This window comes from Podarcis muralis, chromosome 6, assembly GCF_964188315.1.
Source record: "Podarcis muralis chromosome 6, rPodMur119.hap1.1, whole genome shotgun sequence".
In the NCBI taxonomy this organism is placed as follows: domain Eukaryota; kingdom Metazoa; phylum Chordata; class Lepidosauria; order Squamata; family Lacertidae; genus Podarcis; species Podarcis muralis.
In genome coordinates, this window is record NC_135660.1 from 79,280,837 (window position 1) to 79,402,732 (window position 121,896).

The following is a 121,896-nucleotide window of genomic DNA, read 5'->3' on the forward strand; positions in this document are numbered from 1 at the left end:
GGCTGTAGAAATAGCTCAAGGAGGCTGACTCTTAAAAGAAACTCAAAAGCACAATTGCTTCATCTTTCTCCTTTGCATGAGCATTTTCCCTAAAAAAGAAAACAGACAAGAAAACTATCATGGGGGCTACACAAGCGCTGCCATGAACCTTGCTTGTTCTATTAAGGTGTCACTAAAATATCAAAGGGACAGCTTTGAAGTCATGGCTTCTGTGGCCCATGTCATGGCCCACGTTATCTCACCTGCTCTGTTAAAGGTAAAGTAAAGGTACCCCTGCCCGTACGGGCCAGTCTTGCCAGACTCTAGGGTTGTGCGCCCATCTCACTCAAGAGGCCGGGGGCCAGCGCTGTCCGGAGACACTTCCGGGTCACGTGGCCAACGTGACATCGCTGCTCTGGCGAGCCAGAGCCGCACACGGAAACGCCGTTTACCTTCCCGCTAGAAAGCGGTCCCTATTTATCTACTTGCACCCAGGGGTGCTTTTGAACTGCTAGGTTGGCAGGCGCTGGGACCGAGCAATGGGAGCGCACCCCGCCGGGGGGATTCGAACTGCCGACCTTTCGATCGGCAAGTCCTAGGCGCTGAGGCTTTTACCCACAGCGCCACCCGCGTCCCCCTACCTGCTCTGTTACAAGGGACTTATGAAGCTCCTAGACAAGATATGAGAAACCTGGGGCCCTTTGGATGTGATTGGACTCCAACTTGCATCAGCCCCAGCTAGTATACCCAATGGCCTGGGATGATGGGAGTTTTAGTCCAGCAGTGTCTGTAGAGCCACAGATTCTGCACCCTTGTCCTAGACAAACTAGGCCCACTCATTAAATAGAGTGCAATTTTCCTGAGAAATCCTTCCCTGGCTTAGAATGGAAACCAAATTCTAAACATGTGCAAAGAGCTCTGGAAGATGTTTTCCTGGGTACCTAAGTTTTTAAATAGGGATATTAGGCATCCTGGAAGTGCATTTTCCTGGAAACCTTGCATCCAGGACACTTATGAGCATGCTTAGCAGTATTCCATATACACAGAGTCCTCGGATGTATCGCTCCCTGGGTGTCTCAGATTCTTACTACTCAGATGTCCTGGGAAATTGCATGACCTGGGATCTCCAGTGTAGCACCCTGCCATTTCATTTAACCAGGTACCAAAGGGAAAGAGAAGCCTCACAGGGAGGCCTCCTGGTTGCCTTCACTGCTAGGTGTGTTCTGGGTGAAGGGAAGGTGGCACTGTGAGGACAGAGGCTCCAGTATATCTGAAGGAGCGTCTCCACCCCCATCGTTCTACCCGGACACTGAGGTCCAGCTCCGACGGCCTTCTGGCCGTTCCCTCACTGCGAGAAGCCAAGTTACAGGGAACCAGGCAGAGGGCCTTCTCGGTAGTGGCACCTTCTCTGTGGAACACCCTCCCACCAGATGTCAAAGAGAACAACAACTACCAGGCTTTTAGAAGACATCTGAAGGCAGCCCTGTTTCGGGAAGCTTTTAATGTTTGATGTATTATAGTATTTTAATATTCTTTTGGAAGCCGCCCAGAGTGGCTGGGGAAGCCCAGCCAGATGGGCGGGGTATAAATAATAAATTATTATTATTATTATTATTATTATTATTATTATTATTATTATTATTATTATTATCAATGGGGTTGAGAGACACATAAAGGACTGCAAGTGTTTTAAGACCATGTAAAATGACATTTGCCTAGCACCAGCTTCATACAATATAGGCAGGTGGTTAAAAAACTATTTTATTTTCTTGGGTTTTACTCAACACACTGTGGATGGTTTTTTGAACTGCTTTGGAACTGCTATCATTATACTATGTATAGCAATGTGTTGTATTCTTTGCTTTATTGAATGTGTACGTAGTCATTTTACAGCATTTATAATTAAGAATGAAAACAAAAGAGAGACACATAAAGGTCCCCTCATGCTACCAATAATTTTGTTGAGAACGCAATAGAGTTTCTGGATTTTGGAATTGTGCTTCAGGAGGAAACCAGAAACATTTTTCTGGAAGAAAAAACAACTTGCATTGCTAAACAATCCCTATACTTGTTCGCTTGGATAACTGTCCCATTGAACTCAATGCAGTTTGCTGCCTAGTAAGTGCACTCCAGATCAGAGCCTTAAACACCCTTCACACATGAGAGGAAGACCACATGATGAAGGGGAAACAGAGCCACACCACTGCTCCTGCCACTCAAATTATACAGCTTCCCTGGCCCTGCCTCCAATGTCCGTGTACTGTGAATGTCTGCAGGAGTGAAGATTACACTAGAGGGCCCCACCTCATGTGGAAAGTCTATGAGCATAGGCTTCACCACTGTTCAATGTGTGTCCAAAGCAGCTGCATGACATTGTGTACCCTTGGAGGCAGGGGCAGTGATGCAGCCCAGATGCCCAATAATCACTTGAAGCCACCTTTGCGTATTTAACATGTAAAAAGAGCTTTAACTGAGCCCAATTCCGAATCAAACTGAGAGTTTGGCCTTCTGTACCCATTTCAGCTGCAGCCTGATAGTGAAGAGTGAGTGACAACATAGTCTGGGCGATTTCTTTTCTTTCTTTGCGCAAACTGGTTTGCTTAGCTGTGGCAGAGGCTTAATGTGTGCAAAATGCCTGGAAGACACAGGCTGTGATTGTCACAGCCATCTTTGGAAATCTCATCTTGCAAGGATCACATCCCTGCTAAGTGCATGATTATTTTTCACCCGCTCCAGAAATCAAGAAATGCTTTAGGCAAAATGACCTTTCATGGGAAACAGAGCTTGCTGGCGTGTATGTGTAGACAGAGAGGTAAAAGCATAGCTATGGATATTTCCACCTATGTGGTTTTCACAGCGCAGTGATCAAAACGATTGTTGCAGTTTGTATAAGCATCATTATCTGCAGCTGGCTTAATGGCTCATCATCATGCTCCCCTTTCACAAGCACAGACGCTTCCCGCCTAAGAGCTAACACAAATGAGTGGAAGACCCGTGGATTGTATTTGTTGCTGGGCTGGGCTATTTCTTATACTCAGACCATATTAGTATGGAGGAGAAAAACCAGACAAATACCTTTTCCTCTCAAAGGGAAAAACAGAGATATCTGTCAATTGACTTTTCCGTAAGTAAGATGCTCCCTCCACACCCTAAACTAAGAAGGAAAAGCGTCTCAGGCTACAATCCTATACATTTGACTCAAAGTAGTATACCATGACAATCAGTGTTATTGTTCTTTATTCAAAAGTACACATCAATCCTTTGGGAGATCAAGCATTACTGGGAAGCATGATCCTGATGGTGTACATCAGGTGTGTATGGGGTGTTAGGGGAGAGGTGGTACCTCTGATGGGGGACATGTCCTCCTTCTGAGGAAGTTTGTCCGCCTTTGGTCTCTACCCTGCATTTAGCTCTCACCTGTGGCTTCCAGAAGCTGTCAGCGTGCGGCAGCGGCCACAGTCCAGGAATGGCTTTGGCTGGCTGGCTAAACCAGGTGAGGGTAGCCAATGGTCTCAAACCCTTGGTGAGTCAGGGACTTCCCCTGCATGTGAAGATAGGCTCTGATGGATTGAGTGGACAAGGCCTATAGTGGGTCCAATGGTGAAGAAGGCAGTTTCTGCACATGATACAGAGGGTAGTGGGAAGCAGATGGGGCTCGTCAACCTTGGAAGGTAGCCCACCTTGGAGAAGGAATACTCTGCTTCTAAGCTTCCGCTGTCTTGTGGGATATCTTCTGGAGAAGAAAATGCTAAGGAGTAAACCCTACACAAATCTGGAGTAGAGTGCCTAAGACAGTTGGATGATGACTTGTACACCTCCTTCCAGCAACTCCTGCAGCCAAGCTGGTGCTAAACTACACAAGCGAGATTGAGAACAGGGTCTTTTCATCTAGACAGCTCAGGACCTCCATAAACACTGCGTGGGCTTGTGCCCCAGAGAGCAGCTAAAAAAGCCAATGCAATTCTGGGCTGCATCAATAGGAGTATAGCATCTAGATCAAGGGAAGTAATAGTGCCACTGTATTCTGCTCTGGTCAGACCTCACCTGGAGTACTGTGTCCAGTTCTGGGCACCACAGTTCAAGAAGGACACTGACAAATTGGAACGTGTCCAGAGGAGGGCAACCAAAATGGTCAAAGGCCTGGAAACGATGCCTTATGAGGAACAGCTAAGGGAGCTGAGCATGTTTAGCCTGGAGAAGAGGAGGTTAAGGGGTGATATGATAGCCATGTTCAAATATATAAAAGGATGTCACATAGAGGAGGGAGAAAGGTTGTTTTCTGCTGCTCCAGAGAAGCGGACACGGAGCAATGGATCCAAACTACAAGAAAGAAGATTCCACCTAAACATTAGGAAAAACTTCCTGACAGTAAGAGCTGTTCGACAGTGGAATTTGCTGCCAAGGAGTGTGGTGGAGCCTCCATCTTTGGAGGTCTTTAAGCAGAGGCTTGACAACCATATGTCAGGAGTGCTCTGATGGTGTTTCCTGCTTGGCAGGGGGTTGGACTCGATGGCCCTTGTGGTCTCTTCCAACTCTATGATTCTATGATTCAGTGCTGCAAACACAGCAGTTTTGACTTCACTCCCGGGGTTGCACTCCATTGTTTCTCAAGACAGATGAATGGTCGCAACAACAACAACAATATCCAGCCACCACCACTGGTTATTTACAGCATCTCTGTACCTAGCAATAAGAATGCTCAGTGCTTCTGCTGACTACCTGTGGGGACATCTACAAACCTGGTGGGTGAGGACAGCAATAAGACAGTACGGTCCAAGTTCTGCAGCTCATCCTCAAAAGCAGAGGGCTAGCCCAATGCCCATGTGGCATGATTAGCTCTCTCCTTTCGATGGATAGAGGGGAATATATCCCCACTTGAAGAGAAAAATCTTTGACAGCAGAGATAGATTGCTGGCCAGGAAAGGAAACCAAGCAGGGACATTTGCCTCCAGCCTGTCAGCTCCCTTCTGCTGGATCTCATGCCCAGCAGATCTCCTTACCCAAAAGACATGGGGGAGCCCCAGCCCCTAGGACAGGGAAGCAACTGTAGGGCAAGGCTGATCTGGAGGGACAGTAGAAACCATGTACTAACTTTTTCATGATAAAAGTTACCTGCACCCATTTTTTCTAAGTCAACCTAATTTACTGAGCCTCTGTGCCATAGCCCCTTCCTCACCCCTAAAGGAAAAGGGGGGGGGAGCTGATCTAGGCATTTATTAGACACACCTCTGTATGTTGTAACAGGACATTACATCATAAGATCTGAAAAGCAGATGGAACTGGCATCATTTTACATAATCTGATCAAGATATATTGTGGGCACTCTGTTTTTCTATTTCTTCCTCTCTCTCACATACAGACACACCGGCAATGGTGAGGCCGACTACTTTTACGGGGACAAGATAATGCCACTATCGTGTAGGAGATTCTCTGGAGCAAGGAGTACCCAAGAGGGCAGGAGATAACAGAGTCATCCAGTGTAACTCTACAGATGCTATTTTGTGTGGAGCATAGATTTCAATCTCACAGAACATATTTGTTGTCCCACAGATACCTCCTGCACAATTCATGTTGGTCTCTGAGGTTTGCTATCAGTTTGTGCCACACCATCAATGGAATCCTGTTGCTTAATCAGATGGGAGCATCGCTCTACCATCCTCTAATGTTAAGATTTCTGGAGGCGTGTACTCTTTCCATCCATTCATATTAACTACCCATTTAGCATACATGCAGAGTAGGTAAGAAGAGTACTTTCCCCACTTTCAATCTATTAACAAAGAAATCCTCTAGTGTTGCATCAAGTGAAGAGATGGCTGCCTTTTGGATCACTTTCTTTCTCCCTAGGGAATACTGATAGTGTTTCTAGAGCTGGCTGAAGATGCTTTCTCAACAACACTTGATGGTTAGGAGATATTTATTTACAAAGCAAGCCACCTATGGCCAGGAAATTGTTGGTGGAAGCTGCCATAGGACGCTATCAGGTGACTGGTTCATCTAGGCTAGTGTCTCTGCACTAACCAGCAGCAACTCAGAGAGGGTCTCTCCAAGCTGTACCTGGAGATTGAACCTAGAAGTCTCTGCATGCAAAACAGATGCTCTACCATTGAGTTTCAACCCTACAACCAGGCTACCCCTACTGCAAGAAATGTGTGTACATAGCTCCTCAGCATCACCCCACAATTTAATGGGGTTTTTTTTCTTCTTTTGACTTGTTCAGGTCTGTAGAGGCATGAGGCTCACAGTGGATGCAGGCACTTTCCCTGTCAAGCATTTAGTACTTTGGACAGCTCCTGTGAAACTCCCTGGCAAGTTATCTCTGCAAGGAACTAGAGACAGCGGAAGCCTTATGCTGATCAGACCTGGACTGTGGTAGAGTGTGTCTCCTTTTCAAAGCTTAACAACAACCCCACATAACTTGATGGGCACTATTACTATGTAATACAGTTCATAAGTCTGTTTACATCAGTAGCTAATACCAGTTCTGCAGCATTTCAGCTGTCATAAGCCACATTTGCACCACACATATAAAGCTCTCATCAGAGGTGGATTTAGGGGAGCACAACTGGTTCAGTCACACTGGGCACAGAGAGTTGGGGGCACCGCAACTGTGATGCAGAAGCAAAGGCCGGGGAGGAGAGAGAGAGACCAAATTTTGGTGTTGCACAGGGTGCTGCTGAAATTTGTGACCCCAAGGTCTGCCACTGCTCTCATATACCACTTTAACAGTCGCTGCTCCCTTAAAGGAATCCTGGGAATTGTAGTTTGTGGGGGGGGGGGTTTAAAAAAATGAGAATATTTCAAGAGAACAAACTAAAATTGAAAGTGAATAAACAAAACAAAACCCTGTAATTTGTTGAGTGCCAAGTGTTGGTAGGAGACCCCTGTGCCCCTCACTGAGCTACAGATTCCAGAGTGGTTTAATAACCAGTCCCACTTCATGGAGAACTCTGCTAGGTGCATATGTGGTCCTAGAGTCCCACAAAGAAAGAAGCAAACGGAAATTCAAGCATGCTGAGAATCCTCTGTTGGATATCCTTAACCCACCCCTGAACTACAATTCCCAGAGTTCACAGGGGGGGGGGGGAGAGAGAATTATTATTAAACCAGCTTTTATTCAGATAAAGTTCCAGAATTTCAGTGGACCTATCCAAACACATCGATGAACCCCAAGCTCAAAATCCATACCTGCTTTGGGAATCAGAAAGAAGTGCTGGGGTGAGGGCTTGATTTAGATAGTAAAGCAAACATTGCACGTACTGTAGCCGAGTACAAAAACTGTGATCTCTATAAAAAAAAAACGTTAATCATGGAAAATCCAAGCATAATTCATGTTTGTAAAAGGAGGGGGCAAAACCCGAGAGCTAATGACAAGCAAATTGGCCAGAGCAAGTTTAGCAGTGGCATTCCCTTTTAATGTTCCAGCTGCCATCCTTTCTTAAAGCCATGCAGCTGTATCAAATAATGACCTGCAATTTGTAATATGGGTGTTTATTATTATTATTTTCTTTCTATGCCCCCCCCTTAAATTAATAAGGTATCTCTTGTAATAAAACTGGTCTGCTGGGAAGGTTAGCTCAATTGCACCACCCACTGGGACGAAAGCACACAGCGTTATAAACCTCAATGCAATCAGGAAGACATTCATTCTGTGTTAGAATGTCTCTCTTTACACTGCCTGTGCAGTTTGCTGCCGTCGTTCCTCTCTCCTTATCCCCACTTTGCATAAGACGCACCGCACAAAGGAAAATGTCTCAAGCCACCGTCATCTGTATTCTTCTATAGCTGCAAAAGGCAGGTTAAGACACAGCGTGAGAGGCTGCCTCCTGGATGCATTTGGATTGAGGAATGAAAAAGGAGAGCAGTTCTGCTTTGATGGGAGGGTATATACCCTCCCCCCTTTTCTTCCTCACATTACAATGAAGGGCTTAAGTGATCTAACTGCAGATCATTTTTTATTTATTGGCGAGAAGGCTTCCCTTTCTGGCTTCTGTCATCTCCGATTAGTAAACACCAACGGCTCCAGGAATATGTTGTCTGTTCCGTCACCGCAACCCACAGAATCGAGCCATTTGAGAGACAGAGCGAGTGAGCTGTAGCATGGAGGGAGCAGAAGAGGGGAAGGGAAGCAGACACGGAAGTTTACCCTGCCAAACTTGGGAAACTGAAAGGACCACAAGGCATGCCTAATGAAAAAATCCTGCTCACTCTACACAGGTGGGATGCTTTCATGTCAAAAAAGCTTGCCCCTCCCAATATGTCTTGCTTCCGGACCATCTTAACACAAGTATGTGTAGCAAGCATCTGTAATATTACCCTCTCTCCCCCCCCCCCCAGAAAAAAAACCCAATGAAAGGCAAGATTTCAAGGTCACAAAGCAGGGAAGAGCTTTGAAATTAAATCCTGCAGTAAGGGGAATGGTTAAAGGGCTCCTTTTTATCATCCATGCGTTAGGGATAGGGGATTCAGTTTGCATTTAAATGCAAATTGATCTAATATGTGGACCCAAACACAGCTGCCCTTTAAAATTCATGCTTCTCCATATTTGGCAATGCAGTTATCCCATGAAGTAATGTGTACAAAATGTGTTATAAAGGCAATTGCCCTTTTTCATAGAGTTTGTGTCAAAGCATGCATTGGCCAAGTGTGCATAAGCCCATCCTGCCCCATTTCTCCCTCTTCCAGGTCCAAAAGGAGCCACACATTGGCAGTTGGATGTCAATCGGACACAACTAAAATGGTTGCCACTCGTATTGCGTGACCAGGCTCGACAGCCCCAACTCCCAGGGAACATAGGAAAGGAAATAAAGACTCTGACAATGTTATGGAATTAAAATTAGGCCACAACTTTATTAAACTTCTGAATGTAGGAAGACCTTCGCTTAGGCCTTGGGCTTGTATCCCTCCCAGCCCCCCAGCCGGGGGGAATTAGGGCTCATAGGGTAAATGGGAGATTGGGGTGCTCTGTGAGACATACTGTATTTTTCGCCCCATAGGACGCACCAAGTTTTTTTGGGGGGAAATAAAGGGGGAAAAAATATTTTTTCCCCCAGGCGCTTGTGGGGCCGGCAGCAGGGAGAAGCGCTCTTCTCCCCGCCGCCCGCCTGCAGACCAGGTCCGGGGACAGCGGGAAGACGCACTGCGCCTCCCAGATGTTCCCGGAGCTTGTGGGGCCGGCAGCGGGGAGGTGTGCTCTTCTCCCCGCTGCCCGCCTGCAGACCAGGTCCGGGGACAGCGGGAAGACATGCTGCGCCTCCCAGCTGTCCCCGGAGCTTGCGGGGCTGGCGGCGGGGAGAAGCACACGTCTCCCCACCGTCAGCCTCCAAACCACATCGGGAAACAGCGGGATGGCGGCGTTCCGCCTCCCTCTGTCCCCCGACCTTGTGGGGCTGGCGCTGCAGCTCTCCTGAAGCCTGGAGAGCGAGAGGGGTCAGTGCACACCGACCCCTCTCGCTCTCCAGGCTTCAGCGAAAGCCTGCATTCGCCCCATAGGATGCACACACATTTCCCCTTCATTTTTTGAGGGGGGAAAGTGCGTCCTATAGGGTGAAAAATACGGTAATTGTAGGCAGACAGCCCAGCCCATATCCCTGCACACAAGGTAATTCACTGACAACCTTTCAGTGTATGGCCAGTGACACCTATTTATGTAACCCGTTTAAGAGGGGGACCCTGGAATCGCCGCCACAGGGGGGTGAGTCACCACTTCAACACCCCCCCCCATATAGGGAAGAAAAGACTAAAGGATTCTACCCAAGGCCATAACCACCAAAGTTGTGACGAATTGCTATGGGGAAGACAAAAACCTGCCAATGCAGGAAAATTTCTTCCCGCTCCTTCAACAGCAAGCAGTCAAAGACCGCAGCAGCGCCCGCTAAACAGGAAGAAAAAGTTAACCTGCAAACAAGAAACATTAAACAAAGGGAGGGTAGGGAGGGTGAAGCGCGTTAGGATAAAATGCAGATATTCATGAAAATAACAAACATGCATTGTTCTGGGGAAAATGTTTTGCAAAAAAAATTGTATATTAAATAAATTGCATACAAAAATCAGTGCATTACCAGAAACTTACACAAAAATGTGGTGGGGGGGGATTCATAACTTTTTTAAAAAATGCAAATTGTCGTGGAAATATGGAGAACTGTTCTTTAGGGTGGAAAAATGAGAAACCGAAATTGATTGATTTGCCCATCCCTTATCTCAGATACATCACAATAGAAGCCCACTCATCTTCTCAAGAGCTGCATGCACAAGCCGCAGCTAGTTTTTTGTACTTTTCTTTTTATATATCTTTTGCTTGGGAGGAACCATGGGCTGCACTGAGCTTTGAGAGGGAGACCCACTACATCTCGACCACTACAAAAAATATCTGTGGCCCCTGCCCTGCTAATGTCAGAGCTCTGATGTCAGTAAGGCAGAGAAGGGGACATGCTCAGGCCTGGCTAGTGAAAAGTATTGGATCCTGAACTAGGGCCCAAACTACGCCAGTTTGAGCTGGCATAGTTTATTTCCTTCCCATTGAGAACAATGGGAATTATAATATAGAGAGAGAGAATATGGAAAAAGAGAAAGGGACACACAAGTGCTTCTATGAAAGCCTGGTAGAGCATTGGATGAGGTGGCTCAACGGCTTTGGTTTCCTCCACCGTGCCCTTTAGGATTGCATCCATACTCACTTTTCTATTATGAAAAACAGGTTACAGTACAGGAAGGGAGCATAAAACTGACCAGGCAAACATCAACAGGTCAACATACCACCTACAGTGATACAATGAAGCTGGCTTTCAAATCAGGCTCTAAATAATAGTGTGAGTTTTCCAAAATGACTTGTCAATTGTTATTTTTAAAGAATTTCGCCTTCCGGGGGTGGGATTGTCTTTTATGACCGCTGGGTGATGACCCCAATGGGCATGATAACCCAGTCGGGGGGGGGGGGAGAGGCAGACTATGTTTAGGGAAGTTTTTCTATCACCTCCCCCTTTTGGGGGTGAGCAGCGTGGATCCTAAATAGGGCTGCTCAGTCGTGCATACCAAGACCCATCTTTCAAGAGAATGAATTACTTAGGATAAGCACCAAATCAACGCAATCATCAATCCTGATTTTAATTCGCAAAGATGGCGATCAGAGAAGCCATGTTTGGTGGCAGATTTCATGTGCCCTCCTCAATCCCATGTAGGGGCATGTTGAAGCTAATTTGTAATTAACAGAATCTATGGAAGGTATGAAATGAATAGAGTTAGGCCCAGGCACAATCATCACCCTGCTGTAAGCCAGCAAGATCACCAGTGTATGCCATGGGATGCAAGCCTCTGAAAAGTCTGTTGTTTTTTAATTATTTCGTGTTCGATTGAGTCTTGCCCATCAAGCTCATGAGCCCTGCAGAACAATCTGGGGTAGGGAGTGTGGCAAAAATGATATACCTGCTGCTTGGAAGCTCAGACTACCTGAAAGAACAGGGGAACAATGTTTCCCACAATGCCGAGAGAGTCACATGTGTGCAATGGAACTCATAGAATCTGAGTAGCCTGCACAATGCACATTGGGTGTTGGTTTGTCCAGCCAGCTAGCACTGAAATGCTATGTATGCCAACTCAGAAGTAAACCCATTGTGTCTGATGGGTAGGTGTGTACAGGTTTGCAACCTAAATGATCTGAGGGTAAGGGAAAGCCAGATATAGGACCTAACTGACCATCAATGCCTACAAGCAACCACAGACTGGTGTGCAAATTAATTACAAATCTCAAATGATTGCTGCTGTCCCAATTTATACATTGGATGTATTCTTATGGGTTTGAATATAATCCCTCCCTGATTCCCTGGGGAGTGTGGGGAGCAGGAAACTAGAGTAATCTCTAAGGAGAAGGATGCTCTTTCTTCAATTAATACAGCAAGCCATTTCTACAGAACTTTGGCAAACTCCTGCCGTGCTGTTGCTCTGATCATAAACACTGAGTGACCTAATGGGGACAGGAAGTATCAGGAAATGCTGTGCAAGTCACAGATTTTAGGAGCTTATGCTGATCTCCTGGATTCTAGTATCTGGGGGGGGGGGGGGAATTGCAGCAGAGTATTTCTTTTTCTTTTTTCGAGTGGTTCAGAACACTTTCAAATGAGCCAAAGAGCATTCTTCCCTGATCATATCCTGCCCCTTACATCCCATTTTTCTCCCACCCAAATAAACAATCCATAGTATTAAATAAATATAAAAAAAGGTTGCTAATCTTCTGGCAGCAGAAACACTGAAATACCAATGGAGTTGCAAAAGCGATTCTTTCTGTACAAATCCCAACTTGAGCGATTATTAAATTCTGCTTACCTATCATTCCTCCTTTAGCTTCAAGGGGAAAACATTATGTTTTTAAATTCTTGGCCTGAAATCTGTTGTGTGGCATTATGGATGCTGAAGCTTACATGTTCAGCATTCTAAGTAGGAAGACAAGTCACTCACAAGCTAGTTTTAAAAACAGAAGTTGCTAGCCTTTTCTTCCCCCTCCTGTTTTGTGGAACACTTTTATCCCAAAATACATTACAGAGCCTGTGTTCTTGGGGGGGGGGGAGTAAACACTCATAGGGTCCTGCTTTAAACATTGCATGTCTAGGCTGTTCAAGCACCTTGTCTCTTCTGCGTTCCAAGTGGTGTGTTGTAATGCTGGAGTTAAGCTACAACTACCATCCCCTTCATGGATCACTGCCTTGCCGTGGCGAAGGGGCTTGAATAACTCAGAGAAGCTATGAGCTTTGCCGTGCAGGGCCACCCAAGATGGACATGTCATCGTGGAGTGTTTTGACCAAATGTGATCCACCTGGAGCAGGAACCGGCAAGCCACTCCAGTATCCCTGCCAAGAAAACTCCATGGACAAAGACAACAGGCATATAAAAGTTATGACGCTGGAAGATGAGCCCCTCAGGTCAGAAGGCGCCCAACATGCTACTGAGGAAGAGCCGAGGACAAGTACAAGTAGATTCAGAGCTGATGAAGTGGCTGGGCCAAAGCCGAAAGGTCGCTCAGTTGTGGATATGCCTGGAAGCGAAAGGAAAGTCCAATGCTGTAAAGAAAAATATTGCATAGGAACCTGGAATGTAAGAACCATGAACCTTGGTAAGTTGGATGTGGTCAAAAATGAGATGGCAAGAATAAATATTGACAACAAACCATCATCTCTGCCCATTGGTCATGATGGCTGGGGCTGATGAGAGTTGGAATCCAAAAACATCCAGGGGACACAACTCCTGCTTCAACATTTAGAGGTCATTTTTAGCTGCCATAGAAAATTTGTGGCAGTGCCACTGTTCTTCTGGGCCTCCTTGCCTAGAATGTTTTGCTCTGAGGGAAGAGCCTCTCATAACATCATTATCAGTGGAGGCAAAACTCTTTAAAAGTAAGTAGGAGCAGCAATGGGGTGGTGGCAGTACCATGTATTGCGCCCATTCTGCTCTTTTCGGTGCCGGCCTTCCCAGAGAAAGCCCACCTTCCTGACATCAAAGACCATTTTCTTTTCCCCAAGCCTTTCAAACCTGACCTGTTTTCAGCCTTGTCTTCTCCGTGTGTTTTCAAGCTGCATTATTTTTTATTGCTACCTTTTATTTTATTGCTAATCATTCTTAATTTGCCTTATTATGGTGTTATAAGCTGCCCAGATAACTTTTTTTATTATATGACAGGAGTAAATAAATAGAGGAAAATCCCTAAACAACACCCACCTTTTCCATGGAAAGTCTGACTTAACGATTAGTCCTCACCCCCATGGTGCCATCCTCTGCATGTTTACTCGTACGTAAATCCAAGTAACTTTGGTTGGCTTGTTCCCAAGCATTGTGCAACTGCATTCATTGTATCCCACCTCCCCCTTGTCCTCCCTTTTCATGAAAACTCCTCAGGGCAGGGACTTCTTCCCCACCCGCCAAAACCACACTCTGCTTGTTGCAGAGGACTCTGGGGAACGTTCTAGTAGCATGGTTCATACAGCAAGCATTGCCCAAACCCATGCTACAGTGAACAACGGCAAGGGAAGATTGTCAGCGGTGGCCCACCTATCCTTGCCTACCATTCTGATCTTCTCATTGAGAAAGCCTATGGAAGACAGATTGAAAGCCGTTCCTCTGTGTATTACATGCTTTGATTCCAAGGTTTTACCAGCAACCAAGTCTAGGATAATTTACTGCTTAGCAATGTTTTCATGGTGTACCTCCACAATTTCCCAACTCACTAACCACAAAATTAACCAGAGGTCTGTTGAGCATTATTAGTCTATAGGTATCATTCTGAATGATTACTCATATTGAATGGGTGCTTAGCCAGGTGTAAGAAACAAAATCTAAGGGGCTGCAGCATGCTAAAGCAGAGAACTGCCACTTTTTATATTAATTCAACACCAGGGATTTTATACACACACCATTTCCCATCTGTATTAAACACTAACATTATCCGCTAGGTTATACATTTCTAACCACCACCACCACCCCCCAGTTAATTTTAAGAATATGAGATACCATTTTCAGCTCAGTTCTCTGGGAATACATTTTCCTGTTCACTACAGGAAAACAATTAATGAGATTCAAGGAATTTATCTATGCACTCACAGAGAAGCCAAATTAACTGTATCTCTAATAATTCATTCTGCTTTTTTTTTAATTGACTGAAGCTGTATCAACAGACTAGACCGCTTTTTTGCCAATACTCATATAAGCAGCACTAAAGCAGAGAATTACATCTGATTTACAGCCTCGTGCTAGGCATATCTCCAAGGTGGCAAGTTCTGGAGCGATTCACCACTGGTAAGCATGCAAAGAGCCGGTGTGATTCGCACTAGATGCTATAACGGGTTTCATGTCATGCTTCCAACACATGAGATCTTATACCTGTTTCAAAAGAAATATCTTTCTGGAGATGTAATACTGCCAATTGCTTAACATGGTTCAACAATGATCTTTCCAATACCTCTCGCAGAGCATAAATTCTCTGCAGTAGATCATTATGTCAGCACTTAGTTAGAACTAAACTGGGTTACTACTTAGTCAGGGTTTGAAACCATATTCAAATTTATGAGATTTCATATTCCAGGAGGGATGGCATAACCCCATGACCCATTTTCTGGTTTAGGAACATAGGAACCAAGTCAGAGCACTTGTCAATTTAGTGTGATCTTCTACACCAGTGATGGCCAAACTTGGCCCTCCAGCTGTTTTGGGACTACAACTCCCACCATCCCTTGCTAACAGGACTAGTGGTCAGGGATGATGGGAATTGTAGTCCCAAAACAGCTGGAGGGCCAAGTTTAGCAATCACTGTTCTACACCAACTGAAACTTCCCAGAATTTCAGCTAGAAGACTTTCCCATCCCTACCTGACAATGCCAGGAATCAAACCACATAATGCATATTCTCTACCACTGAGCTACAACCCCTCCTGTTAGCAGTGATTAAGCAATCAAGAGTTGAATTTTCACCATCTCCTGTGTCCTGAACCCCTGGCCTACCAGGCAACAAGTCAGTATGTTAAGTCCCCAGTCCAAGGTCAATCCAAGTGTCCAAAGTCCATACAGAAACAGAGTCTCACAAGCTGGGCAGTTCAACAGAAACAGAACCTTCGCTCTGCTGCCCTTCTGTACTTTGCATGCCTGTTACAGCATCTAGGCCTGATGAGACGTGTGACCCTCACCTGTTCTAAGCCTACTCCACCTGAGTTATCACACACCTCCTTCCAGAGCTAGCGAGCCCCACCTGGCCAGTTAGGGAGCTGGGCTGTGGGACCTTGCTTGCCTCAGATTCCTAGAGCACCCCATCCTCTGCTCCCTACACCGCAGAGCCCACAAGTAAAGTAGGAGATAGCAGTTGCTAGCATTCTATTTATTTATGTGAGGTTTCTTTTTTTTCATTCATGTTAATCAAGCCTGAGGATGCTGATCTTGAAAGCTTTCTGGGCAAGTACAACTTTCTCAATTCCATCGTCATTTTATTCTTTCTGGTTAGTTACCACTGCAATATTTTATCTATTTTTGATGGCAAATTACTGTTTGGGGTGAATATGCTTTCTTACAAACAGCCCAGAGAAGTTAAAAAATAGAACAATAATGGGATTGGTTAACAAGACCTCCAAGCAACATGAATCAATCTCTGCTTGGAACTGATGAGCCTTGTCAATTAAAAAAAAAAGGATTTTGCACCAAAATTACCATTTTTAATGTAATTGTCTAATTGCAATAAATCATGATTTTTAGTGGGAAATGGTTCAATGTTCTTTATCCTTCAGGCTTTTGAGTCTGAATTAATTAAGCAAAACCATAAATGCTGATTAATCCTTTCATGGTTGACAGGAATATCAGACCAGGCTTGGGAACCTCAGACCCACAGGTCAGATGTGGCCCTCCAGGCCTCTCTGTGTGTGGTTTTTGGGACTCTCTACAGGCCAAATTTCTTCCTCAGCCACTCCCCCTCTTCTCAGGCCACACCTAGCTCCTTAGCAGTGGTCATTGAGGAAACAGCCATCAAAAACCAAGCACCTTCAGCTAAGTCTGGAAAGCATCAGGTGACCATCCATGCTCATTAGTAAGCAATTGACGTGAACAGAAGACAGCTGTCTTTTCACTTGACGCCACAAGATAGCATTTATGTTACAATAGGTGAACAGAGTAGCATTAGACCAGATTGTGCATGAGCTCAAATGGCATGAAGGTTACATCTGATTTTGTCCACAGAGGTTGAGGTCAATAACTGCCTGTGTTCCACTGCGAGACACTTTTCACTTCATGGGAAACCTAATGTGGAAGCAGTTTATTCCTTCCTAATGAAGACTCATTTCCCAAAAAGGGGTTTTAATCTCTTTTGTGATGTTTAGACATAAGGAAAGCAAGGAACACCCCAGGCACATTTTCATAGAACTCAATTAAAATCAAGTTCATTTGTGCAAGAGGAGTCCCTGTAACTTAATCATTAATAAAACCCAAGATCCCACATGTATTAGACCTGTGTTTCGCTTGGGTCTGAGGGATTGCTACTGACTAAAATGTTTGATGCGATATGGATTTGCAAGTATCATATATGCCTTTGTGCTGTATATCAATGCCATGATATTGATAATAAGGGATTTGCTGGCTATTTACCACTGACATTTTCAGAAGCTGCTTTGTAATCCACAATGATCTCCCCCTGTATTACATTCCTTTTTGTAAACTAGGCTTCCAGGGTTTTACAAAGAAAGGCACTGTATTGTACAACCTGACATTTGGATGCTTTCTCAAGAGATATTAAGAACTTAACATCTTTATTCCACACTTCTGCCAGAGTAGATTAAAAACTATAGAAGGACATTTTTTATTAGAGTCTAGTTAATCTCCAAAAGTTCATGAGTTCATTTATTCACAAAACCATACAGATGCTTCTTGGAAACTTCTCCAAAAACTACAAGCCTCTTGAATCTAGCAAAATTGCTATAAAGACCTACAGAAGAAGCAGGTATTCAGCTGACATTTTCTGCGTTTGCCATTTCTTGTTCGGTCATAAATGCATCTTGAACAACACAACCAAAAGTGTTTGATTGAACTTGAGCAAATTCAATGGATGGCATCCCACAGCTGCAGAGTTTTCAAATTGAAAATAGAGATTTCACTGGGGTAGAAAACGACTAAATTACGTAAAAACTCACCTACTTTTCATCCAGATCATTGTCACTGTTTCCTATGGCTACTGCTATGACACCATTTCTCCCTGGCTGCTGTTGATGCTTTGTCCTTCCTGACTCTGTCACATGAAATTCCAATCAGGATTCACATAGTGAATGTGATGACCTCATGGTGAACTGTATCCAGTCAGATTTGGGCTACATTATGATGTCAGTGAGAGCAACGGGGTGGCAACTGAGAGACAATATTGTTGTTTTTATCAGTCACATAGGCAAGTCCAATTAGCTAAAAAAAAATGGGGTGAAAAATTAAAGCATTTCTTGATAATGGCAATAATTTTCACAAGCAACTTCATCCAAGCCCTGCTTGTATTGAATTAGTGCAGCCTAATTTAAATTTTCCATGCTTCCTCTCATGGTTTTCTTTTGCTCATGAAATGTTAAAATGGAATGGAGGGAGAGAATGGTGTGGGAATTAAAACTTAAAGAGAGAGTTTGATTTGAAGGATACATGAATATAATATTCTTGGCCCGATCTCATTTTTATTGCTAACACACTTCTACCTGTCTATTAGCCCATTAGCAATATTAAAAGCTTACAAAAAAACCTATTCAATGCAACATTTAAATGGCCTTGGAAGACATCGAGAATGTGTTGAATTTAGATGTTTGAAGAGAACTAGAGCATCTTAGGAGTTGGATTTAATTCATAAGAGCATCAGTGCTGGATCAAACCAAAGTTTCATACCAGAACTAGACTGGACTGGCTGTGATGGCCTTATAGTATGCACAATCACATACCACCACCATAAGTATATGGGGTGGGAAGTACAATTCAGATGAGAACATGGAACTATGTCCCTCCAACCTCAGATTACATACACTTAAGAGCCCACAAGGGAGAACTTTAATGACAGGAAACAAGGAGAAAGGGCACTTTGCACAAAGCAGTAGGTCTCCACAACAGCATTGGGAATCTGAACATATTGCTAGCACTTCTCTGCCCAGAACAGGAGTGGGGAACCTTTTTCAGTCTGAGGGCGACATTCCCTCCTGGCCAACCTTCTGAGGGCCACATACCATTGATGGCTGAGGCCAGAGGTAAAAGTGGATGGAGCAATGAATATGAATTTTGCCTTTGTGCAGTAGGTTAGTTTCTTGACACTCAGACATTTTTCCCCTCCTCCATTCAGGCAAGAAGCATCAGCTGTCAGGAACCAGGTCAGCAATAAACCATTTGGTGTCAGTGAAGTTAATTCTTTATTCAAAGAAGTCAAAAACAACACAGGCCTAGTACTCACAGCGACTTTCCCAGTAGGTCTTGCCCCAATGAGGCAGTTTCAAGGACTGAAGTCCCCTGCCTTCCCACCACTCTCTAAGGCTCCTCCACTGATTCCTTCCCCATCAGCCTAAGGCTTTGTCATCTTGTCTCTCCTTGCTTTGCCCTCTTCATTCCTCTCTGTGTTTTGTGAGACCAGGGTAGAGGGGAGCTGGTGAAAGCAGGACCAGGAGACTCTGTGGCTTCTTCAGCAGCCTACCTCCTCTCTGCCTCTTGCCCCCTCCCCCTCCTCTCTAGCCTCCGCTTCTGCTTCTGCATCTGGACTGCTCTCTACCACAGCCTCTTCCTGCTCACTCAACCCTGTTGCCTCTTCAGCATCTGACACCTCCTCCCAGTCTGCTCCCTCTTCTCCTTCTGATCATTCATTGTCATCCCACCACCAATTCCCTGGCTCTGAGCCTTCCTCCCCTGGGGGTTCCCTTGAGGCTTCCCCAGCTGGTGCCTTCCACCACTCCTCTGCATCCAGCCAGTCCATAATATCATCTGAGTTCAGGGACACATTCCAGCCAGTCAAAAGAACTCAAGGAAGTTGCAAAGCAGGACAGGTGAATGGTGTGGCCTGTGGAGAGTCGTGAGGATCAGAGAGTGGTCTCCAGGGATATTTGGTCTCCAGGCCTGAGGCTCCCCATCCCTGGCCTAGAACCTTAACAGGAAGTCCAACCACACTGCTACCATCTGAAGACAAGCATGCAAAGGTTCTTCTGCTCCCAGGCCTGGAAGTGTGGGCTTCATACTGAAACAGAGAAAAGGGCATTAATCCAGACTGAAGCTTCACTTGCATTAACGTTCCATCGATTCACTGTTGGTATAAAATGAAACATGCAGGAAATTGATTTCTTAAAAAAAATATAAAAGACAATGCAAGTGATCATCAGTTACAAAAGAGAGAGAGAAAAGAATGAAGTGAAAAGTTCCTCAGGCAGGCAGGCAGGCAAAGACAGTATTACATTTACAAACTGTATATTAGCCAGCAGGCAAGTTTCTCCTTTATTGTTGTGAACGTCTTTCATTATTAATAGATTGGGAGAGAGGGATAGAAAGTATGTCTCTTAATTCATCTGTAAATCGTAACCTACAGATCATGCAGCCAAGCCTTTCCAATCCACCTTGACTGTCTCCTTGATAGCTAGAATATTTTTAGGCTATTTGACTCTCAACAAGTTCTGCAAACTGCAGGCTTATGCCCTCAAGTACTGGACCAAATATATATTCCACATCTCCATCAGCTTGAAAAAGTTCCCCCCAAAAATCAAATCATAGTTAAATACATACTTTTTTAATATTTTTTAAAAATTGAATCACATCATTAAGCTGCATTACAACCATCGCTACAATATGAAATCCCGGTCTGCAGGCCAAAAGCCTTTCTTGACAAATGTGTTTTTCTGCCTTTCCTAAAAACAGCAGGAAAGGCTCTATTTTTTGCTGGTGGTGATATCCAGATTAGGGCCTTTGCCAAAGTGTGCTGTAGCAGAGGATAATTAATGGTGGGGGTCCAAGACATCTCGGTGCCTGTAACAGAGGACTCTCCTCATTAAAACATATTTTGATGCAATTCAGACATACATGCCAGCCTTCATCTTTTCCTTCACCTTTGTTGTGCCATCCAAAACAAATCACCTCAGCATGATATGGCTAACCCTGATGTCTATAAAGATGAAGGGCCACAGCCCAGTGATAGGGCACACACTTTGCATTTCCAGGAACCTTTGAGAGCTGCTACCTATTAGTGTCAACAATACTGAGCGAGATGGACCAATAGTTTGACATGGTATAAAGTAGTTTCCTGTGTTCCTAAGTAGCTCTTTCAATCCCAGCTGAAATATGGAGCTATATGACCGCACCCTATAACAGGAGTCACCAATGCAGTGCTTGCAGGCACCAGTGTGCCCCCCACCAGTACCTCGTATAGCACCCATGAAAGTAAATAGGCTAAATATCCAGAATGCATGAGAGACTGTTTCTTCCTTCCTGCTCATTTCATGTGAACACTTGCTCAGCTTCTCATATGCACTCCAGAGCATCCATTTTGTGTTACACCACAGCCCCACGGAAGCCATTTTGTGACTGTTGCCCAAGGCACCTTTTCAAAAATCCAGATGTGCCCAGTGGCCTCAAATTTTTGGAAACCCCTGTCCAACTCTACAAGATATATTAATCCAGTAAACTTGTGACCCACCAAGCCAAATGTGCAGCTCGCCACCTATGTATGAAGACCACCAGGAGAGTAATTAACTTCCTGTTCTTCTGCCTTCCTGGATCTGCAAGAAAAAGAAAGGAAAAAAGAAGCACTGACTATACAATGTGTGGCTGATGGTCTATGTTTGGCAATTACACACACACACACACACACACACACACACACACCAGGCATTTCAAAGCAGTCATGACCTCCAAACATAGTCTAATGTGTACGAGTACACAGATACTAATTTATTATTATGTTTCATCTGCAAACCAATAATGTAGTTTGTCTAGTCATATTCTGTCACCTGATATTATTACAGGGAACCCCAGGGAGAAATTAATTTTGCATACTGTAAATGTGTGTGAGTGATCACACACACCACCAATTAAAGTTTCTCAGCGAGTACAGTGACCAACAAGAAAAGAACATGCTCCAGGAATCGTGGCCTTTTATAAGGATCTGCCATATATTACAATGTGATGGAAACAGACTTCTGCTCCTGTCTTGTTCCTATTCTTCTGTGTGTGTTTGTGCAAATGGTACAACTAGACTACACCATAAGCAACCCCAAAAAGTGGGGTTACATGTACCGAACCTACACATGTACAGTTCTTATTACCAAATCTCAAACCATTGAGGAAGCATGTCTTGGAAGTTTTCACAGGGGTCAGGGAATATCACATGGCCTACTCTGGCTTAATGATGCAAGGAGGTCTCTTGAACTATAGCAGATGGTCCCTTTGCAGTTCTCTACAGGGCTTGGTAATGGCACCCATGCTGAAACCTCACTGGACATCTGTTAAATCGATGACTTGATTCCCCACTCTGGGCTGAAATTCTGACACTCTTGTTGGCATCACTGCAGCCTACACTGCAGTTAGTCATTGTGGTCTAAACCACAGCATCTTGGGCTTCCCGATCAGAAGGTTGGCAGTTCGAATTCATGCAACTGGGTGAGCTCCCATTGCTCTGCCCCAGCTTCTGCCAATCTAGCAGTTCGAAAGCATACCAGTGCAAGTAGATAAATAGGTACCGCTGCAGCAGGAAGGTAAACAGCGTCTCCATGCGCTCTGGCACTCATCACGGTGTCGTGTTGTGCAAGAAGTGGTTTAGTCATGCTGGCCACATGACCTGAAAAGTTCTCTGTGGACAAACACCAGCTCCCTCGGCCTGAAGTGAGATGAGTTCCGCACTCCATAGTTACCTTTGATTGGACTTACCTGTCCAAGGGTCCTTTACCTTTACCTTTTTTACCTATACCAATTTAAATACCATACAAGAAGCTCAAGGGCAACTTAAGTCTCATCACAAAAAGTCCTATGTAGGGTCTTCTTGATAGCAACACCACAGCTCTGGAATGTGGGAATGTGTTGTTCCCTGAGATTAGATAATCACAGACACCAGGTGGGTTCCAACAGTGGGTGATAACCATTCTTTTTATCCAGGCCTCTGCCTAACAACACTGGTTTATTTAATTTGAATTGGATATGTTGTTTGTATTTTGTCATTTTATTATATTAACTGAGTGTGTAACCCATTCTGAGATCATATGGGATATAAATTTTTCTAATACTTTTTCCCCTCAAAGAATTCTGGGCACTGTAGTTTGTTAAGGCTTGCTGGGAGTGCTAAATCTGTGAGGGATAAACTACAGTGCCCAGAAATCTTTGGAGGGCGGGATGTGGTTCAAAGGTATAGTGTGTACATGGGACAAAAGAATGTCAAGCTTTTGCAGTCCTGGGAACAACAGGTACCAGCCCATAAATGATATCAATGAATACATTCCTATAAAAAAAATAAGAGGAAAGAAGAGATCATTCTTTGAAAATTAAAGAGAGGCACTTTTCACCTTAACACAAAGCTGTGATGCAACAGAATATAAAATCTTAGGAGAGAAGGATTTATTAGGTGAGACTTAAAGCCACAATGATATATGGGGATTCTATTAGAATGTATTACTCTATAAAGGCCTGTGTTTGTATAACAGCAACCATTATCTATAGACACTCACTTGATTCAAGCTGAGGTAATTTCAGCTATAAGTTAAGGAAGTGTAAGCGAATTTACATCAATTGTGAATGCATCCTTTTATCTTTTTTCTTTGGCTCCATGGCTTTGCTGTTGTGGATCTATTGTCTCTGTTTCCCAGTTCTATTGTCTCCATTTCCCAGTTCTAATCTGGGACGTGGACTTTGTCCATGTGGTGTTTGTCCACACGGAGGCTGTTATTTTCCTGTCAACCAGGCTGCCATCACCCAAGCCCTAACACAGAGGTCGCCGCTGTGGAGTGCTTCATATGTTGGACTTCAACTCCCATCTGCCCCATTCAGCATAGCCGAAAGTGAGGGATTATGAGAATTGTAGTCCATAATATTTGGAGAGCACCACATTGGCTACCCCTGCTCTAGTGTGTTGTTTTCTTATTCATTCAATATATCAGTCAGTCAATCAATCAATCAATCAATCAATTTTTCATTAATTCATTTAAAATGGGGTGGATCAAAGGCTGATTATCTAAAACTTTTCCAATGACCCCCCCACATGAGTCTCTGTCAGTAGAAGCCATTCTGTGGAACTCAGTGAAAGACACTGAGAATTGAGCTGGCTCCTTTCCATACCCTCCAAAAATCTCTCTGATGAAAATAAGGATGTCCTAAGGAAAAACGGGACATTCCGGAATCAAATCAGAAACTGGGATGACTTCTGTAAATCCAGGACTGTCCTTGGAAGATAAGGACACTTGGAGGGTCTGCCTTTCTAAATAGCTCTGCACTCAGTTCTGATTCTGGGTTGTACTAGATCAGAGTAAGGAACCTCTGGCCTGTAGACCTCATTGCCAGGCCTCCCCATTTGGACCACTATGCCATTTTGTCCCAGCCATGCCTACCTGTCAATTTGTGGGCAGATAAAAAGGCAGTTGGGCCGGGCCAAAAGTAGCTTTTGGAGTGCTGCCAATCTTCAAGAGCCCCGTGTACGATGCTTCTGAAGTTCTGGTGATCAGCTGGTTGGCAGGACTCTAAAGTGTCATGCCAGCTTACATGTAATGTTAAGGATGAGCAGCCCCACCCATCTGTCAAATTTGGCCTGTGTGAGGTAGAGGAAATAAGATGCCAGAACTGACTTTTATATAGGCTGCTTAGTTGATGAAGCTGAATAGCTATTAATCATCCACACACCTCCAAAAAAAGATTTACATAAGTGCAGAGCTTCTCCTCACTCCCTTGCCCAAGTAGGTATTGCCCCACAGATACAAAAGATGCCATAAACATGGATGAGCTGCTAACCATCATCTGCTGTAACCCTAGTAAACAACAACAACAACTTTCTCCTCCTCCTCCTCTTTCTCTTCTTCTTCTTTTTATATGCTGCCCATCTGAATGGGTTGCCTCCATCCACTCTGGGTGGCTCCCAACAAAATATTGAAAACACATCACAATAGTGTTCATGTCAGTGGTGCAACCCTGATTTTTATATTTGCGAGCTTCCTATTACACACATAAAATTGGAAGTGGATGGTCCGTGCCTATAAGAATTAACAAATTTCCCTTTATGAGTGGGGTCTGTTTTCCTGTAAAAATAAAACTACATAAAGTGTCTAGTAATAAATTCCCAGAGATCTCAGTGACAAGCTCTTTTGGCAGGGAGGCGCCTAATGGAAATCCAAAGCCCCTTGAATGCAATGCTAACTATAGCTGGGGTAGTAAATTATGAACATGGATGCATTGGCCATTGCCGTAATATCTTAAACCCAGACAATGAAGGAAATGAAACAACAATGAACAGGTAGGCACATAATTCAATGCAAGGGCATGGAATTTATGCAAGGATCCCTCCTGAACGGCAGCTGAATCTTTCAGGGCCCTGGTGATGAACTCTAACTTCTGTGTTTGAAAAACCAAACTTCTGACATCTATGACCCATTGAGGTTCTATTGAAATTTGTGGCGAACAGCACAAAGCAAATCCATGGAGTGCAACCACACTAGGGCAACAGGGTAACTTTCCCATGTAATCTTCAAAAGCCTTCCACCCCAGACAGAAAGTAGAACTAGCAGTTATACTCACCAATATGATAAAGAGGGGTGGGGAAGTGGCTTTCTTTCTGGTTGGGAATAAAGGTTGCTAGTAGATTATACAACTGGGACTGGCGACAAAATGTTGCTTTGTATCTTTGCCCTCCTGTTCAGGACTGCTTTCAGCTATGTCCTCCTCCAGAAGCTGTAAACTGTAAGGTTCTCAAGCAGACTAATTATTGACAAAAGTGCTGTGGGCGCCAGTACAAAATGGCTGCCAATGGCAAAGAAAGAAAGAAAGAAAGAAAGAAAGAAAGAAAGAAAGAAAGAAAGAAAGAAAGAAAGAAAGAAAGAAAGAAAGGTATTCGGCACAGGTGAGTACCATCACAAAAAGCACTGTGTGCATTTCTCTCTCTCTCTCTCTCTCTCTCTCTCTCTCTCTCTCTCTGTGTGTGTGTGTGTGTGTGTGTGTGTGTGTGTGTGTGTATCACAGAGAGACATATCACAAAGTCTCTGGTAAACTCAGGTAAAACTTTACAAAATCATTTTCGTCCCTGTTTACCTCCTACACACTGTTTAGCTTTTAAGGGCTTGTTTGTTTTCTCAGATTCAACTATACACACATATAATCTTAGTAAAATGCACCCCCTTCTAATTTGCTCCCCAAGCCACCCCCAGAGTATTAGCAGTGCCTCTACATCTTTTCCAAGTAAGGTTTCTGCTGTTTTAAATTCTTCCCTGCTATGATCTCTCTTTGTTTCCTTTGAAATTTATCTTCGGTTAAGTTCCACTTTATTATATGGCTGCTGTTTCTGGTTATATATTGTCGAGGTTTTCCTTTCTGGTACTCTATGAGTTGGCTGACTGTTTTTCATTAATTCTTTGGGACTCTGGAAAAAAAAGCAATTCCTTTATTTGAGAATCCTGACATTTATTAGCATAATAAAACTCTCAAGATGAAATTGCAGTTTTCCAGCCGGTAATTTCATTTGCCAGAGAACTTACAAGGAATTTATTTTAAAGCCAGGTAAAACCTAAAATATGAGGCATGCATGAAATGCAGACTGGGGGAAAATGAAAATGGATTACCAAATGAAAAATCACACTGCTGTCCCATATATGTTCATTAGGAAATGGCAAGGAAGATGGGATGGAGACCAAACTTTCTGCAAGCTGTTCTCTCTTTGGGGGTTACTCTTGACCTCTGCTCTGATCATGGCACGTCAACAAGCATCTGTTGGTAGAGATGCCTTTCACTGCTTTCAGTTGAGTGATCATCAGTGCCCTCTCCTGAAGGAGAACGATCCGGTCAGTGTCATGCATCCTTTGGTTTCTTCCTGCTGGAAGTATGCTACATGAAGCCATCTCTGAAGAGCATCCAAAATGTGGAAGATGCCTAATTATTAACCAGGATTGGCTGCAGGAAGCCTGGAGCATCAAGTCTGAAGATCCTCTGCCATCCAGTTGGTTTCTTAGCCCAATGCCAACTGCTCTGGTGTTGACCGTCAAATTTCTAAATCAGGTGGGCAACCTTTGATTCTCCCGGTGTTGCTGGACTACAACTCCCATTATCTCTCATCATTGGCCATGATGGCTGGGGCTGAGAGGAATTCATATGCAACAACTTGGTTCCCATTCATGTTCGCCTTTCCCCCTTCAGTACTTCCCTTCCCATGTATTCACGCCATCTTATGAGGGAGTGCTCTGAACATCTCCGCCTTCAGAAAGGAGACTCGTGCTCAAGGAGGTTTCTTCAGCTGTGGCTTAAGGTGGTCAAAGTCTTTTTATTTGGGGGGGGGAATCTTGGGAGTAGCAGAAGTTTGATTTGTCCACTTTTCATTATGCTTTTACAGTTTTTGTCAACATCTTACTGTTATTTCTTCTTTTTGAATGCTTTGATATAAGAGGTGCTTGCTTGTTGTTCCTAATGTTATTTTTATCTTTAATGTTTAATGCAGGTCACCTAGATGGCCTTTATTTAAACCCTAAAGTGGGATATAAATAGTATCTCCCAATTCAAACAGAAAAAGGCCAAGGATGATGGGAATTATGGTCCAACATATGGAGGACCACGGGTTCCTTGGCCCTGATGTAGGCTAAATAAAAAGTATTTGTGTTGACATTTAAGATCTAATCAGTTGTAGTGAACCAGTAGCTCTCTTGATGCTAGACATGGCCACTGGTCAGGGATGGTGGAATTTGCAATCGAGCAGCATCTGAAGGGTCACATATTTCCTATTCCTGCCCTAAATGGCCTAAAACTGGAAAAATATAGAGATTGCTTTTTCCACCATGAGTTTACAGATTTTGAGATTCTCAAATGGGTTTTTGCTGTCGGTGCATTTCTTGTCCAGATTTAGGCTGTGTGGCAGAAGCAGGGTCTTCTTTGTGGTGACCCCTCCCTTGTCAAACGCCTTCCCTTGGAAGTCCAAAATGTTAGTTCCTGCTGATGACTTTTTATAAAACAAGCTAAAGCCCTTTTTTCTGCTATCTTTTAGGCTGCAGTGTCAGTCCTTTCTCTGTGTTTGTGCTGCCAGTGTTTTAGTTTTATTATTTTCTCAGTTTTTAATAGTCAGATTGTTCTAACAATTTTTATAGGGTAAATCTGAGGCGGGGAGAAGATGGAAATAAATCAGATCCTTTCATATTCCAATGAAAAACTCACCAAAGTATCACACAGTCATAATGTTATTTGTCATCATAACTGAGGCTTGGTACAAAGTATAAAAATGCATGAGTATAGTTGCCCATATAGGCTTGTAATTGAAAACAGAGGGACGAAAGGAAGAGATTTTCCTAGCTAAATAAAAACAAAAGCAAAAATATCCATAAGATGCCGATGTTTCACAAGTGTTTATTGCTCCTTATAAAAAGTTGGTAATGAGTGCAACTTAGACGTCGGTATGTTTTATCCTCCAATATTTGCCAGGTGGCAATATGTACACTTTTACACTTGACAATTCAACCCTGCATACAAGTCAAGGCCTGTTGAAAGGGAAATCCCTCTTTATAATGGGATGGTAGGCAAGCAGTGTGAGGAAGCCGTTCTAGGAAAGGGGAGGAGGCTCTAATGGCTGTAACACCCCTGCTAAAGGACTGTGAAATGTATTAATGTTGGTCTCCCTTTCCACTCTGTATAGGCTCAAGGCACATGTAACAGCTGCTGCCGCGTTGGTTTCAGCCAGGAGCTGCCCCAATGATTGGGGGTACTTAACCCCGTCCCCATAGCTTACCTTTGACTCCACCCCCAATACTTTTCTCTTCAACCAAGCTGTGATGCCAGAATTGAGCTTGGCTGGAAGAAAGGTTATGGAAAGAAAAGTGGTGGGTGCAAGGATGGTTTTGCTCTCCTTACTGAGGTAAAAATAAAAATCAGACCCCCACTTTATGCATACCTGGGGAAGACGAGGTTTAAGCAAATGGGGCTGCTAACATAGTTAGCATAGTTTGAAGACTAGAAAAGACCTATCTCTACATAGCCATACCATTAATCTGCATCTTTTTCAGTCACATACATTTAGCTCCTGAATGCTACCATTTTGAGAATTTCACAACTCACTATATGCTAAATAAGTTCCATTACCAACCATCTATTTTGCTACAGCTATCAGGGAAATTTTTTGTGGGGTGTGTGTGTGATTTTTTGATCATCACTGGTGGTTTAACCCTATTCTGAAGGACAATTGTAGAGGAATTGTTTTCTCGTGCTTCCAGTTTTAAATGGCTAATAAGATAAATAATGGCTGCGAATTAAAAATTGGATTGCCTACATAAGACTTTTTCTTGGTTAACATTTGCCATTCATTAGCTGGTGATAAACTGCTATCTTATATCTCAAGGTGGAGTCATTTCACTAATTATTTCTGTTCTCCAGAAATATTTACTATAGTCTCCACAGTCATTCAAATAAAGGGCTATAATCAGGTGGGTTCTTTGTTTGTCTGCAAGGCTCCAGCAGCAACTCTCCGCCAGAGGATGTGATTATTTCTTCCTAGAAAGAGAAAATAAATTGCATCATCAGTGTGAAAAATAATCATGTTGAAATGACTATATGGCTTACTATATACTGCACTTATGAAGTCCCATAAGCACATCTAGGTTCATGCTGTAAGATGTTTTAATTCTTTTGATGGTTCATATTAAACCAGTTGACAGGAGACATATTAGCATAGTGTTTAATATCTGGGGTGGGGGGAAGAGGGAGATCTTCATGATTAATCATCCTGTTCTGCCTTCTAACAGCTCAGCAAGGGATTTTTTTCTAAAGAGGAAAAAGGGAACGCACAGACTCACAGCCACATGATCAACAGACTGATATAATGTATCTATAACTGCAGCGCACTATTTCTGACATAGCAACTGGGTGTTCAAATGCATCCCGATATTAAAATAGATGATAAAAAAGCTCTCTCTACACACGCAGAGCTAGCATGTTGGGGAGAAAGCTTAACTGGCAAGTTTTATGTTGTTGTCATTTTTGAGATGAGGGACCATTCGAGCATTTAATCCCTCACCTGCAGTTTGAGGTGCTGCAGTTAAGCAAGGGCTGTGTCATTAACGGCCTGCTAATCATGTAGCACAGCTCCTAAGGTTCACGTGAAAACCTCATTACCTCCATGCTAAACAAATAAACATGGGATGCAGGTGGGACCACGGCTAGGATGATTAATCATTCCACCTCAGCTCAGCTCAATGAGAAGAGACTCGCTGGTGCTCATGTACATACTTACCATTGTTTGTTTTCAGTCTGGAAATAGCAGCTATTATCTTTCTCCATCTAGGATGTGGCACTGTCTAATCATGCAGAAGTCGAAGGATGCATTATTCACCCATTCCTATTCATCTTTGCCTTGGATATGAGTTTCTTCCTCCCCACCCTCTGCCAGCCCCACCTCCTTTTAAATGCATGTTCTCTTGCCTGCTGCCTGTTTGCAATTGAATCACTTGTATCTAGATCATCTGATGCTTATACATAAACAGCAATCATCTGAAACAATTCTAAAATGAATTTATTTTCGACAGCCCTAGCTTACAGGCCATTACTCATTGAAGATTCACTTTTTGCCATGTCTGGTACATTAAGATGCTTCAAGAGAACTGAAAAGATTTTGTCTCTGTGTGTCTGTGTGTGCACAGGAGGGGGGGTATAGTTTGTTTTGTTCAAATATATATTGTGCATGCATACACAACCAACGCCAGAGATCAGAAAAGCCCAGGGCCAGATTTACGTCTAAGCTAAACAAGCTATAGCTTAGGGCCCCACTCTCTTGGAGGCCCCCGAAAAATCTAAAGGGAAAAAACTGGATGTACTTTGATAAAACACATATTTTGTAATGTGCAAATGGCTTTAGATACCTATTAGGTCCACAAATTACCTTATAGCATACGTTCAACAACAAAAAATTGACAATTTGTTGTTGACAAAGGACAGCTGGACATAAAAAGGGCCCCATTACCTTCAATAGCTTAGGGCCTCATCAAACCTAAATCTGGCCCTGGAAAAACCAAAGACAAAAGGGTGCAGCCTATTGAAATCAGTAGCAAAACTGACTTTCATGGAGAAAGTGGCAATCCTATGTCAGGATGCCAAGGGTCTTGTAAAAGAGTTCCTTCTTCTCTAGTGCAGTTTCTGGATAACTGGAGTCAAGTTACATGAATACACTGCAAATGCAATTGTATGGCCTGGAAGAGCCACTCTTGACCCTGGCACAATGATCACAGCTGCCTGGTGTAATATGGATCCCTTGCTTAGCTCCATGGTGAAGATATGTCTCTGTGACACGCCTGGCTAGTCCACAGACCACCTCTGGCTAGACAAGCCACAGAAAGTGGCTTGCTAGTCCCCACAGATTAATCTCCTGTCCTTAATGCTGTGGCACTCAGCATTGAAATCAGGAAATAAAGTGCTCTTCCAGCTGCTGAGGGAGACTAAAGGGCAGCATTCCTTCCCCTACCCCAGTGTTGTCATGGTGGTGGGTTGCCAGAAACACAATCTTTTGCTCTTTACATATCTAAAACTGACATAAGGGACTGAGGGCATGCATTTGCACCACTGACAAACTGGTTTAAGAGCCATTCCCTCTCCCCACAGAACTCTGGATTGTAGATCTGAGGCAGGCAAAGGACTAGAATCTCTTGGTTCTGGAAATGGCTGCATACACACGATACATTTCAAGAACATCTTTCCTCCAAAGAACCCCGGGAAATGTAGTATACCTCTCATAGTGCTACAGTTCCCAGCACTGCTAACAAACCATAGTTCCCTGGATTCTAGGTGGTGGGCGATTGTCCTTTAAGTGTGTGTACGCAGCCAGTGATGACCCTAACCACAACCCTGCTTCTGCAAAGTGCTTTTAGAACACATCTGAAGGATATCCACATACAAAACCAATGTACAGTGGTACCTCGGGTTAAGAACTTAATTCGTTCTGGAGTTCCGTTCTTAACCTGAAACTGTTCTTAACCTGAGGTACCACTTTGGCTAATGGGGCCTCCTGCTGCCGCCGCGCCGCAGGAGCACAATTCCTGTTCTCATCCTGAAGCAAAGTTCTTAACCCGAGGTACTATTTCTTGGTTAGCGGAGTCTGTAACCTGAAGTGTCTGTAACCTGAGGTACCACTGTATCTACAAACCTGCACATCATTGGTTCAGGAGGGCTACCTGTAGCATTTTCTGCATTGTGTTTAAATGTACATGAACTTGACTTTGGGGTCTTTATAAACTCTCTCTCTCTCTCTCTCTCTCTATATATATATATATATATGAGATTTAATAATAGCAGGTAGACTGGCTGGTGCCTGTATACCATTGCATTTTTCTGCCATTACCACAGCTGGCTCTGACTTTTTTTCCTGTATTTATTGTTAAGAGTGCACTCAGATGAAAAAGGCACCGGAGTTAGTGGCTGGGGAGATAAGGACGGGGCAACATCCCAAGACGGCGCTGTTAAATCTCTTTCCCATTTGACCACAGACAATTAAGCGAGACTTGCCTGCTCACTTCAGGGGCCAAGCAAGTCCTCTAACAAGCTTGTCATAGCTGCAGCCATTGATTTTTCTCATCGGGGGACATCCCAATCTATTTTATTTTGAATGTCAGAGGCTAATGGACGTTTTGCTTTTGACAGGTGTCCCTGTGCTTCCTCCCTAGATGGATGGGCTTTTCTTGTGCTCTTATTGCCTATGATGAGCAAGCTGGGAGGAAGAGAAATACAAAAGTTTCCATGCAAGCTTGACTCTAGGGAAAGAAGGTGGATACTGAAGTTGCTGCAGTCCCTGTATCTGAAGTTTGTAGGACTTTTTGTCACTGGTTCTGTAACTATGCCCAGGGTTGTGTGCATGCTGTGATTCTGCAAGGAGCAGTGGGAGAGAAAGGCAATTCAGTTCCCATTTTAAGGTTAGCTCACCTAAATATGCACTTTTCGAAGCAATACTCAAACTGAACGACTGTTCTCTTTTGAAATCACACTTCTCTGAATTTTGCAATTCAGTTCGCCAGGAAAGATGGAGGAAAAAAAATGTATACTACGGTAAATTGTGCATAGAAATGCATATATTAGTGAAAATGGCGCCCCAAAATGCATTAATTTAAGGTAAACTGCTTTGCAAAAATATGAATTAGGCAAGATTGCATACAAAGATGTGTACATTTGGAGAAATCCACACTGGTCAATTTTCATGAGAACTTTAAAAAAATTGCAAACCAACAGAAATGTGGAGAACTTAAAATTCAGATTGGAAAAATGAGAAACTAAGATAAAGCAAAATGGGTAGATTTGTGCATCCCTATCTAGAAGCTTGCAGAAAGTGAGACTGAGTCCACAATTCAGCTTCCTGACTATCTCAGCTGCCTATTTTATTTTATTTTATTTTATTTTATGGTCTTTTTAGTGCAAGATTCTAGACCCATGACCCTTCAGATGTTATTGGACTACAACTCCCATCATCCCCAAGCAATGCCCAGGCTGAATGGAACTGACAATAGCAGAAGGGTCCCAGCCTTCCCATCTTTGTTCTAGCTTTTGTGGCTGCAAACATAAGCTTGAAAGTATGTGGGCAACACCAGCTGAAATTTTAGGGCCAAGCTGACAGTGATGTCATTACATATGCATTGCAAGTTTTTTAAAAAAACAAAATCAAACAAATAACAAAACCAATTGCTAGTGCAGGTGACCAATCCCTTCCACTGCAAAAACAGGTACAGTGGTACCTCTGGTTAACAACTTAATTCGTTCTGGAGGTCCGTTCTTAACCTGAAACTGTTCTTAACCTGAGGTACCACTTTAGCTAATGGAGCCTCCTGCTGCTGTGCTGTGGTGGCGCAATTTCTGTTCTCATCCTGAAGCAAAGTTCTTAATCTGAGGTACTATTTCTGGGTTAGCGGAGTCTGTAACCTGAAGCATCTGTAACCTGAAGCATCTGTAACCTGAGGTACCACTGTACGCAGTATTGCCCAGGTTACCATTGTGATGTCAGAACTCCCAAGCCTGCCAACAGGAGGACAGAGGAATATAAGGAAATCACAACTTTTCCTTTACAAGGGGGACATAGCATTTGAGTCTGTAACCTGAAGCGTCTGTAACCCGAGGTAACACTGTATAGGGGAAAGAGAGGTGGCAGAGGGATGTTTCTAGATTTGTTTGGCAGGGCAGGAAGCCTCGAGTAAAATTTAAGATATTGACGGATGCCAAAGAAGGAGGTGGACTTGCCCTGCCAGACCCCTAAACTTTGTTGTGAACCATCTGCTTTTTGCTGGCTGAGAGAATGGCTGCTTCTTGAAAGCACTGAAGTGTTGGATAATGGCAGACGAAGTTGATGGACTATATGGAATTGGCGGAAATGACTGGCAAGATCCAAGACCAGGGAGAAGAGTCGGTGGAAGAAGACTGGAAAAAGTTTAAAGACTATTTATAGAAATATTGTAAAATTAATAAATGTTAGAAGAATGTTGGAATGAAGTTATATGGCTTTAGTAGAAATGTTATAAGGAATTAAGTATAAATAGATTAATAGAAAATTAAAGGAAAAAAATAAGGTAAGAATGTGTTAAGATAATTATAGGATAGAAAACAGAGGAAGATGGAAAGGAATTGCTGAAACAATTAATAGAAGTGGAATACAAAAAGAGAGGTGTGAGGAGGTCGTTGGAAATAAGTGAATGAAAGATAAGATATTGAAAATGTTTGAGGTGTTTTTAAATTGTTTTTGTTTGTTTTTGTTTTGTTAGTTTAATGTGTTGGTGGGATGTAGGGTTTTTGTATTGTATTTGTATTGTTCTTTTTCTTTTCTTTTTTTGTTTGTAGTGTTGTGTTGAAAATGTTGGTAAAGCAATAAATATCATTTTTTTAAAAAGAGAGAGAGAGAGAGAGAGAGAGAGCGCTTTAACCGTTTACATCTGCCGTGGTACAGACTGGAATCACAAACCAGAAGCCTGCTATTTGCAATGGAAGCAAAGTTTCCTGTGTCAGCTTTCCTCCCATTTCAAATAGCTGGCACATAGGGAAGACTGGTTCTGAATGGGGGGGGCATGCCCCCCCCAACTCTTGACTGGTTGTTTAGTCTTTTTAAAAGCAAACAAACAAACACCTATCTCGTTGGGTTCTCAGAAATCAAAGGAGGGTGTCTAATTGAGACTACCAACCTTTGGGTGCAGAGTAAGGGCACTCATAATCCTTGCCCCTGCTTGCTGATGAAGAGGGAAAGAATACCATATAATAAATTATGGGGAAATAAATAAATCACACAAAATCAATAAACTTGCATCATCTATTTTGATGAACTGAGCTTTTCCTGATGTGGGACTCGGATTGCCTTGGCACAGAACTTTAATAAGGATGGGCTCTTCCCCTCCCCATTTTTGCACAAAATACACAGGTCCCTTGCTATATCATGTATACTACCAGTTCCCCATCTTCTTTCTCCCAGAAGCATTACATCAGAATGAAAAATAGCTCTATCTACACTGCCTGACGATGTGCTTTGCATTCACAAAGCCTCTGACTCAGGCCCCGACAGCTCCAGTTAAAAAGGCGCGCAGGTAGCAGGGCTGTGCAAAACCTTGATGAGAGGAATTGGGGAGCAGCTGAGAATGAGCCAATAGTCTGATTTAGTGTGTATATGGAGACATTGCGATACATTGACGATATTTTTATCATCTGGACACATGGTCAACAGACCCTGGGCACCTTCCACCAGAAATTCAATGATTTTCACCCCACAATCAACCTAACAATGAATCAATCTATGCAAGAAATACATTTTTTGGACACTACTATAAAAATACAGGATGGGCACATAGACACCACCTTATACCGTAAACCAACTGACCGACAAACATATCTACATGCCTCTAGCTACCATCCCAAACATACCAAACAGTCCATTGCATATAGCCAGGCACTACGTCACAGCCGTATCTGTTCCAATTCTACAGACAGAGACTCTCACCTAAGAGATCTACAGCAAACCTTTTTAGAACTAAAATACCCAGCAGATGAAGTTAGACAACAGATCAACAGAGCCAGACTGATACCCAGAGAGAACTTGCTGCAAGACAGACCCAAAAAAGAAAATAACAGAACACCTCTAGTCATCACATACAGCTCCCAAGTTAAAACAGTACAACGCATCATCAGAGATCTACAACCTCTCCTGGACAATGACAGTTCTCTTTCTCAAGCTCTGGGAGGAAGACCTTTCATTGCCTACAGACAGCCACCCAATCTTAAACAACTCCTAACCCACAATAATACTACAACCAGACTTAACACGGACACTGGCACCAGAGCCTGCAATAAACCCAGATGCCAACTTTGCTGCCACATACACCCGGACAACACCATTACTGGCCCCAACAACATCACACATACCACCTCAGCCTATTTAATTGCTCATCGTCTAACATTGTGTATGCCATCAAATGCCAACAGTGTCCTTCAGCTCTCTATATTGGACAAACAGGCCAAACCTTACGCCAAAGAATAAACGGACATAAATCTGACATCAAGAATCACAAGACAGAGAAACCAGTAGGAGAACACTTCAATCTCCCAGGACATGCTATACAAGATCTCAAAGTAGCTGTTTTACTACAAAGGAATTTCAGAAATAGACTGGAAAGAGAAGCTGCTGAATTGCAACTCATTACCAAACTTAAAACCATGGAGAGACCTGGTCTGAACAAAGACATTGGATTCTTATCTCATTATACATGACAAAGCCATTTTTCACCTTCTCACCCCTTGCTTTTTCCTGTAAGACCTATTGCAGTCGTTAAGAGTCGTCAACAGGCTCATCACAGCTATCTGCCAATCACCCATTCCCACCACCCTTCTGAGTAATACCCCTCCCCACCTTCTCACTATATAGAAGGATCTGGCAACTTCTGTTTCAGTGTATCTGAAGAAGTGTGCATGCACACGAAAGCTCATACCAAGAACTAACTTAGTTGGTCTTTAAGGTGCTACTGGAAGGAATTTTTTTTGTTTTGACTACGGCAGACCAACACGGCTACCTATCTGTAACTGGATATATGGAGACTGTGAGAGAATTAAGCTTGTTTCCCAATTTCACATGCTCCCAAGTGACAGGAGTTGCATGGGTTGGGCTGCACTGCATTTGTCAACAGTTTAGTGCACACTTACCCAAAATATACACATTTTTACAAACAATTTCCCCTAATAGAATGGTTGTTTTTGCATTTTATGTTCCCTTTCATAGGCATTTATATGCATTTCTCCCTAATATGTAGGACCTGCAGCCGTGTGTGTGTGTGTGTGTGTGTGTGTGTTCAGGGAGGGGGAGGTTCAGCACTTGGACCAGCTCAGGACAGTTGAATCCAACTGCTAAACTGATTTCCCACAATGCCCTTGCCACAGCACCATTGAGGCATTATGGGAAATGAAAATGGTAGCTAGACTCAGCCATCTGGTGCTTCGGATAATGCTCCACCACAGTCACCCTGCCTAGAGCTAGCCTTCACTCCCCAAACCTGGAGCCAGCCCTGTCTGTAAAGACTAATTTTGTATAAGACCCAGGCTCACACTGCTGCTTCCTTTTGAAATATTCATCAATCAAGTTCAGTTTTTCATATTCTGTGCACATAGCAAGTAATACCTTGTGGAAATCGATAAGGTCTGTGAGTGTGGCATGTCGGTTGGGATCCACCCCTAAGAAGCTGTAGAAGTCTCCGGAAGCATCCACCAGGAAATGTTTGAATCCACTCTGATGGCGATAGGACAGGGCATATCCCCAGATTTTCTCACTGACCCGCACTAGGAATGCTCCCTCAGACTTGTTCATCAGCAGCTCTTCTGCCTCCTGGCGACTAATAATTCCTGCCCAAAACAGAGCAAAAAAACTGTATCAAGCAACTAGTATTCGCTAGAGCAGGCTTCCTCAACCTCGGCCCTCCAGATGTTTTTGGCCTACAACTCCCATGTTCCCTAGCTAGCAGAACCAGTGGTCAGGGATGATGGTAATTGTAGTATCAAAACAGCTGGAGGGCTGAGTTTGAGGAAGCCTGTCCGAGAGGTCTGGAAACATCTGCATAGTCCATTAAATAAAGGCATTTAGACGTCAGGTTGAAGCAGGCTGTTTCACATAAAATCTTATAATGCATCAAATGGCATAGTTTTTAAGAGAGGGATGGGAAACCTGTAACCTCCAAATGTTGCTGAACTACAGCTTTCACCATCCCTTCCCACAGACCATGCTGTGGTGGGGCTATTGTTGGCATTCAACAACATCTGGAGGTATAATATAAAATGTGGAAGAGCATTGTGTGACTCCTCATGAGGCTGGAGGAACATCGCCTGGCTATTGTTTTATTGTTTTATTGATTTAATATGCTGTAAACCGCTTTGAGGTTTTTATTAAAAATATAAAGTGGTATAGAAATTTTAAAAATAAATAAATAACAATAAATAGATGAAGAGCCACCAACCAAAGCAGTCAATTGGTAAACAATCCAGAATTGCACAAGAAGTACCTAGATCTGTGTAATTCTGGTTACACATTTGCAAGGAAGGCAGGGGGACACAGGCTGATAGAACCCCCATGTGACACAGATTGTCTGAAGTGGCATCATTAGATACTAATACAATGTACCATGTGCCAAAGAGAATCATGGTGGAAATAAGAGCTCTGTTTGCATAGGTAAGGTTTCATGTCTCTGCCTTTCTGGCCTTCTCTGAATATGCAAATGGAAGGGCTGGCAGTGCTTATATAGTATCTCCTTTTGCTGATGGTTACCACCTCAGTTTAAACACCACACAGACAGATCAGGCATGTTTGTCCTCGGTAAAGAGGGTTGCACTGGCAAGAGTAATGCCATCAGTTCACAGAGAGCTGCTGGGGTTTTCGAAGTGGTTGGCTTTCTAGTTGACAACTTTGTGATTCTCTAATGGTGATGCTCTCATCAGGGAGCCTTTACTCGTCCACCAGGCAAATTGTGTTAAAGCAGCATGTACCGCTGCCCATACAGGGCAAATGTCAAACAGCTCTTGGAATCACAGATATTAGAGAGGGCTGAACTGGCCCCAGTGGCTATCTCGTTTGGCTCCTTTCTACTGTTGCCCGTATCACGCAATTTAACAGCTGGCTGGCTGTACCAAAATATAGCTACTGCATTCTAGCCTGCAGTTAGCTAGAATCCTGTGTATGTATGTGAGTGTATGTATAAATTAGTTTGTTGCACAAGGTAAATTTTACATCCGTTGTGCCACCCAGTTCTGCTTCTGCCTCCCACCCATCACCACTGGCATGTGACCCCCAGAAAGTTGTCCAGAAGGGAATGTGGTCCATGAATTGAAAAGGATTCCCTGTGCCTCGGGTAGACAGAGCTAAGCAATGCTCACTCAAGGATAACTGCAATCCGGAAAGCACAGCTGGACCTATAGGGAAGCAGCCAGCTCAGAGTGTGTATGAATACATACAGAGTGGCAAGCAGAAGAAGACTGTATTGTAAAGAGAAATATTAAAGCTGATCCTCAGGTTTTGAAGTAGACTTCCCTGCTGTGCACCTCCCTTTTAAATATGTATATTCCATCTAAAGCTGGAGAGGATGCAATGTGCAAATCTATGCACATGTATTCCACATATTTAATGTCAGAGCTGTGCCAAATATTCTCCAGTTTCAATAGTCAATTCAAAAGTAGCATGTGCGTTACAGGCAAGTTACAGAAAAATTCTCACATCACCAAACACATGTGCTGTTTCGACGCTGTTTGGTGTCCCCTAGTTCATCTGGCTATTGCATCTTTTCCCCTTTTCTCTGCTCCCGTTGCCTTTGGCTTCATTTGCTCAACCTGCTGTAGCATCCCAAAGGCTGCGTTGATCCACATGATTTTGTTTATGAATGTCCAAGGTGTGGTCATATGAGATGTACCATCATGATGTCATTGACAACTCCCCACCCCACCCCCCAAAAAACCCACATAGCTAAGGAGATGAAAGGGTGGCAAGGACAATGCAACTATGCCAGTGTTTTCTAACTTAAGGTGCATTTTACTTGTTATACCTCCGTCTTGCCCTTTCTCCAAGGAACCCAGGTGTTTCCCAACTTATTGCCACAACAATTCTAAGAGTGGGGTTAGGCGGATGGACAGTGGCCAGACCAAAATCATTTTGTGAGATTTATGGCTGAATAGAGTTTGAAGCTGGCCCTATTCCTGCTCAAATCCAAGACCATACACACACACCACACCAGCTCTCTGATTTTATAATCTTCGCAGCATCGCTCTTCTGAGGCTGCCCACTGAGATTGATGCGATCTGAGCAATCCATTCCAGCTGGACGGCAGATTGGACCCTGCATATACAACAGAAATACTGAGCTGACAGCCATCCAGGATTTCACTGGCCATCATTATCAGACACACACCACCAAATGCGGTCATTTTCAACAAGCTGTTCACCTCCTCCCCCAACCCACCACTGGAAGGAAAACATAGCAGGCTTCCACATTACCTTTTCTTCTGCCAGAGCATACCTTTGTTCTGAGGCATGGGTGTTATTTCATGGGTATAAAATTTTAGGTAGCTTAGGGCAACACTCATATTTGTTTTAGTTCTCCCCCCCCCCCCCCTCAAAAGCTGGAAAGACTTCTCAGGAAGCTTTCTTGTTATTTCTGTGTTTGGTTTTCAGATATCGTCAGGAGCTGTACCTTCTCTTTTCAGCTCTCCCACACCTCTTTCTTTTAGTTTGCATCTAACCAGTCATTTGCCAAGAGTGTGTTAATTAGAGAAATGGAAGCCCTCCTCCTTTCTGCTTTTAAAAAAATATACTGTACTGTTCTCATGACAACAAGAAAGCAAACAGAGAAGGGTGGGGGCTTACAGAAGCCACTCACTTCGGGACAGTTATTGGAAAATAAACAACATCTGTAGAAAACCAGTTGAAACAGTCTGAATTCAAGTCAAGTGGTCTGGCATCCCATCTCGTCCTCCTGAGGCGCCCTGTTTTGAATCACTGATGCCTTTATCAGTGCGATTTGAGATATTATGTTATCTGCAGAAATCCATAGCACTGACCTCTCCCCTTCCAATGTTCCCACCGTTTTCCTCTTTTCTTTGGTTTTGAAAAAGGTACACAGAAGACCAGGTACGCAACTGGTCGAAAAAAACCAGCCAGACTGCATTCATGGCAAAAGCTGAGCAGAAAGCATTTGTAGTTTTATTTGCACTCTTGTGGCCAAAATATATCTCCATCTTGGTGAGCTTTCTAATGCTGCCTCCCACCTCTGAAATTTTGTTTATTCTTTGCTGAAGTCCTGAACACTAAAAATACTATGTTCAATAGGCTGGTTTTTAAGGCTCTGGAGAGCTCTGTAGTCTTTGAGTTACTGGCTCACAGGATATGGTTAAGAGAAGCACCAGCACTTGGGGAGATATCCCTGAGCTTGTCAGAACAAAGTTGGCAATTTCAGATTGTTATGGGGGGGATTATATGGTTGAACGTGCAACGAAAACCTTCCTAAGCATACAGAACTAACATACCAGCAAAGAGAGTTTCCATTCATCCTTGTCCCTGCAGGGATTTGTTTTGTACATGCAGATGTGTAGCATCACAGTTTTTAATGTGCTGAAGATTTCAAACATGCCTCCCTTCGCTTGTCCGCTGGAATGGTACAACCCAGCAGAAACTGCCCTCCCCGCAATTGTGCAGCTCTGAGCACCATGGATGAGACAACTTGAACCCGGGTCTCCCTGATCCAGGTGTAGCGCACTCTGAATGGCTATGATTGCAAATATTACAGTTCTTCCATTGTTTAACTCGGAGCATTATTTAATATATATATTGAAATGCAGTGCAAAGTGAATCAAAAGACAGCTGGACCTAGAAACTAAACTGCTGGAGGGATTCACCATCTGCTGGTATCGCAGGCTGAATTCACAGACTCGCTCGCAAGAAATCGCACCAGACGTGCTTGTACTGCTGGTAGCAAAAGCACAATTTTGCAGCTGGGAACAAGCAATAAGGATTTAACTGACATGAATAAAAGGTAAAAGAAAACAAATCTTCCCAGGTGTGAGAATATATAAATTAGAGAGTGATTCCCAGGGGAAAAGCTGCTATATTTCAAGGATAACTTCAGTGGTGCTCAAAATGTGAATCACCCTAGGTGTGGGCAGTTCCTTGGAGATAATTTAATTCCTCCTGCACAATACAAGTTGAAAGGCTCAAGTACAGGACATACGAGACAATATATTAAATGCCATGGCTGCATTGAATGTTTCTTGATTCCCTTTTAGATTAACAGCTTTGAGGCTGGGGGTGAGGAATAGATCTGAGACCACACCACACAGGGTTAATTCCTCCCTCTTCACCCCTCCCACCTGCTGTTGTCCCACCAAAAACCACCCCTTCTGAAGATCCTATTTGCCCCAGAAGAGAAGACGTCATTGCTGCCAATAGAGCTTTATCAAAGAGAAGAGCAGCTTCAGGGGTGAGATCTTTGTCAGGACTGCACCAGGGGGGAAAGGGTTAACTCAACCTCCCCACAGCCCCAGTTATGACCACCCATGCATCCAGAGCAATTATTAATAATTAGGAATAAAATTAGATACTTTAAATGCAAAAGGTAAAAAAAGGTGAAGGACAATTAGATGGTTATTGCGGCGCTCATCTCGCTTTCAGGCAGACAGCTTTCCAGGTCATGTGGCCAGCATGACTAAACTGCTTCTGGTGCAGTGGAACACTGTGATGGAAACCAGGGTGCACAGAAACACTATTTACCACAGCAGTACCTATTTATCTACTTGCACTGGCATGCTTTCGAACTGCTTGGTTGGCAGGAGCTGGGGCAGAGCAAAGGGAACTCACCACCATCACACAGATTCGAACACCAACCTTCCAATCAGCAAGCCCAAGAGGCTCAGTGGTTTAGACCACAACGTCACCTGTGTCCCTACTTTATATACAATCACATATTTAGTGCATCATCTAGTTATATGGGTCTTGATTGGAGACCTTTCCCTCACTTCAAAGTTGCTTTCCATCCATTTAATGCAACTGGGGTGGTTGTGGGGCCACCACAGAGGGAGATCTTAGGAAAGGGAGCTGGAAAGAGGTTGAGCAAGATGGGGAGTGTCATAGTACATCTAAGGTAAGGAAAGCTGGCTTACTGAAAATTCAGAATGGAAATTGTATGGCTGCAGGGGGTGGAAGCTGTCAGGGAAATACTCTTTCCAAAGTAGGTCTGGATATGGTAACGCCTGTGCTGCCTACTTCCTGTGCTTTGTGCCGAACCACAATTCTCCACTATTTGCTGGGAAATCCTGTTGTAATAAAGAGCTTGGAAACAAGACCAAAAAGGAGCACCCAAAATCCCACATCGTAGGAAAAGGAAAGGCAACCTGTGGCCCTCCTGGTATTGGACATCCATCACCCCCAGCCAGCATGGCAAAGGTCAAGGGTGGTGGGAGTTGTGGTTTAGGGCACAGGTTTCCCATTTTCTGTCTTAGGATCTGATTTCAAAATATAAGCTTCTTCATTGGCTGCACACATTCTCCAGTGGACTCACAAGATATGACAATTCAATGGGGCTGCAACCCAACCTCATGTTGTTTCCATTGTGCTTCATAGGGGGGGGGGGCTGAAAAGACAGCAAAAAGCAGCAGAAATAGCACGGAAAAATCAGATTAAATGTTATTGGCTTGCGGGGGGAGGGGAGTTCCTTATATTAACTGTATTATTTTGGAAATTTCCTTCAAACTGGGTTGTCCCAGAAAGTCTACCCAGGCATGTAATTTCAGCATGTAAACTAGATGTGTGGGCTTTGGAAGTAAACGTGTTTTATATTTACTGGTTTTTAGATAAATAGGTACCACTGTAGAGGGAAGATAAAATAGGTTTCTGTGCACTCTGTTTTCCATCATGGTGTTCCGTTGCACAATAAGCGGTTTAGTCGTGCTGGCCACATGACCCAGAAAGCAGTCTGAGGACAAACGCCAGCTCCTTCAGCCTCAAAAGCAAGATGAGAACTGCAACCCCATAGTCGCCTTTGACTAGAAAACCATCCAGGAGTGTGCTGGATTTAACCTTTTACCTACCTGTTGAAAGAGCACTTGTAGCTCTGCCCATGCTTTGTTGCTCTAGATTTCTGAAACAGAAACCTCTACAGAATTATCTGCTCAAATAATATTGAAATGTCAGGACGAATTGAACACCAGAATCTCTCTGAAATGAATTCCACAGCTCAGGAATGAATTCCCTAACAGCTTTCCTTGCAAATTAGATGTGCTACACCCACTGCTGTGAGTCGTGGTTAAAACTCTCATTGTCTCCCCCTGCCTCTTCCTGAATTCAAGCTCTCAAGTACTGTAAACCTTTTTCAGATTGCTGTCAAAATATTTCCCCCACGTTCACTAACAAGCTCCGTGCCGCACAAGAAAGGTGGGCCACAGTATTACTCCTCACAGCACACTGCTTGTAACGCAGAGCCACAAATGAATGCTTCTTTGAACTGTGCTGTTGCTTCCTTTCATTTCTCCCCTCCTCTGTCTTTCATTTCAGTTTCCACAAAAAGATTTCATGATCTCAGAGCCGTAATTTATTTCACAATCCAGATAAGAAAAACAGGAAACACAGCTCTCTCTTTTTTTTACACTTCTGAATTTATCTACCATGAATATATTTACCTGCCCCTTGTTGCAGTTATTGTTGTTTGTACTACTAGTACTAGTGCTACTACATTTCTTATGGCTGAGTGGGTATTTGAACCTTAGTCTCCCAGCTCTGAGTCTAACAATCTAACAACAACAACAACTGCTACCCATCTGACTGGGTTGCCCCCAGCCACTCTGGACAGCTCCCAACAAAATATTAAACCACTACACTACACTCCCTCTGTTTCAGTTCTTCTATTGTTTCTGATGATGACTGCTGTCTTGCCTTGCCAATGGGTCTCCCCATTCTGCCCTCTCAAAACACTTCTGTCTCTGCTCAGTTCCACTGCCCACCTTTTGCCCTGATCTCTTAATTCTCCCTACCAGTGCTATTTTTCTAGAAAAAGAGGTGCCAGAACTCACCATGAATGCCTCCCTTGTTCTCTTATAATGGCAATGGCACCCAGCTGAGAGGTGCCAGAATTGAGTTCTGGTGAGTTCTGGCTGAAAAAAAGTCCTGCTACTGAAGCAGCCACCTCGCTGCATTTGAAATGTCCTATATATTTCAAGACCACCTCCAAATTGTAAACTAAAGACATGAACTCATTTGCATGCAGAGTTCCAAATGAAATGGGACTCTGATCAAAAGTGCAGCCACTAGACGTTACCGCAATATAAATATGATGAAATGGTGGCCTTGTTCCAGTAGTATCATAAAGCGCTGCTACCCTTTCATCATTCCAGGGAAAAAAATCTAATTACTAACACACCAAAAACCTAATCTCATTTATTCAGCTCTTTCTTAAGCACCTATGCATTTCATCAGCATTCATAGGAAGCTGCCTATCTATTTGGATCTGCACTGTTACCGGGAGAAAATGGTCTGGAAAAGGAAAAAGAAAAATGGAAGTCGTTGCAAAATTCAAAAAGAAAGAAGCAAGAAGATGACATTTGCCTACATCTTATACAATCATTTTAAAACTTTAACAAATGGTTGCCATGATAATTTTGGATGTTCCCTCATTGCAGAAAAATTGCTCATAATTTGTGTCAAAATTAAATTTCACTGGAATAATGGAGCGCAAGTATAGTGTAATCTTATGAGCTGGAATACAAATGCATTTTCCATGCTGGAGGTATATGTCTCCTAAAACACTGGGCACAATCCACTGGGGATTTGTGAAAACAGGAACTACAGTATACTTTAAATATACTCCACCCTTTTCATAGCTCTCCTGGTTCTGGGAGACAGAGGAGGGGAGTTCATCACAGAAAGAAGGGGGGACCCTAACTCTTCAACAGCCTGAGTCACCTCTGCCTCTTGGCCTCCCTCCTCCCACTTGCCAGCTGCACCTTCCGATTCTGGACTTCTCTCTACCACAGACTCTCCCAGCTCACTAAGCCATGGTACCCCTTCAGCTTCCAACACCTCCTCCTCCCAGTCTTCTCCCTCTGACCATTCATCATCATCCCACCACCAATCACTGGGGTCTGACCTTTCTTCTCTTGATGGCTCCCCAACTAGTTCCCCCCACCATTCTTCTGCATCCAACCAGTCCATGATAGCCTCTGGGGGGTGTCTATCAGCAAAAGAGGTTTGTGAATATAAATGTCATCTATGTAAAAAGAAAGGGGGGTGTGTGATCTCTGGCCGGTAGCCTGTGAACATAATCTAGCCATGAGGCAATGTTATTTGGCCCCTCATGGCCCTACCAAATTTCAATCAGGATTTGTTCAATATTGCCTCAGGGCTTGTCCACACCTCCACTTGCTCTGTGCCTAGAAGGCACAGGTCTGAGCTCTTTTGCCTTTGCCACGCTGCTTTCCCCTGGAAAACCCACACTTTAGGGCTAAATCAGAGCAAATGCCATTCAGGTTTTCTCCAGGTTGACATTTGCTCCAACTCAGCAGTAAACAGGAAGGAAAGTGCCATGGCAAGCCCTCAGTTTCACTCATATAAAAAGGTAAAGGAACCCCTGACCATTAGGTCCAGTCGTGACCGACTCTGGGGTTGCGGCGCTCATCTCGCTTTATTGGCCGAGGGAGCCGGCGTTTGTCTGCAGACAGCTTCTGGGTCATGTGGCCAGCATGGCCAAGCTGCTTCTGGCGAACCAGAGCAGCGCACAGAAACGCTGTTTACCTTCCTGCCAGAGTGGTACCTATTTATCTACTTGCACTTTGATGTGCTTTTGAACTGCTAGGTTGGCAGGAGCAGGGACCGAGCAATGGGAGCTCACCCCGTCACAGGGATTCGAACCGCCGACCTTCTGATCGGCAAGTCTTAGGCTCTGTGGTTTAACCCACAGCGCCACCTGCGTCCCTTCACTCATATAGAACAGACCAGTTTGAGAGAGAGAGAGAGAGAGAGATTCAAAGCCTTTGACAGCCAAGCAAGTTAAAGAGATCTCAGTTCTAAGCAAACATCATTTGGCCCATGTAATACAATATGCAGAAGCAAGCAAGCAAGATGGTGTTCACTTCACAACTCTTTCCTAAGTGTGAAACCAGTTATTAACCTAAAACATGTGGCCCATTGTGCATATTGTGTTGTGCATGCTTGCAAAGAAAGATAGGTAATTTGTGGTGCTGCCTTTATTATGCTTTGTGGGAAGCTGTGAAAGTCTTTGTTCCAGCTAATTAGTTTGTGAAGAGGAAAGGCAGTCTTTTTGCTTCCTCAGCTTTCCTTCAGATGCTCATACATTTGGAGCAAAAGCAGTAGACTTTGCAGTGCTAATCTGCACATAACCTAAAAGCAGCTGCTCCATACCTTGATTGTCATATAGGGTATATTCACACCAGCAGCGTTTCAAGCCACATTTACACACTGTTGTTCACATCAGAGAGGGGTCAGGGATGTCTTCACTTGACACATGAACTGTTTGGTTTCCTACCCACTGCAGCACACACACACACACACACACACACACACACACACACACACAAGTTGTCATATGCACATGTGTGGCAGCTGTCTCAAATGTTCACATTACCACTTACTCTGCATCCATTTTGAATTGAAGCTAGTTTGAGGGGAAATGTGTCAAAAAGCAGTATTTGTCAAGAAACTACAGGATTGATATGGGCTGTGGATAAATGAGGCTTCAAAAACTAGCAGTGGGTGTGCACTGGATGCAGAATAAGCGGTATTGTAAACATACCTAAACTCTAGCTCAGGGAGGGAGAACCTATGGACCTTCTTATGCTGTTGGACTACAGTTCCCATAATCCCTGGCCATCCTGCTGGAACCTGGAGTCCAACACATCTGGAAGGCCACAAGTTCCCCATCTCAGCTCTAGGAAAAGCAGAACTCTGTATCTCCTTGTTTCTGATGCTCTGCGCATTGCATCTGCTACCGCAATCCAGCCTTTACACAACTCTACTTGATTATAATTATATTAATGGTTTGCTGTTTCTGAGGGCTCACTCTACCTGTTGTAGATAAAATTGGGTGTCTCAACTGCAACACACTTTCTTACTTCTTGTGCAGGTAAAATTAATGAGCTTGGTCTGAAGAGAAGTCTTTCTAAATCTAGAACATTGCCAGTCTGTTATAACTACATCAGTTACATAGTCAATAGCTAGAAGAAAATGAAAATGCCTCCCGATTGGCCAATACGGTCATTATGACATCACTGGTCTGTTTGTTCAGCTACATTTACAGAGGTTCCTGTACTGAGCTGGACTTTGGCAGCCTTTATTGATAGATCAGCTGCCGTACTGCAAACTTGTCTCCTTTGTAGGTGGACAAATGTTCTTCATGTCTCCCTAATGTACCTGTGGACTCTAGGGATGCATAAGAAGAGGTAAGCTGGGGGGGAGCAGCAGCACGCGGGGTGAAAATCTGCGAGGGAAGGATGGCTGGATTTGTGTGAAAGACACAGTCGTGAGTGGTGTTGAAACTGACTATGTCTGGATGCAGATGGAATCTCCCTGGGGTGGAGGAGCCAAGAGATGGGAGTAGGTCAGAGCAGGGTTGTGGATGGATTGATGCTGGCTCAGTTCTGATAGTTTCAGCCTAACTGATGGGTGCTTCAATCAGAATCCGGAAGAGGCACCAGATTAATGTGAGGAAATGCTTGATTTCTTAGGCAGCATTTATTGTTTCTAAACTGGGCGTTGCCAGCTGCTTTAGTATCCCTGCTCTTTAACCCTGTGTGTGGACATGCTGCAGTTGTTTCCTCCAAGGCATGGGGTAGATCTAGTCCAGGCTTCCTCAACCTCAGCCCTCCAGATGTTTTTGGCCTACAACTCCCATGATCCCTAGCTAGCAGGACCAGTGGTCAGAGATGATGGGAATTGTAGTCTCAAAACATCTGGAGGGCCAAGGTTGAGGAATCCTGATCTAGTAGATCTTCTTGGATCTGGATTGTATTTCCCCTGATTCGCCATTTGCTAGCCCCACCCCACCCCATGCTCTCATGCAAGGGAGAGTCCCTAGTTTCATTGGTGGCATGTTGGAAGATACATTTTGCGGGTACAAAAGAGGAATGCAACATCAGCCCCCGGTATTAGCAAACACTTCCATCTCTACGGTTCTATGAATTGTGTGTTCTGGGTGTGGTACCTAAGACTGCATCACAAAGAGGTATATTGGAAAGCTCATCTTAGCAGACTATCAGACCTGCTCCCAGGAAACTGTGCAACTGACTGCACGGGGACTCCTTTCTGATGTTCATGTTTAGGATTGCTCTGTCACAAGTGGGCATATAAACACTAGAGCGCTGCAGTTCAAGATCTGCTAAGCTACTATCAGGGTTGCATGATGGTGGGAAATTCAGGACAGACATAATTAAATCATAACTGTTGCTTCTTCGACTACCCCCCCTATAGAGAGACACATGCACAGCGATGGGAGTTGTGTGGTACAGGACTGCAGTAGGAAAGAGAAATCCCCCCCAAATTGAGCAAAAGGATTTTGAACCAGAAAGGAGATCCCTCCACCCAGTTTTGGGCAATTCCCCTCTTACAATGCAGCTTTATATGATACACCTCCCTCTCTTAGATAGGGATTACTGTCTAGAGGCAGATTTTGGGGTATGGGTGTGAGTGTGAGCGTGAGTACAGGAGGCTGCAGGAGTAAAGGAAAAGAAAGGCTGTTTTCACAAGCCGCCTTCTCTTTGTGCCACTTTGGGGTACAATTCATAGCAAAGAAAATAATTAAACAAGTAACTATTAATAGATAAAACCTAAAGAGACATTGTAAGACAATTGGAAATCTGAAATAATGTGTCCATGTATCGCCACCCCCCACACCCCTTGGGGCTTGCTTTCAATAGTTCTCTTCATATGAATGCTGCAGGCCAGGATTATAAACATCACCCATCAGGTTAAACTATATACAAATGCAATTGGTCCTCTCGTTATCACCAAGCGCCTCAAAATATTACCGTGCACTATGATGAACGACAGTCTCCTCAGCTATAAACCAAACGTATACAAACCACAGCCTTAACTCTCAAAAACTCTGAGAAGTTTCATCTAGGAAACCCTGCTGAGCGCAGTACACTTCGGGGGTGGGGATCCTCTGGGACATATTAAAGTATTACAAATGTATGTCACAGCAGCTGTCTCCTAACACTGCAGGGTTGCATTATTGCTCAGCAGTGCTGCACCATGATGAATTAACTCAAAGAACTATGAATTTTGTGACATAGGCTGAGTCATTGCATATTGACTCATTGATCTTTCCATCTACAACGCCTTCAATGGAATATGAGAGAATCCCCAAGGGGTCTCACCAATTTTGCTCTCTGAGTTTTGACCCTTTTCCAGTAGTTACTAGTAGGTTGTGCAATTCTGAATTAATAAGACTCTGTTTAGATGTCTGCTCAGCATTCTGTTTTAATCTGCACCTTTGGGTTGAACTGATTCTCATGTTGAAATGTTTTGAAAGTTAGGATAAATGAGAAGTCCTAAAAAAGGGGGAAAGATCCCATCTCTTGGACCTAGATCTGCCATAAATAAATTCAGTGGGGGGTTTTTTCTAAAAAAATAAATTAGGGGTACTCTCATTTTCCTACTCATATTGAAATACTGCGCCTCAATGAGGCCAAACTTAGATTTACAAAATGTTTAGGGGTATGTATACCCCTGCCCCCCCAAAAAAGCATTGCATAAATTTAATCCCTTTTCAAAAGCCATTGAAGCAAGAGGCCATCAACAGTTCTTGAATGTAATGATTCCATATGTCAGAAATACTTTACGTGAAGCAGTCTTTCCTTTCGTTGGTCTTAAACCAATGACCACAATCAATAATCAACAAGTACAGTGGTGCCTCGCAAGACGAAAAGAATCCGTTCCGCGAGTCTCTTCGTCTTGCGGTTTTTTCGTCTTGCGAAGCAAGCCCATTAGCAGCTTAGCGGATTAGCGCTATTAGCGGCTTAGCAGGCTTAGCGGATCAGCTGATAAGCGGCTTAGCGGATCAGCTGATAAGCGGCTTAGCGATCAGCTGTTAAGCGGCTTAGCGGCTTAGCGGATCAGCTGATAAGCGGCTTAGCGGCTTGGGAAAAAGGGGGGGGAACCCTGCAGGAACTCGCAAGACATTTTCGTCTTGCGAAGCAAGCCCATAGGAAATTCGTTTTGCGAAGCACCTCCGAAATGGAAAACCCTTTCGTCTAGCGGGTTTTCTGTCTTGCGAGGCATTCGTCTTGCGGGGCACCACTGTATTGAAGGGCTATTATTGATTTGATTGGCTTCATTTCATCTCCGTCTCAAGTTCACCATCAACAGAGCGTAAATGTTTTGTCAACAACTTCAGTTCTTCATTGATACACCATCTTTGACATGACTTCAATTATTTAATGATGGACGAGTAAAATGATTGGTCCGGCTTTTACGTATTGAATAGTCAAAAAGGTTAATTGGGCAGCCTGAAAGAAGACCAAACATTGTATTACTGTCATTGAGAAGTTACTAATTTACTAGAGATGCTGATCTCTCTCTCTCTCTCTCACCCTTCACTGCTTTCCTTTTGGTGGCAACTCATATTGAACTGTGTCTCGCCTGCCCTAATTGCAATTTGTTGCTAATGTGAAAATAACTGTTTGCTGTAGAAGCCAGTTAAAGCTAGGCTCGGCCTGTGTGTCAGAGAGATGGCAAATGAGCCCAAATACTGAAGGCAGGACATACACAGCAGCACCTGGGAATCCTTTAAAATAAAAACAGGACATAAAGAGCCATCTCAGATATTCAGGAAAAATGTATAGCGCAGCTCCTTTGGAATGGTACCACTGCAGAATACATGTGAAGAGGCCTAAGCTAAAATCCTCCTTTTTCATACAACATGTAAAATGCCATAAGAAGCTTCGGCAGCACGATAAAACAGAACCATCTCAGTCCATCAAAGGCCTGGGGGAACAGGTAAGACTTTACCAGCATTGAAAAGATGTCACTGAAAACACCAGGTGATCCTCTCTGGGGAGAGCCAGATGGGGAGCCACAACTGAGAAGGACACCTCCCCTTGTCATCAGCCTCCAAGCCTCCTCGCAGAGGAGAGAGATGGAGAAAGGACCTCAGATAAAGGTTAGATAGCCTTGTGTCAAGCAATTACTATCTCATACTATCTGGTACATTTTCCCACTGTTTTTCTTATTGCATAAAGCGGGGGGGGGGGGAAGGTTTTTGCACAAGAGCACCAAATCAGCTTTAATTGTGCAACCTGAATTTGCCAGAATGTGATTGATTCTCAAATTGCAACAGTCTGGAAACCCTCTGAGGCTGCTGCAGTAACAAACAGATTAGTAACCAACTCCGTTCTCGGAGTTGCTCCCAGGCTGCCTGTCTCCACTTCCCTGTTTGCCTGCCCACCTGCATCTCACTTTGCCATCATCCCTTATGGCCAAGGAACCAGCCTTTTCCAACAATGCATCCAAATCGGAACTGGTTTCCTAATGTCTTCCAACAGATTTCTGATCGTAGCTCAGATTCAAAGCACCTCGTCTAGTGCCCGTGAACCACTTAATCTGAATTATTTAATTTCAGTGACACTGCTGCAAAAGAAAACTGTTGTTTAAAATAGGGTATTAATTTTGTATGCTGCCCAGCTGGGGGGGCAGGCGGATATCATTCTTTGCAGCTTATTGAGCAGCGTTGCTAAAATATATATTTGCTTGTTGAGTTCCGCAGTGCCACCCCCCAAAAATTCACACAGCACACGTTCATTTTTGTTTAAGGTTTTTGGCATAATTTTTGGCCACAACTTTATTAAAATACAGAAAATGTGAGTGGTTGCTTAGGCATTGGTTATGACTATCTGTCCTTGCCCCCGAGGACAGAGCTGAAACTTCCGGGCACCACCGGAAGCCAGCGTGGGAAACAAGTGTTGGGGAGAAATGAGGCTGGGAATTCAGTCCAACACCTCTCACCCTCATGTTCCGGTGGGGCTTGCACGGCCCAAGCCCGGCACCACGGACAAGGACGAAAGAATGGCAAGCCCCTGGATTCCTTTAACGGAATTCCCATTCGCATCATTTGGAGGGATAGGCACCTTACCCCTCCAAGCACCAATTTAACCAATGCCTAACTGCCAACCTTACAAGTTGTGACGATTTGCTAAGCAGTAGGCAAAACCCAAAGGCACACACTAATCAGCCAGATGGGAAAATTCCTACTGGGCCCCCGCACGAATGCGAACGACCCCATGACAGGCAGAGCAAGGTCAAATGAACCCAAGAACCACCCTATAAAAGGGAGGGGGGGCGGGTGATCCGATGCAAAACGGCCAAGAGGACGTCCCCTAGTCCTACTCCTCAATTTATAGACTCTGACTCCTCCTCCAAAATAGCAACACCGAAAAATCCCCAGCAACCCAATTTAACCCCCTACCAGCTTGGGTTCTCCAAATTTGCCTAATCATGATGGTGGCCTGCTCCCCAACCGCAACACGTGCTCTCTGCTAGTGAGAACACGCTTTACGACGCATTGCAAATTACCGTCTATACTTAACTACAAAGCCAAGGAATAAGAGGACTTTGAAACCAGAACAAATTAAAATCACGACTCTCTTTAAAGCCATCCTAAGAAGCAAAGAAGTCTCAGTGCTACAGTAGTCACAGTGTAGAAAGTACAATCAATAGGGAACTGCCGCCAAACCTAACCAAATATCAGTGCACTTCTACTAATTCTACTAATTCTTTGCGATATATGAATTCACATTTGCCACATACAAATACATGGTATCTCTTTCTGGATCAGTTGCTTTGTGTCAATGAAACAAGTCCAAAATCCACCACAAACTGAATGTTATACCCTTCAGAAAGGGGTCCCTCCTCTACCCAAACATGCACATTAAAAGCACACAAGTTGGAAATAATTTTTTTCCTTAGAAACCCACATTTCAATTAAAGATTAAATAGCTCCAGGGAATTTGAACGGTTCCCTCCCCTCTCTTCTAAATTGCTTGAGCTCAAGTGAGAACTTTCTAATTAACAAAGTGAACTTAATATTTGTCTAGTTGCTTCTGATGCATTTATATATTGATTTTATTTAATGGGTGCTAGAATAAAGGTTTGTCTTTTTAACACTAAGGAAGTGGTAACCAGGCACGGTAATGCTGGGAGAAGGAAAGCTGATAGCAAAGGAATATACTCTTTCAAGTCTCAGGACCCACTTCCCATGATTCACCTAGTTTCCCCAGGAAGGTAGGCCACAGGTCCCTTATATTCCCAGGTCGTGGACCCAAACGAAGCCCACAGGCCCAGTTGGGCCTGCCCCCCAGGAGCAGCCTGCCCCCTTGCCTGCTCGCAATTGGCTTATTATTATTATTATTATTATTATTATTAATACCCCGCCCATCTGGCTGGGTTTCCCCAGCCACTCTGGGCGACTTTCAACAGAATATTAAAATACAATAGTCTATTAGTCAATAGTCAATTGCCTGCTCACAATTGGCCAATTATGTGAGCGGGTAGAATCCCCTTCCACAGGAAGCAAACTGAACCCCACCATCCAAAGGGGACCTCCTGTTAGCAATTCCACTCCTCTGATGCTGCAGATGAGATTGTTGTAAATCACATGCCTGTCTGGGAAGAGTGTGGGAAACAGAAGACACTCATATTTCTTCCGCCGTAATGTCCTTTCACTTTTACTTGTTCTGTTTGTTCTCTTGGAGCTGGAGAGAACGGACACCACCATGCTTTTGTCTGTACATAGTATGTAAATAAATACAGTGGTACCTCTGGTTGCAAACAGGATCCATTCCAGAGGCCCGTTTGCAAAATGAAAAGAGCGCAACCGCAGCGGAGCGTCTGCGCACACGCGGGTTGTGATTTGCCGCTTCTGCGCATGCGCATGATGTCATTTTGCACTTCTGCGCATGCACGAGCGGTGAAACCCGGAAGTAACCCTTTCCGGTACTTCCGGGTTGCCGCAGGACGTAACCTGAAAGAACGTAACATGAAGCGGACGTAACATGAGGTATGACTGTAGTAGATTAGATCTACGATGTCTCACTCTTCTTGCTGCGTTATGCCAGAAGATTAGTGTGCATATACCAGCTGGTATATGTTGCTGAGTGCACTTCAGATGAGGGGAAATGCCTTTTCCAGAGCTGCGCGTACTGGAGGATGCTCAGAGTTTTGGGGGCTTGCAGGCACCCCAGGGCGTTTTTCCAACACCTACATCAACAGATCAACAGTGGGCAGGGAGGAGCGCCAGCCCACAAAAGTGCCAGCTGAAGAGTTTGGGCAGACTTTTGGCACTGAAACTCTCTCAGTTACCTTGGAAGACAACCTATGCTCGAAGACAAGGGATCTGTGGCCTTGTTGTTTCTCCTGTACCTCTCAGCAGCTTCTGATACCATGCGATTCTTCTGGACTACTTTTACAGGATAGGTGGGGAGGGGGGCACACCAGTGCTCTGGAATTTGTCTCTGCACATCCCATTGTTGTTGTTCTTCTGCCTGGTGGTGGTGGGTGGGGGTGGAGCCTGAAATTCCCTGCATCTGCATAATCTATATCCTTCAGAATTGTATGCACCTGGGAATGTATGTGGGTTTTAAATAATAATAATAATAATAATAATAATAATAATAATAATAATAAGAGATAGCTTGTGTCGTATAAGCTTTTACTGTAGGTAAACATGCAAGCCATATAACTGCTAAGGATGGAAATGGGGCTAAAGTCTTTCTCGAGCGTCTGAGAGAGGCTACAAAGAAAGTGCCTTAATTTATATTCACCACAGGCTTACGGTTTCTTACCTGACCCCTTTGGTCCACATAAATAAACTCACATTTTTTATATGTGTACAAAACAGCTAATGGAAACCTACCCCCCAAAGCCTGCTTTTTATTTTCTAATAATCCTTCTGCTATTTCTCCATTGTAATGTCAGTAGGTTAAGTATTGTCTCCCACTGCTTCCTGAGTGACAACGTTTTGCAGTCTGATCTCTCTACATATTTCTCTGTAATCACGTGCTTTCCCTTGGCATGATTGCAGACTGCAAGCAACCCCATTGAGAGCCCGTTCGTGAGCATAATTTTGCCTTGTCAAGCCTCAAAAATATTGTGGTTCCAAAAGAAACTTCAGATTGACAGCTTCAGCGACTTCCATCTAGAGGCTGAAATCGATAAGGATGTAGTCTTATGGAGGTAGGTCAGTAGGAAGGTCGTCTGCAAAAAAGTTACCTGTAGCGTCAGTATTTTTACCATTATATTTGCAGTATTTCTCTTCAATTTCTTTATTTCTTTTATGAATGGCTTCCCATGAAGCATCACAAAACAATTCGCAATATAATGACACATATAAAAGAGTTATATGCAAACTTCCAAAGCACCCCAAAGGACTTTAAAATTTCCTATTTCAATTTGTGGTGCTTTGGAGAGATCCCACTTCAGCTCAGACAAGACCCAAATCTATCCAAAGTGGATCCACCTGGTTCCTGATTTGGGATCAGTTCTTTTGCACGCCTCTATAAGGGACATTCCCCGAGGCAGGAGAGATGGAGAAAGCCAAGTCATTTTTCCAAGTTCTGATCACATGTTAGACTTAAAATGTGTGCTGTGGAATCTATTTTCAGCGAACATTGTGTCCAATTCCATTAGTTGTTTTATGCAAACATTGAGCTTGAGCCAAAATCTATGTAAGAAATATTCAATATGAGTGAGAGTCAAAACATTGGATTAATTATCAGATAGTCATCTACTAACCCATTTAAAGTTATTTTGAAATAGCTCTTAAATGGAATTTGCCTTTATCTACGTTGGCCAGAAAATGAATTTATAAATGCTTTATTGTTAATTCACTTCAGAATATTTCACAGGAAGTGATTCATAAAATAAATACCGTATTTTTTGCTCTATAAGACTAACTTTTCCCCTCCTAAAAAGTAAGGGGAAATGTGTGTGCATCTTATGGAGCGAATGCAGGCTGCTCAGCTATCCCAGAAGCCAGAACAACAAGAGGGATTGCTGCTTTCACTGCGCAGCGATCCCTCTTGCTGTTCTGGCTTCTGAGATTCAGAATATTTTTTTTCTTGTTTTCCTCCTCCAAAAACTAGGTGCGTCTTGTGGTCTGGTGCGTCTTATAGAGCGAAAAATATGGTAAATAGTATTGAACATGAAATTCATCTAAAGAAGGAAGTGTTCTTTAGGCTAAAACTGTAGCACTCAATGGGATTTTCTGAGTACACATGCATAGCAGGGATGAGGGACCTGCAGCCCTCCTGATGTTGGAGTCCAGCTGTCATCAGCCCCAGCCAGCATAGTAAGCATCATACAGCAATCTTGATGACATGAAAGCATTGGATAATCAAGCTGTTGTTGGCATCCGTCTGTCTCAAGAGACAAGGGAGTGTGCCTCCAGGGGTGAAGCCAAAGCACTGTGTTAGCAGCACTGAAGTGACTTCCCTGGGGCACAAGCCTGGGCAGTGTGTATGGAGGTCCTGGGCTGCCCAGACGACAAGACCCCCTTCTTGGCCTTTGGGTCCAAAGGAAAGCAGAGCAATACATTGGCACCAGTTTGGCTGCAGGTGTTGCCAAAAGGCACCATCCAACCATCTTAGGGATTTTTGTAGGGTTTACTCTTTAGTCTTTTCTTCTCCTAAGGATACCCTACAAGGCAGCAGACATTTAGGACCAGAGTTTTCCTTCTCCTAGATGGGCTACCTTCCCAGGTTGATGAGCCCCATCTGCCCCGCTGGGTATGTTTAGCCTGGAGAAGAGGAGGTTAAGGGGTGATATGATAGCCATGTTCAAATATATAAAAGGATGTCACATAGAGGAGGGAGAAAGGTTGTTTTCTGCTGCTCCAGAGAAGCGGACACGGAGCAATGGATCCAAACTACAGTACAAGAAAGAAGATTCCACCTAAACATTAGGAAGAACTTCCTGACAGTAAGAGCTGTTCGACAGTGGAATTTGCTGCCAAGGAGTGTGGTGGAGTCTCCGTCTTTGGAGGTCTTTAAGCAGAGGCTTGACAACCATATGTCAGGAGTGCTCTGATGGTGTTTCCTGCTTGGCAGGGGGTTGGACTCGATGGCCCTTGTGGTCTCTTCCAACTCTATGATTCTATGATTCTATGATTCTATGATTCTATGATTCCCTCTACAGCAGGTGCAGAAAGCACCTTCTTGACCTTTGGGCCCACTATTGGTTTGGCCACTCAATCCACTGAAAACTGTCTTCGCTTGCAGGAGAAATCATAATCAAGCGATGGAGCTTAAAATGAAAGGAAATAAGCTTTTCTGAACAGCCCTCATGGCCAAGCAGCAGTGGTGGTAAGCAGAGCTCCGGATTTGTGCCCCTGAACTTCCTTACATCATCTTTAATTATGCCAGTACCATTCCGTATGGATGCATGTCAGTGGCAGTGTTGAGGATAGTGCCAGTGAGTGTAGTTATCTGTGTCACCACTGGACTGGTGAGTGGAGCTTTTTGTTGTTAAAAACTCAGCCACCTCATCTTGAAAGATATACCCACATCCCACCCCTTGAAAGCCACCAATATTCTACACACACCCTTTTGGGGACCTGCAAAAGTATATGTGTGGGATTCTGACCTGGCCTGACTTTTGCTATCATGCTCCACTCATCAGACTCAGAAATGTCTGGAAACACCCCCCCCCCCAAAAAAAACAACAACCTTAACTAGCCTACAATAGAGCAGTCCATGACTGGCTATTGCTGCCATTTCCATTTCTGTACACAAAGAGAAGTTCTTGGACATGTTAATTAGCAGTTGCTAGGATTCACCAACAGTCAGACGAGAACAAAACAGGAATCAAAAGCAAAAACACCTGCAAATCCACATGCCCTGGCATTGGTGCACATCCTTAATTAGTGACATGGATGGTCTTTCATTGCTTAAGCCTCAAGATTAGATTAAAATTTTACATTAATACTGAGCTTTGTCATGCCCAGGGCAACTCGTTTCCAAGGTACAGGGGGCTGCTTCTATTTCTTAAGCCTTCATCATGCTTCAGCAAGCAAGTCTGTTTCCACATCTGTGCTAGCACCTGATGTAATCACATTTCCCCCCCTCTTTTGAATCAGTAGCAGCTCTCCAATAAAGCAATCTTTTTTCCATCCATCATCTACAGCCTTGGTGCATAAGCACTTGACTCCCAGTTAAACACAAAGGAAAGATGTTCGGTGCATTGTGGAGGGTTAGCAAGGCCTATTTCCACATTGACAATTAGACCGTCGGCATGAATTATTCAGCCCTCTGGCTCTCCGGTTACAGAGCAACAGCAGTGCTGGCCTTTTTCGCTTCCTTTCTCCTTGCCATATGCCCCAGATCACGTTACCTCCCTTAGATACTCTTCTTTCTTCCTCCAGGAGGCCACGGCTCTAAAACATTTATCGTGTTTGCTAATAACGTCTTGGTGCAGACACTTCTCAACTACAATGGCCCTAGAATGACAATCACAAGGCCTTCAAAAGGACGGGCAGCCTTCTCAACAATTATTAAAAACTAAAGTGAGGTGACATGTTGTACGAAGGATCAAATTATTTGTGAGAACAAAGGAGGGAAATAACCACCACGGTGGCTTCCCAGGGGAGGTGAATTGGAGTCAACAAGGCAATCAACTTTTCCCCCCTTGGTACTGCTGAAGACTGACTGACCTTGAAAAACAGCCATAATCACCTGGAGACAGTCTTGTACGCCACCAAACATTAATGCAAGTATTCTACAACCACAGAGGCACTGATTACAAATGAACATTGGAACCCTCGACCAAATGCTTCCTTATTTTTGTCTAATCGTTCACCTCAAGAGTACTGCAGCTACGGTGTAGCTGAACCTGTTTACTTCATTTCACTTACATTTTCCTAAGTGTCCAAAAGTGCCTCGCTTTTCCTTCATGGCACACACTGAAAATACATTTGCACAGTTTCAGTTATGCGGCTGTTAATGTCAGGTTTGTTTCCTCCTTGCCCTCACCATCGAGTCGTCAGCCTCATTTCCCCACACTGATGTTTAATCCAATTGTCTGACACAGCTGATGTGATTTGTCCATGATTTTGCAATGCCGCATCTGGGATGCTGAGAAACAAAATTACATAACACAGCCAGACCCCCCAGATCCCTCATTCAGAAAGGCACTAAGTTGTGACAAAACATAATTTCAGAGACATCTGTGGTGAACACGGTGGCCCATGTGGACACCTTAAAACAGCCAGAGAAAAGCAAGAAAAGAAACAGCCACTGCAGTTTTTCCAGCAAGCCCTCAGCCCCCAAGCACTGCTTGATTTTCTCATGCCCTCTGCAGATTGCCTCATTTTTCTTCTCCCACTCCCAACCCCCTGATTGGCACCAGGAACGTTCTCATCCCATTTACTGTGGCAGCAAATACATTCCCTGTTTCTGCTGGGTCCCATTTCTCTCTATATATATATTTTTAACTCAGCAGCTCCAGAATGTAAGAAGAGTCCTGCTAGATCAAAGCAATGGCCCATCAAGTCTAGCATTCTGCTCTCACACGACTGGAGGCAAAACCAGTGAGAGCAAGGAAGCATTGCCCTTGTTCTGCTTCAGCTTCATGATGATGCAACACAATGGTCCTTAAGGAAATAATACCCCCAACTGTTCTAGAATGTCTAGCATGTGTAATATTCTTCCAGGATTCTAAATCTCCATAGGTACTGGAGGCTCTGTCCTACAAAGGTTTGTCTTACAACTCACAAAGATGGAGATAGGAAATTAGTTCACTTGTATCTGTTCCCCCTGCTCATGGTTAGGTTGTGCACTTGAGTAATGCCTGAAGAAGGCTAGACTGAGCTTTAGTTGATACCTCTTACATTTCACTCTTCCTCTGAACGGAATGGCTTACTTATCATTCTTAGGTGATCCCCTGCCCATGAAACTTCTTATCATTGTTTATTAATTAAACTTCTATGCTGACCTTCATTCAAGGATCACAGGGCAAATTACAATCTAAAGACACAAAAATACATAACTTAGTAACAAACAATAACAATATCCCGAGAGAGAGAGAGAGAGAGAGAGATTTTAAAAGGCCAGCTTGTTTTATTAGCCAAAGGCTTGGGAGAAAAGAAACATTTTCCCCTGGCACCTATAGATATGTAATGAAGGCGCCAGGTGGGTCTCCTTAGGGAGAGTGTTCCACAAATAGGGAGCCACTGCAGCAAAGGCCTGTTCTCATGTTGCCACCCTCTAGACCTCTCATGGAGAAGGCACGCAAAGAAGGCCCTGATGATGCCTGCAGGGTCTAGGTTCATATGGAGAGAGGCAGTCCTTGAAGTACTGCAGTCCCGAACCATTTGAGGCTTTACAGGTCAAAACCAACAATTTGAACTGGGCTAGGAAACTAACTGGCAGCCAGTGCAGTTGGGCCAGTATATACTCAAAGCACCTTGCCCCGGTGAGCAGCCTGGCCACTGAATTCTACACCAGCTGAAGTTTCTGAACTAACTTCAGAGGCAGCTCACATATAACACATTGCAGTAATCTAGCGTAGAGGTTACCAGAACACTGAAGGCAGAATTAGGCCTTCCAGACAGGGATGTAGTTGGTCCACTAGTGATAGAAGGCAGCCCACGGCACCTAAGTGATAGCAACAGATTCAGAAGTACCCCCAAGCTGTGTAGCTGCTCCTTCAGAGGGAGTGTAACTCCATCAAAAACAGCAACCTCCCATCCATCGAGTCTAGGGAACTGCCCACTAAGAGTGCCTCAGTCTTATCTGGGGCCAAAAAGCGCTCACTCCCCCAAGCATCACCCTCTGGAAATGACCATCCAAGTAAGAGCAGAACCACCACAAAGTGGTGCCACCCACCTGGACAGTGGCTCCAGAAGGATACCATGGTTGATGGTATCAAAAGTTGCTGAGAGGTCAAGGGGATTAACAGTGACACATTTCACCCATCTCTCCCCCAGCAGAGGTCATCATACAAGGTAACCAAAGCACTTTCTGTGCCAAAACTAGGTCTAAACCCTGACTGAGATGGATCTAGAAAACCATTTTCCTCTTTGTTTTCCAAGCAGCAGAGGAGGACCCATAGGAAGGTATCCCACGGTATCCTCACCACAAACCTGAGAGAGAGTTTAAGTTAAAAGACTGCAGTTGGGTCATGGTCACTCTTCATGAGCTTGTTGGCCAGGATTTGAATTCACGTGTCCCTGTTCCAACACTGTACCCACTCCACCAGTACTCTAAATGTGTCCTTGGACAACTGCAGCACCTCACTCATGACACTGGGCATTTAAGGTATAACCCACTAAGAACTTCTCCTGTGCAAATCTATTTCAGTGAGTAGGAGCTCTACACCTTGGTAGGGCTTATGGAAAGAAAGGGGGGGAATCCGTATGTCAAACAATCCCCTCCCAATTTTTTAAAAATTGTGTGTTTTAGCCAACCCCGCTAAATATTATTTCAAGTTTAGGAAGCTTGTTCTCCCTGCATTCATTTTATCATAACAATACAGCCCTTTTATCTGTACTATTCACTCTGTGTAATGACTAGCTTGAATTTAAATCACATAGAAATTGACTTTCTTTGGCATCTTGTAAACACTCAGACCTCTTCTGTTTTTCTTTTCTTTTTCACAAACCCAGATACATGGAGGTGAACTTTCATCTATTTTATTTTATCAAAGATATGTCAGTGATTTGTGACACCGCACAAAGGGGCTTTTGATTCAAGTATTTCCTGCTGTTCACCAGTTCAGTCAGCCTCCATTCAAAGCCCCTCCAGGTCAACTGGAACAATCCTACTGATTCCCATCGGCCCTGCAATAATATCTTCCCCCTTGTAATCAAGGTTTACAGGCATGCCCAAACCACAATTTCCATCCCCACAGCGAACACAGCTTTGCCATTCACACCATCTTGAGCTCCTTTGGAGAAAAAGTCAGAATCATAGAATTGTAGAGTTGGAAGGGAACCCGAGAGTCATGTAGTCCAGCCCCCTGCAACACAGGAACATGCAGGTGTCCCAAATGGGGATCGGACCCAGTACCTTGGCATTGTCAGTTTCAGACTCTAACCAACTGAGCTGCCTATAAATGCCATGAATAAATAAAATAAAATTCAATGAATGCAGCATTACCTCACAAAGCACTTTGCATGTGAGTGTGAGCAGGTTTACCATTATTTCTAATACAACAACCTATTGATTTAATAGTTCATCCATTATATATACTTAAATCTTGCTTTTCTGCAGGGCGGGGGGTGGGAAGGGGCAAAGAGACTCTAAGAGCACTATTCAACTACACTTTCTTCACCAATGTAGGCTTGGTTCCAAAGGGCTTCATTTCAGCCAGAACGCAGTGGAGGCCAGATTCAGTCCTTGTATTAAGGAATTTCTCGCACTTTGCTGAGACAGAGGCAAAAAAGTGGTGTGCAGTCGATAGCGGCTGAGCAGCTCAAGTGGTCATCAGAAGCAGCTGATATTTTAAGTCAAGTGCTCTACAGATCTTCTCAGACCACTCAGCAGTTTCATGAGCAAAGGGATTTCACCCAGGCTCTGTTGTCAATGCTTTCTGCCTGTCAGTAGGCCTGACCCTACACTGCCTGCACAGATCTGTCCTCGAATCCAATAAAACCACAGGAAAGCTAAAACTACACACCTTTCGTTGCTGTTACTTGCTTATTGGTGTTCCTACTTTTCCTTGCACAATCACTTGCTATCAGTGACAGCATCAGATAGGCAAATCTGACTAGCCACACAGAATAGAGACACTTCTCTGTTTACATTGTGATCCTTGTATGGGTAGGATTACCCAAATAATTCATACAGAAAGGGAGGAAGAAGCAGCCTCTGACCAGCCCAAGACAAGATGATACCCCTTTCCCCATTGCACACACAGAAGCCCACCAGACTGGCAGCTAAATCTTCACTTTGAGACTGCTGACAGGTGTAGCATCCTCTACCACATCTGAGGCAGAAGACCAGAATAGGGGACTTAGGACAAGCTGGGCAGACGTAAAAGTGAATGCTGCTGCTCCCCTCCACACTGGATCTGCCACCTGAGGCAGTTGCCTCATGCCTAACAGTAGGGATGGCCCTGCCTAGCATGCAAAGAAGGCAATCAAAGCAACAACCACCAAGCTGCAAAGATATCACTGAAAATGATAATTATTTGCACAACCTAAGTATTTTTTTAATAGAAAATTTCTACCATATCAAAATTGTTTGATACTGCTTGAAAAGTGAAGCTGATAAATATTTGGCACAGTTCTAAATAAGACTAAACGTTTTAGGCTAGATTTTCAGGACCAGAATTAACAGCATTCTGAAAGTATTTTTGATTCTTTAAAATATTCCCCCCCCCCCCTCAGATTTCTTCAGTTCAGTTTGAGGCAGGTTATGTTTCCTTCCACCAAAAGGCTGGCTTGCATGGACCTTTGTCACTGGAACCAATGCAGTAATTAATCAAGACAGCAACAAAAATGCAAGAGTCACGGCATTGCAAGCTACAATATTAGGGAGAAAGAAAAGCAACGGAACAATCATATAATAACAGTCATTCTTAGCACTTTGTGACTATTGAATATTTAACCTTTAACACCTTAGTAATACAACTACCTTGTAAGGCAGGCCAGCGGTACCATTATCATTATTATGAGCAGACCAGAGGACTAAGACAATGCCAGAAAATGGCAAGCCCAAGATCACCTAGAGCAGTGTTTCCCAACCACTGTTCCGCGGCACACTAGTGTGCCGCGAGATGTTGCCTGGTGTGCCGCGGGAAAAATTAAAAAATTGAAAGATTTTTTTTTTTAAAAAAAAGGCAAATTTTCGATTGGGGCGCCGTCACTAGATGACCCCTGGGGTTCCCTCCCTCCCTCCCGCTCTGAGCCTCCCTCCTCCTCCTCCTCCTCCTCCTCCGGGGAGGCCCTTCCTGGCTCTCGGCCAAGGCTTGGCGGCTGCCACTCACTCACTCGCTCGCCCACCCGTCCCTCCATCCCTGCACCCGGCCTCTCCCCCTCCGTCCCCGGCGCGGGGGCTGCCGGGATCCGTAGTCCCCTCGCCCTTGGGCTCCGCGCCCGCGCGGGGTGCGCGAACTACGTTTCCCAGCGTGGCCTGGCGGGCCGGGCGTTTTGTTTGAAGCGCTCTTCTCCCGGCCATGGAATGAGCGCAGCGGCGGCGGCCGGGCGGGCAGGGGCTCTTCCGCGCAGACCCCGCGCAGCCTGCCTGCGCCCCCCGGAGATCGGGCGGCAGGATGGAGCCCGGGGATCCCCGCGGAGGCGGAGCGGCAGAGGCGGAGGCTGCCCCCCAGGTAGGGCTGCGTCGGGGGTTTTTTATTTTTGCAATGCTGCATCCGCGCCGGAGGGGACGCATCGGACCGCGGGGAGACCCCTTGGCGGGCGTGCAAGGCAATGCATGCGTGCAGGCGTTGCATGGAGTGCAGTGCAATGCAATGGCAACGCGGCGCCCTGCATGCATGCATGCAACTTCCACCGGCGCTCCGGACTTGGCAGGTGAGGGGGGTCCCCAGTGGGCGGCAGAGAGAGCCGGGAGGGTGAAGGGGAGCCGGGGGGAGCAGCGCTGCTCCCCGAGCCGAGCCCGGGGGGAAACTTCGGTGTCGTTGCGCCGGGTGTTGGAAGCGGAGGCTGGCGGGGGCCCCTCACCTGCAAAACCTGGTCGCCTCTCATATATTTCGTGCATTGCATTCATCGCCCGCTTTCTCCTCCAAGGAGCTCCCGGGGGCGCGTGTGGTTCTCCCCGTGTTATCCTCGCAACAACAGCCCTGCGAGGTGGGTCAGGCGAGTGGCCCAAGGGAGCACCCAGGGATTGTCCTGGCCAGGTGGGGTGATTTGAACCCTGCTCTCTGCCCGGTCTTCGTCCTCATTTAGCCCCCACATGTGCATGACTGTGCATGACTGAGGTTTTCCCCCCTCGTCTTGGCTATGGTGTGAGTCTGTGCTGTTAATTAATGGGGTTCTGCCTTCGGAGAAGATGAGCCAGCCCTCAAGGAGGTGATTATGTAATTTGCTAGCAATTCATGTCCCTCCCGGCGTGACACTGCGCGCTGACGTCACGGGGCTGTAATGGTGGTGTGCCTCGAGATTTTTTTCATGAAACAAGTGTGCCTTTGCCCAAAAAAGGTTGGGAAACACTGACCTAGAGAGTTTATAGCTAAAGTGAGATTAAGAACCAGAAAGCTGTCAGCTTCCAAGCTCAGAGGTCAACCCATTGCTCACTGGGCTGTAGTACCGAAGACTGCAGGTGAAAGTTCACACGCCTGAAATCTCCTTGATATAAATAGTCCCTGCACACAGAACTTTAGATGTCAGGGAGAAAGGATTTAGCCTAGCTTTCTCCCTAACATGTTAGTTTTCTACGTGCAGTACAGTACAGGCAACTCCCCATTTATGTGAGGGTCACATTCCAAAGCACCGCACGTTTAAGTGAAATCGCATATTTTGGGAACGCTATTGAAAAAGCCTGCAAACACCCTCTAAACCCCTGGAAACCCTTGAAAAACCCTTAAAAAAACCAAAAACTCCATGACAATCCCTCCCTCCAACCCTCCTTGTTCAAACTCCAACTTTCCACAGGCGTCAAAGTCGGTGCTTGTACTTGCAAAGGCTCATGGGATTGCTAGATGCTATTTTGTGCCATTTTTGCACCCTTCCATGCCACTTCCAGGTTAGCAGCAGTGTGCACATGCATGTGCACATGTTCCTCAAACACACGTACATGGGGAGTTGCCTGTACAGGACAGCATTAATTCATACGTGTTTGCACATTCTGAAGTGGTACACGGAATGCCTATGGAGAAGACACCACAGAACACCTAGCCTCCTGTCAGCCATATTGCTGGGCTTACCAGCAGGGGAAAGTGGTGGAATGGTGTGGACACAACAGTGGGAGCACTGGACTGGCTCCACTGATGCAGTTGCCCCATGCCTATTTTGACCAGTGTGCTGCACCAGCTAATAAACGTCAACGAGGTTAACGAAATAGTGTTTCGAGAGAGATGTAGCTGTTCCCTTTTTTTATCTGTGAAAAGGCATCTGTGTTTTGGGGCTCAGGCGGAGCACGTCTCATATGCTATAGCTTCCTCCAGGAAATAAACAAACCTCTCGAGCATCCCACCCCCGCCACTATAAGCTTCCCAGAAAAGCACTTCAGCCTTAAGAACGCCAACAAATAACAGTTTTACCATGAAACCAAGGCGCCACAGTATTAGCGTTCCTCTCGAATCCAGCACGGCGCGGAAGCTGCTCTTCTTTGAACCACTGAATAATAACTTCTCTGGAGAAAGGCCTCAGAGGCCGTTCCCAGGCTTTACTGTATTAAATGAAAAGAAAAGAAGGAGGTTAAAGTCACACGGAGATTGCTGTGCCGAAATGAAATTGCACATTATGGAATAAAGGGGATTTCTTTTCTAACCAGTCAATGAGGCAATTATGGTTTGGAAAATGCTATTTCCCACTTTCTATAGTACTCTTCAGGCTAATTAAACATGAGGGTTAATTACTTAAACATGGGGGGGGGGGTGCATAAAGAAGGCACCAGGCAAGTCTTTTTGCCAAAGCCATTTCAGAACCAGGGGGCTGCCACCCAAAAGTCCATAGTAGCCACCCACCCAGGGTTCAAGAAGGCGAAGAGACAAAGCAAAGAGTAATTTTCAGTGTACAATGAAGCAGCACACTAAAATGGTTTTGAGGCTTTTCTCCCAGTTCCTGAAAAGTGATAAGAAACATGAGTCTATGGAAAAACCAGGCCTAGTTTGTTTTGTTGGCTTTCATCCTGGAGGTGGAACAGAACCTTATCTTTTGCCCATCTTCACCATCCAGAGCTCCTGATGTGGGAGGGCACTGTTTGCACCATTTGTCTGCATTCATGCCTCTACAGCAGCGATGAGGAACATTTTCAGTCTGAGATCCACATTGCCTAAGGGGCAACCTTCTCAGGCCTGGATGCTAGCAGTGGGTGGGGTAATGGATGCAAGTCCAACCATGACAAAAACTGAAGCCTGTACGTGTATAAGCTACAGGCATCCTGACAGTTCAATGAAACGTTCCAGCGGGGGGGGGGGATGGAGCAGTCAATTATGAGTGTGATTGAGGGGAGTCCTTGGGGCCAGATAAAGATGCCTGGTTGACCACATTTGTCCAGCCCAGCCCAGCCCAAGGATTTGGTTCCCTGCTGCTGCTCTAGGGTGTGTTCTCTCATTCTTCCAAAGTCAACATTGGATCACTGGCTAAAGCTTCCCAGAGTGCCTGGGGCAACCCAGTCGGATGGGTGGGGTACAAGTAATAAATTGTTGTTGTTGTTCCAACCCTCCTTAACCAGCCCACTGCATTTATGTGGAGGGATGGAACATTGCTCAGCCACCTGCATAGAATTCCTTGTCACCTGTGGTGACCAAGCAAGTTGTCAAATACAAGGCGATTCAGAGAGCCCAAGCCAGAATGGTAAGGCATGTAGGGAGAACTGATCCACACATTGAGATGCCTTCACAGAAATTATGGTGTGGAACCATCCCCGTGTAAACATATTCATCCATTTGACTGAACATGCTCAGCAGCCTTCCTGTGATGGGAGATCCTGCATTACCAGGGCTCCTGGTAGCAAAGATGCTTGTAAGCATGTTCATCTGAACATGCTGTCAAGCCCCTTCTATACCTTCCCGTGCAATATGGGGAAGTTGAGGTGGGTGGAGTGGGCACACCCAATGCACGTGGGGGCATAAGGGCAGGGACAGCATGCATGTGCCTGCTCCCCCTTCCCAAACCTTCTCACATTCTTCTGAATCCACAAATAAGGCTACCGCAATGATACAGGAGATATTGCCCTGCAATCCTCAAATTCCACTAAGATGATCTAAAGATCTGATTTAAGTGTATTTTCCTGTGAGCATCAACTTTCTAGCTCTCCACAAGGATGAAGATAGCAAGGCAACCTGACTCTTTGATCATACAATAATATCACTTAAGAGATGGATAAACAGCTTTGGGTAAGTACGGAATAATTGGCATAGCCTTGCAAGGATCTTCTTGGTCTCACTTGAGTATTAAGAAAGCATTCGCATCTGAATTATTGCTGAATTCCACACTAAACAGTTGCACTTTAGAACTTAAAAGGCTTAGAACTCAAAGCTGAATAATATTTAATAGCCCTTCACAATTATTGCTTTTCTTAATGTTCTTATGACTTTATTTTGGAAGAGCCTCCTTCATCTTAAGTGGCTTGGAATAACAAAAATAACCACAGTATCGCTACAAGAAGCAACTCACCAGCAAAACATAGAGAATTCACTGCCTTTCGGAGGCTACATTTTTTTATTCCCTAATCAAGCTGGGAATGCCAGCAACCATTAGAGGCACAATTCTATATCAAAACACAGCAAGACAAAGGGATTGCTTGTCAAAGCGGAACGCAAAATGCCGAGCAGAAAGGGACTAGGGTTCCTTTTGCCCTGCTGAGCTGCCAGACTTCACAGGAGCAAAGACTGACAATTGAGAGTCTCGGTATTAAAAATGAAAATACAAATCGACGCAAAGAGACTTGCACTTACTTAGTGGAACTTTTGGTGTATGCCGTTGCACATTATAAAAAAAACTAACAGCATGTTCGGGTTTCCACTCGCTTGTTCATAACACCAAGACTAATTAATAATATCATATGGTGCCGTGTAAACCCAAGAGGAGCCACTGATAAAACTTTGCCTAACTCCATCTGCTATGTCGGATTGTTTTTCACTGCTGGAAACCCACAGAACTTACCAGACAGGCAAGGGATCAATAAAAATACAATCAGAGGGGGGATTAATTTGGCCAAAAGAAAACTCACAACTAAGTTGAAATGGATTTTGTAAAGAAATTCTCAACCACAACCTGACAGTTCTAACTTGCTTCATTTGCTGCATTCTTGATTACGAAGATTTCTGATTTTTTTAGTTTTAGAGGGAAACGGTGCAAAAGTACTGAACTGTACAAGGACCCTCAGATAGGGACTCTGTCCATGAAACCCAGGCACCTTACAGCCTGTATTGGCAAAGCTACGTTTGCCTGTGGTCCACTCCTAATACTCAGCTTGCTTGGTGATGCGGTATGTGAACTACTGTATATATGGCAGACACGGCAGCTATGGAGTGGAAGCAAACTCAAGGAATTCTAGATTGTGGTTTAAGCAGGCATTGATGTCTTTCTTTAAGCATACAAAAGTCTATCTGCCTGGAATGTGAGAAACAGAAATGATAAGGCCTTAGTTGGAGGGCTGGCCGTGCATCAGTCTGAAGAATGTACAGGATTTATAGCTCCTTGCTGTTAAGTAAATTCCCCTGCTTAAAAAAATTGAAGCAGTGGCTATTGTTGACATTGTCATAGCTGGAGGTAACACAATGTGCCAACATGAAGAATATATAGAGCTTGTTACTTCTTAATGTTAAGCAGATCCCTCTGCTTAAAAATAAACAAGGTGCCAGTTTGTTGATGACATTGGTATAGTCATTAAGAGGCATCTAAAAGGAATCCACATAACCTTATGCCATAATACATTAGTTAGTTTTTAAGGTGTCCCAAGATTGATTGTTTATGCTGTAATATATGGACATGATCAACCCTCTGCAAAAGTAACCACAACCTTAAAATCCACTGATATTTAAAATTGTTGGATTGTTTGCCATTTAATTCTGAATGCATTCCAGAGCAATCTTGTCAAGAATCTTGCTTCCCCTGCTGCCTTTCCCATGGGGAAACCAGAAAAGGCCTCCATATAGGAGTCAACAGCCTCCATATAGGAGTCATAACATGTCAGTTAGGCCTGGGTCGCCTTATTAAAACAAACAAACCTGGTTGATACCGTCATGGTGAATGCTGGAATGGGACAGGCGTCATTCAGCTTTGCTTCTGGCTCGATATTCAGACCAGCTGCCTGGAACAGGTTACTGAGACCAGCCACTTTTCCTTTCTGGATTGCCCGCAAGGATTGCCGCCGGTACTCATCCCGGGCCCGGCGTGCTTTATGGCTCCTTTCCTCATCCGCAGCTTTTGAGCGACGTACTGTAGGGATGAGGAAGGAGAGACTCGTCAGAGTGTCTTTGCTTTTTCGGCAAGCCAGAACATGCAGTTCTAAGTTGAGAGGTAACATGTCAGCAACATGGAAAGCCATTGAATCCCAACACATCAAGTTGAGGCTGGAAGACCTTCTGTACCTAATAGAAAAATAACACATAACATTCCACAAATAAGGCACCAAGGGTCAAACTCTATATTGTTTGGCTAAGCCACAATGACATGCTCACCTCGCCTTACCAGCTTGCTTGCTTTTTTCCATACAGAGACTTTTTAATATAACTGTGGGTTTAGAGCAGGAGTTGCCAACACAGTGCACATGGGCACTATGAAGACTTTCATTGGCACCCATGGGCAGGTGCTCCAGAATCTGTGCTTCCATTTTCAAAAAAGTAAGCCTCTAGCCCTCCTAAAAATAAAGTTATGGAACCAAAATGTGCAAGCCCCTTTCTAAATGATTTCTGTGAAATGAACTAGGCTGTGTTTTCAGCCAATGAGTAAAGTCAGAAACTGTGATTCACAAGTGAGTTGTTTTAATGCCAGGCAGTAGGAATCCCTGAGGTCAGTAGCATAGCATGTGGGGCCAAGGGGGCCATGGCCCCAGACGCAAAATTCTGAGGTGACACAACCAGGTGCCCCCATGCAAGTGCCGGTTTCTGCAGGGATCCCCATCCCACTGTGGTGAAGGCAGCAGAGCAGCCCAGGTTCACAGGCATGGACAGAGGAAGGCCAGCCCAGAGCTCCTCTCTGTGGGCGTTGGAGAGATTCACCCACCAAGGGCCGCAGCAGCTGGCTGGGGTCCTCCCAGGACAGACAGACCCCCACTTGGCTCTGGTGGGGGGGGCGCTTTGCGGATGTCAGCAGCTTGCCTGCCCTGGGCACCAGCAACACACGCTACATCACTGCCTGAGGTGCTAAAGTGCTGCAACTTTGCCTCCCCTGTAGTACATTTTTCCTGCTTCTGTCTTATTTTATAGTGTTTGGAATCACCATAGTTTGTCCTTCATTTTCCCCTAGCAACCAGGAAGCATCTTTCCTATTGGGGGGAATGAAGGATCTGATTTCAATTCAATATGAACCTGCCCAATTCACATGTCTCGAACTAACACACAAACCAAATTGCAGCTCTGCTATGAAACGGGCACTTCTTTGAATTTTGCCACCAGCTCCTGAAGGGACCATCAGTCAGCCTGAGAGGATTCTGTTGCTGTATATTTTATCCCAGATATTTGCTTTGGTATTTTATAATTATAAACCACCTTGGGTGCCTTGGCAGAAAAGCACTGTATGAATGCAATAAATGAGTAAATGAGGCAAAATTTCATTGGGGGGGGGAAATGTAGACAGAAATTGGGGCTAGGGTCTAAAATGGAGAATGCATTACTGGCACAGGAAAAACAAGTACAGAATAATCATAACAGCAAAGCATATTGGCTGCTCTGATAGGATTTCTAACCGCAAGTTCTTTGATAAAGATGTGAACGAATTCCTACTGTGTTGGGAATGAACTTGAGCAAGTCGCATCATTTGGGACAGATTAGGAGATCTCCATATTTTATGGCCTCCTTTGCTTTTCTGAAGAGCAGTGAGTCACAGGGCTAGGCTTGGATGTATATTATAAGAATGTCGCATGAATATGCATCACATTTTTTTAATGATTTGCTCCAGCTGCTAGCTTGTTAATAGTCCTTGGTCTGTAGCTAATTTGGGAACAACTCGCAATAAATATTCAAGATAGAAATGGTATTTGACTGCAAACATTGCATGGTATGTTTCTGTTCTTCAGTTGAAGGGGGGGATAATTCTTGGAAAACAGGAAAACACGCAAGCTAAGAACGCATCAATGAAAATTCAAGTAGTGCATGCCTATTATCCATGCACTGGCAAAATGCCCATCATTATGACAGGTGCCGTGTGTGCAGAGGGAAGAAATGGCACACCACAGTGCATTTCTGTGCGATCTACGAACAGACACATCTCTCCAGGAGCGCAAGTGAGAGCCAAAGTCAGGTGTTGCCCTGATCGCACCAGCGTGCTCACAAGTGCAATGTTTTGCTTTTCTCCAAAGAAGCAAAAGGCAGCCATTTGTGGCCAGGGGGCCATCTCGCCCTCAGGACTGTGGGCTTGGGTCTCATCTATAAGCTCCCTACTGGGGTCAAGAGGGAAGCCATCACCACCATGTCTTACTTGTAAGAACCAGAGGAATCTGGCTGGGCGAATGTTATCATGCCAGACCTTGCTTGGACCCAGCAATGAAATGAAGCGCTGGTGTCCACGTTTGAGAAATGCCCATGTAACATAGTTTGTTTTTTTAGCACTATAGCAGGCTATATATTTCAATTACCTATAGAAGAATGGTGTTGTTCTTTGTTTGGCTCGACGAAAGGAACCACAGCAGTGAATTAAACCGAACACTAAAATTAGTAACGCTTCGCCTATTGACTTGGCAATAAATAGCAGTGGGATGATGAGATGAATCCCCATTCTGTTGGAAATTCCATCTACTAAATAAATTAGTAGTGTCATCAATATCATTGCAACGTTCACCCTCCACAGCAGCTGCGCTAGCAACGCGCCTCTTCGACCCCCCGACCCCTGGCACTGCTGAGCACAGCCGCTGACTTGGTGGTGGCAAGACATGATGGGACCTGGCGCTGCTCCTAATGGATAATTTGGCTCCCGCAGTCAGCACATAACAGCAAAACGACGCAAACACTGACATCGCTGCATCTTCCTGGCCTCTGATGCTGGTGGACAGAAGCCAGGTTGGCATTGCCATACAGTTGAGGGGTAACAACAGGGCATGATTAGTCCATACAGTCTTGGATCATATGAAGGCACAAGCCTGAGATACAAGCAAGGACCAGAGGTGTCATTTCAGTAAATGGGGCAAGACTGCTCACAGCATAAGTTAAAACACAATAAACAGATATATTAAAAAGAAAAGAAGTGTGACCCAAGTAAAAACAGCATTGAAGACACGGATGGAAGATTGAGATAAAATGGTGATAGAGAACTATAGATAGATATAACTGTGTTTTATGAGAATCATGAATATTGTATTTTGTATTTTCTTTTTTCTATATTACTCTTTTTTATCTATTTCCTTTTATTATCTTTGTATAAGATAGCTTGGATTTTATTTCCTAATATGTAAAAAACCTCTAATAAAATTCTACAGTTGCACCTTGGTTCTCAAACTTAATTTGTTCCAGAAGTCCGCTCCAAAACCAAAGCGTTCCAAAACCAAGGCACGCTTTACCACAGAAAGTAATGCAAAATGGATTAATCTGTTCCAGACTTTTAAAAACAACCCCTATAACAGCAATTTAACATGAATTTTACTATCTAACGAGACCATTGATCCATAAAATGAAAGCAATAAACAATGTACTGCAGTCACACAATCAATCAATCAATCAATCAGTAGCTGAACTGGGTTCCACACAGTCACAAAAACAAAACGAAAGAGCCACAAAACCGCAAAATAAATAGCAAAATCAGACAAACCTCAGCATAACACTCAAAATGGAAGCATCACACTCAAACTGGAAGCACAACGCTCAAAACAGAGCATGTTCGGCTTCCAAAAAAAGTTCGCAAACTGGAACACTTACTTCCGGATTTTCAGTGTTTGGGTTCCAAGTTGTCTTAGTACCAAGGCATTTGAGAACCAAGGTACCACTGTACTACATAACACAAAAACATACACACAAACAAAAATACAACACCCACCCTCAGAAGACTCTGCCAGTTAGTTTCCAATCCCTGTCAGAACAAAACAGTCTTTGCCTGCTATTGAAAGCAAACCAGAGCGATACCAGCTTAGCTTCCCATGGAAGGGAGTTCCACGATCTGGGAGCAGCCTCTAAGAAGGCCATCTTTCTTTCTTAGGAGGGAGAAATGGGTCAGGGGTCTCTCATTTAGACTTCCCCTTTCAATAGTGAAAAGGTTACCACTTCTCTCAAGTAATGAGATAAGGCTTTTTACTATTATTGAAGATGTATTTTTATTTTACAATTACCAAGTTCCTGTCTCCCCGCCACCCCATATATCCACACAGGATCACTTATAAAAGGGCAGAAATCATGTGACACCAGGATATAGCTCAGTTGGCAGAGCATGAGACTCCTTATCTCAGGGTCACAGGTTTGAGCCCCACGTTGGGCAAAAGATTTTTGAATTGCAGGGCGTTGGCCTAATTGACCCTTGTGGTCCCTTCCAACCCTATTAATCTGTGTAACCACAATGACAGAAATCAGGCAATCCCAATACTAAGGTTCCTTCCAAGTCTGCTTCAAGAGACAATATCTCCTTTTCAGCAACTGGGCTTAGAATTATTCCTGAAATAATCAGTATTCCTCCCCCCCCCCCAATTGATTAGAAGCCAGGTACAATCATAGTTAATGGGAATATCATTTGTCACATGCAAAATTAATTTGGTTCAAAGTGACCTGATCTCATATGAATGGCAGGTCACGGTCCTTAGGTAATTGACATTCAATAAATTATTCCAAATTCTATTAATAAGGTTGTATTCATAGATAATGTGGCCCCTGCTATAACACAACTGAGATCCACAACGGCACTCGACGCAAGGCAGCGGTACTTTGGTTGTTACTTTGCAAAGTGCTTAACATTTAACCAGATCACAGCAGCAAATTAAAACAAATCACAAGCCTGTGCCCAAAGGTTTGCAATCTAAACAAATACGACACAAAGGGAATCAGAAGGACGACAAATAAAAATAAAAAAAGAAGGACGACAAATGGGATCCTCCTAAATTGAGGGTCCTGGTTGCTCTCAGGACCCTTAATCCACCCCCACGGGGTGTGTGGTTGCTAGGCATGGCCCAAGCCTTGTTTGTTGAGCCCCGGGATCGCGCTTGGCTGTTTGGGCAAGTTGGGGCAAGTGGTGTGATCCCGGGGACCTATAAATGTGGCAGCACGACGGGGGTGGGGCACTTGCTTCACGCTGCTGAACACCCGCCCTCCCTCCCGCCCTCCCTATTTTAGGCGCTGCTGCTTTGGCCTTGCTTTGGATTGGGTCGCCTGCTTTGGAGCAGGGGCTGGGTAGGAATTTTTCCATTTGGCAGATTGGCTTTAGCCACTTGGTTTTCGCCTACCAACTTAGCAATCGTCAGAACTTTGTAAGGTTTGGCGGTTAGGCATTGGTTTATAGAAATGTGTGGGAGGGGAGGTGTGGCCATCACCTGCCCTTCCAGAAATAGGTTAAAGGAATCTGGGTGTCCTGGATCTCGTCCAAAGTCCACTTGAGGGGCTAGGGCCATGCCAGGACCACAGGAACCCCAGGGTGAGCTTCAATCGATCTTCACCGATGTTGCCCCCTCGTTTGGTGTTTACCCTTTCAGACTGCCAGCCAGAGAGGCAGGAGTGAGTTATAGTCCCTGACCATTGCCTAGGCCAATACTGCTCAATTTGTTTTGTAATCAATAAAGTTGTGGCCTAAATTTTGCCCAAAAACTTAAACTAAAATTATGTGTCCGTTTGAAGTTATTTACTGGGAAAGGGCTTGGGGGCCTCGGGGCGCAACATTATATATTGGGAATGCCAGTTTGAACTTGTTAAGCACATAAAAACAATCAAGTTGGCATTTTGCATGCATCCTTACTCCTCCCTTGCCAGAGGTAGTGAAATTCCTCCCTGGTGCTCTGAATATGGCAACCGACTTCATCTATAGCAAGATCAGATCCAACCTACCGACTGAAGTGGGTGTTCGAAGCACAACAATCGGGAGGGACGGTGGGAGACCCAATAAAGGTATGCAGTGGGCCCACCTTTATTCCTGGGGTCAATCAGGCAACCAATCCATTGGCCAATCTGGCCGGCAGGCTCACCTGGAATCTTTCCAGCCAAAGGGAAAGGCCTGTTACATCTCCCTCTGGTGGGAAGACCCAGCACAGGGACTGCTTTGGCAGCGGGCTGGCCCTATTCTTCAACACCACACTACTGTGGAGATAGGTGGAATTATTAAACCACTCTGGGATTTATAGCTCAGTGAGTGGAATAGGGGTCTCTTAACAACTCTCATCCCCCTTAAGAAACTACGGTTCCTATGTTTCCTCAACAGGCTTCCTCAACCTGGCCCTCCAGATGTTTTGAGACTACAATTCCCATCATCCCTGACCACTGGTCCTGCTAGCTAAGGATCATAGGAGTTGTAGGCCAAAAACATCTGGAAGGCCGAGTGTCAGGGAACTGCCATCGGAAGGACAGGAGGTGGAAGGGCTCACTGAGGTTGAGAGAGACTTAGCAGCTGGAGAGGGAACCAGCAGGGGGAGAGAAGGAGCTCCAAGGGAAAGTGAGTCGGAGGGATGGCTCAGAGACGCTTCCAGCGAAAACAGTGGGGAGGTTTCAAGACCTCCTATAGGGACACCCACTCCTCGCCGGAAACTGTCGCGCCGAGAGTCCAGAAGACGTGTTTCCGTTAAGGAGCTTTTATGCTGGAAGAGATTCCGTAAGCGCCCACTTTCGGATTCTGCTAGCGACTGACGGAGCCATGCTTGAGGGGCTCCGTCGTAGGCAGAGGTTTGCGTATTTGATCAAACTCTGAGGGACTAGGATTTTACGCACAAGCAGCTCATCATCCCATCACACCGAGTTTGAGGAAGCCTGCCTCAAGAGAAGCCACTGTACAAAGTGGGATGATACTGCTTTAAATGTATAGTGCAGATGGGACCTTAGATACAGACAGCTCAGAAATACTAAGAATAAAGTGCAGGATTAATATCTTTTTGCATGGTTTCTCAACCATGTGAACCGTACCTGCAGTCTGAAGTGGTACAGCCCCAGCAAAAGTTTGTTCATCTTCTGTTGGTTTTTTTTAAATAATTAGGCTGGAGTCTGAGGTTTAAAGCCAGTAAATTCCACTTATTACTACTAGTTTTGGTGTCCTTGAATAGGATTCTCAACACACCAATATATATCTCTTCCAGGACTAAAGTAGGGAATACAATGATGATGCAGATAAAATTCACTTTCATACAGTATTGCTTTTTTCTGGTGCTTTTTATTAGCATTCTTCATAAACCAAAAAATGAAAATGAAATGAGATAAGGTGGTTATGCATTTTATTGGGCCAACTAATTTGTTTTGTATTCTTTGAGACCCAGTAAGTAGCAATAAGCTAGCACAAGATTCATAAACAAGAACTCACCAAGGAAAATGGAAAATACGCAGAAAATCACATCAGTCCAGCAAAAACAACACTGAAAGCTCAAATACTGGAGCAAAGTGTTTGCGTTAAAATTCCTGTAAGATCAACAGGAGAGGTGTTGCTCCTCCAACCCCCCACTCCTCTTGTTGTCTGACTCCAGATTCCCATCAGCTTCAGCTAGCATGACCAATGGTGTTAAGGTCAAGGTGGCGGAAAATGCAGTTATCAGCATTTGAAGGGACACAGGTTCCCCATCTCTGATCTAAGCTATCAAAGCTCTTTCTTCCTGTTGAGCCATTTAGAAAGGCACCCTGTTTTTGTCCTTCGTAATCCTACCAGTTCTTCTGGATCACAATGCTTTCCATTCAAGGCCCAGCTCACAAATCGTATGGCATCACACTGCCATTTTCTCAGGCTAAACCAAGATCTCGGCATCATTTAAAGCCCTCTGTCGGTTAAAATTTACTCACGTTGTTCTTCCCATTCATGGTCTTCCTTTTCATTCTGCGGGCTATACTGCTGGGCTTGCTTGAGGCTCAGGTACAGCTCTTGAGCTCTGCGTTCCTCCTGTTGCCGTATCTGCTCTTCACCTCTTTGCCTCTCTTCTTCCTCTCTTTTCTAAAACAATAAAAAAAAGGATGGAGGGTATCAAACAGCAAATAAGGAAACTTCCTGTGTCACATGCTATGACTCCCCAAAGCATTTCATTGGCAGGATTCTTGACAACTCTACTGTGGGAAGCCAAACCATCCTGCACTATGATTGGTGACACATTTTTTAAATAATAATAATAATAATTGTTGGTGCTCTGATTGATCAAGTGTGAGTGGCTAACCCATTTAACAGCATATCTCGTCCATAGTTAACTCATTAGGCTGACTGTATCTGAAGAAGTGTGCAAGCACACGAAAGCTTACACCCAGAACAAACTTAGTTGGTCTCTAAGGTGCTACTGGACAATTTTTTAATTTTTTCACTAGGTTGTCTGAAATACATACCTTGGTAACTTCCACATTGGATTACTGCAATGCTCTCTGCATGGGACTGCCTTTGAAGAACATCTAGAAACTTTTAACTGGTTCAAAGTGCCCACTATACCCTATAAAACCCTAAATAAAAAATGGATAGCCTGTGGTCCATCCCCGTCAGCCAGCATGACCATGACGGTGGAAGTGCACCAGTTCCCCATCCCTGCCCTAAATGTTCTCAGTCCAGAATGCTGCCCATAGCTCCATAGCAGAGCTCTCAGTTTTCATGCCAAAAACTGGGGGAAGTCCCAGTTTAAGATGCTGGAGACCTGCTGCCTGTGGGACAAAATAATAAGGGATGTAATGCAGCTTTGTATTATTATGGGGAGAATTTGCTCTGGTATGAGTCCCCATCAACAGGGATGCGTAGGCTTCCTCTTGCTTATCCCCAAAATAACATTGGCTACCTGTGGGGCAGGAATTTCTATGGTTAGTAGTTGGTGGCATACCAATCTAGTCCTGTTGGGGGAGAATAATAATAATAATAATAATAATAATAATAATAATAATAATTTATTATTATTTATACCCCGCCCATCTGGTTGAGTTTCCCCAGCCACTCTGGGCGGCTTCCAATCGGGTGTTAAAAACAATACAGCATTAAATATTAAAAACTTCCCTAAACAGGGCTGCCTTCAGATGTCTTTTAAAGAGAAGATAGCTGCTTATTTCCTTCACGTCTGAAGGGAGGGTGTTCCACAGGGCGGATACCACTACCGAGAAGGCCCTCAGTCTGGTTCCGTAACTTGGCTTCTCGCAATGAGGGAACTGCCAGAAGGCGCTCGGCACTGGACCTCAGTGTCCGGGCTGGACAATGGGGGTGGAGACACTCCTTCAGGTAAACAGGACCAAGGCCATTCAGGGCTTTAAAGGTCAGCACCAACACTTTGAATTGTGCTCGGAAACGTACTGGGAGCCAATACAGATCTCTCAGGACTGGTGTTATGTGGTCCCGACGGCCACTCCCAGTCACCAGTCTAGCTGCCGCATTCTGGATTAATTGCAGTTTCCAGGTCACCTTCAAAGGTAGCCCATGTAGAGCGCACTGCAGTAGTCCAAGCGGGGGGAAATGAGAACAAAGAGCAAAGAAATAAATACTGGAAAGGAAGTATGCAGCCTCTCACTTCTCTAATTGTCCAAGACTTTCTAGAGAGAAAACAATCCTATTGTTTGGAAATTACCGTATATACTTGAGTATAAGACGACCCGAATATAAGCCAAGGCACCTAATTTTACCACAAAAAAACCGGGAAAATTTATTGACTCGAGTATAAGCCGGTTCACCACACCACAAACCTCCTGGTGGGCTGGAGTGTGTGCACACATGCGCACACGGCAGAGGGGGCTTCTCTCCCCCCCCCAGCCCATCCCCCTGCCTACCTAGGGTGCTGCCGAGAGGTAGAGGCTGGTGGCGGCAGCGGTGGAGGAAGAACAAGCAGCCCGAAAGGGGTGGGACCCTCACTCGAGTACAAGCCGAGGGGGGCTTTTTCAGCATTAAAAAATGTGCTGAAAAAGTCGGCTTATACACGAGTATATACGGTAAGTCCCATTGCACAAGATGAGGGCAGTCCATTGAGTAAAGACAAGACAGACACAGGGCCTTGCTTCAAACAAGGACAAATAAATGAGCTACATTTATATCTGTGCAAATGTAATGTCAGGAGTGTGCCCTAACTCTTTACGCAGTTTGTCATAAAAGTTTCCACTAATTGCTGTATCCACACACAAACCAGATGAGCTGTTGACAGCAGAGAAATACAAGAGGCTGCGCAGGAGACTTAAGAAATCGCTTTGTTTCTATGAAGAGCATTGCCTTTTTGTTTCTAAACACCTTGAGAGATGCTGGGTGCGTAGTGGGAGTTTTAGCACTGTCAACATTCAAAGATCTTTCAAAAGAAGATCCTACACTGTTTCTTCCTGACCTTTAAAATACCAGCAAGCGCTCAGGTTGCTTCACTGCTCAGAGACAAGCATTTTTATTTATTTAAGAATACAGTTAAGGAGAGTTGGCACTTTCTATTAGTAAGGAGAGGGGAAGAAAATAAACAAAGACAGGTGTCTTAGGCTTCACAAGGATGGTCTCTCTAGATGGTTTCTGCCCAATGACATTTCAAAAATGACTGGAATAAAGTAACCAATTTGCTAATTATAGGCAATTATGATATTCAAGGAATATAAAATTGGAAAGAGTGCAACTTTGTACCTTTGGGGGGTAATCAAAGTGTTTTTCCAGGTGGTCTGAATATAAGGGCGACATCTCGTTCAGCTTCAGTTAAGTAGGCCTCATGAAATTTCGTACTTGCCGTTTATATCAGCTGGGAACTCGGCAACTTGTTTTACAGAGGATGTTGGTGCATGATGAGACCCATGAAAGTTAACAAGACCCTGCAGAGTTTCCAGGCCAAACCCTAAGAGGGTCTCTCTCCCTTTAGGGTAGTTGTTCCTCAACCTTTTAATGCCCAGGGAAAAAATATTCGAGGCATACTCGACACAATGCAAAACTTAGTTAGCTTCTTTATCATCTCTAGGAATAATAGGTAGACGTCCTTCTCACAATTTTGGGATAGCCCAGTTCATTGCCTTCAGCCTTCCAGTCAGTCATGGTCTAGAGACAACCTCCACTTTCTGGGCAACAGCCATAGAACAGGTTGCATAAAGAAGCCTACAGAACATCCTTCCTAAAGGTTATGTCCCTCCCCTCCCCTAACATGGGACAGTGGTTGCTGCATGTGGCTTATCTGCTCCTACAGATAATAATAATAATAATAATAATAATAATAATAATAATAATAATAATAATAATAATAATAATAATAATAATAATAATTTATTTGTACCCCGCCCATCTGGCTGGATTTCCCCAGCCACTCTGGGCGGCTTCCACAGAGACCAAAAATACACTAAAATGTCACACATTAAAAACTTCCCTGAACAGGGCTGCCTTAAGATGTCTTCTGAATGTCAGGTAGTTGTTTATGGCTTTGACATCTGATGGGAGGGCATTCCACAGGGCAGGCGCCACTACCGAGAAGGCCCTCTGCCTGGTTCCCTGTAGCTTTGCTTCTCGCAATGAGGGAACCACCAGAAGGCCCTCAACGCTGGACCTCAGCGTCTAGGCAGAACGGTGGGGGTGGAGAAGCTCCTTCAGATATACTGGACCGAGGCCATTTAGGGCTTTACAGGTCAACACCAATACTTGGAATTGTGCTCGGAAACATACTGGGAGCCAATGTAGGTCTTTCAAGACCGGTGTTATGTGGTCTCGGAGGCCGCCCCCAGTCACCAGTCTAGCTGCCGCATTCTGGATTAGTTGTAGATATAGTGGCAGGTGTACTCAACAGGGGCAGATTTAGAAACTGAGCCAAGAACTTGCTGTTTCAACGCCAGGTAAGCAAGGCGCTGGACTTTGGGAAGGTGTGAGGCTCTGACAGGGTCCTATAGTCCTCCCCTCCCAAAACCTCATTAGCACTTTCCCAGCTTTGAGAAGGAAGTAGGAAGGCACTAGGATCCTGCCGGAGCCCTCATGCATCCTTCCCAAAGCCAGTTGCCTCTTTACCCACCTTTGGGAAGGTAGCGTGAGGGCTGAGTGGGGCATCAAATTTTGGCCTTGCACAGGGTGCCATAATACCTAAGTCCACCCTTGTAGTCAACATGGCAGTTTCATTTTGAAAATGTTCAGTTCCCCTAACTAGTGTGCCCTGAATACAGCTTAGAAATCACTGCTTTAAAAATTCCTTTAAAAATGTGGCATGGCCCCTGGCAGACATTTCTATTCTACACAAGTCTGAAAGAGAACAATGGTGTGGACTTTTCCTTGGCACTGGAGCAGGAAACCATACATTTGTGTTAGCAGAACTTTTTCATTACTGAGGTTCCATTGAGACATTGTTACTCATAGAGTGTGAACGTTATGCCCATTTTACAGTCATAAAACAGATGTCATCTTCCGCACATGGTAATGGGACCTGTCACATAATAGATGCCTCTCTACAGGATCCTCTTATATTTGTTATGTTAATCAAGTAACGGCATACCAGCAAAAACTACGGTGGAGCCCTGAGAGGGCTGGAAGAGAATTATTTCCTAGTAAGAAAACTGTTTGCCTTCTTCAAGCATGGAGAGAGTTTTAATTAAAGTCAAAGGAGATATGTGCATAATAATAAAAAAGTTGTCCTTTATAATGCACAGCTCAGTTCTGATGCTATAAGAAGTAATTTCCTGTTCCTCCTCTAGCCTTCCTACCAAAACCAGGGTTGAAATCAACCCCAGGTTCACTTTTCATTACAGAATTTGAACAGAAGCAAACCTACAGTATAGTCCTTCTAGAATAGTGTCACCTGCATAGTAGTAAACAATATCCACACTTCAGCCACCTACGATTTACAGTTTTCCTTCTATAAACAAAAAGTGGGAGCCAATAGTTAATGAACTCTGTTGATTTTTGCAATTGGCATGCTTTTTGAGGGGTATCAGTTAATACACTGGGGTAAAAATGTCCCATGTAGTTTTTTCAAGCAAAAAAAAGTAGGGGCCCATGGAAAGAGATAAGTGCTTTTTCTCTGACAAAACATGCATGAATTTCTTATGGAACATTTTACCACCCTGAGACACACTGGAATTCAGCTTAGGGTAGCAAAATACCATATTAAATTGTCTGTGCCAATTCCTTCATTTCTGTCTATGAAAGCTAGTACATATAGCAAAGAAACATTGAACATGCAATCCATTGGTGTTTCTTGATGTTTTACCACAAACAACACACTCCGAATTCACCCCAAAATTCTACGGGCTGGTTCACATATGCATTTCCATCTCTCGGTTACCACAACAGGGTGTGCAAATGACCCAGAACTATCCTGAGACATCCCAAAAGTGAATTATTACATCATCTCATGCTTTTCAGTAGAGTCCATTCATAGACTCATCTTCCAGCCATCATTATTACAATATTGCCAAGAGAAAGAAGGATTCCCTATTCACTTTGGTAAGTGAAGATATAATTTGTCTCATCTGGCCAACTTTTGTATCCTGATATATAGCAGAAGGAATAAAAGTGATTTTTTTGAGAGAGGGGTCTGATAATACTGTGTGATTAATGGTTAGACACCTTCTCACAATGGACAGCACACTTTCATTTCCCAAATCAAAACGCTTCCAGATGATGAAACTTTAATGGAGTTCATGGTTTTTGTTCTCTCTCTTCTGAAGATTGTATCAGATATTGCCCTGGTCATTTTTCCAGGAAAAAATATATATGAATGGTGTATTAAATATTTTAAGCATTGTAAAATGAGCATGTTAACTCGTCTGCAACTATTCCACCCCTGCTGAACCATTCATTAAAGTTTCGTTTCTTCATTTCTTCAAGCATGAACAGATTTTTAACTGAAGCACCCATGTGCATCCTTGTAATAGCATTTGTTCCTGTAGAGCAGTGGTGTCCAAACTTTTTTAAGAGGGCCAGATTTGATGAAGTGAAGGGATGTGAGGGCCGACCAAAGGGCCAACCAAGGTTGTTGAGCTTTTTTTAGAGTTGAAGTTGTTCTTTAGAATTTTAACCCAGGAAATAAGCTGGGTTATGACCCCCAGAGAGGCGTAACTCCCTTGATTCAGAAGCTATACTAATGTTAGTGGAGGTGGCATTTGACCCATCCACTTTAGCAGCCAAGGAAGCTGTTGTGAGGTTTTCAGCTGAACCTCCTACAGCTTATCCGTATGGATCACTATGTATGAAACATTTCCACCCATTGCACTTGTGGAAAGTGCCGTTTGATTCTAGCACACAGGCCGAGCAGCTGTTTTTGAGGGCAGGTGGGTCATCCAAGGTCAAGAGGCTTTTGCACTTAGGGGGCAGAGGTGTGTTATAACTGCTCATTAAATCTGGAGTACAGTCGTAACAAAGCCACTCATATGGGGGGGAAACGCTGCTATTTGCTCCCTTACAAAAGAAAAAAAAAGTTGCAGAGCACCTCATTTCATGAAGCACAGGAAGACTAATTGTGAATCTGCCAAAAAAGAGAGTTGTGCACAAGGGAACAGATAAAGAAACTGTTGTTCTGCGTGTGTCTTCCACCAACCAGACTCCAGTTTTTTATTTGTAGGAAACAGGAGAAAAACGGCTTCCATCTACTACTAGGGTTGCTAGGCTGCAACCTTGGACCTCTAAATCTCTAACTTAATTGGGAGATAAGGCACTTGCGGCTTCTCCTGCAATGTGTTCCTGCTCCCCGGATTTTTACATCCACATCTCATCTCTGCAAGCTATAGCAAACAGGGCTCTGGTTATGTCAAACCACAGGCAGGGTGGAAGAAGAGGGGGTGGGAAAGAATCACATCAAAGGGGAAAGGAGCAGGAGAAATGCCTGCTTCATCTTCTGGTTGAGTGGCAGATTAAAAAGTTCCAAGGGAAGTCTCCAGGACCCAGATCCAACCTGGTGGCTCTTCCATTTCCCACATTATCCTTGCAGCCACTTCCTCCCATCCCTGCGCCAAGATCCCCGCCTTCTGCCTACAAAGTCCACAGCTTTGCTGCAGTAAAGAAGAGCTGAAATCCAAATCTTTCAAAAGAAGCTATAGAAAACACACTAAATACAGCCACCCAGAGTGGCTGGGAAAACACAGCCAGATGGGTGGGGTATAAATAATAAAATTGTTGTTGTTGTTGTTGTTGTTGTTGTTGTTGTTTGAAATGCATTCCTATGGAGCCAACTAGAAAATGCACACAAGTAGATTTTTTCCACACACTTCAGATTCAGTAGGAATTGAATAGAATATTGGGGGGGGGGGGGTAAGCCCCACCCCACATAATTGATCACAAGACATGAAGCACAAACAGTGCCGACTTTGGGGGACTTATTGGAGGAGGTGAAGGGATCTTGGTCCCTAGGAATTGGTTCCTATAATAAGAACTATTTAGGATCTTGCAAATCTGGAATTTGTAGGTTGGGGTTCATGCTACCAATGACACCAACAGTTCTCTTCCCTCCCCCCACACACACGTGTAGAAAAACAACTCAGTGTAGGAGGTCTTGCTCAGAAATTGACCAAAAGGAAAATATTTAAGTGCTCTCTTCCCCGGTGCCAGTTCTCCTATCAAATCTGCACTTCTGCCATGTGTCATCAGTCCCTAACCTGTGTTAATTTTCAATTTCGGATATATCCTGTGCATGAAACTAGATGTGATGTTTGATGCAGGTCTCCCATTTCCTGGAACATTTAGTCAATACATCCTATTAGGTAGAGTGAGGCAGCTGCCTCAAGCAGCAAATGAAGAATGGTAGCGAGAGGTTGAAGAACATGTCACATGATCTGCCTGTGTCCACCTAAGCTAGTCAGCTACCCTTGAGTGACTGGATTACACTGTCCAGTCCAGTGATGATGAAAACCTCAGCTGCCAGTCCAGTCAGCTTCTATATGTGGAATGGAGAAGGGTAGACATTTGTCCTTCAACTACAGCAGCAAAATGTATTGGGTCACCTCTGGTCACCATCACTGGGTGGCTGCTATTGGCAGGGGCAAAAAACTTTGGGAAGTGTCACAGGTAAATCTGGGGGAAAACAAGGTGGAGAATATTACACAGGGCTGCTCTTTTCAGCTACCACAGATCCTAAGGGCCAAATCCATTTGTACATATCATCTCAAATGAGTGAAAATGTCATGATATTCCCGGGGAGTCTTGCCATCCCAGGAAGATCAATGGCAGAATGCAAACATATAAGTTAAGGGAGTCAACAAACCTTTAATTCCTCCTGGATTTTCTCCTCCATCATTTTGGCTGCTTTGCGATCTTCTGTCTCTATCTTCCACTTCTCTGCCACTATTCGAGCTTTCTCCTTCGCCATAGCATCTCGAAACTTCTTTGTGATTTCCGCTTCTTTTTGCTTCCTTTAAAAAAGAGGAGCAGGTAGGCATGTAAAAAAAAGTAAACACAGCAAAGAGGACTGTGACTCCTTAAAAGCTCACATGTTTATTTTGAGGTATACCAGGGATTAGGAAACACATACTTGATGGGCCAGATCTTTACCTCCCCACCCACCAGCCAAAGTTGGCCTGCAGGATGGACAGAGATAAAAACCAAGCAAGATTGAATTACACACTCATGAACTGATGTGCAGGGAGTTCCTTCCTCCCCTCTATACCCATATATATACCTGCCAACCAAGGATAAAATTTCACTCCCAATAGGTTGCCTGTGGTGTGATGAGAGTGGGGGCAGGATCTCAGACTGTAATTCACAGCAAGATCTCACTGAGAATGGTAATTATTGGCATTCTTTCAATCAACCACCCTACTGTCTGAGAGACAAAACCTCAGAACTGAAGACTAAAGCTCCATGGATTCTGATGATTCCCAACAACAATGGAAACACAGAGGTCCATGTGTTTGCAAGCTCTTCATCCATATAGAGGTCTTTGTGGGTATCAAAGATCATGGAAAAAAACTGGAAAAGATTCCTGATTAAAGCAAGAGACATAATATTCTTAAGATTTTTTTAAAAACTTAAATGCAAATTGATTAGGTTTTATGGCTTTGTTTGTTGGTTGGGTTTTTGTTTTTGTTTAGAACTAATGTCATAGCTGACCTAACCAAAGTGGGTTATTTATAACAAAAGCAAAGATGGATATACTTGATATTTTAGATTAAAAATTGAAAACGGTTTTGAAATGAAAGCATTGTCCTATACTTTGAGGAGACAGTGTTCTAGAAATGTGAGCCTCCTTATCCAACATCACTGACATGAGTAACTTTGGTTTTGCAAAATGCTCACCATAATTCTTCTGCTTCCTTCTGGGCTTGTTGTCTGGCTCTTTCTGCAATAAGTTCTTCTGTAAGCTGCTCATAAGGCTTGTCTCCAGGAGCTTCTCCCATAATCCAAACCCAGACCTCGCCATCAGTCCCACAGAGCCACTGCACTCGTTTGTCATTACCTGCAACAGCCATCAAAATACACAACAAAAAAAGGCTTTGTTACAAGGGAATGATGTTCTCAAGAGTCAATAACACACAGTCGGCACAAGGATCAAAATACAAATCATGGGCCTAAGCACATGAGCTGTTTCACAGAAGTGAAGCCAACCTTAATATGTTACACCAACCCTGTGCTTATTTGTGGCAACACTCTGAGTGAACATCAGGACCAGCAACTAACCTCCTGGGAGCTAAGCTGCAGGCTTCAATTTCTGAGCCATCACTTCTCTTTTGGTAAAAAAAAAAGAAAGAAAAGAAAGAAAGTGGCAGACTCCCATCAGCTTCACCAGTTTGTTTTACTCACCTCCTTGCCTTTCCCTGCTCCCATATAAACTTCCTTTTTCTGCTATTGCACTTGGTTTTGTGCAACAAGCAGTTCATTGCTGACTTCATAATGCTGGCTGTTGATCACTCGAGATGACATCACAATACATCACTGGAGGTCAAAAATACAATCTTTTGAAGTGTGAAATCTTTCTGAAAATGCAGAACTGTGTGAAGGAGGCTACCCATAACCTTTTCCCGAGTCTGTTACAACAAGATGTATGCCCAGGCTACCCAGGAAGAACAAGACACACCAAACCTATCAAACAGAATTGTGTTAGGATTGAAAATTATGTTTTGAGTTCCTGAGCAAGAATCATGTGAAATGAATATAGATATACAATATAAACCTCAAATGATCCCAGAGGTTCCCACAGCTCTGGTCATTAACATTATGGAGTCAATCTTGTCTGAAAAACATACTTAGGCCTCTTACATGGAAACTGCTTCCTTGCCAAGATATGTGCAGAAATTGATTTTATTTAGAGAGCGTGAGACAATGGCACTGCACATGTGTAATGGCACACTTTCCTAAGTAAGTGCGGCACAAGTTCTATTTTGATGGAAACAGCAAGGTTAAAAGTTGCAGCCCTATGAAGTGAAAATGTCACCAGCAGCCACTGAATGGTCAGAACTGAATGAAAAAAAGAAAAATCAGAGCCTGGAAAAATTAAACAGAAATCTCATAAAAAGCAGGGTGGCCGGCGGGTGGGGGGGAGTTGATAGCAGTTCCTACTTTGAAGAAACAGAACAGCTACCAAATCAAAAAGTTAATATAATTGTATAAATAAAACATGAAGGGATGTTTCCATACATATACAAAAAAGGCAGTGAAGAGAGAGAAAGAAAAAAGTTGTTCAATTTAAGTCAAGCCAGAGAAAAATGATAAAAGTCCCAAAGCAGTTCGACTGAAAATAATGTTTAGGTGTGGGGGAAGAAATGTGTGTGAGAGGGAGGGGAATCATGGGGAAATATTGTCTAATAACGGTTTGAAACCGTATCAATAACTAGGGCAGGGGTCTGCAACCTTTAAGATAAAAAGAGCCACTTGGACCCGTTTCCAAAGAAAAAACAAACTGGGAACCACAAATTCGTCATTATAAAAATAACTTTTTTGTCACTTTTTTTATTATTTATTTGTTTGACCCCTCAGAATTACTCCTCCTCATAGAAATAAACGTTAAATTAACAAGTTACCTTTTTGTGTGTGTGTGTTCTTCACTCCCCTTCAAAACAGTGACCAGCGTACATGCCCCCTTTCAATGCAGTGACCAGCGTACATGCCCCTTACAATGTAGCGGGCGGGCGGGCGGGAAGGTGACGTCGGGACGGTGTGTGACTAGCGCATGCACCGCCCCCATGCGACGTCACAGCCAGTACAGCACCCGCCACAGTGGGGAGTGTCGGGGCGCACAATGCGCCTCCTCCCCTCGCTAATATCCGCCCTGGAGCCGCGGCAAAGGTGTAAAAGAGCCACATGCGGCTCCGGAGCCACGGGTTGCAGACCCCTGAACTAGGGGCATGCAATGCCCACAAAAATTGATTTGTGTTTGTATTTGTAGATCAGGGTGCTTGAGACAGTTTGAGAGCTGTCTGGTGCCTTCCTGTTTGGGACCAAATTAGATCTGTTTAAAACAAAACTCTCCCCGCCCACATTCACTTATAATGGGGAATCAAAAACAAACGACTAAAACTCCCCCCCCTACACACACACTTTTTCACAGAAGTGAATGAAAATCGCAGGCATACAAGCCCCTCCAGAGAGGATTAAGCCTGCCAAATCATAGGCAGACAAATTCCAGGAGTTTTGTGCAAGAAACCTTTGGAGTTTGATCTTTAATTGTTATTATTTTTGATACCTGTATCTTGTTTTTTGCCAGAAATGGAGGCATGATCAGCCCTGTTGAAAAGATGAAGCCTGCCAAATTTCAGAATTATAAGTGCAGTGATTCTTCTTCAAGGACATACTTTTTTTGGGAGGGGGGTCACAATAGAAATCATAGGGTGACCAGGATACCGAAGTAATTAGTATAGATCCCAAAGAAATTCTGAAGTGGGGAAAATATTACCCACCTACCTGGCACCCAGACAAGACCCTGTTACCACAAAGTTTGTTGGTACGGTGGGCCCCCTGGGATTTTGGGGGATATAGCCACTTCTCCCAGGGAGAGAGACATGAAAGGGTGATGGTAGGAAAAAACAGAATAGATCAGTGTGAAAAACAAACACTTTTTAATATTTTGCTCAACATCTCTCCCACAAATTACCGTGGTTCGAGTGCCATGGGATAATTAACTGTGATTAAAGCCTAGGCAAAAGATTCCCTGCATCTTTCCACCACTTAAGTTCAGGATGTTTTGCTATCAGCTTCATTTTGCTTTTACTGTACAGTGGTACCTCAGGTTACATACGCTTCAGGTTACATACGCTTCAGGTTACAGACTCCGTTAACCCAGAAATAGTACCTCGGATTAAGAACTTTGCTTCAGGATGAGAACAGAAATCGTGCTCTGGTGGCATGGTGGCAGCAGGAGGCCCCATTACCTAAAGTGGTGTTTCAGGTTAAGAACAGTTTCAGGTTAAGAACGGACCTCCGGAACGAATTAAGTACATAACCCGAGGTACCACTGTATTTCATTTTATTGTAACGCAGTGGTAGCTTTGAAAATGCTGGGGTGAGTGAGGGAACCTGACTTCACAGCGTAACTTGGGGCTTTAGGGAGACCCTTATCTGACTCAAAAAATCTTGTTAAACAGCGTGTTCCAACTCAGGCATGTGGAAACCTCGTCCATATCACTCCTATCTGCCTCATAATTCAGGAAGTAAATGAAGTTCACACACACCCCACCCCTACCAGGAACCAAGTAGAGGGGTTCATACAGTAAAGTGACAAGAAGCTGAAGCAGTATAAATATAACATCAAAAAAAATGGGAGAAATTCACAAGTCAGCAAAGTATAAACAAAGTTGTTTATGTGTCTCCCTAAAGGCAGGAACAATAGGGCAAAAGCAGTGATAACAGTGCACTTTTTTGTGGAAACCAATTTTAAAACTCCACATGGACATGTAGTATAATGTTTTCATATACAGGAAACAGTATGTCATAACAACAAACCTGTATCCCGAAGAATAGCTTGTGAGGGGTTTTAGATATATTAGAACCAAGTGATTTAAGAATGCAACGAGCAGAAAATCAAGAACTGTTTTCACCTTGCTCATCAAACGAATGAATTCAGATGCATTTATTTGTGTGAGAATGTTGCATTTAGACCTAGAATAATTAAAGTAATCCCAGGAATATTCCATCAGCCATGAAGCGAGGAGGCATAACAACACTCCTCAAACTGGAAAAGGTTTTTGAAGCGTAGGCTTGTACACAGGCAATAGGGAAGCATTATTGCACATACCCTACAACTAGGGCTTTTTTTCAGCCAGAACTTGCAGGAACTCGGTTCCGGCACGTCTCAGGTGGGCACCATTGCCATTAAAAGAGAACAAGGGGGGTGTCTATGGTGTGTTCTGGCACCTCTTTTTCTAGGAAAAAATAGCGCTGCCTACAACCTAATACATTTTCACCCACATAAACGCTGGCGTGTGTTCAAATGCTGCTTTTCATGAAACAAAATTTTGAAGAAGTACAAGGCATATGATTGTGCAAATCTAGCACATTTGGAAGACAGTGTCCAACACTATGATGAATCAACAACATACATTTATGCTAGATATATATTGGGCCTAATGAAGTTATGTGGTACTTTTTAAAAATAGAAACATTTATAACCCACCTTTTGGTCCCAGTTGGAATAGATTCCAATAATTTAAAATTAGAATAAAAAATTTTGATGGAGCAGATTGAGGTACTTTCATATATCCCTGCATCATGCGCACCAATAAAAGACAGAAGGAATCTGAAACATGGGACAATTACATTTAAAGTAAGGTGAACTTTAATGCTTGGTCATGTTCTCTAGGATCCTGAATTCAGCAACACAGTCAAGATGATGGTAGGTAAGCAGTATATAAATTATTTAAAATAATAAATAAAACAGACTGTCATGAGCTGCAGTTGACTTGTTTTATGAACAAATGCTGAGGTAAAATTATCCTGATGTACCTCTGGAAAATGGCTGTTTTGCATCGGCACACATCAACAGCAAGACTCCTATCAAATAAGAGTTTGTGGACGTTTTATTCTCATTATTCACTACTGTGATGTGAATGATGGATGGTAGGAGGCAACACTTCAATTCGCAGTTCATTCTCTTGTGTTAATGGACACTATGTAAAACATTGCTTATGGCTAAGCAAGGTCTTTAGTCTCTCCTACTCCCCATTACTATAGCTGATGAGTGGACAGCAACTAGAGTGGTACCACGGGTTAAGAACTTAATTCGTTCTGGAGGTCCGTTCTTAACCTGAAACTGATCTTATCCTGAGGTACCACTTTAGCTAAAGGGGCCTCCTGCTACCTCCACACAATTTCTGTTCTCATCCTGAAGCAAAGTTCTTAACCCGAGGTACTATTTCTGGGTTAGCGGAGTCTGTAACCTGAAGCGTCTGTAACCCAAAGTACCACTGTATCAACAAACCAGTGGTTTTCAACCAGTGTGCCGTGGCACCCTGGGGTGCCTTGAATGATCGTCTGGGGTGCTGCAGGCAACACTGGCCTCTGTCCCTCTTTCCTTCCCTCCCTCCTCTGATGCCCTCTTGCATCTCTGCCTCCCAAAGGCTTGCACAGCTGTTTGTTGCAGCAGCCCTGGCTACAAGCTCAGCAGGAGAATGGTATGTCTGGGGCTGGTCAGGGGGTCCTTTCTAAGCCCCTGTGGAGCAGTGTGTGAAGGCACCTCTCTTTGGGGCAGGGGAGCAGGTCAGAGAGCAGGGGTGCCAGCAGTGGTTGCCCAGAGGACTCCCAAGAAGAAGGGAGACGAGGCTGAGGGAACACCCCACAAGGGAGGGTGTTTGAAAAGGGGTGAGAGACTGCCAGCTCTGCAAGCAAGGGTTGACATAACTGGGCTCCTGAGCCCCACAGGGGTGCCACAGAAAGGACGTAGTTGGTCAAGGGAGTCGTGGACCCAAAAAGGTTGAAAACCTCTGATGTGCCGCAAACCCTTAATTTTGATGGCTTCCTACATGAGAAATCAGTTTAGACTGGCAGAGTTGGATGTTTCTCAGCCACATACAGGGGCGGACCTACATTTTGGGGGCCTTGAAGCTTGAACTGTCATGGTGGCCCCTTTGCAACCAGCAACAAAGTCTGGGTAACCACTGTTATCTTCTTCAATGGCCCTGTTCCATGACAGATCACCACACCTTTACAACATTTGTGCTACTGACTCCCAAACTCTGGGACAGCTTTCTGTAAATCCAGGACTGTCCCTGGAAAATATGGACATGTGGAGGGTCTGAGCTTCATTAGTTTCATAGCAGATCTGCCCTTGCCCACTTGTATGCATGTGACTGCTGGCCTCCTGCAGAGCACTCTTCTGTACAGAGCATGAACATCCGGACTTAAATAGAGGTCTTTCTAACTGAGGACGTAGCACTGCAGCAAACACAAACTCAAGAACTGGAGCAGAAACAGTTTTCTTCCTTTGCCTTAGATCCAAGAACGGGCATCACTTTTATAAGCAGGAACATTTCTTTTCCACCCAGAGTGTCACTGTTCCCTGAATAGAAGAAGAGTTTGGATTTGATATCCCGCTTTATCACTACCCGAAAAAGTCTCAAAGCAGCTAACATTCTCCTTTCCCTTCCTCCCCCACAACAAACACTCTGTGAGGTGAGTGGGGCTGAGAGACTTCAGAGAAGTGTGACTAGCCCAAGGTCACCCAGCAGCTGCATGTGGAGGAGTGGAGACGCAAACCCGGTTCCCCAGATTACGAGTCTACCACTCTTAACCACTACACCACACAATGAAATTCAGGCTAGGAATCTCTCTAAAAACAAGTTAAGATAAATCTCAATAAATAGGTCATCTGGAGGCAGGCTGGTACCTTCCGATTGACTGAAAAATATCCTATTTCCCCTGATATTTGGAGCAGTGAGGGGCAGGACAGATAGTTAACAAGTCCATCTGAGGCTATTTTGGAGAGTTCACTCATCTCTGGCCCTTTGGCTTCACCTGCGCTAAGCAAACCAGCATCTCTAAGAATTGTTCGGATTACATCCTCAAGGCATATCATTCTAGTCTGCATCCGTCTGGTAAGTACACAGCACATTCTCTTTTTGCAGTGCCAGTGACTACAATGGCAGCCTTCCAGGAGGCAGGAGGCTGTGACTAATATAACATTGAAAATGTATACTCACTATTGCTCGTAAACACAAGCAGCGCTAGCACCAGAACCATAATATTTGCTTGTCCTTTTCCAGTGCCTTCTATGACAGATAAATAGAAACCACTTCTGGCTGAACTTCACAGCAATGAACTCGGGAAACAAGGCCTTAGAGAGCAATACGGAGCTTAGGACTCTGGCCTATAAGAATCATTAGTCTCCAATGAACTGCACTGCCAGTCTAATATATGCCATGGTCTGGAGTGGCTGTTCCCAGCCTCGTGCTCGCAAAAGGCCAACAAAACTAAAAGAAAAAAGAAGTTTCAGAACATTAAGAGGGGAGGGGAAGCAGAGGAAGAACCTTCCACAATACACCAGGCAGTAAGAATTTTATGAAGAAGACCCTCTGACCTGCAAAACTATGAACTAAATAAAAAACCATTTCATGACAATAATGCTTGCCTGCAGCATCATTCATGGGGAGTGCTACCCCCCCAAAAAAAAAACTAAGTTAGCATCCCCATTTATGGCCCCCTGTGATTAATTGAAGGTACTTTTCACACTTTCTCAGAATTTTCATTATCACGATCTACTCACTTCTATCCATCGGTGACAGAAAAGGGGGAGGGAAGAGAGCTTTGGAATGGAAGGGATCTGAGAGTCTCCCTTCCGAGCCACTGACATGTTGCTCTCCCCCTTCCTTTTGTGAGGGAAGATCAGCGTACGTGCCAACTTTTTCCATCCCAAATCCAGGACACCCAAACCCCCATCAGGTCTGCTTGTCTGATCAGCAATCTGAGGGCTCATCCATAATTGCCCTTGTCCTTGGAAAAAAGCAGGTGTCAGAGCAGTTTTCCCCTTGTCCCACACTTTCTAGCATGGGTAAGAGCAGTTTTGACCTTGCCTTGCTGCTTTCCCCCAGAAAACCCACTCTTTAACTATAAATTGGAGCAAACATCAATCCAGAGAAAACCCAATCAATGTTTTGCTCCAGTTCAATGGTAAAGAGTGGGTTTCCTCAATGGAGCAATGGCAAGTCTGAATAAACCTTCAGAGTCCCTTGGTACCTAAGAACCTGGCTCCAAGATTCCCTGTGATAACCTGTAATACAGTTTTGGGGGTCCATCGATAATGGCTACCAGAATTAAGATGCCGCATACCAATATTATATTCACCCATTTTTAACAAACCTAAGAACATATGTAAGAAAATCTGTCTCCAGCCCCAGCAGAAGTCAGGCAGGTACAGAAAGATCTGCATTTCTCATTTGAGGCCTCAAGTCATTTGCATTCATGCTGCTAATTAAAAGCCATTTAAAATAACTGGGGCTGCAGTTGATGGGATATTGCTAGAATCAGCTCATTGCATGCAGGCTCATTTATCATTGTTTTTAGCAATTATGGCATCCTTGACAATTCCCCATTGTTTGCCATCTCCACAGCCTTTTGAAATTGATTCATTTTTGTGTGGAAAGTCCATTGCAAACCCAATTGGATATCAAATCTCAGAGAAATACCATTAGTTAGACAAGGGTTGCAGCACACTCAGCCAAACGAAATATTCAGGTACTTCAGTCACTCTATTGTGTGGCAGATTAATTGCTAATTAAATTATCGTTTTAGTGGATCATTGCCTTGGAACCTTAGTAACATTAAGGTACTTCCAAATCCTGCTTGCTGCTGACTACAATTTCCTGTTTAATCTCTTTGTTTCTATCACATGTTCCTCACAACTAAAGCTCCCTAGATGCAGTAAACTAGTATTAACAGAAACTGGACTGCACTAAACTTGTCTTCCTAAGGTCCTGGTTTGTTTCATGTGGAGGGTTGGTTAATATGGGAGAGAATTTAAAAATATAAGACAAACAACCTGCTGTGGCACAGTCCTGATTTCTACCATTTTGTCATGTGTGGTGCTTTTGGCAGTTCATCCACAGCTATGGCTCTCCCCATCCTGAACTCTCATTCAGAAACACAGGATTCTATTTTGGCTGCCATGGCAACCAAGGTTCTTAACAAGCTGGAGGCCCATTGGGTGGTTGGAAGGACCATCAGTGGTTGGCTATACCTGGCTACATCCCTTTCCAGCTGGCTTTGACCCAGTTTTCTTTACCTCTCACTGTCCATTTGGACTCTGTCCACTGCTTCCTCTGCAGTTGAAGCTCAGATTCCCTGCTTCCTTTGCCTCCTCCTCATACTGTTCAACTGTAGTCCACCTCTGTGGCCATGCTGGAAGAAAAGAGCTGACTTTGTGACATCAGCTGCCACTGAACCAATCTCCTCTGCAATTTAGATTTGAACTGACAGTGGAGATTTGTGCAGTAGCTGCTGATGTCACAAAGACCCTTAGCTACTCCCTGCTAAAGCAAGAGGAAGCAGTCCTGTCCCAGTGTAGAGTCCCTTGTGAGAAGAAGCAGTTGGGGTCCTCCTAAGAGAAATATAGTAAGTTCCTCAAATAAAGCTTAGCACTTTCCTCCTCCTCCTTAGCTACCAAAAGAATTCAGGAGGGAAGCTTGAGACACGCAATTGCAGAGATGTGGGACACGCATCATCTGTTTAAAATAACGCATTTTCATCACTTTCCTTAAGTCAAAGCGTTATTTGGCTATTGTATGTTTATTTGAGCTGCTTGTTTATTGAACCCTTAGGTCATGCATCCCCAGGGCTCAGGACAGGTTATTTGAAACAAACAAATCACCTGACCTTACATTTAGAAAGTTGTGTTCTCATCCTTGCTGCTTAAAAGATTTCATACTTATTTGTTTCCTTTCTGCTATATTCTGCTGCAGCTGTTCTGCACATTTCAAATATGCTCCATCAGCATTCAGTGATCCACCATAGACCTAATCATTCTTCTTTGTAGTTTTTGAGACAAGCTTTTGAAAGGCTTGTTTTCTCTCCCTCCCTCCCTCCTTCTCTCCCACCACGTATTTTGAAGCCTGGTGCATCCTAATGTACTGAATGGTTTAGCACAGGGGATGGGCAATGAAATTAACTACCACTTACATTTTTTATCAATGCTCAATGTTGATGAATTGTCACACGTTCCGATATGGATTTGTCAAATCTGCAGGATAAATACTATTCAGTTTCATAATCAATGGGCTAATAATGCCCTTATAAAAGCTGCATTGGAGCACATGGTAAGAGCATATTTGAGCTCTTCATCCACTGTAGTGATCAGGTGGGATTGCTATGAGGAATTATAACAAATATAGAGTAAGCCATCTGTGTCAGCAATGAAAGCATTGCGTTGACTGGGTTTAAACTATTTTGATATGATTCTTGATCAATCTACACCCCCTGCATCCCTGTTCCATTTCTCTCTCCTCACGTGTCACGTACACAGCCCAGATGTCACCAGGCAGGCATCCTGGGCCATAAAGGTAGTGGGCAAGTTTCTTTGAAGTATTTTTCTAATATGTAATCTTAAAATGTTAATCTTGGAGCCAGGAAACAGATCTCACATGAAGGTGATAGTGATCCTGTCTTTCTGGCCATCCTTCTTATCATGTATATTTCTCACCTCTGGGGTTGCCAGATGCTCCCCTTTGTAGTTCTCAACTTATTTCATAGAATCATAGAGTTGGAATAGACCACAAGGGCCATCGAGTCCAACCCCCTGCCAAGCAGGAAACACCATCAGAGCACTCCTGACATATTGGTTGTCAAGCCTCTGCTTAAAGACCTCCAAAGAAGGAGACTCCACCACACTCCTTGGCAGCAAATTCCACTGTCGAACAGCTCTTACTGTCAGGAAGTTCTTCCTAATGTTTAGGTGGAATCTTCTTTCTTGTAGTTTGGATCCATTGCTCCGTGTCCGCTTCTCTTTACCACCCCTTTGTAGTTCTAAACTTATTTACCCCAAAATATATGCATGCTAATTAGTGTTGTAGTGTAACTTTTTCCCCACGTGGGGTTTGATGAAATGCTCAGAGGAAATATGATTGGTTCTCACGAGCACTGTGTGAAGGATTCTTTTGTTAATAAAATGGCCTGGTGAGGGGTGTGGTTTATGCACTTTCTCCAAGAGCCTTGCTGGTCAAAGCCTCGTGTCTTGTTTTAAATCAGGGTCCAGTCCTTCCTTTACTTTGCGAACGCAACAATCCACATTTCTGGGCTTAGATGTAGGTAATATTCATGATACCTGCTTAGGCCATTGATAGCCATACTAGCTTTGTCCCATTTTTGCCTTGTTTCCATGCCTCTGTTTTCTCACTGTAGCTTATTTATTATCTTCCCCCATGCTTCCCACATGCACTGGTTCTGTGCATACAGTATTGTTAAGAACTGTTGTGTGCTGTTCTCCATTTTCAGTTGCCACAAATGCAAAAAATTGATGGGCAGCTTTGAATTTTAAAAACTCTCACTCTCCATTAAGCTTAAGCCGAGACACCATAGGCAAAAATAGTCCCTCCTTATCTGAGTGCTGTGAAACAAGCCTTCATACTCCCTGCTGCTATGAGAGGCAGCGGTGCCCCTGCTAGCCACTTATATGCCCTCTACCATAAACCAAGTTCGTTAGTGTTGTTGCTGAGATGACACATTCTCAATGCTGAGCAGCTGCAACTGGCATGGTAAGGCTATGCTGCTCACGTGACCTTTGATCAGCTGAGTAGTAGTAGTAGTAGTAGTAGTAGTAATAATAATAATAATAATAATAATAATAATAATAACAATAATTTATTTCTACCCCACCCATCTGGCTGGGTTTCCCCAGCCACTCTAGGTGGCTTTCGACAGAATACAGTGGTACCTCAGGTTAAGCACTTAATTCGTTCCGGAGGTCCGTTCTTAAGCTGAAACTGTTCTTAACCTGAAGCACCACTTTAGCTAATGGGGCCTCCTGCTGCTGCTGCGCCGCCAGAGCACGATTTCTGTTCTCATCCTGAAGCAAAGTTCTTAACCTGAAGCACTATTTCTGGGTTAGAGGAGTCTGTAACCTGAAGCATATGTAACCTGAAGCGTATGTAACCTGAGGTACCACTGTATTAAAAACAGAATAAAACTTCAAATATTAAAAACTTTCCTAAACAGGGCTGCCTTCAGATGTCTTCTAAAAGTCAGATAGTTGTTTATTTCCTTGACATCTGATGTGAGGGCATTCCCCAGGGCGGGCACCACTACCGAGAAGACCCTCTGCCTGGTCCCCTGTAACCTCACTTTTCGCAATGAGGGAACCACCAGAAGGCCCTCAGCACTAGACCTCAGTGTCAGGGCTGAACGATGGGGGTGGAGATGGTCTTTCAGGTATGCTCCTTCAGTTCCTGCATCATACTGGGAAAGAGAGGGGAAGGAGAATAGCAGGCAGGTCAGTGTGGTGCAAACACACTGGCAGCAGCACCAGATTGGATCTGCTGGTGCATTTGCACCATGCCAACCTCACCACTGTGTCGCTCCCCATCCCAGTGTTCTGCAGCAACTCAGGCAGACACAGAGAGATCAGGTGAGCAGGTTTGCTCCACCATACCATCCACTGTTACAGATGTGGTATTTCCTCTGTGAAGGCACAAAATCTGTTAATTAATGCTTCCAGTGCTGAACGTCTGGTGTTCTCATCGCCACCTAAAATTTCTTTTTTCAGTAGCAGGAGTTGTCAATCAGAAGGTCGGTGGTTCGAATCCCCATGACGGGGTGAGCTCCCGTTGCTCGGTCCCTGCTCCTGCCAACCTAGCAGTTCGAAAGCACATCAAAGTGCAAGTAGATAAATAGGTACCGCTCCAGCGGGAAAGTAAACAGCGTTTCCGTGCGCTGCTCTGGTTCACCAGAATCGGCTTAGTCTTGCTGGCCACATGACCTGGAAGCTGTACGCCAGCTCCCTCGGCCAATAAAGCAAGATGAGTGCCGCAACCCCAGAGTCGGTCACGACTGGACCTAATGGTCAGGGGTCCCTTTACCTTTTTATAGAGTCAATCAGAAGTTGCAATGGTGCCATTCCATCTGGTCTGCTACACTCACCAACCATACTGATACCTGGTCTTTCCATCCTGTAAACATTGCACAACTGACCATCATTTTACTTCAGTGTTGATAATGTAATATTTATTGCCAATTTTGCACCTTGTTCAGGTTGTGCCTATCCCAGTTATACTAGTGAGAAATCATATATGGTTTTCTCATTCATCCTTGCTGAAAATTCAGTCAGTTTTCACTCATGATTCAAAATGCCTTTCCTATTCTTATAAAACTGGCTGATAACTCTTGCCTAGCCTCTAGTTCATTAAAGCCTGTAAAAAAAATTCTTTCAATAGGAATCATTTATGAATACTTGCAAAATCATCCAATTAGAGCCTCTGGAACTTTGGGAGTTAGGGTTGCTAGGTGACTTGTATTTTAAAAGGCATATCTTAGGGCCAATTCATTTTTATTTTCCCTGTTGGGGAACCTATTTCTGAGTACAAAGTACACACAGCATTATTGATGAATGGTTCAGCTCACACATGTATAAATCATGGCCTTTTCTGGCAAAATCCCTGCAAGCAGCGCCCCATTAAGGCCCTGGGTCCTGCTTACAAGCATTTCCCAGCAAATATTGCAAATAATAGACATGCATGCCATCAGCATGTTTGGCAATAGGTTCCGAAATAATGTATGAAATGGCACTACAGTGTGTTGGCCTCACTGATGTACAGAGTCTAATCAATGTCATTAACTCCAAATTAATGCAGGCACAGAATGATAGCCATATGCCTGCATTAACTTCTTGGTCCTCTGTTTTAATAGATAGCACAGAAACATTAAGAAAATACCCAGCCTAATAATGTAATATTGCTTTCTCCCACCACCACTCAATGCCAAAGACTCAAAAACTTGCTCCAAGCATTTAAAACAACAGTTGCAGACCCTCCAAGTGTCCTTATTTTCCAGAGACAGTCCTGGATTTACAAAAGCTGTCCTGGTTTCTGATTTGATCTTTGAATGTCCTGCTTTTCCTTAGGATTATCTTGTTTTTACTGGAAAAAACATTGGACAGTATGGTGTTATGTGACCCCCCCCCCCCCCGAGCCAAGGAGATAAGTAACTACAGTGGACTCTCGGGTTACGTTACCTTCAGGTAACGTAACTTTCGGGTTGTGAATGTGGCAAACCCGGAAATGTATACTTCTGGGTTTTGCCGCGCACACATGCGCAGAAGCGCTCTGCGTGCCACATGCAGAAGCACTCTATCGCGCCACGTGCATTTGCAGAAGTGGCGCCTCATGTTGTGGACTTTTCGGGGTATGTAAGGACCTCCGGAACGAATTAAGTTCATATCTGGAGGGTCCACTGTACACAACTTTTGGAAAACATCTGAAGGCAGCCATGTAAAGGAAAGTTTTTTCAATGTTTAATGTTTTATTATGTTTTTATGTATGTTAGAAGTCACACAGAGTGGCTGGGGCAAGCCAGCCAGATGGGCAGGGTATAAATGGTGTTCATGTCAGGAGCTCGTCCTACACTCGAGTAGGACCCTGGCAGAGACACATGCCTGAATGGCATGTTCCCTCCCTCCTGGTCTCGATGATTCGAAGCTTCAAAAGCTTTCTTCAGCCCGAACATCACAGCGACCGATGCCAACAGACACTGGCACACTTAGGGATCCGCAGAGTTTCCGCAGCTTACATAACAGATCTCAGCAACTCAGCATTTTGGCTAATCTACTTTATTTACATATAAACACACACATAACACTGCAACATGGATCCCTTTCTCTCTAGCATCAGACAGCAAAGAGAAAAAACAAAGGACAGTAGTCCCACTTCACGGAACACAGTAACACAAACATCCTGTCTCCATCACTTCCCACTCTTTGGAGTCAAAACATATACCGTCATGTGATAGACAACAATCCCATGACTGCAATCATGGAGCAGGAATTCTAGCAGTTTATGGAATGGGATGTCCCTATTTTCATTGGAGAAATGTTGGAGGGTATGCAGTTCTTACAGAAGTCAAGCCGTGGGATAGTCATCCCTGCTTTAGACTGCTATTTAGTGTAGTTGACCAGCTCCACTCCATCCGGAAAAAGCCATTGTGCTTAAATGAGTCTTGATTTTGTAAGCGTTGCCTTAAATTTCATTGGCCAATGGGAAGCAACAGGAAAGAAACAGAGAGGGGTGTTTTGTGAGTTTAAAAGGCAAACATGAGGAGAGGAGGCAACAAGATGGCAGATGGGATAAAGAACTAGGGATGCAATTGAGAACAACAATGAAACAGGCAAGTGGAGTGACAGGGGGAAAGCTAACTTACACCAAGTGAAGGGTGGGGAAACTAAATGCTATTGAAAGAGCTACCTATAGATATACAGAAGACATAGGGGGAGGACGCAAATGGTGCTAAGAAAACTAATACCCACACCAGATGGAGGCGAGAAACCAAATGCTACTCACTAAAGAAAAAAGGCAATGGCAAAGAGAATACCTAGGCCTTCCACAACTGTGTCACACTCTTATGCTGAAACAGTACCACGCATTCTCAGCCAACACACAACCAAAGCTCCAATGGCAGGAAGTCAGGTTCAGCACCCAATCTAGTGGCTTTTGCTGCCAGGGGATGCTGAATGTTGGGTTCAGTAAAGCTCAAAGTTAGCAACTTCCCCCAAACACCCTCTCATACATTTGACACCCAGTTTAAGGATGTTAACAAGGTCACGGCCAATGTTCTGTAGCATCAATTGCAGTGGTACTTACTCTCGAGTAAGTGTGCCTAGGATTGCAGCCTAAACCTACCCTAAACCATAAAAATAATCCCAAGTTTCATGCATTGTAAACCTTCTATTCACTGCTGTGTGTTCATGCTGCAACTACCGTTCCTATCTCCTGCCAGCTGCTCCTCCTGGGCTGAGGACTTCAGGATGAGAGCCCTTGTGGTCTCCCCCAAAGACATGCCCTCTGGACAAGGTGCAAGAGTCACAGCCCCTGGAAGGAAGGGAAATGAAATAGCCTTGATCAGGAGTCCCAGGTGAACAGGAGCTCTCACTGCCTCTTCAAATGGGCAGCTCTCCGAGTGCTCACCCACTGAGAAGGGTGAGGAAAAGGAGCCAAGACTTTGTGAGGGGATATGCAAAGCTGCTCTACTGCAGGAGTTATTGGATGAAACAAATCACATGGGCCTAATTCAGACTGGATTCAGGCCTGGTTCAGGGACAGAAGCAGCCTTGAAAATCCCTAAGGGATTTTCAGGGAGTATGGTCCAGTGGCTTTTTCCTCCTTCAATTTGGCTTTTGATACCATCGAGACTGGATCATCTCCATGGGTTGGACCTAGTGGTCACAGTGCTGCAATGCTTCCACTCCCAAAATTTCCAATACGAAGTGGCCCAAAACTAGGATACCATTTTTCAGGGCTGCGTGTGAATCATGTGACTCACATGAGATTGTGTCCCCCCCCCAAAAAAAAGCTTTTTTTCAGGGCATAGATCTTGTGCAGTGCTCCAAAGTGTGCATTTGGGGGCACTGTGTTTTTTAAAACAGCGCTTTCCAGGGGTCTTGTGGGACAGCTAGCCACATGAAATATGCCTCTTTATCCATGTGCTAACTTCTCCAGCAAGTTGTTGTATTTTGTTTATTCTTATCGTTATCATTATTGGACAGCCTTTTAAAATAAAACTGCTGGAAGGCTGAGTTGAGGGTGGTTTTATATGGGTGTTTTTATTGCTGCAGGTTATAAACTCTTGCTAGTTTTAAGTTATGCTTGTCTTTAACAGATACACGATTTTAATTATTTGTTTTATTGTACAACAGTTTGGGCATTTTGTGGAGAAGAGGCCAACAAGCTTTATATATAAAAACAGATAAGAAGCTTGGGAAAAGATAGCACTGTCAAATAGAATATTAGCGTCACAGCAGATTTGAAACGAGGGTGAAATGACCCATTTCCTTCTAATACTAATTAGGCTGCTTTAAAAGTACATGATAATTTTTTCTAATTGGCTTCTCCTGACATACTACAAACAACAACACAAAAAAATCAGACAGACAAAAAAAATCCACCATTGCTTCCCACTAAAATTAGTATTTCTGCCTTATATACTATACTAAACTGGACATTGTACTTTGCCTGGAGAGACATGACATATCCACTTAGCCGTGGAGCTTTCTATTTATTTATTTCATTAAATATTTCTTCGCTTTTCAGTAGTGATCAATTCTCTGTGCAGATTGTCACTTACAAGCTGATAGGCAGAAGAGACAAACGACACAACTTATTCCCGAATTATAAGTGGCTCCTAAGGCAAAATATTTCAATGGAAACATTGTTTGAAAATGGTGCCACCGTATCCATTTAACATTTGTTTAAAAACCTGAAGCATTTTTATTAGGGATTGTAGGGAAAGATCTGCCAAAAAAGCTGAAAAACATCTTGATGTATGCGACAAAGGCCGTGAGAGTTCTGGTAGCAGAAGGATGGAAAACTGAAGAAACCCCACCTAAAGAATCATGGCAAGAAAAATTGATGGACTATGCAGAACTGGCAAAACTGACATACAAGCTACGGGACAAGGATAACTGTGACTTTAAAGATGAATGGGAACCCTTTCCAAAGTATTTGAAGATGCAACAAAGTGAACTGGACTTCTTGGCTGGTTTTGTATAAACATTCACAAACTTTTTATTGATAATAATCAGCTAAACAGTTTGAGGATTCATACAACTGTGTAACATGCAGAAAACAGCATTTTTAGAGAAATCAAACACTGGAACTGAAGGAAGTCAGGGAGTGGGGGTGGGTGAGTTCTGTGGGGGGAGGGAGGGGAGGGAGGAAAAATGGGGGGAAATAAGGATGATATGTTTCTGGATAATATATTTTGTTTTAATTTTGAATAAAAGTTATTTAAAAAAAGAAAAGAAAAGAAAATGGTCCCACTGTGACCTTAGTGGAAAAGTTATACGGTTGAAAGATGGTCTCTTAGACAGGCTCCACCTTCCACATAATCAAAAGGGACAGAGCCAGATGCTGTTGAATTTTCCAGAACAGCAGGTTTTCCCCCTCATCAGTAAAAGTGCTTTGATCATCCTGGAAGGCAGTCTTCTCACCATTCAGGGTCAGATTTTTTTAAAAGAAGAAGAAGAAAAACCCTGCAGATTTGTCATTCTATAATTGATGAAGGAAGGCATTATCCATAATTGATTAACACAAATGCTTTGTTTACAAAAGACGTGGGTGGTTAATAAATGGCATATTCAGGCTATTATCTGGATTTTGCTATTTTAGGACAAGCCCCCAAGTCAGTAGCAATCAAATGGCATATAAGGAACCTTAGTGAAAGGCTCACACTCAGTGATTTCAGAGTAGTTGTTTCGTGTCCCAGATAGCTCAGTTGGTCAGAGCGTGGTGCTGATAACGCCAAGGTTGCAGGTTTGATTCCCGTATGGGACAGCTGCATATTCCTGCATTGCAGGGGGTTGGACTAGATGATCCTCAGGGTCCCTTCCAACTCTATGATTCCAACTCTATGGTAGGTATGTGGCTAAGAAGCGGGTGCTGCTAGTTCAGCCTGCAGGCTGGGAACAGAACAGAGGCTGCACCTATTGCTTTGATCAATGATCTTCACTTAGAAATCACTAAGGGAAAATGATATGGCCCTATTGATCCTACTTTTTCTCTCAGCAACCTTTGATCACAGGGTGTAGAAACTTGCCAAACTGGTTCTTCTCATTTTTGTCAGGAAGGCCCCAGGGAGGGGTAATGGTCAATTCCACTTTGTGGGTGCCCTAAAGTGGGAGTCCTTAGAAGCAGATATCTATTCTAGCCTCCTACTCTGAGTAAATGGAAAAGTGATACAGCTTTGCAAGATCATGTTGAAGAGTAACTCCCATATTGTGCTCCAAGATACACTTAACTGTGTGCTGGGAGAAAGAGAAAAGGAAAGAAAATAATTTTAAGCTCTCTTGAGCCCAAGGTACTCACTTGTGAAAGAGATTTCCTACTCCATTTCTGTATGGTTTAACCAGTCTGCGGGCATCAACGCACACTTTTTAAGTATATCCAAAGGGCAGGGATGGTTTTCCGGTTTATTTAGAATCTGTGGAAGTTGGTTTTGCTGTTATGAACGAAACCAAGCTCCCATTCATAACATCTAAAACTATCCTGACAGCTATGCAAAGAGCTGATGGAGGCAGGAGCCCAAGCTAAGGCACATCTGTTACTACAAGACTTGTTTAATCGTTTAGCTCTTAAGTAAAAGAAGCAAGATTTATGCGCAACAAGGGAGCCCAGCATTAGGCAGAAAAAATCATCCTGTTTCTACACAAGTGCCTAACTACCAGCCCTACTAAGGTAACCTATTATGAAAGACTTTGGGGCTTGAATGGAGAACCTCCGGGTTCAAGGCTGGGTCTGAGGGTATGCAGGTCTACAGACACAGAAGGGAATCGTGTGTGAGCTTCAGCCCCTGTGACTGACAGGCAAGATTAAGCCTCTGGATTAACCTAGGGTAGGTACTGTATGAACCTCTGGCCACCAGACAAATTGGTCCTAATTTGCCCTGTGAGGCCATTTTTGCCAAGCCATGTTCACCTGCCCCACAACTTGACATCATGTAATTTCAGGTGTGAGGCTAAGTATAGTTGATTTAATTCACACTGAAATGAAAACGTATGTGTATTAATGAAGGCTTAAAATGGAAAATGACTAAATATGTATTTCCCAAGTTTATGATCTGAGATGAGAGGTATGTGCTGAAGAAACACCACAATATCATAGGGCATAGAGAGACCTGCCTCCTTCTATGGAAAGACCTTTCTATTGAAATTTTGCAGTAAAGTATTGCTTCTCCATTTGAAGTAAGAATCCTCCTTTCAGAGGGCGAGAGAATATATGTGATTAAAAATGTCAGATTCACATGGTATAATGTACAGGCTGGGGTTGCAATCCCTGGCACACTCAGTTGGAGATATATATCCACCATAGCATTGTGGGTCCTACTTCTCGCTAAAGAAGCGTCAAATGATGCTTTAAGAAAGCAAGCTATGGAAGCTCCTGGTTCAAGACTTACCTGGGACAAAAACTCATTCTCAGCCTTATTAGAGATCCCTAGCACAATCACAGGGTTCCAAGACGGGGAGCAAGGCAAATACGTGTTTCTGAAATGGGCTGAAATCTGGATGCTAGGTGCTGGATAGCTCCATCGGTAGAGCCTGAGACTTAATCTCAGGGTTGTGGGTTCGAGCCCCACGTTGGGCCAAAAGATTTGTGCATTGTAAGGGGTGGACTAGATGACCCTTGTGGTCCCTTCCAACTCTACAATTCTAGGATTGTATGACTCTAGACGTAGAGAAGCCCTAGGAGGCAAGTGAGAATCAAAGGGCTTAGCGACACCTCCGTTTGCCCTGCCGCTTTCCCTCGTGGAAACCGGATCTTTAGCGCTGAATCGGAACAAATGGCAATCAGGTTCTCCGCAGCTTGACGCTTGTTCTGATTTAGTGCCAAGGAGCGGGTTTTCCGGAGGGAATCGGCAAAGCCATTTGAACCCATGCTTTCAAGGCATGGGGCAAACAGGAGTGTGCATGAGCCCAAAGTGTTGTCTGGGGTGTTTAAGCTACAATAGCTCAAGCTGCGGCCCAGAAAACATTGAAAAATGTGCACCAGCCCTGTGACATTCCTAAAACTCTAGGTAATTTGAGGTATTTTTAATTCTCTTTATATTTCCACAGCTCATCCTTGAGGGGTGTACAAAGTTCTCTCCAGCCCCCTTTTCACCCTCACAACAAAGGTAAGTTAGTCACCAAGTGAGAGTTACACAGCTGAGTGTGGCTTGAGCCAGGGTCTCCGTCTCCCCACTCTGAATCCCAGCACTCTAACCACTACAGCACACTGCTGGCATAGGGCTTTCTGCGGAACACAGGGCTGTGAGACTCCTTCTCACCATGCAAGCTGCAGTGCCAATTCAAAGTCACCCATGTAAGTTTTTCAGCTTGCCCTACTGGCATAACCTTGGTCTCCATTGTACTCCAACTGAGTTCAGAATTGATCAGGCTGCCTTTGTTCCCATTTAAGGTGAAAAACATTGTCCTTCTCTTTTATGAAGGATGGAAACAACTTTCGCCAGTCACTCTGCCCCAATTCCACCACACACACACACAAAAACTGCAGCTAAAGACATGGGCAAGTCATTTGGAAGGAGCAAAGTGTCATAAAACATTGAGCATAGGTGAGACGCATGCATGCAGAGATAGAAAGACAGTATAAAGTTTCCTGTGATCGTTTTCTCCTCTTTTTCATCATTCTTTGTAAACCAGAAAATTAATTACCCGGAAAACAATTCTGTGCACTAAAAAGCAGAATAGGTTTAATGTATAATTTATATATGGAAATGCAGCTGTCAACACTGTGACAAATTACTATATAAAAATGTTGCAGTTACATTTTTCGGTGTTAGTGTGCATTATGTTCATCTTCTGCACAAGACAATCTTCATCCTCTTAATGTTGTTTTGGCGCACAGAGCTGAGCTGCATTCTGAACCCCCTTCTCCCAACAAATGACAGATCAATCAAACTGAACAGGCTTTTATTTGCACATGGGAGGGAACTGCAAGAATGCAAGAATGCTCTTGAAGGTCTCCCGAAGAGATACCCTTCACACTATATTTAAAAACAGTGGGACTTAGACAAGCGAATCAGAGATTATAAAGTCTTTCAGTCCCAGTGTGAATGGGCCATTTGGGGCACTTCCTACTCTGTGCCCGCAAAACACCTCTGACTGACGTCTGTCTATTCTTCTGACCCCAGACAACTATAGCACACAATTATTTCATAGTCTTTACTTTGTTTACAGGAAAAACTATATAGTTGTTGTTGTTGTTATTGATTTATTATGCAAATACAAAGCAAAGGCAAAGCGTACATACATTTGGCAAAAATAAAGACAAGAAAAGAAAAAGAAAAAGAAAAGAAAAACACACACACACCTACATACAAACAAAAACAAAACAGGTACAAAAATAAATATGAAATGAAAATGGAACAAATTCAAAGAATATAAACAGTAAAGTAAATAGCTAAGAAAGACATCCCAGGGTGCCATTTCTCTGCTGAGGTACTGGCTTTTCTGGGATGGGTTCCATTTGCAATTATTATTATTATTATTATTATTATTATTATTGATGCCCCGCCCATCTGGGTGGGTTTCCCTGGCCACCATGACATACCCTACAACATTTCTCCAATGACAATAGGGACGTCCTATTCCATAATAATAATTTTATTATTTATACGCCACTCATCTGACTGGGTTGCCCCAGCTACTCTGAGAGGCTTCCAACTTATATAGAAGCATTAAACTTTTTTTTTTAAAAAAAAACTTCCCTATTCAGGGCTGCCCTCAGATGTCTTCAAAAGCTTGTATAGTTACCTATCTCCTTGACTCAGGGGCCAAATAACTCCATACTGCCCAACATTTCTCTAAGGAAAATAGGGATGCCCTAAGGAAAAGTGGGACATTCAGGATCAAATCAGAAACTGGGATGGCTTCTGTAAATCCAGGACTGTCCCTGGAAAATAGGGACACTTAGAGGGTGTGTCGTGAAATAATGCAGGCATAGGCAAACTTGGCCCTCAAGATGTTTTGAGACTACAATTCCCATCATCTCTGACCACTGGTCCTGTTAGCTAGGGATGATGGTAGTCCCAAAACATCTGAAGGGCCGAGTTTGCCTATGCCTGAATTAATGTATAATCATGTCCTCATGAGGCATTCAGAAGACAATTTAGAGAGGTATTGCTCACCACCCCACTCTAGCCCATTCACAGCCCAGTAGGGGGACTGGTGGTGCCAGTAGGCACTATACTTCTGGTCTGCTAGTTTTACACACTATTAAGCATTATACAGAAACAATGAGTCTATGGATTAGGTGTGCAAGTTGAAAGGCACAGATCCCCCATGCATAAAGAGAAACAAAGAGTCATGCTTAATCCATAGAGGAGAAAAAATTCAGAGCTGACTTAACCCCCTTTCATTTCAATGCGACTGAACTGCAACTACCGTATTCTGCACTGAAGCCATTGTGACTCATTGGGCAGAGTTCTAGGCCTGAACTTGGAATGCTTAGGTTCAAGACCAATACACCTGGCAGTTGCCTGGGTGAGATCTCAGTTTCCATCTTCTTGGGATTTCCTTCACAGGGCAACTGCCAGAGCAGACAATATGAGGAATACACAGACATTGAGACATTCAACTCCCCACAGAAATGACTGGTGATCAGAAAAGCTGTCAAATCTTACTCTGCTTGAGTCTCACTGTCCTTTGCAGCACAGCCGCCTCTCCCTCCTGCGTGTCTTCCTCTCTCTCCCTCCATCGCCTGACCTGCTCTTCTCTCATCTTGTAGAAGAGGACATGCTTCTGTTCTTCATTCAGTTCGGCCAGTAGCTCCGGGTCGATGTACATATCCCTCAAAATTTGCTGCAGCATGGCAATCCGGTCAAGAAAGCAACTCGTGTACAGTGGCCAGGTAGAAAAGACAAAATTCAAAACTGAAGGAAAAATACCCTGTCCAGTCCAGCCAAATTAACGCCTTTAGCACTTCCTCAAAAACAACTTGAAATGAAAGTGCTGGCCCTTCCTGAGAGGGATTGGGTTCTCTTTCATGCTCCGATCGGTTTCCGTTAATCGCCACAATAATAATAGCTTGTGTCACCTATCAACAGGTGTCCAATGGGGGGGGGGAGAGAGAGATGGAACAGGAGATTGGCAGGGCGAAGGCGTACAAACAAGCATGAGCCACTTGGATGGTATTAAAAGGCTCCCCAAAAGGGGAAAGAGGATAACTCCTGACAGCTGCCACTTAAATACCTGGAAACAGTTCAGTATTTTACAAAACTGATCCGATTATGGCACGGTGTCCCAGGTTTCTTGCTTCTCATTCCCACGGTGGTGTGTTCCCCTTGATGTAGTGCTGGGGATTTGTGCCTCGGGGTTTATTTTTAAATCTATGATGTCATGGTGAAAAGTAACAACTACACCGGCGATATCTATGTCATTCCAGCGCCTTTTGGGAACTGATCCCTTCTGATAAAAGGCAACACACGTTTACACATTATCTCTAGTGCTGCTTACTCTCCCTGGTCGCTGGAGCACACGCCACCACCTGGCTCTGTCTAGGGTCATGTTTACTTACTGCCAACAGACATGGTGATTCAGCACTAACGGATTAAAAAAGTTTTTTGGGTTGTTGTTTTTTCCCCCTTTCAAACTTGCAGAAAGGAATGGAAGAGCAGCCCAAAGCTGTCAGGAGGAAAACTTGCAAGGCAGCTAATTAATATTAATTAAGCCAAAGTCTGGCCTTGGCAGTTCAAGCACACTGCGTTAACCCTCCTGCCATCGGTGTGTTTTCCATTCTGCAGTGGGAAGATAGAGACGAGATTGCTTTTTAAGCAAATGGTGACCTTTTGCTGTTTACTGGCATTTTCCTGCTCTCCGTGAAATACTATTGTTAGCTCCTCGGGGTTTCTATTACAATAATTTATATGCAACTAATCATAGCCCCGTCCAGCCTCTAAGGTCTAAGATGTGTAATAATAGATTTTAAAGCATAATAGACGATAGTAAAATTCTGTTAAAATCCCATTTGAAACAGCTAAATGCATAACAAAACTGCCAACCAGTTGAACTCAGGCCACCAAAAGGCCATGGAGATGTTAATAGTCTAACAAGATGCTCAGGCTTCTTTGAATTATTCAGATATCATCAAAATAGTTTTGTAAGACATCTACTCTTTTTTTTTCCCCTTGCTTTTTAGAAAAGATAACTATTTTTTGGATCATCAGAATGTAAGAGTCCTGCTGGATTAGAGCAAAAGGTCAAGCAGGATGCTAAGGGAAGGCAGTCTCTCTGGAACATCAAGAGAACCATTAATTCAAAAGGCTACATGACCTTAACATTAGCTTTCTGACTTCAGATCTTCATCGGCTGAGAGTCACATCCTTGGCCAACTTGTATCGGATTGCTCTATGCCCGTCTTAGGTGGAGTGACACCTTAACCGCATCGTAGCATTTAGACTGGAACAATTCCAGTGCCTCTAAAGAAGGTATCGTCATACTTGAGAGAACCGAGTCGTATAAAAAAAGGCTTTTCAAAATAAAAGAACCATTAAAAAACAGCCTGATGAATACCAAGCATGCTGAGTAGCCACATAAAGTTGGGGATGAGAAGCAAATGGATGTTTTGGAGCCCCTTATAGTTTATACTACCCTAGAGGAGGACTCAGCTGGCTAACTAGTACCCTGAATAGGAACATTTCTCTTAGAAGGCAAGAATACAACATTTTGTTGCAAGTCTCGGTTGTAATCCAACTTCCATCTACAGTCAATTCCACATCATACAGCCAAAGCACATGGATTCCCCCAAAGAATCCTGGGAGCTGTAGTTTGCCCTTACAGAGTTGCAATTTCCAGCACCCTTAATAAACTACAGTTCCCAGGATTCTTAGGTGAAGCTATGTGCTCTACATGTATGACATGAATGTGACCTAAAAACCTCTGCTCCATTTTCAGCAAAAGAAAACTGCTAAGTGCAGCTATTTCCACCCATAAACTAACCAAAATATCTGCCACAGGCAACACAATACACAGAGCAGTGATATAATAACAAAATGCAAATTCACACAAAAATACAGTGGTACCTTGGGTTACATATGCTTCAGGTTACATACACTTCAGGTTACAGACTCTGCTAACCCAGAAATAGTACCTTGGGTTAAACACTTTGCTTCAGGATGAGAACGGAAATCGCACAACGGCGGCGCGGCAACAGTGGGAGGCCCCATTAGCTAAAGTGGTACCTCGGGTTAAGAACAGTTTCGGGTTAAGAACGGACCTCCGGAACGAATTAAGTACATAACCAGAGGTACCACTGTATTGCATTTTGCTATCACATCACTACCCTTTGTTTTACAGTTGCCCTTGGTGAAATATTTTTGTTTGTGACTTTTTGCATAGGCAACATAAGACATTGTGGAAAGAGTTTCCCCTCTGTTCTTTGTTCCCCCAACTCGGCATTCATACGCATATATTGCTGCTGGACTTGGAGGTTCCATTTAACTATCATAGCTGGTAGCTGCTGATAGAACTATCCCCCATAATGGAAGGTTTCCAAGCTTCTCGCATATCTTTTTCCCAACATCAGTGAGAATGATGCAAATCAAACAACTTGTTTGTTTTAAGAGGTGGACATTTACTGATCATGATTCAAGGTAACAGAAAAGGGCAAAATTCTCTAAATGATTATTCTGGTCAAAGTCTTTCTTTTTTCTTTTTGGCAAAAGCTTCCTTGGCAAAACTCAACAGTCAGTTTACACCACCAAAAACACTTTGTGTTAATTGTCAGAGCAGTTCAGCATCGGAATGAGTGGATCACTCTCTGTCAGGTTCACGGGTGTTCATTTGTAATTCTGTCCTATTCCATTTCTGCTTTAATCTGTTATTTTCTTTAAAAAAAACCAAAAACTCATGAAAATTTATATTTACATTTGCTGACAAAATATACATTTCTAAACAAAATTTCTCTCAAATTACGCATTTCTAAAATGTATTTTTCCTAGAATACACATTATTATAGGCATTTTGGTACATTTCCTAGAATCGTAGAATTGTAGAACTGGAAGGGACCCCAAGGGTCATCTAGTCCTGTAATGCAAGAATCTCAACTAAAGCATCCATGACAGATGGCCATCCAACTTCTGCTTAAAAACCTCCAAGGAAGGAGACTCCACTACTTCTTGAAGGAGTCCATGCCACTGTCAACAGCTTTTACTGTCAGAAAGTTCTTCCTGGTGTTTAATCTCCTATTTTGTAATGCAAAGCCATGGGTCTGGTCCCTACTATCTAGAGGAGAAAACAAGCTTTCTCCATCTTCCATGTGACACCCTTCAGATACCTGAAGATGGTTATCATATCTCTTCAGTCACCTATTTTCCAGGCTAAACATACCCAGCTCCTTCAACCATTCCTCATAGGGTTTGGTTTGCAGATCCTTGAGCATCTTGGTCATCCAGAACTGGACACAGTACTTCAGCTGTGGTCTCACCAAGGCAGAATAGAGCAGTACTATTACTTCCCATGTTTGGAACACTAGACTTCTGTAGACACTCTCTGCTTCTAATGCTCATTGGCAGCATGAGGGATAGATACAGTGGTGCCCCGCAAGACGAATGCCTCGCAAGACAAAAAACTCGCAAGACGAAAGAGTTTTCCGTTTTTTGAGTCGTTCCGCAAGACGAATTTCCCTATGGGCTTGCTTCGCAAGACGAAACGTCTTGCAAGTTCTTGCGAGTTTGTTTCCTTTTTCTTAAAGCCGCTAAGCCGTTAATAGCCGCTAAGCCGCTAATAGCCACTAAGCCGCTAATAGCTGTGCTTCGCAAGACAAAAAAACCGCAAGACGAAGAGACTCGCGGAACGGATTAATTTCGTCTTGTGAGGCACCACTGTATAAGATATATGTTCAGAAATACAGTAAAGGTTCGCTATCTATGCTAGCATTCGATTGACGGAGAGAAATTGAGTTGAGAAATAAGATTAAGGGTACATATTGATATAGGAATGTATCGGATAAAATGTAAAGAAATATACAATAATAAGAGTACATTCGTTTGTAAAAAGGGAATATGCAACGTGATTGACAGGAAGTCTGTAGTGTTGGTTACATATATGATTTTGGAATAGTTTTTTGTCTTTATTTTCTCTTTTTTTCTCCCCTCCCCTTTCTTTAGGTATATATATTTTGTATATAAATTTTGTATACATGTTGAAATTCATATTATAATAAGCCATGTAATGTAATATGACAATGTATACATATGTAACACAAGAATGTTAATTAAAAAAATGCTCATTGGCAGCATGAAGACACCCATTGGCGGAGTATTTTCTTCTTTTTATTTGCAAACATACATGCATGCCTATTTTCGTACAGTTTGTTCCAGTTTGCTTGTGGGCAGCAAAGTCCCTGTTGGCTCCTCTTGCACATCAACTCCATTGAGTGGAGTAGAATTTGGGGAGACTCACAACAACCTCTCTGCTTGAGACTGGTGATGACTTCCTTGAACAGGGGAGCTCCATGGGTTGTTCCCACAGCCAGCTCCATTGACAGGAATTGGAGGGGTGTAAAGAGAGAAGGTAAAAGAAAGAAACATCTTCCCTTCTTGCCCCACACCTCTCCCTTTGATTTTTTTTTATGGTACATGCTTGTCTGAGATGAATTCAACAGAATGATTTTAGGTTAGTTGTGGTGGTTACAGTAGGGAAGCCTCTGATAGGGATTGGATGAGCTATCCTAACATCACAGGTTGGAAAAGTAGGCAGAAGTGTATCCAGTTATCATTGCCTGGACAGCTTAATCTTACAGAAAAGCAAGGCAGGAAGAATCAACAGAAGAAGCAGAGGTATCTAGGGAAAGAGAGTGGTCTGCAAAATTGCAGCAGCCTAGATTAGAAAATTAAAAGGAAGATCTACAGAGCTGCTGTCAGGGCAATTGGTTGGGGTAGAATGAATAGGATGGGGCCACCAAACATGGAAGGACTGACCTACCACACAGCAGGAGGGGGGGTCCCTCCAAGACTATTAAATGCAGAATCTGAAATTAACTAAGCACAAAACTGGAAAATAATTTCAGAGGAAAGAAGGAAAGCTGAAAGAGAGTGGGGGCAGAAAAGAGACCCGCACAAGCCTAGGGATCTGTAGAAGGGATGAAAGATGAAGCTCACATATTGATTTGAAATAGCCAGCCAAATCTTTGACTTAAAGGTCTCTTGTTACCTGCTGCTTTAATGTTGTCACTCAGCATTTGGTAAACCTGGTGTCTAGGCCTTTGCCTTATAATTCCCCTTTCTTCAAATAAGAGCAGAATTGTTGTTTTCTAGAGCAAAGTTCAGAATGTATTACTATGCGCGTGGTTGCTATCACTGCATAGCACATGAAGTTTTGTCGGACCAGCTGTTTATATACCACTTGGGACTCTGTCCATATACAAAAATTACCTATTGAATTCAGGAAATAGTGTACAGGTGCCCTGTTTATGTCTGACAGTCAAATGTTAGAGAAGCCTGTATAAATCCTCTAAACTCATCGTGCTTTTGTAATAAATTATTATTATTATTAAGCAGATCTTTTGCATATAGGTGAACAACACAGCCTTCAAGCTAAACACAGCATAGTTGTACAGCCAAGTGCAATTGTCTCAAGTGAAAGTTGGTGTAACATAGCAACTGAAGGTATGTGTGTCAGCTCGCTCTTATCAGGCAAGAAGCCACTAGGCAGCCTTAGATAGTAAAGCTTGTAAATGTCATTGGAGAAGATTTATGTTACAGGATCTTCAAGCATAGGGGTGGGGGGTTAGCATCTCCAAAACACAAAATAGCTACCTAGCCAATATATTCTCCAGGTCATCCAAAAGTCAATGGGTCAGATCTAGACTAAGTTAGATGCAACAGGACAACCTAGTTATGATTTGTGCTATGAAATCCATGGAATTTCAGTGCAACTAAATTAGTCTGGATTCAACCCAATGTATTGAAGACCGTCAGCAGGGGCAGCTTGCCCAATGGGGTGCAGCCAAAGCAGTAGCCACTCAGCAGCAGTGTCACTGCCACTTACTGGGAGAGGAAAGGGGAAGATGGTGGCCAAGTTGGGGTTACATGGGCAGACTAGGTGGTGCCAATCCAGTGCTCCCAATGGGGGGCCCACACAGCTCCATTGTTGCTGCTGTCTCACCCCTCTCCTAAGTTCTAGTGACGTTGCTGCCTGGAGATTATTGATGTGGCTTCACCACACTGAGAAACTGGCTTCTGACCCCTCTCTAACCCCTCACCTGGGAGCCATTGTAGAATCACAGGAAGATTCTACCTACTGTGAACTTTCATGTGGTTTATTTGTTGGTGACACAGACTTCTGTAGATATGAGGAAGAGCAAGAGGAAGAGGAAGAGGAAGAAGAAGAAGAAGAAGAAGAAGAGGAGGAGGAGGAGGAGGAGGAGGAGGAGGAGGAGGAGGAAGCTTTGAAGACAGCATACTCTGACCTCTGCCTTTAGCCAAGGAATCCTTGGAAGTCTCTTCCTGCCATCCAGCTTACAAATACCATGGCAAGTGAGAGATCAACCTGGCCTCATTCATTGGGAGGAGCTGTCTTGATTCCAAAAGCCCCCCTCCTTGTCTTGATTCCAAGAACACTTGACTCCAACTGCCAGTTGCCCACCTCTGGAACAGCACCAACTGCTATTAAAGCCACCAACTGCTCTTCAAGCAAGAACATCACGAGGGAAATTGAGCCTGGATGCAACTGGACATTAACTCCCACGTAACTCACCATTTTGTTCTGGCCTTGAAGGACTGACCACTCTCCTCTACCTCTTCTCTTCCTTTGTGTCTGTTCATATGACCCTTATGGCAGTACCCTTCTCTCTTTCAATTGATGAGAGTCATTTTGAGAGGCTGTCATTGTTTGAAAAGTAGGATAAAAATATAGTATTATTTTTTTATTTGCTTTTCATAACAAGCCCGTGAAGAAGAAGAAGAACACCTCAATTCCCATTTTACAGATGAGCACAACTAATGCTTAGGGAAAATAACTTCTACAAGATGACACTTCTGGACATCAGGTCAATGCCCTAACCAATTGATTGTGCTGACTTTTATCACAACTCCTTACTTGGCAAGGTACTTGAATTGCCATTGTAGTTTTATCCACACATCTCCAGATCATTCACCCAGCAAAAGGTTAGTATCTCATGTTCAGTTGCCTTTAACCTTGAGATATAGATAGACCGACAGACAGACAGATGCATTCTATTTTCTTCCTATTGCTTTGAAAATTGTATTTGGGGGGTGGGTTCTGGGGTCCATAGCTTTCATCAGATTTTCAAAGGTTCCTGTGAGCCAATAAAAGGTTAGGAAGCACTGCTTTAACTGGTCATCTACCTTATTCGCTCACCTTGATTTTATATTTTCACATAACTTCCTTTCTCTAAACTAAACAGCTCTCTGGCTAAAACGCAAGAATGCTGAAGCAGCACAAAAAGAATTTTATTCAGAGTTTATGACATAGCCAAAGCCCACCTCGGCTGTGACATTTATATAAAAACAGTCAGGTACTGCATATGTGGAAAGGAAGATGGAGGGGAGACCTTCTTAAATAGAGAGGATGTTAGGCTGGAAGAAATAAAAATCTTAATCCTAGACCAAGTACATGACATATACAAGATCATGACATTTCATTCTGGATTAATTGGCCTGGAATTACTACCACTGCTGTATTTACAATTAGTAATCTGTTTTAAAATTGTAACCCACATATTGTAGTATTTTGCCATTTTAGGGAATTAGGCAGTTATCCTAGCTATGGTACTGAATTTTCAGAATTCAGGATTTTCAGAGGATTTCCTTCTTAAAGCTTGCTCTTTTTGCAGAACGGGGGGTGGGTAGGCTGAAACCTTTGTCAAACCTTCTGAAATTGTCAATGTTTGAATTGATACCTCTTGGTGTCATTTTTAGGCAACAGTTCTCATTCGGTTCTATGTTTATCATGGGGTGTACAAGTCACTAAGGTACTAGATACCAGTTGGATGTCATTATGTTATCACACTGACATATCCTGTTCTGACAGGGGTGAATCAGATGCCAATGGGAAACCTGCAAACAGGACATCACTGAGGATGAGTAAATAATTTTTTTTTAAAAATCACATGGTAGAACCAATCACATATCATACAGAAAGGGTGATGTCATCACAATACTGACTATAGCAGGCATAGGCAAACTCGGCCCTCCAGATATTTTGGGACTACAACTCCCATCATCCCTAGCTAACAGGACCAGCGTCAGGGATGATGGGAAATGTAATCTCAAAACATCTGGAGGACTGAGTTTGCCTATGCCTGGACTATAGGGTGATGCAATTCAAATATTTACTGACAGTGAGCAACTATTCTAACCAGAATTCTGAGAAACAAAAATGAACAGAGAAGTGGGTGAGTAGTTCTGACTTAACTAGTGCTAATTATGCCAGTTTGGTCTCAGATTGGTTTGAATTCTGCACCCCACATCAGGGATAGGGAAATGGCCTTCAAAAATTTCTGGAGTGGCCCACCAGCCCTCCACCCAATTTATCAGTGGCATCAGTTGCAGTATCAGCAACAGCAATTGTAAAACACCCTTGGATGAAGCAGCGGTATATAAATTTAATAAATAAAATAACATGGGTGGTGAGGAATGTACCTGAGAACTTTTGATTCAAATAAAAGAACTCTATTTAAATAGATGCACTCAATTTATATAAACAGTGTAGCCCAAAGAAAAATACTCCACAATGTATATTTTGGATTTCTACCATCTTTATGTAGCTTCCAAGCCATCGCTAACCTTGAGGAGGTGTGTACTTCCAAATGCATCACTATTTGAAACAATAAAACGCTCTGAGCAATTTTTCTCAGTGTTCTCTCTAGCAAAGAACCACCCACCTACCAGATAAACAGATTGGCTTTAGAAAGCCAGGTTGGCAAAGTGGTATCAGCAGTGCTGGTGTATATAGAGTGGCATTCAACTCAGTTTTACTCAGTGTAAACCCCTTGAAATTCATGGACTTAATGGAGCCATGGCCATTAATTTCAATGGGTCCACTTTGCATAAAACTTAGTTGAGCCCCCCCCCCCCCCCTTCAGAAAGGTTCGCCGTGCAGGGGTGCCATCATTGCAGCCCTTGGAACATGACAGCTGTTGCTGCCTACCTGCCATTACCAGGTAAGGAAAGGGGCACCAAGGTGGGAGGCCCACCTGAGAACCCACTCACACCCAGAACCAGACCTGTTCTGGTGAATAATAGGTCCCACGATCCTCTGCATTTCACAGGGGTTCCTTAACAGACAAGGTGGAAAGAGTTCCTTGCAGGTAGAAACAGGTGGGTGGCGAATAAGCCCTAATGCACAGCTAGGTTCAGATGGGGTGGGGTGTCTGATCACTACAGCACAAGCATCTAGTGAATTCTGGAATTTCTACCATGGCCAAAAAGCTGTTGCATACACTTCAGTATAAAGCGTCACATCTCTCCCAAGTATACTAATTGCCCAGGCTGAAGTGGCAATACAGATGTAGAGCATCATCGGCTGCGAAAAGGGCGCCCAGATTTTTCCCACAAAGGGCTTCCAACACGTGGCCAGGAAAAAAGCAAGCAAAATGTAAAACAGAAATGGGCTCTCATAAAAAGCACACTCTGGATATGTAAATGCAGCAATGAAACTGCTAGCACATTTGCAAAGCAAAGCAGGGTCTAGTACGGTTTCAAATTGGATGGGAGACCACATGTTGAGATAGCTGCAATGCAGGGGGCTGGACTGGATGACCCTCGCGATCCCTTCCAACTCTACAATGCTATGATGCCATGAGAAAGGGAGGGAAAACACAAGCTTTTATCTAATTAAATTTCAAAGTATAAGTATGAGTCAACCGGCTAGCTAAAGCGTGTTAAGGCATAACAAAAGTCATATTATCTCTTGATTATGCACTCATACTGTTTGCATGTGGCACATTAGAGGTGCACAGCATTTATTATTTTGTGAACCTTGGAAACATAATGGTTGTGTCACCATAGACCATGGAATCTGGGATCAAGCAGTGGGAGAAGCAAACTGACAGCCTGAGAAGGGGGTGAGGGCGATAATGTTTTATTTGTGGCTGTCTTCCCACACAGAGAAGCATCAATGAGAAAAGAAAATGCAAAGGAACACTCACCCAAACAAATCTTCCCTGCCTCCGATCTACCCAAACGCTACTGTCAATTCTTAAAAATGGAATACCGAAACCCTGTTTTCTCCCCACCCTGCTTTAATTATGGATGGTTTGTTTGTCTCCTTTCATTTTCCATTTCGTTTTCCCTTTCAAAGGACATAGTTAAGTCTATGGTGCCCTCTCATGGCCAGCCTACATGGTGCTTTCAAATAGGGGGAAGGGAGAGTCTTGCTAACTACGGCTCCACTTATCTGCTGTAAACTGCCTTGGAAAGTGTGATTGCATACCCTCCAGCGCCTTGAAGACAAAATCCAGGATGCCATCTTTCTGGGCACCATCTTCCCATTTTTATCACGAGAGCATGGCAGCCATCTTGGGTGCCATGATCTTGTGCAGTTATGCACCGTGGCCTCTCCACCCCACCCCACCCCCAAAAAGGTGCTTTTCCAGGCACAGTGCCACAAAACACACATTTTGGGTATAGCATGCAGCATTGCAACCCAAAATAATGCTTTTTATGGGGGAAAGCGTGCTACAAAATCGTGTGAGATCAGGGCAACTAAAATGGCTGCCATTCTTTCACGATAAAAAACGGAATGTCCTGGTTTTTCTGAAACATTTGCAGGGTATGTGATTGTGAAAGGATGAGTGTCAATATTGTAAGTGAACTAATGTACAGCAATATTCCCAATTACAATCCCACAATGTAAGCCAAAGTGAGTGGCACCTTCCTGATGTAGGGGTTCAGCCTACTAGAAAGACTGTTGTTGTTGTTTAG

The 121,896-nt window shown here is 43.8% G+C and overlaps 1 protein-coding gene, 2 long non-coding RNA genes and 1 other non-coding gene across 4 annotated transcripts; 1 reads left to right on the forward strand and 3 right to left on the reverse strand.

Moving 5' to 3' along the window:
- Positions 1–18,832: 18,832 nt before the first annotated feature.
- On the reverse strand, positions 18,833–21,328 carry LOC144328053 (uncharacterized). The gene is made up of 2 exons (XR_013393288.1): positions 21,115–21,328; positions 18,833–19,668 (listed from the first exon to the last, which is right to left on the reverse strand). It is a non-coding gene; the product is annotated as an uncharacterized LOC144328053 (long non-coding RNA).
- Positions 21,329–27,964: 6,636 nt separating this feature from the next.
- SH2D4B (SH2 domain containing 4B) lies at positions 27,965–111,414 on the reverse strand. The gene is made up of 8 exons (XM_028728446.2): positions 110,635–111,414; positions 87,640–87,799; positions 86,609–86,756; positions 78,315–78,462; positions 70,446–70,656; positions 66,810–66,937; positions 37,249–37,469; positions 27,965–29,126 (listed from the first exon to the last, which is right to left on the reverse strand). Exons 1-8 carry the CDS (start codon positions 110,819–110,821, stop codon positions 29,034–29,036), a joined length of 1,296 nt encoding a protein of 431 aa, XP_028584279.2. The 5' UTR covers positions 110,822–111,414; the 3' UTR covers positions 27,965–29,033.
- LOC144328054 (uncharacterized) lies at positions 63,970–66,796 on the reverse strand. Its single transcript, XR_013393289.1, has 2 exons — positions 65,765–66,796; positions 63,970–64,315 (listed from the first exon to the last, which is right to left on the reverse strand). It is a non-coding gene; the product is annotated as an uncharacterized LOC144328054 (long non-coding RNA).
- On the forward strand, positions 105,717–105,791 carry TRNAI-GAU (transfer RNA isoleucine (anticodon GAU)). The gene has a single exon. It is a non-coding gene; the product is annotated as a tRNA-Ile (tRNA).
- Positions 111,415–121,896: the final 10,482 nt, after the last annotated feature.

Bases quoted from the DNA above. Each gene is read 5' to 3' on its own strand.
- SH2D4B (XM_028728446.2), bottom strand. From the start codon at position 110,821: ATGCTGCAGCAAATTTTGAGGGATATGTACATCGACCCGGAGCTACTG. The intron at 78,463-86,608 runs GTTTGTTGACTC...TTATTGTTTTAG, and splicing joins AAATCCAGGAGGAATTAAAG to AAAAGAGAGGAAGAAGAGAG. The intron at 70,657-78,314 runs GTGAGTAAATTT...TCATCCCTACAG, and splicing joins CCATGAATGGGAAGAACAAC to TACGTCGCTCAAAAGCTGCG.